The following is a 144,179-nucleotide window of genomic DNA, read 5'->3' as shown; positions in this document are numbered from 1 at the left end:
TTTGTTTTATGCAACAATGCTTGACCCGCCATTTGAAAGGATATCTTTTGATACTTATGATAACATCAATTTATGCAGAAGATATTTATCATTATCCTGCACACAAGTAAATCACAAATGCCCCGGCGGTTTACCGCGGGGCGGGTCATGACACCATATATAAACCACTGGCAACTAAAATAGGTCATAACCAGGGCCTGTTTAACCATGATAATATATATATAATATCATACCTGTGATATGTGATTGAACACCACCGGCTTATCATACCAAAGCAGTTAGGGTGATAACCCAAAGCTTAGAAGACAATACTCCCAAATACTTAATGTTATCATATGATGCCGGTCACCATAGACCTATGTTTGAGCTGTGCTGTGCAACAGACTCTCTTTGGTCTTTGTAACCCGGTCATTAACCCGCCAAGTAGGTCAGAGCTATGCTCATATGAAGTGATAATACTGGCTTGATAGCAGAAATCCCGAGGTAATCAGATCTGTGCTCTTATGAAATTTTCGTATCTGGCTTGATAGCCGAATTATCAAGGTAATCAGAGTTGTGCTCTCATGAAATTTTCATATTGGCTTGATAGCCGAATTATCAAGGAAATCAGAGCTGTGCACTTATGAAATATCATATTGGCTTGATAGCCGAATTACCAAGATAATCAGAGCTGTGCTCTTATGAAATTATCATAATGGCTTGATAGCCGAATTACCAAGATAACCAGAGTTGTGCTCTTATGAAATTATCATATTGGCTTGATAGCCGAATTACCATATTGGCTTGATAGCCAGAATCACGAGGGTAGTAACGCTATGTTCTCTTTGGTGAATACACCTATGTTTGAACAGGAAGCCCCCAAGTGACCAGTGGAAGTGATAAAGACTCATTATTCTTTAAAAATGAAACGACAAAGGCCCTGATTTATCAGGGATGCCGGCTTTATTATATTCTTTATAATATATACATTGTCAAAATATGTACATCAGGAGAGCCGGTGGCTCAGGTATAATAAGGCCGAAGATGAGCAATGTTCCACCGCCGCCGACGACCCACCGCACCCTCCCCTGCTCCACCGCCGCCGACGACCCACCGCACCCTCCCCGGCCCGCTCCACCGCCGACGACGACCCCCCGCACCCTCCCCGGCCCGCTCCACCGTCACAAAAAATTATTACTGTTTTTATAAAAAATTATTACTGTTTCATATTCATATTCATTTTCTAAAAAATTATTAGATGCAACAAAAAATAATAATAAAAAAATTACTTATGGCGCACCTCTGGCTGGTGCACCATTGCTATATAAAAAAAAGATTACTAATGGCGCACCTCTAGCCGGTGCGCCATTGCTATATTAAAAAAAATTACTAATGGCGCACCGATTGTGGGTGCCCCATTGCTATCTAAAAAACATTCTAATGGCGCACCGCTTCGGGGTGCGCCATTAGTAAGTTTCCCCCTAGATAATTCCTCCCTCTCCCTCACCAGATCCCCTTCGTCCCTCTCCCTCGCCAGTAACTCCCCGACCCCCGCCGGACTCCACCCCCGCCGCCTCCGCGCCCCCACCACTGTAGCTCCCCCGCGCCGCCGCCCCCGCGCCCCCACCACTGTAGCTCCCCCGCGCCGCCGCCCCCGCGCCCCCGCGCCCCCACCACTGCAGCTCCCCCGCGCCCCCACCACTGCAGCTCCCCCGCGCCGCCGCCCCCGCGCCGACCCGCGAAGCACGTGGCCGCCGGCCTCCCCACGACCAACCGAGGCGCCAAGGAGGACCGCCGCCGCCGTCTTCCTCTTCGACTACGAGGACCCGGACGAGCTCGGACGCCCTCGAGCCATCCCTTCGCCGCCGCCGCCGCCGACGACCCCGACCCCAACCCCGACCCCGACACCTCCGGCGACCGGCCGCGCCCGCCCAGGTGCCTCTCCTCCTTCCTCCTTCCTCCTTCTTGTCTAGCGCCCGCCGCCCCGACAGCATCTCCAGCAGCACCACCACGCAGTTGTCCATCTTCCCCTTCTCTTCTTCCCTTTCTAGTTTTCTTCTTCATCTCCCGCATCTCATGCGTGCGTGTGTGCAGTTTGTCAGGAACAAGATCGCCAACGTCGAGGGGCTCCGGGAACTGACGAAGCTTCGCGTACTCAACCTCTGCTTCGACCCCCTCCGGCCTCCAGTGTTCCAGGTCTCACCCCTCCAGCCAAATTCACTTCTCTTTGTTTATCAAAATCCCTGCTCATTTTCCCCTGCACGAATCATATGCCGATGGCACCACTGTTAGCCCCATCTGATCCACCATTGCATTGGGAGCCTGCAAAAGAAACACACAGATTCAAATAGACACCAACCTTCTGAACTGAAACTGAAGAAAGCAGTGGCATCCTTTCCACAAGCTGCATTCTCTTCATTGATACACACTTGGGTACTGTGATAAGTGTCAACACACAACAAACACAAAAAAGGAAGAAAATGAAAACAGTTACTCTCACGCTCCTACTTCTACCCCACCTTGAAATCACATTTTTCTTTGCCAGAATACTTGAGTCTGGATGGATGTTGTGGTGTAACTAGGGAGGGGGAGGTGGCCTGGACTTGGGACTATCTTGTTCTAAGCACTGTTATTTAAGAAGGTTTTAAGCATAAAAACTTTAGCTTTTTTTTTTGCGAAAACAGAGGCTGTGTTCTACTGGTGGTGTGGGGGGTTCAGTTTTGTAAAGTGACCAAGCTTCTCTCTCAAGCACCAAAGATTCTTGGCAATGGGGGCAAGAGCTCCTTTCCCTTTTTTTTGCAGAAGTGACTTTAGTCATGTTAGTACTCCTACTACTATTAGCACATTGTTTGGTTTTGATGCCCATTTTTTTCCCTTGTCACTGTATCAGTTTCAGAACCAGACAGTAAGTTTTGGCACAGAGGAAACAAACAAGAGGTCAGCAAACAAGGACCAATACACAATCTGCAGGTTCGCACCTAATAAAGTAACCCTGCTCAGTAGAGAGGCTTTTGCCAGTTCCCCATCCTGCTTTCCCTAGCCTATTGTAAATGTCCACTTTTTGTTACATTGCGTTATCTTTCTGTAGAGTAGTAATGCTCCACTTCCACATATTTTTAGTTAGTTATCTTCCAGTAGTATTTCAAATTGAAGCCCTGAGCAGCAACACCTCTTGTGTTGTTCACTATCACATAGTTGCAAAACTCCAGTTGCTTTGGTGCAGTTCTTCTGGCCATTGGCAGTTTTTATGCTGCATGACACTCCTAGTTCATGGGGTGGATGGTCCAAGCACGGGCATTGGAGCTTAATGCACCCGGGTGTACGCCGGCCGGCACCTCGCCAGCAAGCGACCCCTCCGTCAGTTGCACGCCCACCGTTGGCGGTGCCTCGACTTTAGCCGAGCTCGACGGCATCACGGTAACTAAGCCTCTCGGTCGTTGACTTCATCTCCTTGCCTTTGACTGGGCATCCCTGACGCCCTACATGTTTTCGCAGGGCGCCGCCGATGTTCCTTGCACTCTCCTGCACTTCGTGGGCGGCGAGTTGGTCGATGTCGCCAAGGGCAGAATCGTTCCACTGGGCAACCGCGTGTTCCACGGTAATCGGATGCCACCCACCTTGTATAGGGTTGAACTGGTTCGGGTGCTGCCAGGCTGCGACGAGTTGTTACTTTCGATTCGACCCGCTGGGGCCGACAAAGATGATGTGATGACCCTCAGCGCATGCGTAAGCTGGCCCTTGCTTTGGCCGAAGAGCTAGATTCATTTGGGGGCGGGGGACACCACCCGACAGACAAGACCGCCAGTCGTGCCAGCGCCAAGCCATGGCAAGAACGCCGCAACGCTACCGGACATGCCGGACATCCCTATGGCACAGGATCCGGACATGCATATGGCACAGGATCCGGACAACGACGACAACGACGGCGGTACATTTTCCAACATCGATAAGTACTTTTCCGAACATGGGTACAGTGACGAGTTCTGCGGGCCTCCTTCTCAAGAACCCAACCCTGAAAAAGACGACCACGATCTAGCTGGTATGGCGGAGAAACCCAATTGCAACAGGCGTCATCTGGCGTTCAGTTCTCAGGAGACGCCTCTAGCTGCCGCCTTCACCGAGCCTCTGATAGCTGAGGTGCGAAATATTATCAGCCCCAACACGCTCAAGAAGGCGGTCTGTGAGCAGAACTCGATCCCATTACAGCAGATCAGGAAGAAGGGACGGAAGCGAAAGACTAACAAGGGCGCCAGTGCGAGCCAGCCGGCACCGAGTACGATCCATGCTCAGGACGGGCCACCTTCACCTAAGGATATCTTGAGGAGGGTGCATGTGGCGGGTAGGGCGATGCTACCGACAAATATGCTCAATGCTGCAACCGGTGCTATGCGGACTCTGCATGAAAGTGTTCTTTCTTTGGAGAAGCGGCGTCTCAGAGAGAATGATGTGGCATACCCGGTTTTCGTGGCCAAGGTGCCAGAGGGCAAGGGCTTTGTGGATAGCGTCGTTGGGGGTACGATCGTCTTGCGGTTTGATGACATCTTTGCTATGCTTAACCTTCATCCGCTGCACTACACCTTCGTTCGGCTATTTTCGCTGAGTATGGAGATGCGGATCATTAGACACAAGACCCCGGACATTGTGATAGTCGACCCCTTCTACATGCGTGCCAAGATCTTGGGCAGCGTTGGGGACCAGCAAGTCGCGAGTTCACACCTTGAAGGTGTCATTCTGGCAAACGCAGATAAGGATAACTTCCTCGTGCCTTACTTTCCCGAGTAAGTCATCTCCTAACTCCCCCGTAACATATGATTTCTTAGATTTCGATCGTTCTTTTTTTTCTCACATTCCGTGTTCTGTGCAGTGACACACATTGCACACTCATCCTCTTAAGCCCGAAATATTCCATGGCCACGTATTTCGACCCGGACCGTGACTCCAAGATAGACTACACAAACATCAAGAAAGTTCTTGATGATACTCTCCCCGGCTACGCCGCATCTGGAGGCACCTTTAAGAGGCCAGCTCGTAGGTACGGCAGGCACGTGTTCACACACAATACGACGTTCCCCTGCGTCAAGCAGCCGCCTGGCGGTCAGAAGGATGCCTACTACGCCCTCCATCACATGCGGGCGATCGTACGGGACCATAATCACCTTCTGCTACCAAATAATCTCAAAGATTGGGCCGCAAGCTTGGCGGCAATCCAGGACGCGGACATCTGACAAGAATTATTTCGCATCCAGTGGGACTTTGCAGAAATCATCCATCAAGATGTCCTTCATACCTCGGGGCAGTTCTACCTCAAATTTCAACCGTCCAATAGTGAGATAGACACAACACTACAAATGCAGGCTGACAACGCCCGCGACTTCATGACCATCACGACAGACGGCGGCTTCATCCACGCTCCGGTCCCATGAGTCGAGTCGAAAGTAGTGATCCTATGTGTAGTTCTGAAATATTGATTAGCTCATGTTGTAATTAAACTTTAATGAACTTGTATGTCTCTTTGGTTTGGACAGTCGCTCAACTTAGATGTAATCGATGCTATTTATTAGTAGGACCATGAATCGTGCTATTAATGTCTTGCTTTTCTCTTCCGATCCTTCTGTTGCATACTTATATATTGCTTATGTATTGTCTGTTGTTTGGTTAGTGCATAGAGATGCCGTCGTATGTCGTGTACAAGGGTAAGGTTCCCAGAGTCTACGACGACTGGGAGGAGTGTTGGAGACAGGTTCACCATTTCAGTGGTAACAGTTACAAAGGGTACACCACTAGGGCGGAGGCGGAATCTAGATACGCGCGCTATCTAGCGGGAGAGAGGAGGGAGCGTTGGAGGAACCGGATGAAGACCAGTTTCATCGCGATGATGCTCATCGTGATGACCGCGGCTCTCTTCTATGTGATGGTAGTTTAGATGATCGATATCGACTTGTAATGTGAAGACAAACTCGCTACTCGCGGTCTCGAGACTTGTAATGTTCTATATTTGTTCGGTCTTTTGAATTCGGAGACTAATATGATGAATTGTATTCGGAGACTAATCTTCTATTGTATTCGATGAATCTACTGTTGCTGTGTGGTGCTGCTTATATTCTGTCCAATAATATATTTTTTGTAATCTGTGCAAATATCAGAAAAGAAAAGAAAAATAATCCCTAATATACATACTAATGGCGCATCACCCCAACGTGCGCCATTAGTATGCCAAAGGATACTAATGGCGCATCACCCCCCAGTGCGCCATTAGTATGCCAAAGGATACTAATGGCGCATCACCCCGCAGTGCGCCATTAGTATGGCAAAGCACATGGGTAAATATGGCCCCCTGGGAAGCATACTAATGGCGCACCGTGGCCTATACTAATGGCGCACTGCCTGGTGCGCCATTAGTATACCAGATACTAATGGCGCACCAGTGGTGCGCCATTAGTAAAAAATACTAGTGGCGTGGTACTAGTGGCGCACCAGTAGTGCGCCATTAGTAGGCAAAACTGGTGCGCCACTAGTAGGCCTTTTCCTAGTAGTGTGAAAGCCGGAATTAGAACCGCCGCCACCGTAACCCGGGCCATGAGAACCGGAACCTGAGCCACCGCCTGGCCCATGATTGTTTTGGAACAAGTCGGAATTTTTGAACTCCCTCATAATGTAGCAGTTCGTCCAAAGGTGCGTGGATGGCTTTTCCCGGGAACCATGCTTTGGGCAAGGCTGATTCAACAGATACTCCAGATTTATACCTGACCCTCCTGCCCGAGGAGGTGGCTTTTCTTTACGACGCTGACCATTAGTCTGCGTGTTGGTATTGGCCACAATATCTGAATTATTATCAGCCTTGCGTTTACCGTTGCCAAGCTGACTTGCCGGGTTATGCTGCTGGCCCTTGGTGTTGCCGCTCTTTCTTCCCTTTCCCGGCTTTTCATCATCAGACTCGGGGTCCTTGGTACTATCAGAGTCGGCATATTTAATTAGAGCCACCATCAGCTCACCCATATCATAGCAGTGGCGCTTGAGCCGTCCTAACTTTTGTTTAAGAGGCAAAAAATGGCAATTCTTCTCTAACATGAGGAACGCTGAGCTGGCATTGATGTTATCTGATGAATGTAGGATGGCTTTGACTCGGCACACCCAATGGGTTGTTGACTCGCCCTCCTCTTGGGCACAGGCATCTAAATCCACAATCGACATGGGCTGTTTGCACGTGCCTTTAAAATTCTGGATGAACCAGGCCATCAACTCAGCCCACGATCCAATTGAATTAGCAGGCAATCCCTTTAGCCATGTACGGGCCGTCCCATCCAGCATCATGGTAAAGGATTTAGCACACGTGGCATCGCTGACCTCCAGCAACTCCATGGCCATCTCGTAACTCTCAATCCACGCCTCACAAGGTAAGTCGGCTGTGTAGTTGGGCACCATACGAGGTCCTTTGAAATCCTTGGGCGGACGCTCATTACGTAGAGCTGGCACCAAACATGGTACGCCCATGCTTCGAGAGGTCACACCTGCCTCCACCGAGTTTGTCGGATAAACCAGAGATGGTTGATGAGCCGCGTACGGAGTCGCCAGCTCAGCCCCCGACGTGCTCTATCCTGATCCATCAAGGCCTGAGTGTTACAGGGTGAGTCATGCCCACGGGGCGGGTTACGACGCTGCTCACTGCTTGACACTGCTGGAGAATCCATGTGTCTGCTATAACTCCGGCTTGGGCGAGGGGTTTAATGGATCCTCTCACGACTGTAAGAATAAGCCTCCTGTTGAACCAATGCTGTCTGAAGAAGCTCTCTAGCCATCCACGTTTCAACCGCAGTTGGAGACTCGCCTTCAACTAGGAGAGCCGCCAATCGCGACGCCGCAGCGATCATGTTATCCAAAGGGTTAGAGTAATGACCCGGCGGTGTCGGCACGTGTCGTGGTGGGACAGTATTCTGACGGGGCGGGTCAGTCGTGCGTGGTTGAGCTGGCGCTCCAGCCCCAGGCGCAGCTACTGCCCAGTTTACCCCTGGCGGGTCACTGGTCCCTGCACCTGGTGTATTGAAGAGGTTCCTCGCCTCGTAAACCGGAGGCAGACGACTCCGGTGCCTTCTCCTCAGGACTTCATTTGAAGCGTTCTGATCCAACGAGCGCCAGAAGGAATCATCCTGGATTTGTTGCGCCTGAGCATCCAAAGCGGCTCATTCAGCAGTCACCCTAGCGTTCTTTGCTGCTAGGTCTTCCTTAGCTTGCGCTATCTCGTCACTCAATTTTGCAACCTCCGTGTTATGCTGATCTTTATTCGTCGGGTTAAGATTTGCCGCTAACAATGTTGTCAAATTATCCAGCAAATCAGTCAAAACCTGAGCCGGTGGACGCACAGGGCCTCCTGCCCCGGCTGCCGTTGCTCCTGCTGACCCGAAAACCATTGCCGCTTCAGTCGAAGAATTCTGCACTGGCTGCATACTGGCCATGAAAATCGCGACCCGGTTCGGCGGCTCATAGGGGTCCGGAATATTGTCACCATCGGAACAGCCCCGAAGCCTGCCGTCCTGCAGTTGATACAACGAAGTATTCTCGCCCGTGGACGACTCACCCTCAGAGTAGATGGCCGTCTCACCGCCAGACATGGATCCTTCCTCAAGTTCTGATCCATGGATGAATCCCACGAAGGCATGTTTCACGGCGGGCTGAACTCGGGTTGTTCTCACACGCTGAGCCGTCTCGATGATGTCGGTGTAGATGTCCGGCTCAGGGCCCGGTTCGCCGATTTTGCTGATGAAAACTTGGAATCTGCCGAAGGGGACCCGGTACCCGTACTCAATTGAGCCGGCCTTGGGGCGCCAGCCTGCATCGTCGATGTAGAGCTTGCCGCGTCGACTCTTGGTCATCCGCAATTGACCCGTACTTCATGCACGAGGGCTTCTTGGGAGTCTGCGCAAAGCACCGTGAATATGCGAGGGAATACATCATAAATTTCATGCTCGCCAATAAGGACAAGGAGGCGATTCTCGTGCCTTATCATCCCCTATAAGTCATCCGCGCGGATATCCTTCCTTCGATTTCAATCATTCATTTGCACGGTGGAGGCTAATTAACTTGAGGTGTACTTATTTTGCGCTGCGGCGGGCACGCCGTCCTCATCATCCTCTACCCTCGATACTCCCACGCTCTTTACCTGGACTCGCCGAAGAACATTAACAAAAAGGATTACACCCGCATCAAGGATGTTCTCGACAGTGCTATGTTTTACTACGACGCACGGGGTGGAGAGGTCAAGGACAAGAAGAGAAGGGACGGCAGGCCCGCCTTCGGCCATAAGACCGACTTCTGCTGCATCCAGCAACCGAGTGATTCTCTTAATGATGGATTCTATGTCCTACACCACATGCTGGAGTACAAACAGGATCACCAGAACCTTCGCATGTCACGTACATTCGGCGATGCCCATATTCTGCAATGGGCAAAGAACGTAGGAGATATCAAGGATCATCGACTTCGAGCTGAGTTCTATCACATCCAGCGCGAACTTGCCCAAATCATCATGAAGGAGGTCATCGGAAAAACAGGGATGTTCCACGAAGAAGGACAAATGTCGCGGGAAGACGTCCGAACACGGGTAGCCGCTCAGCGTCTCGACCTGAAGCCTTTCACTAGGCTCGGGGACTATCTCCCTGACTTGGATGGATGGCACTACATGTTGGAGTGATTGTCGATATATGACAATGTGTCCGTTTAGTCCATACTTTCTGTATGACGAAACTTTGAGTTATGCATGACAAAACTTTATTTGTGACGTAAGTAAACCGTCCTCCTCGACTAGTGACGATCACTCTAGTTAGGGCATTTTGGGTACGATCAACTATGTTATTTATGCTTATGATATGTTGCTTCTATTTTTGCCAAGTCTGTCTCTTTCTGTTGCTCAACTATACATGTTGCATATCATCGACTCATGTGAAGATGCAGGTGCATAGATCATCCATGGCGAAGAAGTGCTATGCCAGGAGTATATATACGACGAGTGGCCGGAGTGTCAGGCCCAGGTGTACCGGTTTCCGGTTTCCGAGCGACAGTCAGTAGTTAGTTTAGGTTCACGCTAATGCGAGAGAGGGATACGAACTCATGTACTGCATAGTTCCTGTCTCACTCAAAGTGATAGCTCTTCTCGCGTATATCATTGTTTAGATGGATGACGATGTAGCTGCAAGTAATCGAGACTTGTATCGCTATTTTCGAGATGATCACGAGAGACCACTTTGTGTTGGATGATGATTATGATGATGACATGATTTCATGAGACTATTTGTATGTATATGCTATGATTACATTTGTATGTGTATGATATGCTAAAGATTATTGTATAAAGCCTATTCAAATACAAAACAAATATGCAGAAAAAATAATAATAAAACTAGCAGTAGCGAGGGGAACAAAGTTAGCAGTAGCGCTGCATTACCAATAGCGTTTCCTGCTAAAAAGCGTTGCAGATATTAGCAGCAGCGCTCTTCACTAAAGGGCGCTACTGCTAGCCATGTATAGCAGTAGCGTGGGACGACAGGCGCTACTGCTACACGTTAGCCGTAGCGCCTTATCAGTAGCGCGTCGTCCCGCGCTACTGATAGGCAAAATACCCGCGCTACTGCTAGGGTTTTCCCTAGTAGTGTAGGCTTCTTTCTGAAAATCTTATATTGTAATTACAACTTTACCAACATGAATTTGTTAGCATATGTAAACATGTCAGCTCAACTAGGGGTGGGCATAAAAACTGACGAACCAAATACCAAACCGATATTTTAACCAAAAGACTGAAATTTCGGTTTTAATGAAATAGATTCAGTCGGTTCGGTGTTAAATGGGTTACACCGAATGAAAACCAAACTGTATGGGTTGACTTTAAGCCCCACGTACACACACACGATTCCCATGTCCCTAACGCTATGTTCTTTTAGGGAATGTGGGAGCAACTAACGAAGGAGCGCTCCTTCAAGAGGCTCCCAATGGCCACTTCGGTTGGGCTGAGAGCGTGTCACTTGTCGCGCTCTCATCCGTCACGTGTCGCGCTCTGGCTACTCCCATTGTATTTTGTTTTTATATTTTCCGCATGCGTTTTCGGCTTTTTAGATAGTGTTTTCTGTGTTGTTTTTGCTTTTCACTGGTCTTTCTTAACTTTTGGACCAAAATATTTCAAAAAAAATTGCGCAAAAAACACAATTCTTTTTGCATTAGTGAGAGGTACAGATGTGCTTCCCCGAGCCGCGAGCGGATTGGATTTGCTCTTGCAAGAGTGATGGATTTGCTTCTGTGAGCCCGTTGTGCCTTTAAAAAAAACACGTTTTTTCCTTCTGCAAGAGGCACGGACGTACCTCTCGGAAACGAAAAAAACGCATATTTTTCCTTCCGCAAGAGGCACTGGTTTGCTTCCCTAAGAGGCACGGATTTGCTTCTATGCTGGTCCTCTCAGAAGCGAAAAAACGCATTTTCACATTTTTCCGTTCCACGAGAACCACAGGTTTGCTTCCACGGGAAGCACGGCCGTGGCTCTCTGAAACGAAATTAAAACATTTTTTTCTCGTTCCGCGAGAAAGGAAACTAATATGCTCCTAGTTCGGTTTTTCCGTCCGTTTTTTTCATGAAAAAAAGTTCGTTAAAACCTATCAACATTTGATATAATTTTGAAGATCTCGATGTGAGGAATTCAATGGTGAAAATGGTTCGAGATTTGGATGCACGGTTTAGGAGATAAAATGTTTCAAATAAACGAATCTATGAAATAAAGGAAAACTTTCATATTGCAACAAGTGACGCACATGCAGCGCGACACTTGTCGTAAAATGAAGAGGCGGGAGTGAGCTTTGCAAAATGTGCTCCTTAATTGGACTTTTTTAAGAAACACCTGTAACTTTATTCATACTCATAACAATTACAGGTACATTGATTTGGACCTAAGATCCAAAAAAATACAAAGTAACTCTTTTGACTAAGAAGGACAAGGAAATCTCTTGAAACCACCTTCTTCACGGCATCAATCTCTGCAAGAAGAAACACTCCAAAGACCACGGTAAAGAGGCTGCAATTGGATTGAGGCAAGTATGTTTTCACTCTTCCACCAGCACGAACATTATCAATAATGGGTTTTGAAAGCGTATTTGGTCGCCCATCCAAAAAGATGGGAAGCCTTAATCGATGAACGTACTTAGGACGTCGGGGATTGTCCCCTAGAAGTGCAGGTCGTCGAATCACTATATCTTCATCATGGTGTCGATAAAAGATTTCAACTCCACAAAGAATCAGACCAACAAAAAAGACTTGACACAACAACATAAACTCATCATATCTTAATAATCGTATCTGCGAGGAAAGAAAACTCTCTAATCTCACGTGCTCCTTAATTTGTTGTTTCGAGGGAACGTTCCTAACACTAAGTAGGCTAGTACATTAACACTACCGGGAAAGGGCTTATAGATGAACACAAATTTATGGCGGGCGGGGTGGGTCACCCGCCGCAGCTAATTTGGAAATGAAGGAGTGGCGGGTACCAAAGCTTACCCGCCACTGCTGGTAGCAGAGCAGTGGTGGGCAGGAATACATGCCCACCATAGGTAGACCGTTTTAGAGCTTGCCACGTAATGAAACCAGTAAAAAAGGCCCGCCACTGCTTATTTGTACATCAGTGGCAAGTGTGGCTGTTGCCCGCCATACCTAAATTGTGGTAAGCACTCTTACCAGGCATGAAGGGCGTACATATTATACACTTGTTGTTCACTGACGACCCACAAGTATAGGGGACCAACCATAGTTCTTTCGATAAATAACGGTGTTGAACCCAACGAGGAGCATAAGGAAATGACAAGCGGTTTTCAAAAAGGTATTTTCTGCAAGCACTGGAATTATCGTTAACAAGTAGTTTGATAGCAAGATAATTTGTAACGAGCAATAAGTTGTAACGGTAACAAAGGTGCAGCAAGGTAGCCCTATCCTTTTTGTAGCAAAGGCAGGCCGGAACGGTTTCTTATATTAAGCAAGGTGTTCTTGAGGACACACGTGAATTTCATCTAGTCACTTTCATCATTTTTGTTCGATTCGCCTTCGCTATTTGATATGTGGGTGGACCGGGGCTTGGGTGTTGTTCTTACATGAACAAGCCTCCCACTTATGATTACCCCCTCTCGCAAGCATCCACAACTACGAAACAAGGATGAAGATAAATCTAAGCATAGCATGAAACATCTGGATCCAAATGAGCCCCTTACGGAATAACGCATAAACTAGGGTTGAAGCTTATGTCACTCTAAAAACCCATATGTAATAACTACTCCACAATGCCTTCCCTTAGGCCCAAATATGATGAAGTTTCATGTAGTCGATGTTCACATGACACCACTAAAGGAAGCAACAACATACATATCATTGAAATATCGAACGGATACCAAATTCACATGATTACTTATGACAAGACTTCTCCCATGTCCTCAAGAATGAAAATAACCACTCACAAATCATATTCATGTCCAAGATCAGAGGGGTGTTGAATATCATTAAGGATCTGAACATATAATCTTCCACCAAAAAACAAACTAGCATCAACTACAAGACGTAAAGAACACTACTAGCGGACAGGTACCAATCTGAGGTTTTGAGACAATGATTGAATACATGAGATGAACTAGGGTTTGAGATGAGATGGTGCTGGTGAAGATGTTGATGAAGATTGGTCCTCCCATACTGAGAGGATCGTGGGAGATGACGATGGCTTTGATGTCCCCCTACCGGAGGGAAGCTTCCCCGGCGGAATCTCTCCGCCGAAGAGCAAAAGTGCTCCTGCCCAGGTTCTGCCTCGAGACGGTGCGCTTCGTCCCGAAACCTTCCTTCTGATTTTTTCTAGGTTAAATGGCAAATATAGGAGAAGATGGGCTTCGGAGGCCTGCCAGGGGCCCCACGAGTTCGGGGGGGCGCGCCCCCAGGCTTGTGGCTGCCTAGTGGGTCCACCTCTGGTATTTTTTCACCAATAATTTTAATATATTCTAAAATAATTCTCCTTCAATTTTTAGCTCATTTTAAGTTGTTAAGAAAAGGTGCCTCCGATATAGCCCTTTCCAGTCAGAATTCCAACTGCCCGCAATCTCCCTCTTCATGTGAAACTTGCAAAATAAGAGTGAAAAGGCATAAGAATTGTATCATAATGTGAAATAACAGTCCAAAAGGCAATAAATATCAACATGAAATCATGATGCAAAATAGGCGTATCACCCACTTATGTGTGGCGGGCACCTTGCCTCGCCTGTCACACGTAGACCCACGACGCTTCCTGCAGTTCAGTTTCCCTCCACCCAAAAAACCGTTCCAAAATTTGGCATTCCCCCCTGCCCCAGCACCCGCGCCTGTCCCCCCAAATATCACCTAACTCATAGCCTCGCCCCTTGTTGCCGCCTCTCATCCTCGCCACCGCTGTAGCGCCCCTCATTGCTACCAGCCCCTTCGTCGACGCTGCGTCGCGGCCCTCCTCACCGCCGTGGGCATGGACTCCTCCTCCAACACTGGAGGCATCTTGCTTCCACCGCCACCGCAAAGCTCCTCTGCGATGGCTACCCTTCGGCCATCGTGCTTCCTCCGCCAACATCGGATATTTCGCACCGCCTTCGGACGCCAAGCGAGCCACCTCTCCGGTATGGTCGAAGTTGTGTTTATCGTAAATAGATATTTAGCATGGTTTAAATTTGAGTAGTGTGTCTTACTCTTATTTGTGCTTAGGTTAAATATGAGTATATTAGGAACATTTTGCAGGTATTGACATGAGTGCCAATGTATTGGCGAAACATTGATTAATTTCTGTTTCGCCTAATTTCTGGCACTTGTTTGTCCTCTTTTTAGCAAAGGTCATGTCGAATTTTTCTTTTATTTTTTAACTATGATCAAGTGTAGTATCGTTGGCTTATGTTTGCAGGTATTGACATGAGTGCCAATGTTTTTGTGAAACATCGATTCATTTCCGTTTCGCCGAATTTCTGGCACTCGTTATGACATCTTTCTAACCAAAGGTCATGTCAATTTTTTTTCATTTTTTATGCTTCATGACTCATACTTGCACACTAAATTTTAGCAAATGCAACAAATGTATTTCGGAGTACCGTCTTCTATGGACCCATCAGCTGAGCGTCGTAAAAAGGGCAGAAAGCCAAAGATCCAATCAATACAACAACGTACTACTGTGTGAAAAAAACCGGTCCAATTATTAAAGCCAGCGACATAATCTCCGGTGTGTAACTGTCGAGCTTACATCTAGCACATAAGAAAAATCATCAAAACAGGCATATTCCTCCGTGAGGTTCAGTTTGCTCTCATGCGATGCACCAAAATACATATTGCAGTGTGTAGCTAGACTACTAGTACTAGACAAACTGCTATTATTCATCTCATGAATATTTCAGAGGTTATATGAAACCTACTGGGAGCTTCTCGGGCACATAGTAGAATGGTTTTCCAAGCGTCAAAGCCATTATCCTAGTATCAGCAGCCTTCCTTCCTCTTCTAGGTTTACTTGCACCTGCTTTACAAATATTGGGTTAGTTGAAACTAGTAATATAATGCTCTAGAATAAGGAAACACTTCGATTAAACAAAATGATTAAAATTTAGTATCACAATATAAAACAATGGAATTGGTAAACTGTGTATCTATATGAGGTAAATTTCTAGAGTTGCAATACAAAATTGCAGGAATGTGCGAACTCAAGCAATCAAAGTTGTATATATAGTTGGGGTTCATACCACTTGCCTGACCACTGGGATCATTCTTCTTCTGCATAACATAAACAAATGAAAATGTGTGAAGACAGATCTTCGAAACTAAAATATTAAACAGTACATGTACAAATAGAGATAATTACATGGGTTGCATGAAGGAAACGAAATTAATTCCCTTTTACATGTAGGAAAACCACATACTCTTTACTTTAGACTGACAACGGAGTAGGTTGCATGGAAGAAGCAAATGAACAAGGGCGTCCATCATTATTTGCGAAGGTTGTATATATATATGCATACTTGTTGTCTTGAGCTTTTGCATACATCCATCTATACTTTAAAATGCTGGTTTACTGTAAAACGTACAGTCGATTTATAGGGCACATGAATTTGTACCCTACTTGACAAACTTCAATGCCCAGTACTAAGAGAAAATAATTGTACATAGTGTTACGTTCCTACTGTAAATTTTTGGAGAAAGTACAATACATGGTTACCTTCTTTTGTAGTTTTTCTCCTTTAAACACCTGGTTCATCTCTTTGCCATCCAGGAAGAAACGGACACCAGGTGCTGAGCGAAATGTTTTGTGATATCTCTGATGGATGTACTTCTGCAAGAAAAATATAATTTTGAGAAATTAACGTACAAGTCATTCATCAACCATGTGCAACTAGAATAGCAGGATCAAGCTAAAAACATGTTCTTTTACTTTTGTTCTTCTATGTGTGTGTGTGCGCGTGTATCTGAATGAAAATAAAAATAGCAAAGAAACACAATATTTCTAGGACAGAACACAAACCGCGAGACACATAAGTATGGCCATGTTGCCAACAAAACCCTCTGGAAAGATAAGCGATCTAGCAAAACCGAACGTACTAGATAGCAAATGCAAAGTATAGTGGCATGTAAAGCATTCATAATGTAATACTCCCTCAGTTCCATAATGTAGTGCCAATAGATTTTTTGAAAAGTCAAACCTCACAAACTTTGATCAAGTTTGTGGAGATAAATATTTACATCTAGAGTGCGAAACATATATCACTAGATTCATCATAAGATATAGTTTCACATCATATATTTTTGCTATTGTAGATATAAATATTTTTCTCTACAAACTTGGTCAAAGTTTGCGAAGTTTGACTTCTCAGAAAATCTATAGGCACTACATTATGAAACGGAGGGAGTAGTAAGTATACGTATAAACATCTACAAATTATTCAGTGTAAATTGGATGAGTATCAAAACAAAGTATTCGCTGGACATAAGGATGTAATATAACACAACATCTATAAACTACACGAGAGAGTGGTCAGGATACAATGAAAAATAAAAAGAGAAAAAAAATGCATACGATGGAAATTTACTTTCTTGCTATTATATTTTTCAGTGCAATTAAAATGGGTTGATTCAATTTGATAAAATAGAAGAAGCCATTTGTCCAGATGAAGCTACAATTTACTGTTGAGGTAACACCGTAATTTGGTACCAAAAAGAAATTACACTATGTGCTTATTTTTGTTTGCGGGTGCGTATGTACTTAAGAAATTACAGTATGTACATACATTTTATTGGCTGAGATCGATTTGTGGCTGAAATGGATCATCTAGGTTTATATCACATCAGGATTTTTTTTTGAGAAACGCACAAGGATATTTGCTCTGTAGGATAAATATTCTATGTGGATAGGCACAACCTCACTAAACCAGATCACCTTCTGATAAATGCCGTATATAATACTGTATGAGCATATATGCAGTCAGTTTCTTTTAGCAAGGAAATTGACTTTTATATTCTCGATTCAAGCACAGAATGGATCAATAGATGATTACCGATATAATACTGTATGAGCATTTATGGCAGAGGAAGTGACATAACAAGAGGGACGGGATCGCTGGCCGGCACCCTTGCCTGGGTGGCTAGCACCAGGGCGCGCTGCCCAGAGAAAAAATACGGCCGTGTAGCGACGCGTCCATGGAAACAGATCTTCAAAAAAGAAAAACAGATCTCGCCTGCCTACCTATGTGAATTCTATGACCACAGTCGTACCTTGCAGGGGAGGTATACATACACCCTATATCTATGTACTTTTCCAGGATCAATCAAATGAATTCGCTGTTCATGCCCAGGTTTGGATTGGAGAACGACTTACCCAGTCTGTCCTGCCGTTTTCTCTTTTATTGACGAGGACCTTCCAGTCCCCTTCTTTGAATGAGTTGAGCTCCTGCAGCCAGGCCGGAACATCAACCTCCTTCCATTTCATTTTTCTGGGCTTCTCCAGGTTATTGGACAAGTAGTTGCTTGTTGCTTCGTCCTTTGTGTTCTTGGACGAGTTAGTTGGTGATTCGTAATCCCCTCCCATCTCCAAATGAATCACCCCTGGAGAGGCTTTCATCGAGGGGATCTTCGACCCGCTGGTTCTCTCAGATTGGGTTCTTGACCCTACGGAGTTGACCATTCTGTATTTTGTTGTTTGGGCTGTGGCTATATAGTCAAAGGTTGAGGCAAAAAGTAGCAATACATTATGGAAATTAATGAGGGGCCAGCCAGGCATCAGTTATTAGTATTCGAACATGATCTTACAACCGCAACATCCATGCAGGCACATTATTGACTATAGATTTGCAGTAATAAATGATAGCCAATCTCAAAAACAATAAAATAAATGATATCCAAACTATTATAGGGTGCAACTAATGTTTTGTTAGAGCATCCCTAGCAGATCCCGCAATACCATGCCTCCCACAAAATTCCGGCCATTTTACCGGATGGATCCTTTTTGCGGACCGAACAGGTCCGCTAAAATTAGCCCGTACTGGTGTCCCGCAAACTGACCGCGCCGACGCTATATCTACGGCTTCGTATCCCTTTTACCGGACGCAAACCCTATCCCTCCACCACAATCCCACTGCGCCGCCGCTACCACGCCCTAACTCCGCCGTCAAATCCCGCCTCGAATCCGCCGTTTTTTCTCCTCCTCCTTGGCAGGTGTTGCTCGCTGGCATGGCGGGTCGACGACACGCAAGCTCGCCCAGCATGATGCAGAGGCCGACAGCTCCAACCAGTCCGTCGTCGAGCCATCGTCGTCCAAGTAGGCGCGCGACCATAGCCACCTCTCCCGCAGCGGCGGGTAGTTCCCTCTGGCCGGCTTCAACAACCTCCACGACGCTCTTTTCCCGCACACCCGGAGGTGCCGGGAGGTGGAAGCGGAGCTCCTCGCCGTGGAGCGTGAGGTGGCAGCCGGAGAAGAAGGCGCCATCGGAAAGCAGGAACATGCCTATGCCCACCGGTGCCGCATGTCTGCAGAGAGGTTCTACCTCATCACCGATGATTGAGCCGGCCTCTGCTAGGTTTAATTTGTAGGACGAAGGAACTCCGGTTGTGTGCTGAACTTTGTATTAGCTTTGTAGCGCTAACTGATTTATATTCGCAGTACGAATTATACTGGATCTGTTCTGCCAGGAACTTAGCGTTCCCGCGAAATTATACCCTAATGTGATTTTGCAAAACCGGATTATACCTGATCTGCTACAAATGCTCTTATCCAACGGCATGTGCCTGATGGGTAGCCTAGGCCTCTTTCTGAAAATCTTATATTGTAATTACAACTTTACTAACATGTATTTTGAGCATATGTAAACATGTCATCTCAACTAGGGGTGGGCACAAAAACCGACGAACCAAATACAAAACCGATACTGTAACCGAAAAAACCAAAATTTCAGATTTAATCACTAGCGAAGAAAAATTCGTGTTCTACTTTTAGTAATCAAAATAGATTCAGTCAGTTTGGTGTTAAATTGGTTACACCGAATAAAAAACAAAATGTATGGGTGGAGTTTAAGCCCCACGTCCACACACATGATTCCCACGTCCCTAACGCTATGTTCTTTTAGGGAACGTGGGAGCAACTTGTCGCGCTCTCATCCGTCACGTGTCGCGCTCTAGATGCTCCCATCGAATTTTGTTTTTATATTTTCCACACGCGTTTTTGGCTTTTTAGATGGTGTTTTCTGGGTTTTTTGGCTTTTCACCGGTCTTTCTTAACTTTTGTACCAAAATATTAAAAAAAAATATTTGCACAGTAAACACAATTCTTTTTGCATCAGAGAGAGGTACGGATTTCCTTCCCCTAGCTGCGAGAGGCTTGGATTTGCTTCTGTGAGCCGGTTGTGCCTTTCGATAAACAAACAAAAACTTGTTTTTCCTTGTGTGAGAGGCACGGCCATACCTCTCGGAAACAAAAAAACGCATATTTTTCCTTCTGCGAGAGGCACTGGTTTGCTTCCCTGAGAGGCACGGATTTGCTTCTACGCTGGGCCTCTCGGAAACAAAAAAACGCGTTTTCATTATTTTTTACGTTCCACTAGAGCCACGAGTTTTCTTCCGCGAGAGGCACGGATTTGCTTCCATGAGAAGCACGCCGGTGGCTCTCTGAAATGAAATAAAGCATGTTTTCTCCTTCCACGAGAAAGAAAAGAAAATGTGCTCCCGGTTCGGTTTTTTCTTCCCTTTTTTCATGAAAAAAAGTTCATTAAAACCTAACAACATTGGCTATAATTTTAAAGATCTCGATGTGAGGAATCCAATGGTGAAAATGGTTCAAGATTTGGATGCACGGTTTAAGAGATAAAATGTTTCAAATAAACGAATCTATGAAAAAAAAGAAAACTTTCATATTGCAACAAGTGACGCACATGCGTGCGACACTTGTGGTAAAATAAAGAGGCGGGAGTGACCTTTGCAAAATGTGCTCCTTAATTAGACTTATTTAGAAACACCTATAACTTTATTCATACTCATAACAATTACATGTACATTGATTTGGACCTAAGATCCAAGAAAATACAAAGTAACTCCTATGACTAAGAATTACAATGAAATCTCTTGAAAACACCTTCTTCACGGCATCAATCTCTGCTCGAAGAAACACTCCAAAGACTTCGGTAAAGAGGGAGCAATTGGATTGAAGCAACTATGTTGTCACTCTTTCACCCGTACGAACATTACCAATAATAGGTTTTGAAAGCGTATTCGGTCGCCCATCCAAAAACATGGGAAGCGTTGATCGATGAACGTACATAGGCCACCGGGGATGATCCCCTAGAAGTGCAGGCCGTCGAATCACTATATCTTCGTCATGGTGTTGATAAAAGATTTCACCTCCACAAAGAATCAGACCAACAAAAAAGACTTGACATAGCAACATAAACTCATCATATCTGAATAATCGTATCTGGGAGGACAGAAAACTATCTAGTCTCACGTGCTCCTTAATTAGTTATATCGAGGGAACGTTCCTAACGCTAAGTAGGCTAGTACGCTAACACTACCGGGAGAGAGCTGATAGATGAACACAAATTTATGGCCGGCGGGGCGGGTCACCCGCCGCAACTAATTTGGAAACGCAGGAGTGGCGGGTACCAATGCTTACCCGCCACTGCTCGTAGCAGAGCAGTGGTGGGCAGGAATACGTGCCCACCACATGTAGACCGTTTAAGAGCTGGCAACATAATGAAACCAGAAAAAAGGCCCGCCACTGCTTATTTATACATCAGTGGCGAGTGTGGCTATTGCCCGCTGTAGCTAAATTGTTGTAACCACTCTTACCAGGCATGAAGGGCGTACATATTATGCACTTGTAACAGTTGCGGGTGCAGTCGGCCAACCGCCAGTGTTTTCCACCGATGACCCACAAGTATAGGGGATCAATCATAGTCCTTTTGATAAGTAACGGGGGAACCCAACGAGGAGCAAAAGGAAATGACAAGAGGTTTTCAGAAAGGTATTTTCTGCAAGCACTGAAATTATCGTTAACAAGTAGTTCGATAGCAAGATAATTTGTAACGAGCAATAAGTAGTAACGGTAACAAAGGTGCAGCAAGGTAGCCCATTCCTTTTTGTAGCAAAGGTAGGCCGGAACGGTTTCTTATATTAAGCAAGGTGTTCTTGAGGACACACGTGAATTTCATCTAGTCACTTTCATATTTTTTGTTCGATTCCCCTTCGCTACTTTGATATGTGGGTGGACCGTTGCTTGGGTGTTGTTCTTACTTGAAAAATCCTCCCACTTATGATTACCACCTCTCACAAGCATCCTCAACTATGAAAGAAGAATGAAGATAAATCTAAGCATAGCATCAAAACATGTGGATCCAAATCAGCCCCTTACGGAATAACGCATAAACTAGGGTTGAAGCTTATGTCATTCTAGAAACCCATATCTAAGAACTACTCCACAATGCCTTACCTTAGGCCCAAATATGGTGAAGTGTCATGTAATCGATGTTCACATTACACCACTAAAGGAAGCAACAACATACATATCTTCGAAATATCAAACGAATACCAAATTCACGTGATTACTTATGACAAGACTTCTCCCATGTCCTCAAGAACAAAAGTAACCACTCACAACTCATATTCATGTCCAAGACCAGAGGGGTATTGAATATCATTAAGGATCTAAACATATAATCTTTCACCAAATAAACCAACTAGCATCGACTACAAAACGTAATCAACACTACTAGCAACCTACATGTACCAATCTGAGGTTCTAAAACAAAGATTGAATACAAGTGATGAACTAGGGTTTGAGATGAGATGGTGCTGGTGAAGATGTTGTTGAAGATTGGTCCTACCACGATGAGAGGATCGTTGGTGATGACGATGGCTTCAATTTCCCCCTCCCGGAGGGAAGCTTCCCCTGCGGAATCTCTCTGCCGAAGAGCAAAAGTGCTCCTGCCCAGGTTCCGCCTCGAGACGATGGCGCTTTGTCCCGAAACCTTCCTTCTGATTTTTTCTAGGTTAAATGGCACATATAGGAGAAGACGGGCTTTGGAGGCCTGCCAGGGGCCCCACAAGCTCGGGGGGCGCACCCAGGGGGGTAGAGCGCGCTCCAAGGCTTGTGGCTGCCTTGTGGCCCCCTCTGGTATTTATTTCGCCAATAATTTTAATATATTAAAAAATAATTCTCCATCAGTTTTTAGCTCATTTGAAGTTGTTTAGAAAAGGTGCCTTCAATATAGCCCTTTCCAGTCAGAATTCCAGCTGCCGGCAATCTCCCTCTTCATGTGAAACTTGCAAAACAAGAGAGAAAAGGCATAAGAATTGTACCATCATGTGAAATAACAGTCCAGAAGGCAATAAATATCAACATGACAGCATGATGCAAAATCAAAGTATCATCCAGTTATGTGTGGCGGGCGCCTTGCCTCGCCCGTCACATGTAGACCCACAACACTACATGCAATTCAGTTTCCCTCCACCCAAAAAACCGTTCTAAAATTTGGCATTTTCCCCGCCACTGCCCCCCACGCAAATACCCCCAAATCTTGCCCGACTCACAGCCTCGCCCCTCATTGCCACCTCTCATCCTCGCCGCCGTCGCGCCCCTCGTTACCGCCTCTCCTGCTCGCCACCGTTGTCGCGCCCCTCATTGCTATCAGCCCCTTCGTCGATGCTGCGTCGCGGCCCTCCTCGCCACCGCGGCCAACGATCTGATGAAAGTTCTCAATGCTGCTTTTTTTATGAGTCATAAGTCCGACCGTAAGAACATGCTGCATTCGCAGTACAAATTTAACACTAACTTTTGTTGCCGGCATCAACCGAAAGGCGAAAGCATGCATATGTCTGGCTACTATGCCATGGTCTTGATGGATGACTTTGTGTGCGCAGGATGACTATTGAGAAGTGATTCAATGTTGCAGAAATAGTCCGAAGAGAATGAGAAGAAAGTTACTAGCTCACTTTTGCACGGAGCACAAGCGCCTTCAGAGGGTGCTCACGAATATCATCCATCGCCATGTAGTGAGGTATGAGGGAATGTTTTACTGCAGGCAGAAAGTCAAGAAGAACAAGAGATGAGAATGAAACATCAACATGGCGATATACATGCTCCTTTCCAGTCTGGAAAACTGTCGAAAACATTAAACTATGTCATGACATAATGCTTGTTACCTTGTGATCTCTACTTTATGTCTACGAGTGTCATTCATTTATATATTAACCTTGTGATCTTTTCTGTATGTATATATTTTGAATGTAATTGTCTGCTAAAACTAACAAATGGGGCTGCCAGAAGATTTGTGGGAAGGGGTCTCTGCGGTGGACATGGAGAAGCACTATCTATGGAGGCGGGAAAAGAATCGGGCATAGCACCTCAAGGAGGCGATGTTAGCTTGGGTCAGAAGTGTTCCAATGGCCTACTGTTCTCTCCCAGTGATTGAGAAGATTGCAGAGAGGCAGTTTAGTGACCTTGCAGTGTGCATCCTTATGGAGGCGACCCCGGATGAGAGGCTGAGGATCTGGCTGGGTATGAGTCGACCCACCATACCGACGGCCGCTGAGGTTGTTCAATGGGCTCTTCGAGAGGCCAAAATTTCAATTCCAGAACAAGCAGCCTGTTGGTCCCCATTCATTCCATCAAGTACTAACTCATGTAGTATCTACGGTTTTTACTAACGGTTTATGTGTTGAACAACGGCCGAACAACTCGTCAAACTATTAATTATGTGATGAGCAACAACACATATATGCTTATTAATTATTGCAATGCACTTGTTATATTTGCTTTATAACTACTACTTTTTATTAATCTGACATTACTGTAATGTGGTGCGTGTATGTGGATCAAGGTTCAAACCAGAATTTATGTATCAAATACAATCTGATGATATGAAGGTGCAATATGCTGCAATTCAGCATGCACTAGTGGCGGGCGCCCGTGAAAACCTTGCCCCGCACTTCTGGACTTTTTCGACCAGCCACTGCTAGGCATTCCTGCAGTAGTGTAAGGGCCTAGCCAGCAGCCAGGTAGCCCACTAGCCCGCCTGCAGCTGCACAAGGCGCAAAGCATAACATAAACCTACGGCCAGGGACGTGACTCTGTGTCGTGGGCTTCCTGGTGAAGTGCTCCAGCAGTAAAATAAAAGCAATATCTTGCTGGTGTGTACCGGCAATCCCTATTTAGCGCTGCAGGTGCCGGTTACAGTTGTTTTCTACAAACCGGCGCCTGCAGGCGCATATCCACTCCCGCAAGATGGGCCGTCCCACTTACATTTTTCACTGTCTGTTTTCTTTACCGTGCAAAAAAGCGTACAAAGCTGGGATTCGAACCTGCAATGTCTAGTTTGCTCCGAGGGGCGATAACCACCCGGCCACCACAACTTACGTGATCAGATTGATGTTTCCCTCTTTTCTCTTTCACATATTCTTTCATTTCATTTCTTTTTTTCTTTTTTTCTATCCCTTTTTCCTTTTTGTAATTCGCAAACGCTTCCTTCAAATAGATGAACTAATTTCTTTTTCAAAATGCATGAACTTTTTTCAATTCGATGAACTATTTTTCAAATTTCATGAACTTTTATTTGAATATGATGAACTTTTCTCTAAATTCGATGAACTTTTTTTTTTTCAAATTCTTTGAAATTTTGTCAAATGCGGTGAACTTTTTTTCAAATTCGATGAACTTTTTCAAATCCATTGAACTTTTTTTCAAAATCGATGAACTTTTTTTAAATTCGATGATCTTTTTCAAATTTGTTGAACTTTTTTTTCAAAACCGATGAACTTTTTTGATATTTGTGAACTATATTCAGAATCAATGAACTATTTTTTCAAATTCGATGAACTTTTTTCATATCCGTTTTTTTTCTAATTTGTGTTTTTTTCAAAATTTGTTGAACTTTTTTTGAATTCCATGGACCTTATTTTTAATTTGAACTTTTATTACGAATATATGATTTCCTTTTTTTTACATTTCCTTTTCTGAAATGATTTATATGGTACAGAATTTATGTTAATGTTGTTCTTTACAGGTATTTATGTTAATGTTGTACTACAAGAAGTAGTAAAGAGGTTTCTTTTTGGATCATAGATAGCTAAGCTGTCCTGGTGTAATGGTTACTGCGTCGGCTGAGTACTTTGGCGCGGTGGTTCGAATCCCACGTCACGCAAGTACTTTTCTACCATGTTTGTTGTTTGTTTTTTGACGAGGTTGTTGGGCCGGCCCGCTAGGCGACGCGCGCGAGCGCCAGGAACGTTAAGCGGCGCAGAAAGCGCCCAATAGGACCTCCCGTGTGTGCCACCTCGCCTAGCTATGAGACGGGGCAGAAGCTTTGGCTACATAAGGAGACGGTCTGTGAGTTCTCCAAGGTACGAGAACAAGGTAAGCTTTTTATTGATATAGCTTACCACTCTTGTCAAGTGGTACGAGACCAAAGTATGCTAGTGTTTCAGTGTGCACCGATCCGAACATATCGTTTAACATCTTGGTTAGCATTTTTTTAGTTGTATATAATTTTTGGTTTTCTGTTAAGCTAATTGAATTTTGAAAATAACTTAATGGTAGAAATCAAATTTTTGGTTACTACCGAACGCCCAGCCCTAAGCTAAACATATTCATGCATTTCAAATTCTTCATATCATATATTAAATACGTGTATGAATTACAAGATATAGGGGGAGATCTCCATGATTCTACTCTACAATGTGCATTTTATATTCAAAAGCAAATACCTCAAATATGCACATCTTCAGGGGGAGTTCTTGTATATCTTGCAATCACACTTCATATGTTTATCCCCGTTGAAAACTTAACCCATATTGTCATCAATCACCAAAAAGGGAGAGATTGTAAGTGCATCTAGTGCCCCTTAGTGATTTTGGTGTATTAAATACTTATAGGTTAAGGACTAATGCGTTTGTGAGTGTACACATGTCTATAAGTCTATGAGGAGTTTGATATTTACGATGAAAGTCGACCCCTAAAAATAAATGTCTTCAGCTGAAGACCTTGGTTTTGTTGAAGACTTTGAAAGTGAAGAAATTGGTGTGACCATGAAGACTTGATATTCATGCGAGGAATATGAAGCGTGAAGACTTTTGTTTTCGTAGTTTCATTTTCTCTTTCTTGAGTCACAAGAAACACCGTCCTGTTAAAGGGGACGAGGTAAAACTAAGGAAATGTTTCCAAGTGATGCTCATCTCAAAATCCTACACCTATCCAATCCTTTCGAGTGAAGCCATTGGAAATCTCATATAGTTCAATCAATTTCTTTAGTGATAGAGACGAAGTTCTTTTATTCTCTAAGGAATTTATTCTAACTGAGGAGTTAGGAATTCGCCAGTGTGGATTGCCTACAAGTGAGGAACGTGATAGCCCTGAGGAATTTGATACTCAAATATCCGGCCGTTGCTGTGCTACACGCCACCTGTCCCAAAATATCTACGCACCTAACGGTCATATCATTGAAGGACATTTATCTGTTATCATGTCGGGCTGCTCCCTAGGCTATAAATAGCCGCCCCCTAGAACCACTAGTTGGTTGGCTGCTCCGAGAGAAACTGACACTTTTTATTGAGAGCATCCCATCCTCCGAGGACTTTGAGCGAAAATCATCAAGTGAGGAAAACCCAAACCCAAACACCTACAAACCTAATGTGATTGAGCATCACTGAAGAGATAGTTCCTATGTGGAACCGACGCTTGTTACCTTTGAGGACTGTGTATAATCTTTCTTCTGTATGTTCTTCGACGGGTCCAAATATAGAGCGCGGGAGTCATGCGGGTAAAGAAAGATGAGAACAGTACGACACCCCCCGCTGTGCAAAATACACGATCAAGTTAGCCTCCATGCGTGCAAAGTAATTATTGAAATGCATGAAAGGATGTATGTGTTATAGTGCTACCCGCATATGACTTACCCGGGATGATAAGGTAGGAGAATCGTTTCTTTGTCCTTATTGCTCACCAAGAATTCTTCGATGTACTGACTTGCATATTCACGGTTGGCGTCGTTGATTGACAAGAAGCCCTCATGCATGTAGTATGGGTCCGCGACCGCAAGACCGGTGACTTGCTCTCTCCTGACGATGTAGTTCATGTGCAGCGCATACAGGCGGACGAACGTATAATCGAGTGTCCTCATTTGAAACGTCTGGAAGATGTAATCAAACCTCAGGAAGAAGAGGTCTCCGGGGCATGTGCGGATGTACATCTTGCAACTGCTCGGCACATGAACCGTATAAAGTGGGTATCCTGGATCATCCAAGGCGAGGAGGCTTCTCTCTGTCGAAAGCACATGGTCACGGAGTCTCCTGAGATCTCCTGTTATGCCAGCTAGTGCATTCGCCGGTACCATTGGCTCTCCCGCGACATGGATTAATGGCGCATGTTTCATCGGTACTCTGTCAACCTTGGTCGAAGGCAGCTGGCTGCTAGAACCAACAGTGCCAGCTTTATTGGATCTTCTCGCCGTAGGTTGCTTCCTCTGCATCTTCTTGGTGGGCTGAGGTGCTGGTGGGTCTGTCAGACCCTGCCTGAGCACCACCCCTAGTGTTGCCGGGCTCAGCATTGGACGACTCTGGCTAATTAGTTGAGCTCGGGTGGAACCTACATCTGCAGGCATATCTTGCGAGGATTGCATGAACAAAAAGACTTCTTGCACTCCCGAGGACGTTCCGGCTTTGGTCCATGCATCTCATATTCATATGGTTGACTCATTGTTACTTTGTTGTTATAGGCGCTGGTATTGAAATACTGGAGAGGGTCATCGGCCTCCTCCATGTCATGATCCATATCCATGGGGCAGATGGCATCATCTGCCGGAACGGTTGGCCCTCCTTCTTCGTGTCTCTCGATCTCAGCAATCAACACAGACGATGGTTGTACTGGTGTAGGTGGGGTTGTGGTCATACCTTCCTGGGGTCCCGTTGGTGTGCTCCCGGCCACCTCGATACGAAGAAGATTTTTCGGCCACAGGATGGGCCAATATTTGGATTGGCCAAGCTGCGTGGGGGTCTCGTCATCTTCTCCATCGGTTTGTATCGGACGAGGGAAACCCTCATAGCCCGCTTTCACACTCGCCACGGAGGCCCTTAAGGCGTTATCAGGCATCTGCCGGCGGTGGAACAATTGATCCTTGGGCTTCACTATAGTACCCTTCCCCACATCCACCAACCCGCCCTTCATGTGGTAAAGGAGGGTGCACGGAGTGGAGTCGGACTACAAAGACATATACGTGCGGCGTCAGAGATCCAGAAATAACGGAAACTGAAGATTAATTAATTAGTTGAGTTGATGAAGGTGCGACGCGTATTTACCGTGAGGGCATCAAGCTCAGCCAATGTCGACGGCCCAATATTCAAGCCATAGACGGAGCTAGGGCTGCTGTGAGAGCTGGGTGCAGGAGCAGGTGCTGGAGGAGGTGCCGGTGCAGTTGCCATACGAGGTATGGGTATGGATGCGGTGTCCATTGAGTTGCTCCCGGTGAAGCTGGGCATGGGAAAATCACTTGGTGGTGCGGTTGGATTTTGTTGCACCCATGTGACCACTGTTGGAATCAAGCTTGTAAAGGCAGACACCATATCATCTCTACATGCAGCGATTATGTCACAACCCTAGCTAGCCATTGCTTGACTTTGCATAATCATTCATGCAACTTGCTTAAATTTAAATAAAATTGGAATGGGGACTGATCAAACCCTAACACCAGATCAAATCTAACATGTTCAACCCAAAATATTTTCAATGAAACCAAAATGCCCTTAAAAATGTTCATGATTTATGGAAAAAGGTGAAAACCTTAACTAGAGATGATCCACATTTTTCCAGGACATTTTTGGTCTTCGAATTAAATCAATACATATTTGAATTGGAGATATAAATTCCTATAAATACTTTTTTAACTCGAATAATTCTGAAAACTTGTGAGTGGCTCTGAATATTTTATATCAGGCCACATAGAAGTTTTTAGAAGCTACAAAGAATGATTTAGTTTAGGAACTAAATCAAAATAGAAAGAAATAAATAGAAAACAAAAACAGAAAGGGAAAAACAGAGAGAGAGAGGGAGAGAGAGAGAGTTTACCTGGCAGCCCACTTACCCGGCCCAACTCCTCTAGCCGGCCCAGCCTACCTGGCTCTGCCAGTCGTCCTCAACCTTGTGCCAGAGGGCACAAGGGCGTGTGGCCGCCGCCCGCGCGTACGCGCCATGCCACCTCCTTGTTGCCTGCTTCCCCTGGCCTCCTGTAACGTTGCCACGCACACCCCCCGACTCCTCTCACTCTCCCCCGTGGCCCACCTCTCCTCAGCTTCCTCTCTCTCACCGGCCGAACGAGCTCGTCGCCGCCGCTCGCTGTTGCCGCGTCCACCACCACCCCCTCGCCTCTCCGTCGCGCCACCGAGATTCGTAGTGTCGCCCTCGTCCTCTCCGTCGGCTCACGTGACTGGAAGAGCCCCGACGCATCGTCCTTGACCTCATCATCTTCCTCCGCCACAGGAGATCGCCGCCGGGATTAAGACGCCGTCCTGCCTTCGCCGAGCCCGCTGACTCTATCTCCGTCATCCCTGTGAGCTGTTGCGTCCTCCCCCTCTCTTACCTCTGTCGTTTGCACGCCCTAGCTAGCCTCATCGCCGAGCCCGAGAGCTCGCCGCTGGCGAGTTCGTCGTCGCCGCAGATAGCAACCTCGATTGACCAAACCGAGCACGTAGTTGTGCTCAGCGTGCTCCCAGGAGGCCATAGCACTGCTCCCCTCGCTATCTCGTACACCGTTGCCTCGCACCGGTCGAGCCCGTGCTGCGGCGCCGCTCTGCTTGACGCCGCCGCCTCAGGCAATCTCTGGCAGCCCCGCGGCCACCACCCGATGCGCCTCGTCGCGCTGCAGCCGTAGAGCCCAACCCCGCCTCCTCTCGTCACCGGAACACGCGACGTCGCCGCGTCTGTGTGTCACCGGCGGTCAACCGCCAACGTGGCCGGCTGATTTAGTGCCTGACCACACTGCTAATTACCCACCACAATCACTGACAGCGGGTCCCGCGGTGGGCCAAGTCCCAGTCAACACGGGATTAACTTCCAGTTAACTCTGAGCCCATGACATGTGGGTCCTAGCCGTCAGGGTTGACCCCGTTGACCCTACTGATGTCAGCCTGACGCCTTGCTTACGCAGTATTACATTTTCTGGAATAGTTTAATTTTAAAGAGCCAGGAAAATCTAGAAAATGCTACAAACTTCAAAAATTCATAGAAAATAATCTATAACTCAGAATGAAATAAGTTATATATGAAAAATGATCAGAAAAATCCAATATATCCATTGGTACTGGTTTCATGCAAGATAAAGCAACTTAACCTTGCTGTATAGACCAAAACATGTTAATGCACTTTGGAATTCATAGTTTGAATTTGAATTTGAACCTTTGGTTCAAATCAACTCAAACCCTTTTGTTGCTAGCTACATTAGCTCAAACCACAGCATATTTCCATGTCATGATCATGCATCATATTGTGCATTGGATTGATTGTGTCCTTTCTCTCTTTGCCGGTGGTTGTTCCCCCTCGGTAGACGTGGTTCCGACGATGAGATCGATGACACCGATGAAGAACTATACTATCTTCAGAAGTGCCAGGCAAGCAAAACCCCCTTGTTCATTCCAATACAATCCCACTGTCTCGCTCCTGCTCTCTTTTATTGCATTAGGAGAACAACGATTCATCTGTTATATGCTGCGGTAGTTGAACCCCTTTTCCTCTGCATGACCTGTCATTGCCACAGTAAATAGATGGAACCCACTAGCATGAGTAGGAGTTGTTTGAGCCCTGATGTGCCTACTAATTCATGCTTGTTTGTCATGCCTGCTATTGCTTAGAGTCGAGTCAGGTCTGATTCATCGGGGATGAATTGGAATGGTGATGAACATGTCCTACTGTTGAGAGCTAAGTGTGTGAACACGATTTGGTAAATGTAGCGATGAGAAGCCATGCAGGAGTACATGGTGGGTTGTCTCATTGAAACCGTCCTTAGGAACTGAGTTCTGTGTTTGTGATGCATGAACAGCTACTACCACACATTGGGCTTCGGGCACTCCAAGCTCTCTCGACTTATTAGTCAACCTGATCTCTGTCCAGGAGTTGCAATTAGTTTCTGGTGTTTGTAGGTTGTGTTAGTAGTCTACCAAGTGGCACCCGGTACAGGTGGGCTTGGGACAGACTAGGCACCGTGGAACGGTGTACCAAGCGTAGATCCATCCGCCGAGGTGGGCTTGGGAACCCTGCACACATCGTTTGGGGTCGTGAGCCACACCCCGGCCGGATTTCCTTGCGGATGGAACCCGAATAAGCGATAAACCTGGACTAGAGACTTGTGTGGTTAGTCAGGCCGTGGCCGACTCCCTCGCCAGGCTTCCGCTTGAAGGTTGCCGAGATACACGATGTGTACATGGTGGTAAGTGGCGAGAGCATGTGTGAAGAAGTACACCCCTGCAGGGTTAACACCATCTATTCGAATAGCCGCGTCCGCGGTAAAGGACTTCTGGGTTGCCTGTACAGTTCATAGACAAGTGAAAGTGGATACTCTAAAATGCACAAGATAAGCGTGAGTGCTATGATGGCCTTCTCGTAGGGGACGGGAGCAGATCCATAGTGGTGTAATGATATGGTGAATATGTGGACTCGTGTACGCCACCTCAAAAGAGTTACTTGCAGTCGTACTTTAGGATAGCCACCGAGTCAAAGTTGGCTTGCTGCAGTTTAACTCCGCCACCCCTTTCTTGATACCGATGCATATGTAGTTAATTCTGATGTAAGTCTTGCTGGGTACATTTGTACTCACGTTTGCTTAAATATTTTTGCAGAGAGACTTCAGTCTCGCTAGTAGTTCCGCGTGGACTTCGACATTTAGCTTGTAACCTCAGCTACGATCGTGTGCCCTCGGCAGGGTCTTGTAGATAGTCAGGCTTCTCAGCCTTTTTCATTTGTAGTTGTCTGTACTCACACAAGTTAAGCTTCCGCATGTGCTTAATGCTTGTATGACTTGAATGCTGGGTCATCAGACCCATGTTTGTAATATCTGGCTCCTCGGAGCCTAATGAATAAATACTTCGAGTCGTAGAGTTTTGTTGTGATACCGTGTTGTATTTACACATATCGAGCATATTGTGTGTATGATTGAAATGCTTGGTATGTGTGGGATCCGACAACCTAGTTGTCTATCCTTGGTTGCCTCTCTTATGGGGAAATGTAGTCTAGTGCTTCCACCAAGCCATGGTAGTCTGCTATAGCTCGGTTTACCAGAGTCCTGTTAGCCCAGTTGCTACTGCTCCGGAACACTTAGACTGGCCGTCATGTGTCCTTCTTCGATCCTGTATTTGTCCCTTCGGGGAAATGTCATGCAGTGTCTTTTGGAGTCCTGTTAGCCTGCTACAGCCCGGATTCCCGGAGTCCTGATAGCCCAGTTGCTACAACTCAAATTCACTCGCTGATGACCGACACATTCGTTGTTGGGTCGTGTATGCCTGTCCCTGTAAGTTAGTGCCACTTTGGGTTCACGACTAGTCATGTCGGCCCGGGTTCTCTCTCATATGGATGCTAAAGACACTATCATATACGTGAGCCAAAAGGCGCAAATGGTCCCGGGCCAGGTAAGGTGGCACCCGTGGGGATACCGTGCGTGAGGCCGCAAAGTGATATGATGTGTTACGTGCTAGATCAATGTGGCTTCGGATCGGGGTCCTGACAGCTTTGGTATTCGAGCCTGACTGCCTGTAGGATTACCAAGCCTAACTGGTCGAAGTTGAGTCTACAAATGGTTTAGTTATATAAGGGAATTGATTGTGGTTGGGAACGTAAGGCTCTTTTTACTCCTTTACCTTATGCCCTTCTGATTTGAGTCACCCTCTTCTCTTCTACGGGGATTAAGAACTAGGCTTCTCAGCTTTCTATCAGCATCACGTGTTACTAATCTGTAGACTTATAAGATTGATGGATTCAAGTCTCAGTTCAGTTTCTACTACCTCCGTGCGATAATAGTTGGTCTCGAAACCTTGATATTGCGATGTTAAGTGGTTATGCCACCATTTTGCAAGATGTCTCAAATCTTTTCGAGTATTTACAACCGTTATGCTGTCCGAGTCATCCCAGGTTTCTAAATAGTATGATGCACTTGCAAATCTTTCCCCCATGTTTCTGATGTCCTTTTGGGTCAGATTAAGCACACTAATCGGTGAGTTGAGGTACCCTATTGCCTTGACATATATGTTGGAGATATTATTATGACCCTAGGTGTCTTAGAGAATCACCTAGTAATCTAGTCATGTTTTGTGTTCCCAGTGTGATGATTCTGGCCACCATTCTCGATAGCATCCCGTGATTCCATTTAGCTAGTAGGCCTTCTATTTCTGGGTTCTTAAGCCCATGATTCACTCTACTTACCTCGTGTAGATAGTGTTTGCTAGTTCTTTTAGGATATTAGTAACCTTTGCGGAAGTCCTTGAGGTCCGTGGTATATCCTTCTTCCAAATACAATGAACTGCTTATGGCAGGAGTTCTCTTGAACTGAGAGATCATAAAAAAGTGCTCTTGATGAGTTCTCCATTATGGCCTAGACTCTGCCAGTCCTAACATTCTGCATGGGTTATCTGGAAGAAACATGTTGAATTTATTCAACGTGCTAACCGATGCATCTATAACTTAAAGAAATCATATGTTCCTTTGAGTTGTTCTCTTTAGTTGTATTCTGACCTCCGGCTATCATAAGATTGGGTCAAAGCAGATGTATTCTGCAGACCAAAATGCCAATCCAGCTTTTGTTCTGTTCTACCTTGGGGTATTATCCTCTTTATGTCAAGAATATCATAGGATTGCACAACCTCTTATGAACTCTTTATAGAGTGATACTTCTCACCATTATCATTCATTCCTCGGTCTCTGTGTTATTGTAACCGGACTGCCAACAAGTGAACTATATGATGTGTGAAATCAATACTCCTAGCAATCCCGTTGCTTGGTAGTTAATGGACGATAAATTCATAGCGTGTTGGTTACTGAACCATCATCCTAAGATTGATCGTGCTACCTAGTCCATATTTCCTGGTGCACTCTTCGATCAATGAGTTAGGATTGTGTCAATCTCTCACTCGTTTGATCATATAGTCTTGCCCTGAAAAGCAAGATTGTTCTCGAGTTTAATAACATATCGGTGGTTCGTGATTTTCCTAATATCTTCTCGAAAGTATCACCAGGTTGGCCCTGACTGTTATGTTGAGCTCGTGATCAAGTTGGGTTCTTATAAACCACCCATTCTCCAAGATTCTGTGTTGGATACCCTGAACTAGTTGGTTGAGCTAAACAACAACTTGGAGAGTTGGAAGATAAAAACTTTGCCTAACTTAGTTCATTTCAAAGGGATATCTTTTGTATATGTGTGTTGAAGAAAGATGACATCTTGATCGATTGGTCCTCGTGATCAGTTGTTGGATCTATTGTCTTCTCGAAACTTTGATTTGAGTGTGGGCTGTCCTCAAATCAAATTAGAACCAACGATGATCGTAATGTTGTCTTACTCGTGGTTGATCCCTCGAGCATACACCCTTACATCTTTTGGTCTGACCAATGCTATCACTGTGTTCATTTAATTGTGGAATTCCATCTATATGGAAGCCTGGATGAATTGTTGTTGAGCCCATCGACAACATCCTTATCTTCTCCATGATTTTGTTGGACATTAAGCTAGTGTTGGAAACTTTGTAAGCATTGCCTTTGTGTTCCGATCACGAGGTATATGTTCGGATGAAAGAAGAGACTTCCTCTAATTCACGTGCATTCGATGCAAGTTGCCGCCGTGAATTTGACAAAGCTTATTCTTGCTTCCTTCGGAACCATCCGAAGTCAGTCATGCATATGTGCGAAGTATATTATGGTTTGGAGACTTGCAACCTTCATTCTATATGTATCCCTAGCATGCCAAGCCACTGATTGATTTGTTCAAGATAAAGGAGTCTGTTCTAAAGTGTTAATCCTTTGGACTTCCGTGCTGAGACTTCGATATCATTAATTTTGGTTCCCAATCAGAACTCGGTAGTGTTTTTGCTATAAGACTACTATGTGGCCAAGCTTGTCTGGGACAACGTGTTCACGTGTGTGTAGCTGAACCAGCCCATGTTTTGGAGCTTGCTATCGTAGTTCATGTCCTGAGAATCTCGCAACGTCGTCTCGTCAATTTGTGTTGCAACTCTTCTTCGCAAACATGTTGAGTCTGAAGTATCCTATTACTAACCAGATCTGAATCTCAGGCAGATATGATGGTTGGAACATTCCCAACATTTGCATTTTGTTCCCAGCTTACACTGCCATTGTGCCATTTTCCATGGGTTGCCCTTCACAGCAATTGTTATCCAGGATCATCTTCAAAAGTGGACTTGTCATGGATCCCATCCATTTCCGATGATAAACAAAAATCATCCATTGCGTTGTCTTCAACAAGGTAGTCCACATCATTCATTCTAGTATGAGTATGCCATTTCTTCAAGCTCCTTCACACGTTCGTTTGTGATTGCCTTAGGCTGGTATAAAGAGATTCAATGATCTTTGTATTAATAGTAATTCTTTTTACCACTTAGGGGAATATTCTATTAGTCACCTTCTCCAAGGTGCCCCGTTTGGTATGAAGGGCAATCAAGTCCTCGCTACGTTGACACCGTTCACCATCTTCTTTAAGTGTGGAATTTTTGCCTACCCAATTGTACACTTGTCATCTACTTCTTCCCATTGCACCTGATGTGTGTTTTATGTCTCAACTCAAGAGATGTTCCTACATCTCACACCATGAGTTGATCTTGAGTGCTCGATCTTCGAGGAGATCGATTCCTGTAGAATTTCTTTTTGCTGTCATCATGTCGGATGAAGATCCCGAAAGCAAAGACATCAAGATCAATATGAGGCAATGAATCAACATCTTCGAGAAGGGCCGTTGGATCAAGAAAATTGTTATAGCTTTGTGACCCCTCTTCTTCTTACCTCACGTCTTGAATCTCAGGAGGAGATTCTTGTTTAGTGGGGGTGAGTTGTCACAACCCTAGCTAGCCATTGCTTGAATTTGCATAATCATTCATGCAACAAGTTTAAATTCAAATAAAGTTGAAATGGGGACTGATAAAACCCTAACACCAGATCAAATCAAATAGGTTAAACCCAAAATATTTTCCATGAACCCAAAATGCCCTTCAAAAATGTTCATGATTTATGGAAAAAGGTGAAAACCTTAACCAGAGATGATCCACATTTTTCAAGGACATTTTTGGTCTTTGAATTAAATTAATACTTATTTGAATTGGAGATATAAATTCCTATAAATACTTTTATAACTCGAATAATTCCGAAAACTTGTGAGTGGCTCTGAATATTTTATATCAGGCCACATAAAAGTTTTCAGAAGCTACAAAAAATGATTTAGTTTAGGAACTAAATCAAAACAGAAAGAAATAAATAGAAAACAAAAACAGAGAGAGAAAGAGAGAGAGTTTACCTGGCAGCCCACTTACCCGGCCCAACTCCTCTAGCAGGCCCAGCCTACCTGGCTCTGCCAGTCGTCCGCAACCTCGTGCCAGAGGGCACGAGGGCCTGTGGTCACCGCCCGCGCGTACGCGCCACGCCACCTCCTTGTTGCATGCTTCCCCTGGCCTCCTGTAACATCGCCACGCACACCCCCCGACCCCTCTCACTCTCCCCCATGGTCCGCCTCTCCTCTGCTCCCTCTCTCTCACCGGCCGAATGAGCTCGTCGCCGCCGCTCGCTGTTGCCGCGTCCACCACCACCCCTCGCCTCTCCGTCGCGCCCCGGAGATTCGCCGTGCCGCCCTCGTCCTCTCCATCGGCTCACGCGATCGGAAGAGCCCCGACGCGTTGTTCCCGACCTCATCTTCTTCCTCGACCACAGGAGATCGCCGCCGGGATACCGATGCCGTCAAGCCTTCGCCGAGCCCGCTGACCATCTCTCCGTCATCCCTGTGAGCTGTTGCGTCCTCCCCCTCTCTTACCTCTGTCGTTTGCACGCCCTAGCTAGCCTCATCGCCGAGCGCGAGAGCTCGCCGCTGGCGAGTTCGTCGTCGCCGCAGATAGCAACCTCGATTGACCAAACTGAGCACGTAGTTGTGCTCACCGTGCTCCCAGGAGACCATATCACTGCTCCCCTCGCTGTCTCGTACACCGTAGCGTCGCACCGGTCGAGCCCGTGTTCCGGCGCTGCTCCTCTTGACGCCGCCGCCTTAGGCCATCTCTGGCAGCCCCGTGGCCACCAGCCAATGTGCCTCATCGCGCTGCAGCCGTAGAGCCCGACGCTGCCTCCTCTCGTCGCCGGAGTCGCCGGAACGAGCGACGCTGCCGCGTCAGTGTGTCACCGGCAGTTAACCGCCGATGTGGCCGGCTAATTTAGTGCCTAACCACACAGCTAATTACCCACCACAGTCACTGACAGCGTGTCCCGCGGTGGGTCAAATCCCAGTCAACACAGCATTAACTTCCAGTTAATTCTGAGCCCATGACATGTGGGTCCCAGCCGTCAAGGTTGACCCCGTTGACCCTGCTGACATCAGCCTCATGCCTTGCTGACACAGTATTACATTTTCTGGAATAGTTTAATTTTAAATTGCCAGGAAAATCCAGAAAATGCTACAAACTTCGAAAATTCATAGAAAATAATCTATAACTCAGAATGAAATAAGTTATATATGAGAAATGATCAGTAAAATCCAATCTATCAAATGGTACTGGTTTCAAGCATGATAAAGCAGCTTAACCTTGCTGTATAGACCAAAACATGTTAATGCACTTTGGAAATTCATAGTTTGAATTTGAATTTGAACCTTTGGTTGAAATCAACTCAAACCCTTCTGTTGCTAGCTGCACTAGCTCAAATCACAGCATATTGCCATGTCATGATCATGCATATTATTGTGCATTGCATTGATTGTTTCCTTTCGCTCTTTGCCGGTGGTTGTTCCCCCTCGCTAGACGTGGTTCCGACGATGAGATCGATGACACCGATGAAGAACTATACTATCTTCAGAAGCGCCAGGCAAGCAAAACCCCCTTTTTCATTCCAATACAATCCCACTCTCTCGCTCCTGCTCTCTTTTATTGCATTAGGACAACAACGATTCATCTGTTACATGCTGCGGTAGTTGAACCCCTTTTCCTCTGCATGACCTGTCAGTGCCACAGTAAATAGATGAAACCCACTAGCATGAGTAGGACTTGTTTGAGCCCTGATGTGCCTACTCATTCATGCTTGTTTGTCATGCCTGCTACTTCTTAGAGTCGAGTCAGGTCTGATTCATCGGGGATCAATTGGAATGGTGACGAACATGTCCTACTATTGAGAGCTAAGTGTGTGAACATGATTTGGTAAAGGTAGCGGTGAGAGGCCATGTAGGAGTACATGGTGGGTTGTCTCATTGAAACCGTCCTTAGGAACTGAGTTCTATGTTTATGATCCATGAACAGCTACTACCACACATTGGGCTCCGGGCACTCCAAGCTCTCTCGACTTATTAATCAACCTGATCACTGTCTAGGAGTTGCAACTAGTTTCTGGTGTTTGTAGGTTGTGTTAGTAGTCCACCAAGTGGCACCCGGTACAGGTGGGCTTGGGATAGACTAGGCACCGTGGCACGGTGTACCAAGCATAGATCCATCCGTCGAGGTGGGCTTGGGAACCCTGCACACATCATTTGGGGCTGTGGGCGACACCCCGGCCGGATCTCCTTGCGGATGGAACCCGAATAGTCGATAAACCTGGACTGGAGACTTGTGTGGTTAGTCAGGTCGTGGCCGACTCCCACGCTAGGCTTCCACTTGAAGGTTGCCGAGATACATGATGTGTACATGGTGGTAAGTGACGAGAGCGTGTGTGAAGTACACCCCTGCAGGGTTAACACCATCTATTCGAATAACCGCGTCCACAGTAAAGGACTTTTGCTTTGCCTGTACAGTTCATAGACAAGTGAAAGTGGATACTATAAAATGCGCAAGATAAGCGTGAGTGCTATGGATGGCCTTCTCGTAGGGGACGGGAGCGGATCCATAGTGGTGTATTGATATGGTGAATATGTGGACTCGTGTACGCCACCTCAAAAGAGTTACTTGCAGTCATAGTTTAGGATAGCCACCGAGTCAAAGCTGGCTTGCTGCAGTTTAACTCCACCACCCCTTTGTTGATACCGATGCATATGTAGTTAGTTCTGACGTAAGTCTTATTGGGTACATTTGTACTCACGTTTGCTTAATTTATATTTTTGTAGAGAGACTTCAGTCTTGCTAGTAGTTCCGCGTGGACTTCGACGTTTAGCTTCTAACCTCAGCGACGATCTTGTGCCCTCGGCAGGGTCTTGTAGATAGTCAGGCTTCTCAGCCTTTTTCATTTGTAGTTGTCTGTACTCAGACAAGTTAAGCTTCCACATGTGCTTAATGCTTGTATGACTTGAATGCTGGGTCATCAGACCCATGTTTGTAATATCTGGCTCCTTGGAGCCTAATGAATAAATACTTTGAGTCGTAGAGTTTTGTTGTGATGCCATGTTGTATTTACACATATCGAGCATATTGTGTGTATGATTGAAATGCTTGGTATGTGTGGGATCCGACAACCTAGTTGTCTATCCTTGGTAGCCTCTCTTATGGGGAAATGTGGTCTAGTGCTTCCACTGAGCCATGGTACTCTGCTACAGCCCGGTTTACCGGAGTCCTGTTAGCCCAGTTGCTACTGCTCCGGAACACTTAGACTGGCCGGCATTGTGTCCTGAAGGAAATATGCCCTAGAGGCAATAATAAAGTTATTATTTATTTCCTTATTTCATGATAAATGTTTATTATTCATGCTAGAATTGTATTAACCGGAAACATAATACATTTGTGAATACATAGACAAACATAGTGTCACTAGTATGCCTCTACTTGACTAGCTCGTTAATCAAAGATGGTTAATTTCCTAACCATTGACATGAGTTGTCAATATATTAACGGGATCACATCATTAGGAGAATGATGTGATTGACTTGACCCATTCCGTTAGCTTAGCACTTGATCGTTTAGTATGTTGCTATTGATTTCTTCATGACTTATACATGTTCCTATGACTATGAGATTATCCAACTCCCGTTTACCGGAGGAACACTTTGTGTGCTACCAAACGTCACAACGTAACTGGGTGATTATAAAGGTGCTCTACAGGTGCCTCCAAAGGTACTTGTTGAGTTGGCCTATTTCGAGATTAGGATTTGTCACTCCGATTGTCGGAGAGGTATCTCTGGGCCCTCTCGGTAATGCACATCACTATAAGCCTTGCAAGCAATGTGAATAAAATGAGTTAGTTGTGGGATGATGCATTACGTAACGAGTAAAGAGACTTGCCGGTAACGAGATTGAACTAGGTATTGAGATACCGACGATCGAATCTCGGGCAAGTAACATACCGATGACAAAGGGAACAACATATGTTGTTATGTGGTTTGACCGATAAAGATCTTCGTAGAATATGTAGGAACCAATATGAGCATCCAGGTTCCGCTATTGGTTATTGACCGGAGATGTGTCTCAGTCATATCTACATAGTTCTCGAACCCGTAGGGTCCGCACGCTTAACGTTCGGCGACGATTTGTATTACGAGTTTATGTGTTTTCATGTACCGAAGGTAGTTCGGAGTCCCGGATGAGACCCGGACATGACGAGGAGTCTCGAAATGGTTGAGACGTAAAGATCGATATATTGGACGACTATATTCGGACATCGGAAAGGTTCCGAGTGATTCGGGTATTTTTCGGAGTACTGGAGAGTTACGGGAATTCCCCGGGGAGTATATGGGCCTTATTGGGTTTTAGGGGAAAGAGCGAGGAGAGGCTGCGTGTCCCCCCAACGCCTAGTCCGAATTGGACTAGGGGGAGAGGCTGCGCCCCCTCCTTCCTTCTCTTCTCTCTTCCCTTTCTTTGACTCCTACTTCTACTACTTGGAAGGGGGGAATCCTACTCACGGTGGGAGTAGGACTCCTCCACGGCGCGCCATAGGGGCCGGCCCTCTCCCCCCTCCTCCACTCCTTTATATACGTGGCCAGGGGGCACCCCATAGACACAACAATCGATCTCTTGATCTCTTAGCCGTGTGCGGTGCCCCCGTCCATGATATTCCACCTCGATCATATCGTAGCGGTGCTTCGGTGAAGCCCTGCGTTGGTAGCATCATCATCACCGTCATCACGCCGTCGTGCTGACGGAACTCTCCCTCGAAGCTCTGCTGGATTGGAGTTCGTGGGACGTCATCAAGCTGAACGTATGCTGAACTCGGAGGTGCCGTGCGTTCGGTACTTGGATCGGTCGGATCGTGAAGACGTACGACTACATCAACCGCATTGTCATAACGCTTCCGCTTTCGGTCTACGAGGGTATGTGGACACACTCTCCCCACTCGTTGCTATGCATCACCATGATCCTGTGTGTACATAGGAATTTTTTTGAAATTACTACGTTCCCCAACATGTCCTTCTTCGATCCTGTGCCTGTCCCTTCGGGGAAATGTCACGCGGTGTCTTTCGGAGTCCTGTTAGCCTGCTACAGCCCGGATTCCCGGAGTCCTGCTAGCCCAGTTGCTACAGCACGAATTCACTCGCTGATGACCGACACGTTCGTTGTTGGGTCATGTATGCATGTCCCTGTAAGTTAGTGCCACTTTGGGTTCATGACTAGTCATGTCAGCCCGGGTTCTCTGTCATATGGATGCTAGCGATACTATCATATACGTGAGCCAAAAGGCGCAAACGGTCCCGGGCCAGGTAAGGTGGCACCCATGGGGATACCGTGCGTGAGGCCGCAAAGTGATATGATGTGTTACATGCTAGATCAATGTAGCTTAGGATCGGAGTCCTGACAGATTATCTCATCTTTGGTCTCAGCATTTGCTTTCTCCATCGCCCGTGCCACCTTCTCGTCGATAGTCACTTGACTGAACTTCTTTCTCAGTCTTTTGGCCTCGCGGTCCGTGTTATAATACTTCCACGTGGCGCCATCCCCGGCGCCGTGCACACGTCCATATTGCGGCCGCTGGCCGGGCGGGTGTCCCATCATTATGTTCATGGCCCGGTTGAAAGGACTGTCCCACTTGTACTTCACCAACGACAGAGTCGACGAGTCGCTTTCGGCTGCAAGCTTGTGTTGCTCTCTCTGTAAAATGGACTGTGAATCATTTACCAATGCGAATAGAATGTAGTAGACTTCATTGATTAGAAGCTAATATGTAAGGTGGTAAAAGGATAATTACCAGTAATCTCATGAATTTCCTAGTCGGCCCGTCGGTGAAAAAAATATTTTTTTGGGTCTCACGAGAATTGGGCCCTGATGAAGTCGTGCTCCTGCTGGTCGGTGAACTCAGCCAATGGGTCTGGGATCCCCTGACGTTCACGTTCTGTGTCCTCCATAGCCCACACGGGCCTCTTTCCCGTGTAACCACGACTTCCAAGGCGGTGGTTCCCCATGTTCTTTGCGTGCAGCTGCTTGCCTCTCTCCGACCTGGCCTTGGCAGCTTCTTCATTGCAAGTCTCTTTGAACTTTTCAAAGTCCTCTATCTTAATTTTTGGATGGTCTACAACAATCTCGGCGTAGGTTTCATGGTCTACTTCAATCGCCTTTTTCACCCTAGTTTTCCAAGCGCTCAATGCGTTGCTGAACTTCCCTAGGGCTTTGTTGTATATTTTTTTCATGGCATCATCATCCTGTGGGTCGACATCTTCATTCCGGCCGGGGAACAGGAATCTTGTGTGCAACCTAGTTAGGAGCAGCTTCTTCAAATTTTCATTCTTCCGTATTTTCGTGGTGTTGATGTTAGTTGTATCCCGTAAGATGCATGCTAGTTGGTTGCCGTAACACGCTGTCACTTCCCGCGGCTCTATTGGCTCGAACTCTCCAGGGTGCACCACCGTGACCACCAGTCTTCCGGTGCCGAGCTCATTTCGGCGTTGTGTCCTCTTTTCCTTCTTTCCCTCACTGGCTTGGGAGGTCCCGCCTTCCGAGCTGTAGTTAGGAACATCATCAGCGTCAGTCTCAATGTCGGTGTCGTTGGTGGCATCAGTGTCGTCGCCGGCGCCACCACCATCGTCATCCGTCATGACAAGGGGGTCCTGACACCTAGCTTGTTGTCTCTCTTGATCCGCCAGAAAGTCGAGGTAGGCGTGTGCTCGACCTAATTGGGACTGAGAACCTCCGGCCTCATCGGTGTCGGTCATGTTTCCTAGGGTTCAATGTCATACTCGTTTAATTATCGACCTTTATATAATAAAGTGAATAATTAAAAAAGTGACCTTTGTTTTGCCGGAAATGTCATTTCATTCCCATCGCGACAAATCTCAAGCACTCGATATGTCCAACTTTCTAGCACTAGTCATTCCGAAATTCACGAAAATTTTTGGCATGACCTTTGCTAGAAAGTGGACATATAGAGCGCCTGAAATTTGCCGGAATGGAAATGAATCAACATTTCCGGCAAAACAGAGATCAATCGCAATCGGTATCCCTGCAAATGACAATAAGCACTATGTGCTGAAGTAGTTGACTTGTGCACTTTTTTAACAGCAAGCATTTCAGCACTCTAACAACCATTTTAACAGCCACATTATGAGCACTCTAAGATGCTGAATCAAACATCACAGACTTTGTCGCTACTGACATATACACAATCATGAACATTGTTGCCCAACTGATGCAAAAAAGATCATTATGAACACTTTAACAGCCACATTATGAACACTCCCCCTTGCATCATTATGTGCTGACATATGAAGAGGGAGGGAAGAGGGGGTGGCGCACCTCGGGGTTGGGATCGGGGTTGGGGACGCCGGGGCAGAGGGGGGGTTGACGGCGTCCTGCTCCTCCTCGTCGATCTGCGCCTAGTTTCGATCTGCGCCTAGATTCGATCTGCAGAAAGACTTAATTTGGTCAGAGAGAGAGAGACCAAATTTTCAAACAATGCCATTAAAAATCCTCATTTTCAAAATTGACAGCAACATAAGCTAATTTTCAAAAACTTTAATTTTCATTTTCATTTTGATTTAAAAACAAAGCAACATAAGCTAATTTTCATTTCAATATTCTGTCAAAGCTCATTTTCATTTAACTATTGCTGCCTTCAAAAAACTACTCTGCTCATGTCAAATCTCATTTTCAAAATACTACTGCTCATGTCAAAAGTTCATTTTCATTTTCATTTTCATTATCTATCTACTCTCTGCTCATGTCAAAGCTCATTTTCATTTTCTATCTACTCTGCTCATGCCAAAGAACAAGAGGAGGGGAGGGACGGTGTGGCTCACCGCGTGTCGGGGTCGGGGTCGCCGGCGCGGGGCTGAGGGGCTCGGCGTCACGGTCACCGGGGCTGAGGGGGTACGGTTGTGGGCATCCTTCTCCTCCTCGTCGATCTACAGAGAGACCATCCAGAGAGAGAGAGAGAGGGAGGGAGAGGGAGAAGAGGCAGGGATGGCGCACCTCAGTGTTGAGGACGACCGGTGTCGTGGTCGTCGGAGGTAGAGGGGGTAGGGCGTTGTTCTCAGGGTAGGGGCCGGGCCGGGGTGGACCTTGGGCAGGGGACGGGCCGGGGGTCGACGGCGGCGTGGGCGGGTGCGGGGTCGGGGTCGGGTGCGGCGTCGGCGGCGGCACGAGCTCAGAAAGAAAGGGGATCGAAAGGGGGAGAGAGTAAGAGAGAGGAAAGAGATAAGAGCTAGCGGACTGGTGCTGTAGGCAACTTAGCTAGAGCGCGTGTTGGAAAACGCGCTATAGCTAAGTTAGCTATAGCGCTGCGCAGGCCAAAACGCGCTACTGCTAACTTTTTTATTTTTTTATTTTTATTTTTCTTTTTCTTTTTCATATTCCACAAACTTCCTTCCTTTTTATTTTATTTTCATTTTTCTTTTTCTTTTTATTATTCTTTTTATTTTTCATATTCCACAAACTTCCTTCCTTTTTATTTTTATTTTTCTTTCATTTCATTTTCCACAACTTATTAGTTCCTTTTGCTTTTTCTTTCATTTCATTTTGCAAAACTTCCTTCCTTCCTTTAATTTGGTCTGTCATTGGAGCAATACCACTGTTACCCTCCGGATAATAAGTAGTATAATATATATTACATCATTTGACCACTAACGCCGGTATACAAAATAGACACACACAAAATTTGTGGATTAGTTTGTCAGCTTCGGCGACGACGACACTTCAGACTGATCTTCTTCCCTCTTTTGTTCGTTGTCGAATAATTGAGCCCATGGTCATGACTTTTCCTTCTCCAGGGATTACGATCTTTGGTAGGTAATGTAGTCTTTATTCTTCTTTTGACGTATGTTTCATCGTCATCAGCATCATCTTCCCTAATCGGATCACCGTACTGGTCGTAGTCTTCCTCGTTGGTGACTCTGTCCATTCCGGCGATGATCCTTTCGCTTCTCCTCACGACAACACGGCTGGGATTGATCAGATCAGTTATGAAGAAACATTGTTCACGTGTTTAGCGTGTACCCATGGCTCATTTTTGGCGATGGCATTGACGGTACCGCTATCGGAGTCGGGTATACACATGGTAGTGAAATGTCGGTTTTCTCTCTGTACATTCTTAGCCCATCTGACATGGAACATCGTCGCGCTATGCAATCCAGAGTAGTTAAGCTCCCATATCTCTTCGACCCTTCCGTAATATCTTTCAATTACATTCCCGGTCATGGCTTCCATCGTCACCCCTGAGTTTTGGTAATCACTGTTTATATCTTTCTCCTCCGTGTAGAACGTGTATCCGTTGATATCGTATGCTTGATAATTCGTGAGGTTGGTCGAGGGGCCATGTGCTAAGGCGTATATGAGCGTTCCGTTCGGACAACCCTCTTCGGGGGGATTAGCCAGAACTCGCTCTTTGAACCAACGGAAGAAAGTGGAGTTGTGCTCTCTAATAACTTCCGCGTCCGTCCTGTGCACCCCACGGTCATGGTACTTCTTTGCGATGGTCTCTACGTGAAGTGTCACGAAATCTTCTAGCACATCTAGGTGTTGTAGCACTACCAAGATTGCCCTGTCAAGGTCGTTTTGTCGGCCCGAGCGTAACACATTCACATCCCTACGACCGTTGGTGTGAGCTTCCCTTCGAGCCTTCCACAGTGCTTGTTGACGGGCAAACCAACAACAGGGTCTCCGGTGCCTACTAGATAACTCTCACAGAAAGAGATGCACTCTTTGGTCAGATATCCCTGGGCCATGCTTCCATCTGGACGGGACATGTTACGAACGAATCCTTTGATGATGCCATTGATCCTCTCGAACGGCATCATGCTATGCAGGAATGTCGGCCCTAGGTCGATGATGTCGTCCACGATGTGGACACATAGATGCACCATGACATCAAAGAACGCGAGCGGGAAGTACATCTCTAGCTCATTCAGTATGACAACGATCTCTTCCTGTAGCTTATGGAGTTGCTTCACACTGATCGACTTTTGAGAGATAGCATAAAAAAAGTGGCATGGGTCAGTAAGCGTCTCACGCACATGTGTGTCCATAATCCCTCTAAGTGCAATCGGGAGTAACTGCGTCATCATCACATGACAGTCGTGAGACTTCATCCCACTGAACCTTTTTCTTTGTGTCCAGATATCTGCTTATCTTCCCACAGTATCCAGAACTAACTTTGATTCCGGCAAGGCACTTGAACAATTGATCGACCTGCTTCGGATCTAAGGTGAAGCAAGAGGGGGGGGGGCAATATTGTTCTTCCTTCTTGTTTACTTTTTTGCCCCTATCTTCCGTCTCCGTCTCCGTCTCGGTCTCCTCTGACGACCTTTTACCGGGCATTTGGAGATCTTTCCTGATATTCAAAAATTCCAAGTCTTTTCTTGCCTTCGGCCCATACTCGGTCCTCTCTGGCATGTTCATCAATGTTCCAAGCAAACTCTCAAGGATATTTTTTGTGATATGCATTTGATCAAGTCTATGAGGCGTGTCGAGTATGGGCCAGTATTCCAAGTCCCAGAAAATAGATCTCGTCTTCCATACCTTCAGCAGGGGCTCCGGCGCCTTTTTGTTCGTCTTTCCCGACGAGGGGCACTCTTCCCAGTTCTTCAATAACTTATATATTTCTGCACCGCTACGCTTACGTGGAGGACCTCGATGCTCAGCCTTACCATTGAATAGATCTCCATGCTTTCTCCACGGGTAATCCTTCTCGAGCCATCTTCGATGCCCCATGTACATGATTTTCAAAGACTCGCCATCTTTCGCTAGCTGCAGAGAAGTTGTATCATCCATGCACCTCGTGCATTCGCAATATCCGTGGCACACCTGGTCGGAGAGATAGCCGTAATCGAGATAGTCCTACACCATCGTGATCAGCGCAACTATCATGTAGAAATACTCTCCATTGCTTGCATCCCATGTCTTGGCCGGCGTTGTCCATAAGGTCTGTAGCTCCTCTTTTAGTAACCCGAGATACAGATTTATATCATTTCCCGGTTGTCTCGGCCCTTGAATAAGCATAGCCATGTATATGTATTTTTCCTTCATGCACATCCAGGGGGGAGGTTGTACATCCAGACAAACACGGGCCATGTGCTATGATTGGTGTTCTGGTTGCCAAATGGATTCATGCCATCACTACTAGCGCCAAGCACGATGTTCCTTGGATCATTTGCGAAAAAATCAAATTCAGCATTTAATGCTCTCCACTGGCTAGCATCTGCGAGGTGTCTCAGCTTCGGCTCATCTCCGTCATCTGGCTTCACCCTCTCCGCGTGCCAGCGCATAAGCTTTGCTTCCTTAGGATCTATGAAATACCGCTGTAGACGCGGAGTGATCGGAAAGTACCATACAACTTTCTGTGGAGCTTTCTTTCCAGCCTTTTTATATCGTGAAGCATTGCACTTTGGACGGATGGTTTTTTCCGCGTGCTCGTTCCGATATATGATGCAATCATTGAAGCATGTGTGATATCTAATGTGTGGCAGATCAAGAGGGCACACGATTTTCTTTGCCTCCTCGACACTAGTAGGACACAGGCTTCCCGCGGGAAGAACCTTCTTTAGATACTTCGGAAGCTCATCCAGGCTTGTATCTGTCCATTTGTTTTTTGCCTTCGTCTTTAGAAGTTCTAGTGTGAAACTCAAGCGGGTCACCTCGGGATTGCAACAATCATACAAAGGAGTCATCGAGTCTATCTCCAGTTGCGCCAGTTTGGCCTCCTCTCTAGAAGCAGCTCTGTCGCTAGTCGTCTTCTTGCGAAGCAGGTCTCGAACATGCGGGACCCGCATGGCTGAACTTAGTAGCGACGAAGACGGCGGTGTGTCCGTGTCTTCTCCGCCTTGAACTGACTCTTCGCCATCGACATTTTCGAGGCGGTCTTCCTCTTCGGGCGCATAATCGGTCATCTCTTTGTCTGGTGGCCCCATGTCGTTATTTCCTGCCCCGTCGACATCCTCATCATCATCATGATCATCATCTTCACTTATCCACCGAGTATGGCCATGCATGAAACCATGCATGAGCAGGTGCGCCTTGAATGTGCCACCCTCAAAGGGGTCGAGCCTGACTATTCCTTTGCATTTTCGACACGGACATAAAACATCCTTCAGTCTTTTTTCATACATGTCGTCCACAGCGGATTGCCAGTATGTTTCGACCATCCTTCCATTGACCTTCATGATCACCTGCGGGTAGAGCAAATAGTATAACCACGTATATATGCATGCATGGATCAAATTCATACAAGAATTCGGCATGACCTTCCCTAAACATAGGACATATTGAGTTTGCCTGAAATTCACCGAAACGGAATTGAATCGACATTTCGGCAAAACATAGGCAACTCATGTCACCCACATTATTTCATCAAATACACAATGTGGGCAACTCAAATTATGCCACACACAATTCGGTATATATATTCTCATATTGCCAATATATATATAGTTTCGGTCCTATCCACACAAACACCTTTTTTTTGCTCACCTATGTGTCGAGAGGGATATCGAGCACCTTTCTTCTTAATTACCTAGTAGCTGTAGATATATAGCTCTAACTAGCTAGCTAGCTAGGGAGAGAGAGAGAGAGCTAGGGAGATAGTGGGAGAGGAGAGGGAGAGAAGAGGGAAGGCAATAATGGAAGGGGGTGGAGGGCAAAGAAGAGGGGGAGGGAGGGTATTAATGGAGGGGGTGGTGGTGGAGGGCACAAAGAAAAGGGGGTGGTGGAGGGCAAAGAAGAGGGGGAGGGAGGGGGCTCTAATGGAGGGGTTGTGGATGGGCAAAAAAGAGGGGGAGGAAGGGGGGCTCTAATGGAGGGGTGGTGGAGGGGCAAAGAAGAGGGGGAGGGAGGGGGCTCTAATGGAGGGGTGGTGGAGGGGCAAAGAAGAGGGGGAGGGAGGGCTCTAATGGAGGGGTGGTGGAGGGGGAGCATTGAAAGGAACAAGCAAGGTGCAAGGAAAGGGGGAGAAAGGAAGGGGGAAGAAGAGAGGGGAGGAAGAAGGGGAAAGGTGGTAGGTGGCTGGCGGGCATAGCAGTAGAGTGAGTCACCTATAAGCACTACTGCTATGGCAGCTTGCAAAATATCTACAGCTAGTGTTGCACTACTTATAGCGCGGGCCGGAAACACACGCTACTGGTAAAATGTTATACATAGAAAAATTAGCAGTAGCGCGTTTAGATAAACAGGCGCTATAGATCCTAAACTAGCAGGAGCGCCGGTTGGACAACAGGCGCTGCTGCTATTTTTTTACAAGGGGGTGTGGTGTGTTAGATTTAGCAGTAGCGTGGGGCTAGGTAACAAGCGTTGCTGCTAACTGATACCAATAGCGCTCTTTATAGCCAGCGCTACTACTAACTACTAGTAGCGTGGTGTTATAAACAAATGGTACTCGTAAACTTCTATCTATAAGCAGTTCCTAGTAGTGAACCGGGACTAATGAGCTGAACATTAGGTCCTTTTTCTACTAGTGCTTGCCCCCCCCCCCCCCCCCCCCCCCCCCAAAGATGTGGCCCAAGCCCCGCCCCTACCACTCGCCAAGCCGAATAATTCGCGTTGACGAAGCTTTTGGGCATTGCTTGGATTATGGCCCCTCGCTTTGCATGCCAACGACTCCCCTCGCATGTCCAGTGTGCCAGTAGCTGGTGAGACGCCGGCGGCAAAAAGCTGCGCCAATTTTTTGGCTTGCCCATTCGTTCGCAGGACAGCCTCGGCAAAAACCAAACATGCCCTTAATGCTTGGTTAGCCAACGACATATGCCTGCTCAGTATCTATTCTGTCTGGTGAGCCTCATTCTCAAAATTCTATATTATACTTACAACTCACTATCATATACTTATATACTATTAACATGTAAACATTTCGGCTCGACATGTAATCATCCATGGAAAAGACCTATCTCTACATGTAATAGTGCATGGGAAGAGACTCATTCATTTTCATTATATTATGCTACGTATATAAAATAAATATTTTATAACTATCCCCACTAACATGTTTCTCTTAGAATTCACAAACATGTCACGTCAACATGCAGTCCTGCATGATAAAAGGCCGACCTCCACTTGCAACCTTGCATGGAAAAGTTCCAACCATTTTTATTTGATGAAGCTACTTATATACAATTAATGTTTTATAGCTATCCAATAAACCATATTTGTTTTCAGTTTTAGTTCTCGTGTTTTAATCTAAATATTCATGTTCCATGCAAGTACAACCAAATATCATGGAAAATATTGCAACCAATTCCGATAGCACTTTGTGGTATCTTGTAGTTCGAAGTAATGAATAACGAAGTAATCAACGCATTTATGACTTCGTAATTATATTACACATTTCACACCGTTGATCAACTTGATGGCCAACTTCTATATGTGTACTTCACATATACATAGCATATGTTTTACAGAAACTGCATGGGAGCCTCTCAAAGCAGTTTTAATATGGGAAACCTTATGGTATGGCCAACCTATACATCGATCAGATTCGTCGGGCGCATTGCTTCATCCATTTCATGCTCTGCTAACCCACCATCCTCCTTTGGCTCCCTACCCCCTACTCTTATTCCATATTCCACTCCACCACAGAGACGATGTGATGCTCCATTTCTCCACCACGAGAACTTCCCCTCGTCCACACCATCTCGGTCGCCATCCTCCTCCCGCCCTTAGCAACTCAACCTCCACCAATTTATCTCTGTTGCCTCCCTTGCCCAAGATCAATCTCGCGGACCTAGTTGCCATGGCCTCGAGCTGGTGCTCAAAAGATAAGCCTTTGTTGTAAGACCTTTGGGAGGGCACTGAGACTATGGGGATTCTGGTAAATCTGGTGATGACTAGGCTCTAGTGAGCCTGTCCTACAAGCCTAAGGCAGGGGATTCGGTGCTCCATATGAAGGTTACTAATATGAAGATTTTTTATGTTGCGTTTATTTTGGCATGATACAAGATTATGTGTGTTTTTTTCAAACACATGGGCGACGGCGTGGAATGACCGTGGGTATCTAGTACAAATGTTGCGTTCAAGACGCCAGGTTTTTTTCCATTGTTACAAGTGTTATCTTCTATGTTGCATACTTGAAACATTTTTTCTTGAAATTTTTGTATGATTAGAGGTATTTGTTCCATACACAGGTACATGGGTGTGTTTGAAAATGTTGCAACATATTTTTTGCATGTCGCACAGAAAAATATTGGCCATAGGATTTCCATGCTACAAGGATGGGACTCTGGATTTCGTCTTTTAAGTGCCTTTATATCCCATTCTCTCCCGTGTATGCAGTGATCATTCGGTCCTTCTGATTGTCATCACCTCTTCTAACAAGTTTTATTTACATTGGTTCCTTGATGCACCTGGAGGCACTTTGAGGTATCAAATCTGCAATTCACAAGGCAATCCAATTAGTCATAAACAACTTAGGAGGGGCTATTGGAAAAAGAAACCCCATGAGCTGAGGGAACATATCAATTATTTTCTTGTATGCAAAAACCCTTGGGTAGCGACATTTGGTATCTATGTGTGCTCTCATGTGGACAAAATCGTCCATCACTACAACTCCCTCAAAAGTGAAAGTGATCTTGTGGGGGTGGTAAATAATTATACTCGTGGCTCTCACTTAGTCCTATGTGGCAGTCACCAAAAGTTCAAGCTACTCAACAATATACAAGGTGGTAACCAAAAATTTAAGGTAGTCAACAAGCTCGAGAGTGGTCAAGAAAAGTATGAGAAAGAAATTCATGGTCAGCATGTGGGAGAAGGCAAAATAAAAAGACTAGGTTAACGAAGAATGCAATAATAAAAGGAGACCATGTCTAAAATATGCCCAACTAGCCAAGGCCCATTCTTGATAGGATGAGAAGGGATGGCCCACCATGAGGCATGGACAAACCCACCTTTGAGTAGTCTTCATGTACTCATGGACAAGTTTTACCTTCCTACCTATCACCAAGGCAGCTATAGGAGCCCCCAATTGGCATGGACCCTCATTCACACTCACTTAAATAAACTCAAGGGTGGGGACTAGAGCTCCTAGGGAAACACCTAGGAGCTCTAGAGTTGAGTCCGAGAAGTCAAATGTGACCCATCTTTTTCAACAAAGAAGCGATCTTAAGCGAAGTAATAATATCTATTGAAGCTCTAAGACATTGTAGGGTAAAAACTTGTATGCTTACTTTGTAGTTTATGGATGAATATAACTTGTGTTTTCATCTTTATGCCACAATTGGATAAAACTTGTGGTTAAATTATTATGTGTCATTCAATGACAAGAAAAATTACTTGAAGTGAATGAAATATGCAACATATGTCTTTCTAAGGATTCTTTAGGAAATTATGGCATGAGGCCAAAAAATCAAAAGGGTTATTTTTGCTTATGTCATTGATGCATGTATGATGTGTATGTATGTGACCATATGTATGCAAAGTCTATATATATATATATATATATATAATGATATGAATGCATTATATGTAGGTATATTGTTGGAGATATGCTCTAGAGGCAATCATGTGATGATGATATTTCCCTATGTATTTATGAGTCCTTTTGTATTGTGCTTGAACATCATCAGTGATATGTACCAATAAGTATGTAAATTGTTTGTGGAACTATGTATTGTACGATGATCTTTCTAATGGTCCCTAGTTGATAAGGTTATGTGGACACATACCGTTGACTAGTATATGACTCGGTTGATAACTATGTTTCACAAGTCATGAGCATGGAGATGCTAAATCGATAGTATGGGCTCGGCGATGGAGATCACCGAGTCAAGCAGACCCACTTTGAGACGCAACGAGATACTGTCATCTATTAGTCTCTAGTACAATGTTTATGCCATGTTCTAGACCTAAGGTCCTCGCATGTTCTTGGGGTGAGGATCGACTCACTTAGGGTCTATCAAACGCTACTCCATAACTGGGTAGTTATAACGGTAGCTTTCGGGTGAGTCATGAGACATACCACGAGACATGGCTGACCAAGACAGGATTTGCCCCTCCTATATATACGGAGAGATATTCTCTCGGCCCTCTCGAGTGGTCAGATTCAAAAGGCATGGTCATGCAACTTGGGTTAAGTTTTAACCCGGTTAGGGAATCAGTATCACGGCTTCGAGAAGAGAGGTCGAGCTACCAAAAGGGTGAGAAGTACTCGCCTTGAGCTCGACAACATATATTGCGAGGCTAAAGAATGTTGCATATGACACATTGTCGAGGTTTGTCAAACAACTTTACGCACACATGGGATTTGGCATGACGTTGACCTATGTTACCAGTCCGATGTCGGAATTCTCGCCGACAAGAGGGAGCATAATACCCGCCCACGTCCCTAGGTAAACCGGATCATGGGGGCACATGCGGGAGAAGGTCTTAATATTACTTGGAAGATAGGATTCCATTGAATCAACACTCGCACGGGGGATCAAGATGGTACATGGTTCATAAAACCATATTATTCTTATAGGTTCTAGTACATACACGAATTGATTATAATGCTATATGCATTTCTTTCCAATCCGAGTGAAGTTATGGGACGAAGAGTTATAACACAGATCTGTGCAAATTATATTGACTGAAAAAAATAACCATCACATCATTCTATATTAAAATTGCTAGGCTTTGTGCACAGTAGCCTCAAATATACGTGTATGTTAACTGATCTAGCAGAAACTCCATAGAAATGTTATTATAGGAAGGTGCACTGCGCATCTTGGACTTACATAGATTGATGACACGGTATTTCTCAACTAATATCCATATGTTAGACAGCCTAGAGGTTAGCCGAAAATCATATAACCTGGTATATGTATTTTGTGTGCATTGTATGAAAGCAAATATGATTCTATCAGCCGATGAGATTGTATGTGTTTATATCATATGCTTCTTCAAATGGAAAGGTCTTGATAATGAACTTGATATATTGAAGAACTAAATTATTTGTTGCATTACTAAGGGATAATGTGTCCATATTGACGGAAATACATGGTCCTGTGAACTAATGTGCTGAAGACTCAAGCAGGTATCAAAGCTTTTGGCTTGCCAGGCTCGAATGAATGGGAGTACTAACTTTAGCCTGCATGCCTCGTGGTTTAGCTGCGTGTGAGTATGCTCCCTTTTTATGCAATTTCCGGTCATACTAGTGTTAATGAGAGTCAGTTGTTGGAGCTGAGCTAATAGAACTTTTGAATATATCCATGTACTACCTGTTATATGCTTATGTAACCTTTTAAACTAATTGCATCACTTTAAATACAAGTTGACTTCTAGCTTATGTACCTAGATTTAGCTTAGATATACTCCCTCCGTCCTATAATATAAGAGCATTTCTGACACTAGTGTATTGTAAAAAATGCTCTTATATTATGGGACGGAGGGAGTATACGTGAAGACAATACACTTCACGTGTAGTTGTTCAGCTTATGCTAGAAGAACTGCATATTTATTTTATAACTTTCTCATGCTCTTTTCGGCGAATATAATTGTATTCATTAACACTAGTATAAGCTGAACAAATAAAAAAAGATCCAATCAATACAACAACGTACTACTGTGTAAAAAATACCGGTCCAATTATTAAAGACAGCGACATAATCTCCTGTGTGTAACTGTCGAGCTTACATCTAGCACATAAGAAAAAACATCAAAACAGGCATATTCCTCCGTGAGGTTCAGTTTGCTCTCATGCCATGCACCGAGATGCATATTGCAGTGTGTAGCTAGACTACTAGTACTAGACAAACTGCTATTATTCATCTCATGAATATTTCAGAGGTTATATGAAACCTACTGGGAGCTTCTCGGGCACATACTGGAATGGTTTTCCAAGCGTCAAAGCCCTTGTCCTAGTATCAGCAGCCATCCTTCCTCTTCTAGTTTTACTTGCACCCGCTTTACAAATATTGGGTTAGTTGAAGCTAGTAATATAATGCTCTAGAATAAGGAAACACTTCAATTAAACAAAATGATTAAAATTTAGTATCACAATATAAAACAATGGAATTGGAAAACTGTGTGTCTATATGAGGTAAATTTCTAGAGTTGCAATACAAAATTGCAGGAATGTGTGAACTGAAGCAATCAAATTTGAATATATAGTTGGGGTTCATACCACTTGCCTGACCACCGGGATCATTCTTCTTCTGCATGTACAAATAGAGCAATCAAATGAAAATGTGTGAAGACAGATCTTCAAAACTAAAATATTAAACAGTACATGTACAAATAGAGAAAATTGCATGGGTTGCATGAAGGAAACGAAATTAATTCCCTTTCACATGTAGGAAAACCACATAATCTTTACTTTAGACTGACAACGGAGTAGGTTGCATGGAAGAAGCAAATGAACAAGGACGTCCGTCATTATTTGCGAAGGCTGTATATATATGCATACTTGTTGTCTTGAGCTTTTGCATACAACCATCCATACTTTAAAATGCTGGTTTACTGTAAAACGTACAGTCGATTTATAGGGCCCATGAATTTATACCCTACTTGACAAACTTTAATGCCCAATACTAACAGAAGATAATTGTAAACAGTATTACATTTCTACTGTAAATTTTTGGAGAAAGGACAATACATGGTTACCTTCTTTTGTAGTTTTTCTTCTTTAAACACCTGGTTCATCTCTTTGCCATCCAGGAAGAAACGGACACCAGGTGCTGAGCGAAATGTTTTGTGATATCTCTGATGGATGTACTTCTGCAAGAAAAATATAATTTTGAGAAATTAACGTACAAGTCATTCATCAACCATGTGCAACTAGAATAGCAGGATCAAGCTAAAAACATGTTCTTTTACTTTTGTTCTTCTATGTGTGTGCGTGCGTGTATCTGAATGAAAATGAAAATAGCTAAGAAAAAAATATTTCTAGGACAGAACACAAACCGCGAGACACATAAGTATGGCCATGTTGCCAACAAAACACTCTGGAAAGATAAGCGATCTAGCAAAACTGAAGGTATAGTGGCATGTAAAGCATTCATAATGTAAAAGTAAGTGTACGTATAAACATCTACAAATTGTTCAGTGTTAATTTGACGAGTATCAAAACAAAGTATTCACTGGACTTATGGATGTAATATAACACAACATCTATAAACTACAAAAGAGAGTGGTCAGGATACAATGAAAAATAAAAAGAGGAAAAAATATGCATACGATAGAAATGTAACTTTCTTGCTATTGTATTTTTCAGTGCAGTTAAAATGGGTTGATTCATTTTGATAAAATAGAAGAAGCCATTTGTCCAGATGAAGCTACAATTTACTGTTGAGGTAACACCGTAATTTGGTACCAAAAAGAAATTACACTATGTACTTATTTTTGTTTGCGGGTGAGTATGTACTTAAGAAATTACAGTATGTACATACATTTTATTGGCTGAGATCGTTTTGTGGCTGAAATGGATCATCTAGGTTTATATCACATGAGAATTTTTTTTTGAGAAACGCACAAGGATATTTGCTCTGTAGGATAAATATTCTATGTGGATAGGCACAACCTCACTAAACCAGATCACCTTCTGATAAATGCCGTATATAATACTGTATGAGCATATATGCAGACAGTTTCTTTTAACAAGGAAATTGACTTTTATATTCTCGATTCAAGCACAGAATGGATCAATAGATGATTACCGTATATAATACTGTATGAGCATTTATGGCAGAGGAACTGACATAACGAGAGACGGGATCGCTGGCCGGCACCCTTGCCTGGGTGGCTAGCAGAAAAAATACGGCCGTGTACCGACGCGTCCATGGAAACAGATCTTCAAAAAAGAAAAACAGATCTCGCCTGCCTACCTATGTGAATTCTATGACCAGTCATACCTTGCAGGGGAGGTATACATACACCCTATATCTATGTACTTTTCCAGGATCAATCAAATCAATTCGCTGTTCATGCCCAGATTTGGATTGGAGAACGACTTACCCAGTCTGTCCTGCCGTTTTCTCTCTTATTGACGAGGACCTTCCAGTCCCCTTCCTTGAATGATTTGAGCTCCTTCAGCCAGGCCGGAACATCAACCTCCTTCCATTTCATTTTTCTGGGCTTCTCCAGGTTATTGGACAAGTAGTTGCTTGTTGCTTCGTCCTTTGTGTTCTTGGACGAGTTAGTTGGTGATTCGTAATCCCCTCCCATCTCCAAATGATCCACCCCAGGAGAGGCTTTCATCGAGGGGATCTTCGACCCGCTGGTTCTCTCAGATTGGGTTCTTGACCCTGCGGAGTTGACCATTCTGTATTTTGTTGTTTGGGCTGTGGCTATATGAGTCTCATTTGCTATACACGAACATATATAGTGAAAGGTTGAGGCAAAAAGTAGCAATACATTATGGAAATTAATGAGGGGCCAGCCAGGCATCAGTTATTAGTATACGAACATGTTCTTACAACCGCAACATCCATGCAGGCACATTATTGACTATAGATTTGCAGTAATAAATGATAGCCAATATCAAAAATAATAAAATAAATGATATCCAAACTACTATAGGGCGCAACTAATGTTTCGTTAGAGCATCTCTAGCAGATCCCGCAATACAATGCGTCCCACAAAATTCCGGCCATTTTACCAAATGGATCCTTTTTGCGGCCCGAATAGGTCCTCTAAATTTAGCCCGTACATGTGTCCTGCAAACCGGCCGCGCCGACGCTATATCTACGGCTTCGTATCCCTTTTACCGGACGCGAACCCTATCCCTCCACCACAATCCCACTGTGCCGCCGCTACCATGCCCCAACAACGTCATGAAATCCCGCCTCGAATCCGCCGTTTTTTCTCCTGCATGGCTGGTGACGCTCGCTGGCATGGCAGGTCCACGACACGCAAGCTCGCCCGGCGTGATGTAGAGGCCGGCAGCTCCAACCAGCCCGCCCGGCGTGATGCAGTGGCGTGGAGTCCCCTTTGGCCGGCTTCAACAACCTCCATGCCACTCTTTTCCCGCACACCCTGAGGTGCTGGGTGGTGGATGCGGAGCTCCTCGCCGTGGAGCGTGAGGTGGCAGTCGGAGAAGAAGGCGCCGCCGCAAAGCAGGATCATGCCTATGCACACCCGTGCCGCATATTCGTAGAGAGGTTCTACCTCAGCATCGATGATTGAGCCGGCCTCTGCTAGGTTTAATTTGTAGGACGAACGAACTCCGGTTCTGTGATGAACATTGTATTAGCTTTGTAGCGTGAACTTGTTTATATTTGCAATACGAATTATACTGGATCTGTTCTGCCAGGTCATTCATGTTCCCTCAAAATTATACAATAAAGTGATTTTCCAGAATCGTATTCAACGACATGTGCCTGATGGGCCGCCTAGAACTTTAGCAGTAGCACATGTTAAAAAAGGGCGCTACTGCTAGACAGCAGTAGCGCGCGCGAAATAACCGCGCTGCAGATACATATATAGCAGTAGCGCGTCCCGATCGGCTACACATAGTAGTAGCGCTTTTTTAGAAACAGCGCTGCCAATTATTTTGTTGTAGCAGCGCGTTTATGTGTAAGGCGCTACTGCTAACAAGAATAAAATAAAATGAAAAACAAGTAGAAAAGTAAAAGAAAATTAAAGAAATAGAAAAAGAAGAAAGGAAAATATAAAATGTAAAGAAAAATGCAGGAAATGCGCTGTAACTAACTTAGCTACAGCGCGTTCCTTTCACTTAAACAACGGTTTCCCTCGCCCCGGCCACCACTTCTCCCCTAAATCCCTCGCCCTCGCCCTCGCCGCCGTCTCCCCAATTCGCCGTCGCCCCACTTCGCCGCCGTATCCTGCCGGCGTGGACGCCCGCAGCCTCACCTTCTCCCCCCCCAGGCCGCCGTCATCCTCACCGCCGCCGCCCGAGGACGCCCTCAGCCTCACCGCCGCCGCCCGAGGCCACCTTCGACCTCACCGTCGCCGCCCTCGACCTCACCGCCACCCGAGCCCGCCTAGGACCGCCGCTGCCCGTGCCCGAGCCCGCCCTCTCCGCCCCTGCCTCCGTCGCCGAGCACCTCCCCGCCAGCGTCTCTCCCCTCTCTGTATGTCCCCCACCCCTCCCCCCCACTCCTCTCTCTCTCTGCATGTTAGAGCAAAAATTAGTAGAGCAAAAGTTAGTTTATAGGAAAAAAATTAGTTTAGAGCAAAAGATGTGAAGTAGTAGATGTTAGAGCAAAAATTAGTTTAGAGCAAAAAAATTGGTTTACAGCAAATGTTAGTTAGAGCGGTAGGGTTTAATTAGGGTAGATGCTGCTTGTAGTATATAGTTATACTAGTAGATGTTAATTAGGTTAGGGCAGTAGTGGTACTAGTAGATGTTGATTAGATGTTTTTTAGTTACGGCAGTAGAGTTTTGCTAGGTTAATTAGGTTAGTAGTGCTGCTAGTAGTAGTGGTAGAGTAGGTTAATTAGGTGAAGTTAAATGAATAACCTAAATGAATGAAATTAGTAGTTAACTGAATTTTTTTCCTTTCATCATTATAGAGCACTAAAGTTAACTGAATTTTGTTCTATTAGTAGTTAAATGAATTTTCTTCTACACTTTGTTTTTGAATTAGCTTGTGAAATTTGGACATGTATATTTGGACATGTGGTTGCTCGTGTATATTTTGACATGTGTTGCGGTGTCGAAGATGGATATTTGAACACTGTTTCCAGGGAATGAAGCTGAGAGGCCTATGTTTTGCCGGAATGTTGATTCATTTCCGTTCCGGCAAATTTCAAGTTCTCGATTTGTCCACTTTTTAGCAAAGGTCATGCCGAAATTTTCCGTGAATTTCGGCATGACTTGTGCTACAAACTAGGACATATCGAGTGCCCGGGATTTGCGGCACCGGGAAGGAGTCAACGTTCCAACAAAACATAGGCCTTTTTGTGTCATTATTCATTTTATTAGGTCTAGACTAATTGACTAGATTTAATCATAGGAAATATGACTAGCAACGATGAAGGACAGGGTTCTGGTGATTGCGACGACGTCTACCTGGCGGCAGACGAATTTTTGAGCCTTGCCGACGATCAACCGATGTTGTTGCTGGGCCCACCGGTCGCATCGGGGACTGAGACCGACACGCAGACCGGTGCTGAGGCTGAGACCGGCATCGAGACCGGCGCTGAGACTGAGACTGGCGCTGCCTCGGGGAGCCGGTGTAGAACCGAAAGCAAAGAGGCAACGACTTCCTAACAAACTCAGGACTACTAGACTGGTGGTCACAGAGGTGGACGGCGGCAATTTTGAGCCAAACGCGCCCGAGGAAGCGCGCGCGTGGTACGGCAATCACATAGGCTGCATCGTACGGACAACCGCCACCATCAACGATGAGAAACTACAGAAGATAGATAATATGAGGCCCTCCCTCCTAAAGAAGCTGCACTAGATATTCTTGTTCCCGTGCCGGAATGAAAAGGATTATAAAGATCCAGATAAGGACCCGGCAATGAAGAAGATAAACAAACACGCCATGACCAAGTTTAGCGACGCGTTGGCCGCCTGGAAAACAAGGGTGAAAGCAAGGATCATCGACAAAAAGGAACCCTACTCCGAGATTGTAAAGGATAATCCGACAATCACGGCAGAGCACTTTGAAATATTCAAGGCGGCTTGCGAGGCCGAAGCTGCCAAAAAAAGTCGAAGTACATGAAGGGGCTTCAACAGAGGAACATTGGGTGCCACCACCTCGGAAGCCGTGGTTACGGCGCGAAGAGGTCCATATGGGCCAAGGAGGATGCGGAAGGCGCGAGTCTGGGCATCCCAGACCCCTTGGCGGAGTTCACTGTCCCGCAGGAGCGTGACATCCTCAGGGCCCGGCACCGTTGGGACCCAGTGAAGAAGGTTTTCGAGACGAACGCGCACACGACGGAGTTCATGAGACTGCTAGTAACTTTAGTTTCTGATCAATTCAACTGCACGTTAGTCATATTTGTAAACGATTCTTGTGCCTTTTCCAAAGAGAGCAGCAGAGGCCCTAGTGGGACACTCCATTCAACCGGGCGTTGAACATATTGAAACGAATCCCGGTGGACACTCGACCGTCGTATGGACGCATGCACGGTGTCGGAGACGGCGCCACGTGGAAGAAGGACTACCGTGAGACCACGGAGGAGACAAAGGAAAGACGGAGGTTAACTGAAGAGAACATCGACAAGAATGTTGAGATTGCGGTTGAGAAGAAATCATCTCAGACAGTCGCAACAGCGGTAGCTGCCGCAAAACAGGTGGTTGTAGATATGTCTACTTCCTTGGTTCCGGCCGTTTTCAATTGGACCTGGCAAAATCCAGAAAAAAATGTAGCGGACTTTCCCCTTGACGACTTCTTGGGGAGCAGCTCGACTAGCGTTGCACCAGCACCTGCAGCTGCACCGACTCCCGCACCTGCTCCGGCACTGGCTCCGGCACCGGACGTGCTCGGCGGTGCTTCGTCTTTGGCTAAGCTTGACGCCCTCACGGTATCTGTTACACTGCCCCCCTTCAATAAATGTATAATCTCCCGATTTCGTTGCCTTTTGGATGTCTCACGTTGCAGACTTTTCTTTGCAGGCCGACGAAACCCCATGCACCATATTGTACACCATCGGTGACCAGAAGGTGGACGTGGGGAAGGCGACGATAATGAAGCCGAAGGAACCATTGTTCCACAGCCGGCCGATCCCCCCGAACGTCTTCAAGGTTTCCGTGGCCAGTGTCAAACCGGGCCACGAGAATTTGGCTCCTCTAGTACTAGTGGGGGATGACGACGAGACCCCGCGGTGGCTTGGTGATTGTTGCAATGGGTGGGTCCTGTTGTGGCCAAAGAGTCTGCTTTGTCTGGAGGCGGCCGGGAGCACACCCACGAGCCGCAGTTAGGTATGAACATCAACACCTCACCTACCAAATTAGCGTCGGCTGTGGTGCTGGGTGATATCAGAGGGGGTGAGGAAAAGGCTCCATTAGTCGCTGGTGACGTCGCCATAGATGAGGATGAGGATGACGATGGCACTCAACAGTATGTCAATGCTGGCGCCTACTTACACTACAAAAAAAAGACACATCCATGACATTTTGGGCCGAACGATTTTTTTTTCTGTCATACATATGGCACTTCTATGACGATAATCGTGACAAAACCCGGTATCATCATAGATGTGGTGGGCTCCTACTTCTATGACAAAAAATCATGACAGAAAATGGGCTTTTCGTCCTGGGCGGGCCGGAGACGCAGCTGCATGACATTCTTTGGGCCGTCCATGACGGAAAAAACCGTGGTAGAAGCGAGGGCGAGGAAAATTTCGGGGAGTTCCCGGTTACGGTGGGAGGTCGGGGGCCGAGCGATGCGCGTTTCTCTCGTACACGTATGTGCGTGTGTGCGAGGCGTTGGCTCTAACTGAACCTGAGCGAGGCGTTGGGCTCTAACTGAACCCAAGCGATTGCACTGTAGGCTACGCGTTACTGAACCCGAGCGATCGATCGATGGCTGTTAATTGAACCCGATCGAGCGATTCCTTCGCTACTGCTGCTAACTGAAGCCGATCGATGCTGCGTCTGGATGAACAGTGAGCGTTGGGGGGGGTGTTGGATGAACAGTGAGCAGTGGCGTTGCCTCTGGATGAACATGACCCCGTGGTGTGGTGGAGGGCTGGATGAACAGTAGACGGTGGAGGGGTGCCCGTGGAGGGGTGGTTGAACAGGACCCCCGTGGTGTGGAGTGCTGGATGAACAGTAGACGGTGGAGGGGTGCCCGTGGAGGAGTGGTTGAACAGGACCCCGTGGTGTGGAGGGCTGGATGAACAGTAGACGGTGGAGGGGTGGTTGAATAGTAGACGGTGGAGTAGCGCGCGGTCGAGGCTGGATGAACAGGAGCCCGTGGAGGCTGGAGGAGGTCGACGGTGGAGATGAACAGTATCCCGTGGAGTCTCGTTTTGCGGTACGCCACACCCCTCCCGATGAACAGGACCCCCGTTTCGACTGTAGGAGGTCCGTTTCGTCCGTTTTGCGGTACGCCACACCCCTCCCGATCAACAGGACCCCCGTTTCGACCGTAGGAGGTCCGTTTCCTCCGTTTTGCGGTACGCCGCACCCCTCCCGATCAACAGGATCCCCATTTCGACCTAGGAGGTCCGTTTCCTCCGTTCTGCGGTACGCCAGGCCTCGTTTCCATTGCCTGTTCCGTCCAAGCCCTCCCGATGATCACGACCACGCATTCCGTTCCAACCCAGCCGGTTGGCTCCCACGCGTTCCGTTGCCTCCCGATGAACATGACGCATTCCGTTGCCTCCCCATGAACACGACGCATTCCGTTGCCTTCCCATGAACACGACGCATTCCGTTGCCTCCCCATGAACACGACGACGACGCTGTTTGTCCGTTCCGACCCAGCCATGTACACGAGCCCTGGCCGTACGTATGCGCGAGTAGGCGTTCGAGACCCCGCCCGTATGTACACATACGTGGCCGTATTTTCTTTCTTGCACCCTGGCCGCTGTACGTACGTGTACATGCTACGTGCGCGCCTCTACTACGACACGTACGCGCCTCTACTACGACACATGCGCGCCTCTACATCCACCAGTATATATGTACGTACACGTTCGCGACCAGAATGACAATGCTACGTACGCTTCGACCAGGTGGGTCTCGACTGTCAGGCAATTCCTTGCGTGCGAAGATGTAGCTGGTGGGTCCCAGCAGTCAGGGGGCGAATCATTTTGTTTTTTTTTGCCCGGACGCACTTCCTCGTGTGCGAAGGTGTAGCTGGTGGGTCCCAGCAGTCAGGGGGGAAAATTTTCGCGAAATACGGTGGCTCGTCCGGTGGGTCGCCGCTGTCAGGTGGAGAAAAATTTATTTTGCACGTAATAAGGAGGCACTTGCTTGGTGCGGCCGTGGACCTAGCTGTCAGCCTCTCCACGTACAGTCCACGTCCGATGGAAGCCGTTCCTTGACCACGTTGGCCACGCCGCGCTGAGAGCACCAGGGCGGTGGACGACGGCGAGGCCTAGGAAGGGGACGACGCGGAGCCGAGGAAGACGCGGCAGTGGATGCCCACGCGTAGAGGAGTACGAGGGTTAACTGGTTCACTGCGGTGTGAGGCTGCCGTCGCCGCAGAATAACAGGGGGTGTGGGTGAGTAGAGGGATGGCCTAGCCAGCGGTGGGAGTAGTAGGGGCGGTGAGGCCTCCGCCGCGTCGCAGCCGGCCACGGGAGGCAGGAGCACGAGGCACGACCGGCGCTGGTTTGGGCGTCTGGAGCAAGATGACCAGAGGTTGAAGAAGCACTACGGCCGTTGGATGGACATCGTACGGTCACTGGAGCTAGAATCGTGCATATTGACTAAGTTGACAAAGCCCTCCGTCCCCGTCAACTTAGTAGGCCCACAAGTCAGCCTGCCACTATACTAGGTCCCAGCTAACAGGGGGAGTATTCATTTTTTTTTGTGCGTAATAAGGAGGCACTTCCTTGCGTGCGAAGATATAGCTGGTGGGTCCGAGCTGTCAGCGGCGGTAACGTTTTTTTCGCGAAATACAGAGGCCCTTTCGGTGGGTCCCTGATGTCAGGTGGAGGAATCATTATTTTGAGCGTAATAAGGAGGCATTTCCTTGCATGCGGCCGTGGACCCAGCTGTCGACCTCTCCACGTACGGTCCACTTCAGATGCATGTCGGTCGTTGACCACGTTGACCAGGCCGTGCCGAAAGCACCAGGGCGGTGGACGATGGCGAGGCCTAGGAAGGGAACGACACGGAGGCAGCGAAGACTCGGCAGTTGTTTCCCACGTGGAGAGGAGTACGACTGTACGAGGGTTTACTGGTTCGTCTGCCGTCGCCGGAGAATAACATCAGGTGTGGGTGAGTAGAGGGATGGCTAGGCCAGCGATGGGAGTATGGTGGGGCGGTGAGGCCTGCGCGGCAGCAGAGCCGGCCGCGGGGAGGTGGTAGCAGGCAGTCCCGCCGGCGCTTGTTTGAGCGGCTGGAGCTGGAAGAGCAGAGATTGAAGAAGCACGACGGCCGTTGGATGGCCATCCAACAGTCACTGCTTGTGCGTCAACCTTTTTTTTGGGAAAGGCTCAAATCTGTGGAAAACAGCATCCAGCCCATCTGCCATTATTTCTAATAATTTACAGCCCATTTGCTAATTATTAAGGTTTTTTTGGAGCCCATATTCTTTTTGTTAGCATTACAGCCCATATTGTGGCCACGGTTAAAAAATTATACGAAATTTTGCATATTTCGGTGCGGTCCGAACTGTTTTTAATCCCGAAATTTCGACTCACATTCAAACTGATTTTAAAAATAAATGTATATCAATTTAAAATCCAACAATATTCTCCATGCATAAAAATTAATGTAATTTAAAATCTCGAAATGAACAAAGGATATTTGAAACTAATTTCCGTTTTGATGTGTTTTTAAAATGTACAGCCCATTTCTCATTACTGATGGGCCATTTTCTCGGCCAGCCGAATGAAAGCTCTCCTCGTCTTGAAAGATTTGCAGCCCAACAGGCCTGACAAAGCGACTTACTTGGCAAATCACAAAAAAACTAGGCTGTGGCCGTGGACCCAGCTGTCAGCCTCTCCATGTACAGTACTCTTCCGATGGAAGTCGTACCTTGACCACATTGACCACGCCGCGCGGAGAGCACCACGGCGGTGGACGACGGCGAGGCCTAGGAAGGGGACGACGCGGAGCCGGGGAAGACACGGCAGTGGTAGCCCGCGCGGAGAGGAGTACGAGGGTTCACTGGTTCGGCTGCGGTGTGAGGCTGCCTTCGCCGCGGGGCCTGACCAGCGGTGGGAATAGTAGGGGGCGGTGAGGCCTCCGCGGCAGCACAGCCGGCCACGGGACGCAGGAGGATGCGGCACGACCGGCGCTGCTTTGGGTGGCTGGAGCAAGAAGACCAGAGGTTGAAGAAGCACTACGGCCGTTGGATGGACATCGTACGGTCACTGGAGCTAGAATCGTTCATATTGACTAAGTTGACAAAGCCCTCTGTCCCCATCAACTTAGTAGGCCCACAAGTCAGCCTGCCACTATACTGGGTCCCAGCTAACAGGGGGAGTATTCATTTTTTTGTGAGTAATAAGGAGGCACTTCCTTGCGTGCGAAGATATAGCTGGTGGGTCCGAGCTGTCAGCGGCGGTAACATTTTTTTCGCGAAATACAGAGGCCCTTTCGGTGGTCCCTGATGTCAGGTGGAGGAATCAATATTTTGCGCGTAATAAGGAGGCATTTCCTTGCATGCGGCCGTGGACCCAGCTGTCGACCTCTCCACGTACAGTCCACTTCAGATGCATGTCGGTCATTGACCACGTTGACCAGGCCGTGCCGAAAGCACCAGGGCGGTGGACAACGGCGAGGCCTAGAAAGGGAACGACACGGAGGCAGGGAAGACTCAGCAGTTGTTTCCCACGCGGAGAGGAGTACGACTGTACGAGGGTTTACTGGTTCGTCTGCCGTCGCCGGAGAATAACAACAGGTGTGCGTGAGTAGAGGGATGGCTAGGCCAGCGATGGGAGTACGGTGGGGCGGTGAGGCCTGCGCGGCAGCAGAGCTGGCCGCGGGGAGGAGGGAGCAGGCAGTCCCGCCGGCGCTTGTTTGAGCGGCTGGAGCTGGAAGAGCAGAGATTGAAGAAGCACGACGGCGGTTGGATGGCCATCCAACAGTCACTGCTTGCGCGTCAACCTTTTTTTAGGAAAGGCTCAAATCTGTGGAAAACAGCATACATCCCATCTGCCATTATTTCTAATAATTTACAGCCCATTTGCTAATTATTAAGGTTTTTTGGAGCCCATATTCTTTTTGTTAGCATTACAGCCCATATTGTGGCCACGGTTAAAAAATTATACGAAATTTTGCATATTTCGGTGCGGTCCGAACTGTTTTTAATCCCGAAATTTCGACTCACATTCAAACTGATTTTAAAAATAAATGTATATCAATATAAAATCCAACAATATTCTCCATGCATAAAAATTAATGTAATTTAAAATCTCGAAATGAAAAAAGGATATTTGAAACTAATCTCCGTTTTGATGTGTTTTTAGAATGTACAGCCCATTTCTCATTACTGACGGGCCATTTTCTCGGCCAGCCGAATGAAAGCTCTCCTCGTCTTGAAAGATTTGCAGCCCAACAGGCCTGACAAAGCATCTTACTTGGCAAACACAAAAAAACTAGGCTGTGGCCGTGGACCCAGCTGTCAGCATCTCCATGTACAGTACTCTTCCGATGGAAGTCGTTCCTTGACCACGTTGACCACGCCGCGTGGAGAGCACCACGGCGGTGGACGACGGCGAGGCCTAGGAAGGGGACGACGCGGAGTCGGGGAAGACACGGCAGTGGAAGCCCGTGCGGAGAGGAGTACGAGGGTTCACTTGTTCGGCTGCGGTGTGAGGCTGCCGTCGCCGCGGGGCCTGACCAGCGGTGGGAATAGTAGGGGGCGGTGAGGCCTCCGCGGCAGCACAGCCGGCCACGGGAGGTAGGAGCATGCGGCATGACCGGCGCTACTTTGGGTGGCTGGAGCAAGAAGACCAGAGGTTGAAGAAGCACTATGGCCGTTGGATGGACATCGTACGGTCACTGGAGCTAGAATCGTTCATATTGACTAAGTTGACAAAGCCCTCCGTCCCCGTCAACTTAGTAGGCCCACAAGTCAGCCTCCCACCATGGTGGGTCCCAGCTAGCAGGGGGGGTTATTTGTTTTTCTGTGCGTAATAAGGAGGGACTTCCGGTGGGTCGGAGCTAACAGCGGGGCGAACGTTTTTTTCGCGAAAAACGGTGGTCCATCCGGTGGGTCCCAGTAGTCAGGGGCAAACGTTTTTTCGCGAAATACGGTGGCCCGTCCGGTGGGTCCCAGCAGTCTGGGGGGAAAGGTTTTTTCCGTGAAATACTGGTGGCCCGTCCGGTGGGTCCCTGCTATCAGGTGGAGGAATAATTATTTTGCGCGTAATAAGGAGGCACTTCCTTGCGGCTGTCGTGGACCCAGCTGTCAGCCTCTCCACGTACAGTACTTTTCCGATGGAAGTCGTTCGTTGACCACATTGACCACACCGCGCCGAGAGCACCACAGCGGTGGACGACGGCGAGGCCTAGGAAGGGGACGACGCGGAGCCGGGGAAGACGCGGCAGTGGATGCCCACGTGGAGAGTAGTATGAGGGTTCACTGGTTCGGCTGCCGTCGCCGGAAAATAACAGGAGGTGTGGGTGAGTAGAGGGATAGACAGGCCAGGGATGCGAGTATGATGGGGCCGTGAGGCCTGCCCGGCAGCACTGCTGGCCACGGGTGGCGGGAGCAGGCGGTTCCGACGGCGCTGGTTTGGGCGGCTGGGGCAGGAAGATCAAAGACTGAAGAAGCACGATTGTCGTTAGATTGACATCTAACGGTCTGACGCTGGTAGAGTCGATTGTTGACTAAGTTTCTTTTTTGAGAAACCTTGTGTACGCATGCACTTAGTAGGCCCACAATTCAGCCTCCAAATCTATGGCAGACAACATAAAGCCCATTTGGTTATTTTTATAATTTGCAGCCCACTTGCTAATTCTTAATTAATTTATTACAGCCCATTTTCTGCCTAGGACCACGGTCAAAAGTTCAACCTTATTTTGCATATTTCGGTGGAGTCCGAACTGTTGTAATCCCGAAATGATAAACATTTTTTTAAGAATTTATTGCTTTGCCAAGAAAATCGTTTTGTTATTGTCAGCAAATAAGACGTGGGACAATTGAGTTGGTTTAAGGGAAAACCAGTGGTAAAAAAATCAGCGTTGGGTGGGAGAAAACAACAAAAATAAGGATGTAAATATGAAAAGGGAATTTTATGTGTTTTCAATATAATGATACGTGTATATGAACTAGTAAAACTATAGGTAGAGATTAGAAAACGGATGTAGGACATGCATTTTAAGAGGAAAATAGAACTGGGCTATGCGTTTGATTCAGTAAAAAAAACTGCCTGCGGATGTTGTAAGACAAAATATAACTAACACTGGCGGGTCAGAGGCCAGTAGATACCTGCTGGATCTTTGTGCCCCGTTGTCGTCATGGGCTGGGCCTGTTAAAAACAAAACCAACCCTGGGCAGTCTACAGCCCAGTTGAAACTTGATCGACCTGAAAAAACAATATACGTGCTCAATAAACAAGAGAATTCTGCAAGTACAGACTGATAACTGGGATGCAGCACGGATATTGTTTTTTTATCGTGATAATAAGTGCATGCACTTGTTTCGAAAAAATCGGAGAACTGGGAATTCGAACGGCGGGTGCTTATGCTACCCATCAAATAAAAATCAGGTGCCTGAAAATTCGTTTCGAAACAAATGATTCAGCTTTATATTCACGTCGACCCTCGGCATGATGGTTGGAAGCAAATGCAAGTTCATACCAAAAGATCGTTTCCAACAATACCAACTTGCGGACGACAAGGTAGTGCAACTACCAATACCAAACTAACTTATAATCTTTTTACTCCTGGCCCTAGTGTTCGTCTGGTAGAAAATCTTGCAGAGGACCAGCTCCAGCTCCTTCTCTTGCTCCAGGTCCCTGAGGTGGTACTGGTGCATCACCCAGTTGGTCCTCTGCTGGTCGAAGTTCTTGTTGGTGTGCAGCACCAGAACCTTTTTCGCTGCCCGTCTTGCCGGCCGTTGACCATCACCGGCAAGGTATTGCCGGTCTTGTGCCACATCACGTGCATGCCGCACTCCGACTGTATCTTGCGACGCGTCCACGTGCCCCTTTTGAACGCCCTGGAATTGCGCTGGAAGAAATGCTTCCTTAGGCCACTCAGTGTGATACCTGCAGTATTGTGGAATATAGGTTTTAGTGTACCTAGTTGGCATTTTCATAACATCTTTGGCATGCTGCAGTCACTTGTTTCACTTTTTATTAACTATCAAATTGTAATTCCTTCCCCAGGTCTGCGTCTAAAAAGAAAAATAGAGCTATAAACAAAGGAATATGTTTGTGCAAGTAGCCGGCCGATCGGTGTCTTAACTGGAAGTTTCTCAGGTTGGGTGTAGCATATGCCGTGCTCGCTGTCGATGGCTGGTATGAACAAATCGATGAGAGACTAAAATCTCGTGCTGTCAGCACTCACTTTGGCCTCAAGGTGCTCGATCAGCTCCTGATCCGTGGGATCGAACTTGACGCCAGCCGGCAGCACCGGCCAATCCTTCTTCGACTTGCATCGGTAATTCCAGTTATATGGTACTCAATGTATAATCAATCGACTGTTTTAAGTGAATGGTGAAAGATTTCGACAGATAAGAGGTACTCCAAATCTGAAGTCCAGAATACCCGAACACGCCGCCGGGATTCTTGTGTCACCTCACGCGCAGCGTGTTGTCACGTCAATTCAATGTGTGGACATGATGAATAATTTGACCGACGTATACTAGTACTACTACTGTACTACTTACTAGTCGTATTTAGTGTCACAATTTATACATAGGTTTAACTAACAAGTACGCACTTGAAGCCTAACTGGTATATATATATATACACGAAGTACATCCAGTTTTTGCCGTAACCCTCTCAACTCTCTTGCATATGCTATGTGGATGAAATGATGATACCATGCCAACTTTCAACATTTTCAGAGTTCATTTTAAATGCTTTTCAATTTTAGGGTCTTATAGCTCAAAATAATTAGTAAATGCATGAAAAATAACAAATGAAGTCAGAAAGGATTGAAAAATGATGATGTGGCTTTGAATGGTGCATTTTGAACAAACAAAAAGTCAGGAGTTCAAATAAGTTTTAAAAAATGAAATCCCTTTGTAACAGACGAGTTTCCATATGAAATCATCATACTTTGAAAGAGATTGTCCGTTTTGTACACGAAGTGCATCCAGTTTTTGCCGTAACCCTCTCAACTTTCTGGCACATGCTATGTGGATGAAATGATGATACCATGCCAACTTCCAACCTTTTCAGAGTTCATTTGAAATGCTTTTCAATTTTAGGGTCTTATAGCTCAAAATGATTAGTAAATGCATGAAAAATAACAAATGAAGTCAGAAAGGATTGAAAAATGATGATGTGGCTTTGAATGGTGCATTTTGAACACACAAAAAGTCAAGAGTTCAAATAAGTTTTAAAAAATGAAATCCCTTTGTAATAGACGAGTTTCCGTATGAAATCCTGATACATTGAAAGAGATTGTCCGTTTTGTACACGAAGTGCATCCAGTTTCTGCCGTAACCCTCCCAACTTTCTTGCACATGCTATGTGGATGAAATGATGATTGCATGCCAACTTCCAACCTTTTTAGAGTTCATTTGAAATGCTTTTCAATTTTAGGGTCTTATAGCTCAAAATGATTAGTAAATGCATGAAAAATAACAAATGAAGTCAAAAAGGATTGAAAAATGATGATGTGGCTTTGGATGGTGCATTTTGAACACACAAAAAGTCAGGAGTTCAAATAAGTTTTAAAATATGAAATCCCTTTGTAACAAACGAGTTTCCGTATGAAATCTTGATACTTCGCAAGAGATTGTCCGTTTTGTACACGAAGTGCATCCAGTTTTTGCCGTAACCCTCTCAACTTTCTTGCACATGCTATGTGGATGAAATGATGATACCATGCCAACTTCCAACCTTTTCGGAGTTCATTTGAAATGCTTTTCAATTTTAGGGTCTTATATCTCAAAATAATTAGTAAATCCATGAGAAATAACAAATGACGTCAGAAAGGATTGAAAAATGATGATGTGGCTTTGGATGGTGCATTTTAAACACGCAAAAATCAGGAGTTCAAATAAGTTTTAAAAAATGAAATCCCTTTGTAACAGACGAGTTTCCGTATGAAATCCTGATACTTCGAAAGAGATTGTACGTTTTGTACACGAAGTGGATCCAGTTTTTGCCGTAACCCTCTCAACTCTCTTGCATATGCTATGTGGATGAAATGATGATACCATGCCAACTTTCAACATTTTCAGAGTTCATTTTAAATGCTTTTCAATTTTAGGGTCTTATAGCTCAAAATAATTAGTAAATGCATGAAAAATAACAAATGAAGTCAGAAAGGATTGAAAAATGATGATGTGGCTTTGAATGGTGCATTTTGAACACACAAAAAGTCAGGAGTTCGAATAAGTTTAAAAAAATGAAATCCCTTTGTAACATACGAGTTTCCGTATGAAATCCTCATACTTTGAAAGAGATTGTCTGTTTTGTACACGAAGTGCATCCAGTTTTTGCCCTAACCCTCTCAACTCTCTGGCACATGCTATGTAGATGAAATGATGATACCATGCCAACTTCCAACCTTTTCAGAGTTCATTTGAAATGCTTTTCAATTTTAGGGTCTTATAGCTCAAAATAATTAGTAAATGCATCAAAAATAACAAATGAAGTCAGAAAGGATTGAAAAATGATGATGTGGCTTTGGATGGTGCATTTTGAACACACAAAAAGTCAGGAGTTCAAATAAGTTTAAAAAAATGAAAACTCTTTGTAACAGACGAGTTTCCGTATGAAATCCTCATACTTTGAAAGAGATTGTCCGTTTTGTACACGTAGTGCATCCAGTTTTTGCCGTAACCCTCTCAACTTTCTTGCACATGCTATGTGGATGAAATGATGATACCATGCCAACTTTCAACCTTTTCGGAGTTCATTTGAAATGCTTTTCAATTTTAGGGTCTTATAGCTCAAAATGATTAGTAAATGAATGAAAAATAACAAATGAAGTCAGAAAGGATTGAAAAATGATGATGTGGCTTTGGATGGTGCATTTTGAACACAGAAAAAGTCAGGAGTTCAAATAAGTTTTAAAATATGAAATCCCTTTGTAACAGACGAGTTTCCGTATGAAATCTTGATACTTCGCAAGAGATTGTCCGTTTTGTACACGAAGTGCATCCAGTTTTTGCCGTAACCCTCTCAACTTTCTTGCACATGCTATGTGGATGAAATGATGATACCATGCCAACTTCCAACCTTTTCGGAGTTCATTTGAAATGCTTTTCAATTTTAGGGTCTTATATCTCAAAATAATTAGTAAATGCATGAGAAATAACAAATGACGTCAGAAAGGATTGAAAAATGATGATGTGGCTTTGGATGGTGCATTTTAAACACGCAAAAATCAGGAGTTCAAATAAGTTTTAAAAAATGAAATCCCTTTGTAAGAGACGAGTTTCCGTATGAAATCCTGATACATTGAAAGAGATTGTCCGTTTTGTACACGAAGTGCATCCAGTTTCTGCCGTAACCCTCCCAACTTTCTTGCACATGCTATGTGGATGAAATGATGATTGCATGCCAACTTCCAACCTTTTTAGAGTTCATTTGAAATGCTTTTCAATTTTAGGGTCTTATAGCTCAAAATGATTAGCAAATGCATGAAAAATAACAAATGAAGTCAGAAAGGATTGAAAAATGATGATGTGGCTTTGGATGGTGCATTTTGAACACACAAAAAGTCAGGAGTTCAAATAAGTTTTAAAAAATGAAATCCCTTTGTAACAGACGAGTTTCCGTATGAAATCCTCATACTTTGAAAGAGATTGTCCGTTTTGTACACGTAGTGCATCCAGTTTTTGCCGTAACCCTCTCAACTTTCTTGCACATGCTATGTGGATGAAATGATGATACCATACCAACTTTCAACCTTTTCGGAGTTCATTTGAAATGCTTTTCAATTTTAGGGTCTTATAGCTCAAAATGATTAGTAAATGCATGAAAAATAACAAATGAAGTCAGAAAGGATTGAAAAATGATGATGTGGCTTTGGATGGTGCATTTTGAACACAGAAAAAGTCAGGAGTTCAAATAAGTTTTAAAAAATGAAATCCCTTTGTAACAGACGAGTTTCCGTATGAAATCTTGATACTTCGCAAGAGATTGTCCGTTTTGTACACGAAGTGCATCCAGTTTTTGCCGTAACCCTCTCAACTTTCTTGCACATGCTATGTGGATGAAATGATGATACCATGCCAACTTCCAACCTTTTCGGAGTTCATTTGAAATGCTTTTCAATTTTAGGGTCTTATATCTCAAAATAATTAGTAAATGCATGAGAAATAACAAATGACGTCAGAAAGGATTGAAAAATGATGATGTGGCTTTGGATGGTGCATTGTAAACACGCAAAAATCAGGAGTTCAAATAAATTTTAAAAAATGAAATCCCTTTGTAAGAGACGAGTTTCCGTATGAAATCCTGATACATTGAAAGAGATTGTCCGTTTTGTACACGAAGTGCATCCAGTTTCTGCCGTAACCCTCCCAACTTTCTTGCACATGCTATTTGGATGAAATGATGATTGCATGCCAACTTCCAACCTTTTTAGAGTTCATTTGAAATGCTTTTCAATTTTAGGGTCTTATAGCTCAAAATGATTAGTAAATGCATGAAAAATAACAAATGAAGTAAGAAAGGATTGAAAAATGATGATGTGGCTTTGGATGGTGCATTTTGAACACACAAAAAGTCAGGAGTTCAAATAAGTTTTAAAATATGAAATCCCTTTGTAAGAGACGAGTTTCCGTATGAAATCTTGATACTTCGCAAGAGATTGTCCGTTTTGTACACGAAGTGCATCCAGTTTTTGCCGTAACCCTCTCAACTTTCTTGCACATGCTATGTGGATGAAATGATGATACCATGCCAACTTCCAACCTTTTCGGAGTTCATTTGAAATGCTTTTCAATTTTAGGGTCTTATATCTCAAAATAATTAGTAAATGCATGAGAAATAACAAATGACGTCAGAAAGGATTGAAAAATGATGATGTGGCTTTGGATGGTGCATTTTAAACACGCAAAAATCAGGAGTTCAAATAAGTTTTAAAAAATGAAATCCCTTTGTAACAGACGAGTTTCCGTATGAAATCCTGATACTTCGAAAGAGATTGTACGTTTTGTACACGAAGTGTATCCAGTTTTTGCCGTAACCCTCTCAACTCTCTTGCATATGCTATGTGGATGAAATGATGATACCATGCCAACTTTCAACATTTTCAGAGTTCATTTGAAATGCTTTTCAATTTTAGGGTCTTATAGCTCAAAATAATTAGTAAATGCATGAAAAATAACAAATGAAGTCAGAAAGGATTGAAAAATGATGATGTGGCTTTGAATGGTGCATTTTGAAGACACAAAAAGTCAGGAGTTCAAATAAGTTTTAAAAAATGAAATCCCTTTGTAATAGACGAGTTTCCGTATGAAATCCTGATACATTGAAAGAGATTGTCCGTTTTGTACACGAAGTGCATCCAGTTTCTGCCGTAACCCTCTCAACTTTCTTGCACATGCTGTGTGGATGAAATGATGATTCCATGCCAACTTCCAACCTTTTTAGAGTTCATTTGAAATGCTTTTCAATTTTACGGTCTTATAGCTTAAAATAATTAGTAAATGCATGAAAAATAACAAATGAAGTCAGAAAGGATTGAAAAATGATGATGTGGCTTTGGATGGTGCATTTTGAACACACAAAAAGTCAGGAGTTCAAATAAGTTTTAAAATATGAAATCCCTTTGTAACAGACGAGTTTCCGTATGAAATCTTGATACTTCGCAAGAGATTGTCCGTTTTGTACACGAAGTGCATCCAGTTTTTGCCGTAACCCTCTCAACTTTCTTGCACATGCTATGTGGATGAAATGATGATACCATGCCAACTTCCAACCTTTTCGGAGTTCATTTGAAATGCTTTTCAATTTTAGGGTCTTATATCTCAAAATAATTAGTAAATGCATGAGAAATAACAAATGACGTCAGAAAGGATTGAAAAATGATGATGTGGCTTTGGATGGTGCATTGTAAACACGCAAAAATCAGGAGTTCAAATAAATTTTAAAAAATGAAATCCCTTTGTAAGAGACGAGTTTCCGTATGAAATCCTGATACATTGAAAGAGATTGTCCGTTTTGTACACGAAGTGCATCCAGTTTCTGCCGTAACCCTCCCAACTTTCTTGCACATGCTATGTGGATGAAATGATGATTGCATGCCAACTTCCAACCTTTTTAGAGTTCATTTGAAATGCTTTTCAATTTTAGGGTCTTATAGCTCAAAATGATTAGTAAATGCATGAAAAATAACAAATGAAGTAAGAAAGGATTGAAAAATGATGATGTGGCTTTGGATGGTGCATTTTGAACACACAAAAAGTCAGGAGTTCAAATAAGTTTTAAAATATGAAATCCCTTTGTAACAGACGAGTTTCCGTATGAAATCTTGATACTTCGCAAGAGATTGTCCGTTTTGTACACGAAGTGCATCCAGTTTTTGCCGTAACCCTCTCAACTTTCTTGCACATGCTATGTGGATGAAATGATGATACCATGCCAACTTCCAACCTTTTCGGAGTTCATTTGAAATGCTTTTCAATTTTAGGGTCTTATATCTCAAAATAATTAGTAAATGCATGAGAAATAACAAATGACGTCAGAAAGGATTGAAAAATGATGATGTGGCTTTGGATGGTGCATTTTAAACACGCAAAAATCAGGAGTTCAAATAAGTTTTAAAAAATGAAATCCCTTTGTAACAGACGAGTTTCCGTATGAAATCCTGATACTTCGAAAGAGATTGTACGTTTTGTACACGAAGTGTATCCAGTTTTTGCCGTAACCCTCTCAACTCTCTTGCATATGCTATGTGGATGAAATGATGATACCATGCCAACTTTCAACATTTTCAGAGTTCATTTGAAATGCTTTTCAATTTTAGGGTCTTATAGCTCAAAATAATTAGTAAATGCATGAAAAATAACAAATGAAGTCAGAAAGGATTGAAAAATGATGATGTGGCTTTGAATGGTGCATTTTGAAGACACAAAAAGTCAGGAGTTCAAATAAGTTTTAAAAAATGAAATCCCTTTGTAATAGACGAGTTTCCATATGAAATCCTGATACATTGAAAGAGATTGTCCGTTTTGTACACGAAGTGCATCCAGTTTCTGCCGTAACCCTCTCAACTTTCTTGCACATGCTGTGTGGATGAAATGATGATTCCATGCCAACTTCCAACCTTTTTAGAGTTCATTTGAAATGCTTTTCAATTTTACGGTCTTATAGCTTAAAATAATTAGTAAATGCATGAAAAATAACAAATGAAGTCAGAAAGGATTGAAAAATGATGATGTGGCTTTGGATGGTGCATTTTGAACACACAAAAAGTCAGGAGTTCAAATAAGTTTTAAAATATGAAATCCCTTTGTAACAGACGAGTTTCCGTATGAAATCTTGATACTTCGCAAGAGATTGTCCGTTTTGTACACGAAGTGCATCCAGTTTTTGCCGTAACCCTCTCAACTTTCTTGCACATGCTATGTGGATGAAATGATGATACCATGCCAACTTCCAACCTTTTCGGAGTTCATTTGAAATGCTTTTCAATTTTAGGGTCTTATATCTCAAAATAGTTAGTAAATGCATGAGCAATAACAAATGAAGTCAGAAAGGATTGAAAAATGATGATGTGGCTTTGAATGGTGCATTTTGAACACACAAAAATCAGGAGTTCAAATAAGTTTTAAAAAATGAACTCCCTTTGTAACAGACGAATTTCCGTATGAAATCCAAATACTTTGAAAGAGATTGTACGTTTTGTACACGAAGTGCATCCTGTTTTTGCCGTAACCCTCTCAACTCTCTTGCATATGCTATGTGGATCAAATGATGATACCATGCCAACTTTCAACATTTTCAGAGTTCATTTTAAATGCTTTTCAATTTTAGGGTCTTATAGCTCAAAATGGTCTTATAGCTCAAAATAATTAGTAAATGCCTGAAAAATATTAAATGAAGTCAGAAAGGATTGAAAAATGATGATGTGGCTTTGAATGGTGCATTTTGAAGACACAAAACGTCAGGAGTTCAAATAAGTTTAAAAAAAATGAAATCCCTTTGTAACAGACGAGTTTCCGTATGAAATCCTCATACTTTGAAAGAGATTGTCCGTTTTGTACACGAAGTGCATCCAGTTTTTGCCGTAACCCTCTCAACTTTCTGGCACATGCTATGTGGTTGAAATGATGATACCATGCCAACTTCCAACCTTTTCAGAGTTCATTTGAAATGCTTTTCAATTTTAGGGTCTTATAGCTCAAAATAATTAGTAAATGCATCAAAAATAACAAATGAAGTCAGAAAGGATTGAAAAATGATGATGTGGCTTTGGATGGTGCATTTTGAACACACAAAAAGTCAGGAGTTCAAATAAGTTTTAAAAAATGAAATCCCTTTGTAACAGACGAGTTTCCGTATGAAATCTTGATACTTCGCAAGAGATTGTCCGTTTTGTACACGAAGTGCATCCAGTTTTTGCCGTAACCCTCTCAACTTTCTTGCACATGCTGTGTGGATGAAATGATGATTCCATGCCAACTTCCAACCTTTTTAGAGTTCATTTGAAATGCTTTTCAATTTTAGGGTCTTATATCTCAAAATAATTAGTAAATGCATGAAAAATAACAAATGACGTCAGAAAGGATTGAAAAATGATGATGTGGCTTTGGATGGTGCATTTTGAACACACAAAAAATCAGGAGTTCAAATAAGTTTTAAAATATGAAATCCCTTTGTAACAGACGAGTTTCCGTATGAAATCCTGATACTTCGCAAGAGATTGTCCGTTTTGTACACGAAGTGTATCCAGTTTTTGCCGTAACCCTCTCAACTCTCTTGCACATGCTATGTGGATGAAATGATGATACCATGCCAACTTCCAACCTTTTCGGAGTTCATTTGAAATGCTTTTCAATTTTAGGGTCTTATAGCTCAAAATAATTAGTAAATGCATGAAAAATAACAAATGAAGTCAGAAAGGATTGAAAAATGATGATGTGGCTTTGGATGGTGCATTTTGAACACACAAAAAGTCAGGAGTTCAAATAAGTTTTAAAAAATGAAATCCCTTTGTAATAGACGAGTTTCCGTATGAAATCCTGATACATTGAAAGAGATTGTCCGTTTTGTACACGAAGTGCATCCAGTTTCTGCCGTAACCCTCTCAACTTTCTTGCACATGCTGTGTGGATGAAATGATGATTCCATGCCAACTTCCAACCTTTTTAGAGTTCATTTGAAATGCTTTTCAATTTTACGGTCTTATAGCTTAAAATAATTAGTAAATGCATGAAAAATAACAAATGAAGTCAGAAAGGATTGAAAAATGATGATGTGGCTTTGGATGGTGCATTTTGAACACACAAAAAGTCAGGAGTTCAAATAAGTTTTAAAATATGAAATCCCTTTGTAACAGACGAGTTTCCGTATGAAATCTTGATACTTCGCAAGAGATTGTCCGTTTTGTACACGAAGTGCATCCAGTTTTTGCCGTAACCCTCTCAACTTTCTTGCACATGCTATGTGGATGAAATGATGATACCATGCCAACTTCCAACCTTTTCAGAGTTCATTTGAAATGCTTTTCAATTTTAGGGTCTTATATCTCAAAATAGTTAGTAAATGCATCAAAAATAACAAATGAAGTCAGAAAGGATTGAAAAATGATGATGTGGCTTTGGATGGTGCATTTTGAACACACAAAAATCAGGAGTTCAAATAAGTTTTAAAAAATGAAATCCCTTTGTAACAGACGAGTTTCCGTATGAAATCTTGATACTTCGCAAGAGATTGTCCGTTTTGTACACGAAGTGCATCCAGTTTTTGCCGTAACCCTCTCAACTCTCTTGCATATGCTATGTGGATCAAATGATGATACCATGCCAACTTTCAACATTTTCAGAGTTCATTTGAAATGCTTTTCAATTTTAGGGTCTTATATCCCAAAATAATTAGTAAATGCATGAGAAATAACAAATGACGTCAGAAAGGATTGAAAAATGATGATGTGGCTTTGGATGGTGCATTTTAAACACGCAAAAATCAGGAGTTCAAATAAGTTTTAAAAAATGAAATCCCTTTGTAAGAGACGAGTTTCCGTATGAAATCCTGATACTTTGAAAGAGATTGTCAGTTTTGTACACGAAGTGCATCCAGTTTTTGCCGTAACCCTCCCAACTTTCTTGCACATGCTATGTGGATGAAATGATGATTGCATGCCAACTTCCAACCTTTTCAGAGTTCATTTGAAATGCTTTTCAATTTTAGGGTCTTATAGCTCAAAATAATTAGTAAATGCATCAAAAATAACAAATGAAGTCAGAAAGGATTGAAAAATGATGATGTGGCTTTGGATGGTGCATTTTGAACACACAAAAAGTCAGGAGTTCAAATAAGTTTTAAAAAATGAAATCCCTTTGTAACAGACGAGTTTCCGTATGAAATCTTGATACTTCGCAAGAGATTGTCCGTTTTGTACACGAAGTGCATCCAGTTTCTGCCGTAACCCTCTCAACTTTCTTGCACATGCTGTGTGGATGAAATGATGATTCCATGCTAACTTCCAACCTTTTCGGAGTTCATTTGAAATGCTTTTCAATTTTACGGTCTTATAGCTTAAAATAATTAGTAAATGCATGAAAAATAACAAATGAAGTCAGAAAGGATTGAAAAATGATGATGTGGCTTTGGATGGTGCATTTTGAACACGCAAAAATCAGGAGTTCAAATAAGTTTTAAAATATGAAATCCCTTTGTAACAGACGAGTTTCCGTATGAAATCCTGATACTTCGAAAGAGATTGTACGTTTTGTACACGAAGTGCATCCAGTTTTTGCCGTAACCCTCTCAACTCTCTTGCATATGCTATGTGGATGAAATGATGATACCATGCCAACTTTCAACATTTTCAGAGTTCATTTGAAATGCTTTTCAATTTTAGGGTCTTATAGCTCAAAATAATTAGTAAATGCATGAAAAATAACAAATGAAGTCAGAAAGGATTGAAAAATGATGATGTGGCTTTGGATGGTGCATTTTGAACACACAAAAATCAGGAGTTCAAATAAGTTTTAAAATATGAAATCCCTTTGTAACAGACGAGTTTCCGTATGAAATCCTAATACTTTGAAAGAGATTGTACGTTTTGTACACGAAGTGCATCCAGTTTTTGCCGTAACCCTCTCAACTCTCTTGCATATGCTATGTGGATCAAATGATGATACCATGCCAACTTTCAACATTTTCAGAGTTCATTTTAAATGCTTTTCAATTTTAGGGTCTTATAGCTCAAAATAATTAGTAAATGCCTGAAAAATATTAAATGAAGTCAGAAAGGATTGAAAAATGATGATGTGGCTTTGAATGGTGCATTTTGAAGACACAAAACGTGAGGAGTTCAAATAAGTTTAAAAAAAATGAAATCCCTTTGTAACAGACGAGTTTCCGTATGAAATCCTCATACTTTGAAAGAGATTGTCCGTTTTGTACACGAAGTGCATCCAGTTTTTGCCGTAACCCTCTCAACTTTCTGGCACATGCTATGTGGTTGAAATGATGATACCATGCCAATTTCCAACCTTTTCAGAGTTCATTTGAAATGCTTTTCAATTTTAGGGTCTTATAGCTCAAAATAATTAGTAAATGCATCAAAAATAACAAATGAAGTCAGAAAGGATTGAAAAATGATGATGTGGCTTTGGATGGTGCATTTTGAACACACAAAAAGTCAGGAGTTCAAATAAGTTTTAAAAAATGAAATCCCTTTGTAACAGACGAGTTTCCGTATGAAATCTTGATACTTCGCAAGAGATTGTCCGTTTTGTACACGAAGTGCATCCAGTTTTTGCCGTAACCCTCTCAACTTTCTTGCACATGCTATGTGGATGAAATGATGATACCATGCCAACTTCCAACCTTTTCGGAGTTCATTTGAAATGCTTTTCAATTTTAGGGTCTTATATCTCAAAATAATTAGTAAATGCATGAGAAATAACAAATGACGTCAGAAAGGATTGAAAAATGATGATGTGGCTTTGGATGGTGCATTTTAAACACGCAAAAATCAGGAGTTCAAATAAGTTTTAAAAAATGAAATCCCTTTGTAAGAGACGAGTTTCCGTATGAAATCCTGATACATTGAAAGAGATTGTCCGTTTTGTACACGAAGTGCATCCAGTTTCTGCCGTAACCCTCCCAACTTTCTTGCACATGCTATGTGGATGAAATGATGATTGCATGCCAACTTCCAACCTTTTTAGAGTTCATTTGAAATGCTTTTCAATTTTAGGGTCTTATATCTCAAAATGATTAGTAAATGCATGAAAAATAACAAATGAAGTCAGAAAGGATTGAAAAATGATGATGTGGCTTTGGATGGTGCATTTTGAACACACAAAAAGTCAGGAGTTCAAATAAGTTTTAAAATATGAAATCCCTTTGTAACAGACGAGTTTCCGTATGAAATCTTGATACTTCGCAAGAGATTGTCCGTTTTGTACACGAAGTGCATCCAGTTTTTGCCGTAACCCTCTCAACTTTCTTGCACATGCTATGTGGATGAAATGATGATACCATGCCAACTTCCAACCTTTTCGGAGTTCATTTGAAATGCTTTTCAATTTTAGGGTCTTATATCTCAAAATAATTAGTAAATGCATGAGAAATAACAAATGACGTCAGAAAGGATTGAAAAATGATGATGTGGCTTTGGATGGTGCATTTTAAACACGCAAAAATCAGGAGTTCAAATAAGTTTTAAAAAATGAAATCCCTTTGTAACAGACGAGTTTCCGTATGAAATCCTGATACTTCGAAAGAGATTGTACGTTTTGTACACGAAGTGTATCCAGTTTTTGCCATAACCCTTTCAACTCTCTTGCATATGCTATGTGGATGAAATGATGATACCATGCCAACTTTCAACATTTTCAGAGTTCATTTGAAATGCTTTTCAATTTTAGGGTCTTATAGCTCAAAATAATTAGTAAATGCATGAAAAATAACAAATGAAGTCAGAAAGGATTGAAAAATGATGATGTGGCTTTGGATGGTGCATTTTGAAGACACAAAAAGTCAGGAGTTCAAATAAGTTTTAAAAAATGAAATCCCTTTGTAATAGACGAGTTTCCGTATGAAATCCTGATACATTGAAAGAGATTGTCCGTTTTGTACACGAAGTGCATCCAGTTTCTGCCGTAACCCTCTCAACTTTCTTGCACATGCTGTGTGGATGAAATGATGATTCCATGCCAACTTCCAACCTTTTTAGAGTTCATTTGAAATGCTTTTCAATTTTACGGTCTTATAGCTTAAAATAATTAGTAAATGCATGAAAAATAACAAATGAAGTCAGAAAGGATTGAAAAATGATGATGTGGCTTTGGATGGTGCATTTTGAACACACAAAAAGTCAGGAGTTCAAATAAGTTTTAAAATATGAAATCCCTTTGTAACAGACGAGTTTCCGTATGAAATCTTGATACTTCGCAAGAGATTGTCCGTTTTGTACACGAAGTGCATCCAGTTTTTGCCGTAACCCTCTCAACTTTCTTGCACATGCTATGTGGATGAAATGATGATACCATGCCAACTTCCAACCTTTTCGGAGTTCATTTGAAATGCTTTTCAATTTTAGGGTCTTATATCTCAAAATAGTTAGTAAATGCATGAGCAATAACAAATGAAGTCAGAAAGGATTGAAAAATGATGATGTGGCTTTGAATGGTGCATTTTGAACACACAAAAATCAGGAGTTCAAATAAGTTTTAAAAAATGAACTCCCTTTGTAACAGACGAATTTCCGTATGAAATCCTAATACTTTGAAAGAGATTGTACGTTTTGTACACGAAGTGCATCCAGTTTTTGCCGTAACCCTCTCAACTCTCTTGCATATGCTATGTGGATCAAATGATGATACCATGCCAACTTTCAACATTTTCAGAGTTCATTTTAAATGCTTTTCAATTTTAGGGTCTTATAGCTCAAAATAATTAGTAAATGCCTGAAAAATATTAAATGAAGTCAGAAAGGATTGAAAAATGATGATGTGGCTTTGAATGGTGCATTTTGAAGACACAAAACGTCAGGAGTTCAAATAAGTTTTAAAAAAATGAAATCCCTTTGTAACAGACGAGTTTCCGTATGAAATCCTCATACTTTGAAAGAGATTGTCCGTTTTGTACACGAAGTGCATCCAGTTTTTGCCGTAACCCTCTCAACTTTCTGGCACATTCTATGTGGTTGAAATGATGATACCATGCCAATTTCCAACCTTTTCAGAGTTCATTTGAAATGCTTTTCAATTTTAGGGTCTTATAGCTCAAAATAATTAGTAAATGCATCAAAAATAACAAATGAAGTCAGAAAGGATTGAAAAATGATGATGTGGCTTTGGATGGTGCATTTTGAACACACAAAAAGTCAGGAGTTCAAATAAGTTTTAAAAAATGAAATCCCTTTGTAACAGACGAGTTTCCGTATGAAATCCTCATACTTTGAAAGAGATTGTCCGTTTTGTACACGTAGTGCATCCAGTTTTTGCCGTAACCCTCTCAACTTTCTTGCACATGCTATGTGGATGAAATGATGATACCATGCCAACTTTCAACCTTTTCGGAGTTCATTTGAAATGCTTTTCAATTTTAGGGTCTTATAGCTCAAAATGATTAGTAAATGCATGAAAAATAACAAATGAAGTCAGAAAGGATTGAAAAATGATGATGTGGCTTTGGATGGTGCATTTTGAACACACAAAAAGTCAGGAATTCAAATAAGTTTTAAAATATGAAATCCCTTTGTAACAGACGAGTTTCCGTATGAAATCTTGATACTTCGCAAGAGATTGTCCGTTTTGTACACGAAGTGCATCCAGTTTCTGCCGTAACCCTCTCAACTTTCTTGCACATGCTATGTGGATGAAATGATGATTCCATCCCAACTTTCAACATTTTCAGAGTTCGTTTTAAATGCTTTTCAATTTTAGGGTCTTATAGCTCAAAATAATTAGTAAATGCATGAAAAATAACAAATGAAGTCAGAAAGGATTGAAAAATGATGATGTGGCTTTGGATGATGCATTTTGAACACACAAAAAGTCAGGACTTCAAATAAGTTTTAAAATATGAAATCCCTTTGTAACAGACGAGTTTCCGTATGAAATCTTGATACTTCGCAAGAGATTGTCCGTTTTGTACACGAAGTGCATCCAGTTTTTGCCGTAACCTTCTCAACTTTCTTGCACATGCTATGTGGATGAAATGATGATACCATGCCAACTTTCAACCTTTTCGGAGTTCATTTGAAATGCTTTTCAATTTTAGGGTCTTATAGCTCAAAATAATTAGTAAATGCATGAAAAATAACAAATGAAGTCAGAAAGGATTGAAAAATGATGATGTGGCTTTGAATGGTGCATTTTGAACACACAAAAAGTCAGGAGTTCAAATAAGTTTTAAAAAATGAAATCCCTTTGTAACAGACGAGTTTCCGTATGAAATCCTGATACTTCGAAAGAGATTGTACGTTTTGTACACGAAGTGTATCCAGTTTTTGCCGTAACCCTCTCAACTCTCTTGCATATGCTATGTGGATGAAATGATGATACCATGCCAACTTTCAACATTTTCAGAGTTCATTTTAAATGCTTTTCAATTTTAGGGTCTTATAGCTCAAAATAATTAGTAAATGCATGAAAAATAACAAATGAAGTCAGAAAGGATTGAAAAATGATGATGTGGCTTTGAATGGTGCATTTTGAACACACAAAAAGTCAGGAGTTCAAATAAGTTAAAAAAAATGAAATCCCTTTGTAACATACGAGTTTCCGTATGAAATCCTCATACTTTGAAAGAGATTGTCTGTTTTGTACACGAAGTGCATCCAGTTTTTGCCCTAACCCTCTCAACTCTCTGGCACATGCTATGTGGATGAAATGATGATACCATGCCAACTTCCAACCTTTTCAGAGTTCATTTGAAATGCTTTTCAATTTTAGGGTCTTATAGCTAAAAATGATTAGTAAATGCATGAAAAATAACAAATGAAGTCAGAAAGGATTGAAAAAAGATGATGTGGCTTTGAATGGTGCATTTTGAAGACACAAAAAGTCAGGAGTTCAAATAAGTTTTAAAAAATGAAATCCCTTTGTTAGAGACGAGTTTCCGTATGAAATCCTGATACATTGAAAGAGATTGTCCGTTTTGTACACGAAGTGCATCCAGTTTCTGCCGTAACCCTCTCAACTTTCTTGCACATGCTGTGTGGATGAAATGATGATTCCATGCCATCTTCCAACCTTTTTAGAGTTCATTTGAAATGCTTTTCAATTTTACGGTCTTATAGCTTAAAATAATTAGTAAATGCATGAAAAATAACAAATGAAGTCAGAAAGGATTGAAAAATGATGATGTGGCTTTGGATGGTGCATTTTGAACACACAAAAAGTCAGGAGTTCAAATAAGTTTTAAAATATGAAATCCCTTTGTAACAGACGAGTTTCCGTATGAAATCTTGATACTTCGCAAGAGATTGTCCGTTTTGTACACGAAGTGCATCCAGTTTTTGCCGTAACCCTCTCAACTTTCTTGCACATGCTATGTGGATGAAATGATGATACCATGCCAACTTCCAACCTTTTCGGAGTTCATTTGAAATGCTTTTCAATTTTAGGGTCTTATATCTCAAAATAGTTAGTAAATGCATGAGCAATAACAAATGAAATCAGAAAGGATTGAAAAATGATGATGTGGCTTTGAATGGTGCATTTTGAACACACAAAAATCAGGAGTTCAAATAAGTTTTAAAAAATGAAATCCCTTTGTAACAGACGAATTTCCGTATGAAATCCTAATACTTTGAAAGAGATTGTACGTTTTGTACACGAAGTGCATCCAGTTTTTGCCGTAACCCTCTCAACTCTCTTGCATATGCTATGTGGATCAAATGATGATACCATGCCAACTTTCAACATTTTCAGAGTTCATTTTAAATGCTTTTCAATTTTAGGGTCTTATAGCTCAAAATAATTAGTAAATGCCTGAAAAATATTAAATGAAGTCAGAAAGGATTGAAAAATGATGATGTGGCTTTGAATGGTGCATTTTGAAGACACAAAACGTCAGGAGTTCAAATAAGTTTTAAAAAAATGAAATCCCTTTGTAACAGACGAGTTTCCGTATGAAATCCTCATACTTTGAAAGAGATTGTCCGTTTTGTACACGAAGTGCATCCAGTTTTTGCCGTAACCCTCTCAACTTTCTGGCACATGCTATGTGGTTGAAATGATGATACCATGCCAATTTCCAACCTTTTCAGAGTTCATTTGAAATGCTTTTCAATTTTAGGGTCTTATAGCTCAAAATAATTAGTAAATGCATCAAAAATAACAAATGAAGTCAGAAAGGATTGAAAAATGATGATGTGGCTTTGGATGGTGCATTTTGAACACACAAAAAGTCAGGAGTTCAAATAAGTTTTAAAAAATGAAATCCCTTTGTAACAGACGAGTTTCCGTATGAAATCTTCATACTTTGAAAGAGATTGTCCGTTTTGTACACGTAGTGCATCCAGTTTTTGCCGTAACCCTCTCAACTTTCTTGCACATGCTATGTGGATGAAATGATGATACCATGCCAACTTTCAACCTTTTCGGAGTTCATTTGAAATGCTTTTCAATTTTAGGGTCTTATAGCTCAAAATGATTAGTAAATGCATGAAAAATAACAAATGAAGTCAGAAAGGATTGAAAAATGATGATGTGGCTTTGGATGGTGCATTTTGAACACACAAAAAGTCAGGAATTCAAATAAGTTTTAAAATATGAAATCCCTTTGTAACAGACGAGTTTCCGTATGAAATCTTGATACTTCGCAAGAGATTGTCCGTTTTGTAAACGAAGTGCATCCAGTTTCTGCCGTAACCCTCTCAACTTTCTTGCACATGCTATGTGGATGAAATGATGATTCCATGCCAACTTTCAACATTTTCAGAGTTCGTTTTAAATGCTTTTCAATTTTAGGGTCTTATAGCTCAAAATAATTAGTAAATGCATGAAAAATAACAAATGAATTCAGAAAGGATTGACAAATGATGATGTGGCTTTGGATGATGCATTTTGAACACACAAAAAGTCAGGACTTCAAATAAGTTTTAAAATATGAAATCCCTTTGTAACAGACGAGTTTCCGTATGAAATCTTGATACTTCGCAAGAGATTGTCCGTTTTGTACACGAAGTGCATCCAGTTTTTGCCGTAACCTTCTCAACTTTCTTGCACATGCTATGTGGATGAAATGATGATACCATGCCAACTTCCAACCTTTTCAGAGTTCATTTGAAATGCTTTTCAATTTTAGGGTCTTATAGCTAAAAATGATTAGTAAATGCATGAAAAATAACAAATGAAGTCAGAAAGGATTGAAAAATGATGATGTGGCTTTGAATGGTGCATTTTGAAGACACAAAAAGTCAGGAGTTCAAATAAGTTTTAAAAAATGAAATCCCTTTGTAATAGACGAGTTTCCGTATGAAATCCTGATACATTGAAAGAGATTGTCCGTTTTGTACACGAAGTGCATCCAGTTTCTGCCGTAACCCTCTCAACTTTCTTGCACATGCTATGTGGATGAAATGATGATTCCATGCCAACTTCCAACCTTTTTAGAGTTCATTTGAAATGCTTTTCAATTTTACGGTCTTATAGCTCAAAATAATTAGTAAATGCATGAAAAATAACAAATGAAGTCAGAAAGGATTGAAAAATGATGATGTGGCATTGGATGGTGCATTTTGAACACACAAAAAGTCAGGAGTTCAAATAAGTTTTAAAATATGAAATCCCTTTGTAACAGACGAGTTTCCGTATGAAATCTTGATACTTCGCAAGAGATTGTCCGTTTTGTACACGAAGTGCATCCAGTTTTTGCCGTAACCCTCTCAACTTTCTTGCACATGCTATGTGGATGAAATGATGATACCATGCCAACTTCCAACCTTTTCGGAGTTCATTTGAAATGCTTTTCAATTTTAGGGTCTTATATCTCAAAATAGTTAGTAAATGCATGAGCAATAACAAATGAAGTCAGAAAGGATTGAAAAATGATGATGTGGCTTTGGATGATGCATTTTGAACACACAAAAAGTCAGGACTTCAAATAAGTTTTAAAATATGAAATCCCTTTGTAACAGACGAGTTTCCGTATGAAATCGTGATACTTCGCAAGAGATTGTCCGTTTTGTACACGAAGTGCATCCAGTTTTTGCCGTAACCTTCTCAACTTTCTTGCACATGCTATGTGGATGAAATGATGATACCATACCAACTTTCAACCTTTTCGGAGTTCATTTGAAATGCTTTTCAATTTTAGGGTCTGATAGCTCAAAATAATTAGTAAATGCATGAAAAATAACAAATGAAGTCAGAAAGGATTGAAAATGATGATGTGGCTTTGAATGGTGCATTTTGAACACACAAAAAGTCAGGAGTTCAAATAAGTTTTAAAAAATGAAATCCCTTTGTAACAGACGAGTTTCCGTATGAAATCCTCATACTTTGAAAGAGATTGTCCGTTTTGTACACGAAGTGCATCCAGTTTTTGTCGTAACCCTCTCAACATTCTGGCACATGCTATGTGGATGAAATGATGATACCATGGCAACTTTCAACATTTTCAGAGTTCATTTTAAATGCTTTTCAATTTTAGGGTCTTATAGCTCAAAATGATTAGTAAATGCATGAAAAATAACAAATGAAGTCAGAAAGGATTGAAAAATGATGATGTGGCTTTGAATGGTGCATTTTGAACACACAAAAAGTCAGGAGTTCAAATAAGTTTTAAAAAATGAAATCCCTTTGTAACTGACGAGTTTCCGTATGAAATCCTCTTACTTTGAAAGAGATTGTTCTTTTTGTACACGAAGTGCATCCAGTTTTTGCCGTAACCCTCTCAACTCACTGGCACATGCTATGTGGTTGAAATGATGATACCATGCCAATTTCCAACCTTTTCAGAGTTCATTTGAAATGCTTTTCAATTTTAGGGTCTTATAGCTCAAAATGATTAGTAAATGCATGAAAAATAACAAATGAAGTCAGAAAGGATTGAAAAATAATGAGTGGCTTTGAATGGTGCATTTTGAACACACAAAAAGTCAGGAGTTCAAATAAGTTTTAAAAAATGAAATCCCTTTGTAATAGACGAGTTTCCGTATGAAATCCTGATACATTGAAAGAGATTGTCCGTTTTGTACACGAAGTGCATCCAGTTTCTGCCGTAACCCTCTCAACTTTCTTGCACATGCTATGTGGATGAAATGATGATTGCATGCCAACTTCCAACCTTTTTAGAGTTCATTTGAAATGCTTTTCAATTTTATGGTCTTATAGCTCGAAATGATTAGTTAATGCATGAAAAATAACAAATGAAGTCAGAAAGGATTGAAAAATGATGATGTGGCTTTGGATGGTGCATTTTGAACACACAAAAAGTCAGGAGTTCCAATAAGTTTTAAAATATGAAATCCCTTTGTAACAGACGAGTTTCCGTATGAAATCTTGATACTTCGCAAGAGATTGTCCGCTTTGTACACGAAGTGTATCCAGTTTTTGCCGTAACCCTCTCAACTTTCTTGCACATGCTATGTGGATGAAATGATGATACCATGCCAACTTCCAACCTTTTCGGAGTTCATTTGAAATGCTTTTCAATTTTAGGGTCTTATATCTCAAAATAATTAGTAAATGCATGAGAAATAACAAATGAAGTCAGAAAGGATTGAAAAATGATGATGTGGCTTTGGATGGTGCATTTTGAACACGCAAAAATCAGGAGTTCAAATGAGTTTTAAAAAATGAAATCCCTTTGTAACAGACGAGTTTCCGTATGAAATCCTGATACTTCGAAAGAGATAGTACGTTTTGTACACGAAGTGCATCCAGTTTTTGCCGTAACCCTCTCAACTCTCTTGCATATGCTATGTGGATGAAATGATGATACCATGCCAACTTTCAACATTTTCAGAGTTCATTTTAAATGCTTTTCAATTTTAGGGTCTTATAGCTCAAAATAATTAGTAAATGCATGAAAAATAACAAATGAAGTCAGAAAGGACTGAAAAATGATGATGTGGCTTTGAATGGTGCATTTTGAACACACAAAAAGTCAGGAGTTCAAATAAGTTAAAAAAATGAAATCCCTTTGTAACATACGAGTTTCCGTATGAAATCCTCATACTTTGAAAGAGATTGTCCGTTTTGTACACGAAGTGCATCCTGTTTTTGCCCTAACCCTCTCAACTTTCTGGCACATGCTATGTGGATGAAATGATGATACCATGCCAACTTCCAACCTTTTCAGAGTTCATTTGAAATGCTTTTCAATTTTAGGGTCTTATAGCTCAAAATGATTAGTAAATGCATGAAAAATAACAAATGAAGTCAGATAGGATTGAAAAATGATGATGTGGCTTTGAATGGTGCATTTTGAAGACATAAAAAGTCAGGAGTTCAAATAAGTTTTAAAAAATGAAATCCCTTTGTAATAGACGAGTTTCCGTATGAAATCCTGATACATTGAAAGAGATTGTCCGTTTTGTACACGAAGTATATCCAGTTTCTGCCGTAACCCTCTCAACTTTCTTGCACATGCTATGTGGATGAAATGACGATTCCATGCCAACTTCCAACCTTTTTAGAGTTCATTTGAAATGCTTTTCAATTTTACGGTCTTATAGCTCAAAATAATTAGTAAATGCATGAAAAATAACAAATGAAGTCAGAAAGGATTGAAAAATGATGATGTGGCTTTGGATGGTGCATTTTGAACACACAAAAAGTCAGGAGTTCAAAACAGTTTTAAAATATGAAATCCCTTTGTAACAGACGAGTTTCCATATGAAATCTTGATACTTCGCAAGAGATTGTCCGTTTTGTACACGAAGTGCATCCAGTTTTTGCCGTAACCCTCTCAATTTCTTGCACATGCTATGTGGATGAAATGATGATACCATGCCAACTTCCAACCTTTTCGGAGTTCATTTGAAATGCTTTTCAATTTTAGGGTCTTATATCTCAAAATAGTTAGTAAATGCATGAGCAATAACAAATGAAGTCAGAAAGGATTGAAAAATGATGATGTGGCTTTGAATGGTGCATTTTGAACACACAAAAATCAGGAGTTCAAATAAGTTTTAAAAAATGAAATCCCTTTGTAACAGACGAATTTCCGTATGAAATCCTAATACTTTGAAAGAGATTGTACGTTTTGTACACGAAGTGCATCCAGTTTTTGCCGTAACCCTCTCAACTCTCTTGCATATGCTATGTGGATCAAATGATGATACCATGCCAACTTTCAACATTTTCAGAGTTCATTTTAAATGCTTTTCAATTTTAGGGTCTTATAGCTCAAAATAATTAGTAAATGCCTGAAAAATATTAAATGAAGTCAGAAAGGATTGAAAAATGATGATGTGGCTTTGAATGGTGCATTTTGAAAACACAAAACGTCAGGAGTTCAAATAAGTTTTAAAAAAATGAAATCCCTTTGTAACAGACGAGTTTCCGTATGAAATCCTCATACTTTGAAAGAGATTGTCCGTTTTGTACACGAAGTGCATCCAGTTTTTGCCGTAACCCTCTCAACTTTCTGGCACATGCTATGTGGTTGAAATGATGATACCATGCCAATTTCCAACCTTTTCAGAGTTCATTTGAAATGCTTTTCAATTTGAGGGTCTTATAGCTCAAAATAATTAGTAAATGCATCAAAAATAACAAATGAAGTCAGAAAGGATTGAAAAATGATGATGTGGCTTTGGATGGTGCATTTTGAACACACAAAAAGTCAGGAGTTCAAATAAGTTTTAAAAAATGAAATCCCTTTGTAACAGACGAGTTTCCGTATGAAATCCTCATACTTTGAAAGAGATTGTCCGTTTTGTACACGTAGTGCATCCAGTTTTTGCCGTAACCCTCTCAACTTTCTTGCACATGCTATGTGGATGAAATGATGATACCATGCCAACTTTCAACCTTTTCGGAGTTCATTTGAAATGCTTTTCAATTTTAGGGTCTTATAGCTCAAAATGATTAGTAAATGCATGAAAAATAACAAATGAAGTCAGAAAGGATTGAAAAATGATGATGTGGCTTTGGATGGTGCATTTTGAACACACAAAATGGCAGGAATTCAAATAAGTTTTAAAATATGAAATCCCTTTGTAACAGACGAGTTTCCGTATGAAATCTTGATACTTCGCAAGAGATTGTCCGTTTTGTACACGAAGTGCATCCAGTTTCTGCCGTAACCCTCTCAACTTTCTTGCACATGCTATGTGGATGAAATGATGATTCCATGGCAACTTTCAACATTTTCAGAGTTCGTTTTAAATGCTTTTCAATTTTAGGGTCTTATAGCTCAAAATAATTAGTAAATGCATGAAAAATAACAAATGAAGTCAGAAAGGATTGAAAAATGATGATGTGGCTTTGGATGATGCATTTTGAACACACAAAAAGTCAGGACTTCAAATAAGTTTTAAAATATGAAATCCCTTTGTAACAGACGAGTTTCCGTATGAAATCTTGATACTTCGCAAGAGATTGTCCGTTTTGTACACGAAGTGCATCCAGTTTTTGCCGTAACCTTCTCAACTTTCTTGCACATGCTATGTGGATGAAATGATGATACCATGCCAACTTTCAACCTTTTCGGAGTTCATTTGAAATGCTTTTCAATTTTAGGGTCTTATAGCTCAAAATAATTAGTAAATGCATGAAAAATAACAAATGAAGTCAGAAAGGATTGAAAAATGATGATGTGGCTTTGAATGGTGCATTTTGAACACACAAAAAGTCAGGAGTTCAAATAAGTTTTAAAAAATGAAATCCCTTTGTAACAGACGAGTTTCCGTATGAAATCCTGATACTTCGAAAGAGATTCTACGTTTTGTACACGAAGTGTATCCAGTTTTTGCCGTAACCCTCTCAACTCTCTTGCATATGCTATGTGGATGAAATGATGATACCATGCCAACTTTCAACATTTTCAGAGTTCATTTTAAATGCTTTTCAATTTTAGGGTCTTATAGCTCAAAATAATTAGTAAATGCATGAAAAATAACAAATGAAGTCAGAAAGGATTGAAAAATGATGATGTGGCTTTGAATGGTGCATTTTGAACACACAAAAAGTCAGGAGTCCAAATAAGTTTAAAAAAATGAAATCCCTTTGTAACATACGAGTTTCCGTATGAAATCCTCATACTTTGAAAGAGATTGTCTGTTTTGTACACGAAGTGCATCCAGTTTTTGCCCTAACCCTCTCAACTCTCTGGCACATGCTATGTGGATGAAATGATGATACCATGCCAACTTCCAACCTTTTCAGAGTTCATTTGAAATGCTTTTCAATTTTAGGGTCTTATAGCTAAAAATGATTAGTAAATGCATGAAAAATAACAAATGAAGTCAGAATGGATTGAAAAATGATGATGTGGCTTTGAATGGTGCATTTTGAAGACACAAAAAGTCAGGAGTTCAAATAAGTTTTAAAAAATGAAATCCCTTTGTAATAGACGAGTTTCCGTATGAAATCCTGATACATTGAAAGAGATTGTCCGTTTTGTATACGAAGTGCATCCAGTTTCTGCCGTAACCCTCTCAACTTTCTTGCACATGCTATGTGGATGAAATGATGATTCCATGCCAACTTCCAACCTTTTTAGAGTTCATTTGAAATGCTTTTCAATTTTACGGTCTTATAGCTCAAAATAATTAGTAAATGCATGAAAAATAACAAATGAAGTCAGAAAGGATTGAAAAATGATGATGTGGCATTGGATGGTGCATTTTGAACACACAAAAAGTCAGGAGTTCAAATAAGTTTTAAAATATGAAATCCCTTTGTAACAGACGAGTTTCCGTATGAAATCTTGATACTTCGCAAGAGATTGTCCGTTTTGTACACGAAGTGCATCCAGTTTTTGCCGTAACCCTCTCAACTTTCTTGCACATGCTATGTGGATGAAATGATGATACCATGCCAACTTCCAACCTTTTCGGAGTTCATTTGAAATGCTTTTCAATTTTAGGGTCTTATATCTCAAAATAGTTAGTAAATGCATGAGCAATAACAAATGAAGTCAGAAAGGATTGAAAAATGATGATGTGGCTTTGAATGGTGCATTTTGAACACACAAAAATCAGGAGTTCAAATAAGTTTTAAAAAATGAAATCCCTTTGTAACAGACGAATTTCCGTATGAAATCCTGATACTTCGAAGATACTTCGAAAGAGATTGTACGTTTTGTACACGAAGTGTATCCAGGTTTTTGCCGTAACCCTCTCAACTCTCTTGCATATGCTATGTGGATGAAATGATGATTTCATGCATTGCTTTCAAGAGTTCATTTTAATGCTTTTCAATTTTAGGGTCTAGTCAAATAATTAGTAAAGCATGAAAATAACAATGAAGTCAGAAAGGATTGAAAAATGATGATGTGGCTTTGAATGGTGCATTTTGAACACACAAAAAGTCAGGAGTCCAAATAATTTTAAAAAAATGAAATCCCTTTGTAACATACGAGTTTCCCGTATGAAATCCTCATACTTTGAAAGAGATTGTCTGTTTTGTACACGAAGTGCATCCAGTTTTTGCCCCTTAACCCTCTCAACCTCTCGTGGCAACATGCTATGTGGATGAAATGATTACCATGCCAACTTCCAACCTTTTCAGAGTTCATTTGAAATGCTTTTCAATTTTAGGGTCTTATAGCTAAAAATGATTAGTAAATGCATGAAAAATAACAAATGAAGTCAGAATGGATTGAAAAATGATGATGTGGCTTTGAATGGTGCATTTTGAAGACACAAAAAGTCAGGAGTTCAAATAAGTTTTAAAAAATGAAATCCCTTTGTAATAGACGAGTTTCCGTATGAAATCCTGATACATTGAAAGAGATTGTCCGTTTTGTATACGAAGTGCATCCAGTTTCTGCCGTAACCCTCTCAACTTTCTTGCACATGCTATGTGGATGAAATGATGATTCCATGCCAACTTCCAACCTTTTTAGAGTTCATTTGAAATGCTTTTCAATTTTACGGTCTTATAGCTCAAAATAATTAGTAAATGCATGAAAAATAACAAATGAAGTCAGAAAGGATTGAAAAATGATGATGTGGCATTGGATGGTGCATTTTGAACACACAAAAAGTCAGGAGTTCAAATAAGTTTTAAAATATGAAATCCCTTTGTAACAGACGAGTTTCCGTATGAAATCTTGATACTTCGCAAGAGATTGTCCGTTTTGTACACGAAGTGCATCCAGTTTTTGCCGTAACCCTCTCACTTTCTTGCACATGCTATGTGGATGAAATGATGATACCATGCCAACTTCCAACCTTTTCGGAGTTCATTTGAAATGCTTTTCAATTTTAGGGTCTTATATCTCAAAATAGTTAGTAAATGCATGAGCAATAACAAATGAAGTCAGAAAGGATTGAAAAATGATGATGTGGCTTTGAATGGTGCATTTTGAACACACAAAAATCAGGAGTTCAAATAAGTTTTAAAAAATGAAATCCCTTTGTAACAGACGAATTTCCGTATGAAATCCTGATACTTTGAAAGAGATTGTACGTTTTGTACACGAAGTGCATCCAGTTTTTGCCGTAACCCTCTCAACTCTCTTGCATATGCTATGTGGATCAAATGATGATACCATGCCAACTTTCAACATTTTCAGAGTTCATTTTAAATGCTTTTCAATTTTAGGGTCTTATAGCTCAAAATAATTAGTAAATGCCTGAAAAATATTAAATGAAGTCAGAAAGGATTGAAAAATGATGATGTGGCTTTGAATGGTGCATTTTGAAGACACAAAACGTCAGGAGTTCAAATAAGTTTTAAAAAAATGAAATCCCTTTGTAACAGACGAGTTTCCGTATGAAATCCTCATACTTTGAAAGAGATTGTCCGTTTTGTACACGAAGTGCATCCAGTTTTTGCCGTAACCCTCTCAACTTTCTGGCACATGCTATGTGGTTGAAATGATGATACCATGCCAATTTCCAACCTTTTCAGAGTTCATTTGAAATGCTTTTCAATTTTAGGGTCTTATAGCTCAAAATAATTAGTAAATGCATCAAAAATAACAAATGAAGTCAGAAAGGATTGAAAAATGATGATGTGGCTTTGGATGGTGCATTTTGAACACACAAAAGTCAGGAGTTCAAATAAGTTTTAAAAAATGAAATCCCTTTGTAACAGACGAGTTTCCATATGAAATCCTCATACTTTGCAAGAGATTGTCCGTTTTGTACACGAAGTGCATCCAGTTTTTGTCGTAACCCTCTCAACTTTCTTGCACATGCTATGTGGATGAAATGATGATACCATGCCAACTTTCAACCTTTTCGGAGTTCATTTGAAATGCTTTTCAATTTTAGGGTCTTATAGCTCAAAATGATTAGTAAATGCATGAAAAATAACAAATGAAGTCAGAAAGGATTGAAAAATGATGATGTGGCTTTGAATGGTGCATTTTGAACACACAAAAAGTCAGGAGTTCAAATAAGTTTTAAAAAATGAAATCCCTTTGTAACAGACGAGTTTCCGTATGAAATCCTCATACATTGAAAGAGATTGTCCGTTTTGTACACGAAGTGCATCCAGTTTTTGCCGTAACCCTCTCAACTTTCTTGCACATGCTATGTGGATGAAATGATGATTCCATGCCAACTTTCAACATTTTCAGAGTTCGTTTTAAATGCTTTTCAATTTTAGGGTCTTATAGCTCAAAATAATTAGTAAATGCATTAAAAATAACAAATGAAGTCAGAAAGGATTGAAAAATGATGATGTGGCTTTGGATGATGCATTCATTTTGAACACACAAAAAGTCAGGACTTCAAATAAGTTTTAAAATATGAAATCCCTTTGTAACAGACGAGTTTCCGTATGAAATCTTGATACTTCGCAAGAGATTGTCCGTTTTGTACACGAAGTGCATCCAGTTTTTGCCGTAACCTTCTCAACTTTCTTGCACATGCTATGTGGATGAAATGATGATACCATACCAACTTTCACCTTTTCGGAGTTCATTTGAAATGCTTTTCAATTTTAGGGTCTGATAGCTCAAAATAATTAGTAAATGCATGAAAAATAACAAATGAAGTCAGAAAGGATTGAAAATGATGATGTGGCTTTGATGGTGCATTTTGAACACACAAAAAGTCAGGAGTTCAAATAAGTTTTAAAAAATGAAATCCCTTTGTAACAGACGAGTTTCCGTATGAAATCCTCATACTTTGAAAGAGATTGTCCGTTTTGTACACGAAGTGCATCCAGTTTTTGTCGTAACCCTCTCAACTTTCTGGCACATGCTATGTGGATGAAATGGTGATAACATGCCAACTTTCAACATTTTCAGAGTTCATTTTAAATGCTTTTCAATTTTAGGGTCTTATAGCTCAAAATGATTAGTAAATGCATGAAAAATAACAAATGAAGTCAGAAAGGATTGAAAAATGATGATGTGGCTTTGAATGGTGCATTTTGAACACACAAAAAGTCAGGAGTTCAAATAAGTTTTAAAAATGAAATCCCTTTGTAACTGACGAGTTTCCGTATGAAATCCTCATACTTGAAAGAGATTGTTCTTTTTGTACACGAAGTGCATCCAGTTTTTGCCGTAACCCTCTCAACTTTCTTGCACATGCTATGTGGATGAAATGATGATACCATGCCAACATCCAACCTTTTCGGAGTTCATTTGAAATGCTTTTCAATTTTAGGGTCTTATAGCTCAAAATGATTAGTAAATGCATGAAAAATAACAAATGAAGTCAGAAAGGATTGAAAAATGATGATGTGGCTTTGAATGGTGCATTTTGAACACACAAAAATCAGGAGTTCAAATAAGTTTTAAAAAATGAAATCCCTTTGTAATAGACGAGTTTCCGTATGAAATCCTGATACATTGAAAGAGATTGTCCGTTTTGTACACGAAGTGCATCCAGTTTCTGCCGTAACCCTCTCAACTTTCTTGCACATGCTATGTGGATGAAATGATGATTCCATGCCAACTTTCAACATTTTCAGAGTTCGTTTTAAATGCTTTTCAATTTTAGGGTCTTATAGCTCAAAATAATTAGTAAATGCATTAAAAATAACAAATGAAGTCAGAAAGGATTGAAAAATGATGATGTGCCTTTGGATGGTGCATTTTGAACACACAAAAAGTCAGGAGTTCAAATGAGTTTTAAAATATGAAATCCCTTTGTAACAGACGAGTTTCCGTATGAAATCTTGATACTTCGCAAGAGATTGTCCGTTTTGTACACGAAGTGCATCCAGTTTTTGCCGTAACCCTCTCAACTTTCTTGCACATGCTATGTGGATGAAATGATGATACCATGCCAACTTTCAACCTTTTCGGAGTTCATTTGAAATGCTTTTCTATTTTAGGGTCTTATAGCTCAAAATAATTACTAAATCCATGAAAAATAACAAATGAAGTCAGAAAGGATTGAAAAATGATGATGTGGCTTTGGATGGTGCATTTTGAACACGCAAAAATCAGGAGTTCAAATGAGTTTTAAAAAATGAAATCCCTTTGTAACAGACGAGTTTCCGTATGAAATCCTAATACTTCGAAAGAGATTGTACGTTTTGTACACGAAGTGCATCCAGTCTTTGCCGTAACCCTCTCAACTTTCTGGCACATGCTATGTGGATGAAATGATGATACCATGCCAACTTCCAACCTTTTCAGAGTTCATTTGAAATGCTTTTCAATTTTAGGGTTTTATAGCTCAAAATAATTAGTAAATGCATGAAAGATAACAAATGAAGTTAGAAAGGATTGAAAAATGATGATGTGGCTTTGAATGGTGCATTTTGAACACACAAAAAGTCAGGAGTTCAAATAAGTTTTAAAAAATGAAATCCCTTTGTAACAGACGAGTTTCCGTATGAAATCCTCATACTTTGAAAGAGATTGTCCGTTTTGTACACGAAGTGCATCCAGTTTCTGCCGTAACCCTCTCAACTTCTTGCACATGCTATGTGGATGAAATGATGATTCCATGCCAACTTTCAACATTTTCAGAGTTCGTTTTAAATGCTTTTCAATTTTAGGGTCTTATAGCTCAAAATAATTAGTAAATGCATGAAAAATAACAAATGAAGTCAGAAAGGATTGAAAAATGATGATGTGGCTTTGGATGGTGCATTTTGAACACACAAAAAGTCAGGACTTCAAATAAGTTTTAAAATATGAAATCCCTTTGTAACAGACGAGTTTCCGTATGAAATCCTCATACTTTGAAAGAGATTGTCCGTTTTGTACACGATGTGCATCCAGTTTTTGCCGTAACCCTCTCAACTTTCTTGCACATGCTATGTGGATGAAATGATGATTCCATGCCAACTTCCAACATTTTCAGAGTTCATTTGAAATGCTTTTCAATTTTAGGGTCTTAAAGCTCAAAATAATTAGTAAATGCATGGAAAATAACAAATGATGTCAGAAAGGATTGAAAAATGATGATGTGGCTTTGGATGGTGCATTTTGAACACACAAAAAGTCAGGAGTTCAAATGAGTTTTTAAATATGAAATCCCTTTGTAACAGACGAGTTTCCGTATGAAATCTTGATACTTCGCAAGAGATTGTCCGTTTTGTACACGAAGTGCATCCAGTTTTTGCCGTAACCCTCTCAACTTTCTTGCACATGCTATGTGGATGAAATGATGATACCATGCCAACTTTCAACCTTTTCGGAGTTCATTTGAAATGCTTTTCTATTTTAGGGTCTTATAGCTCAAAATAATTACTAAATCCATGAAAAATAACAATGAAGTCAGAAAGGATTGAAAAATGATGATGTGGCTTTGGATGGTGCATTTTGAACACGCAAAAATCAGGAGTTCAAATGAGTTTTAAAAAATGAAATCCCTTTGTAACAGACGAGTTTCCGTATGAAATCCTAATACTTCGAAAGAGATTGTACGTTTTGTACACGAAGTGCATCCAGTCTTTGCCGTAACCCTCTCAACTTTCTGGCACATGCTATGTGGATGAAATGATGATACCATGCCAACTTCCAACCTTTTCAGAGTTCATTTGAAATGCTTTTCAATTTTAGGGTCTTATAGCTCAAAATAATTAGTAAATGCATGAAAGATAACAAATGAAGTCAGAAAGGATTGAAAAATGATGATGTGGCTTTGAATGGTGCATTTTGAACACACAAAAAGTCTGGAGTTCAAATAAGTTTTCAAAAATGAAATCCCTTTGTAACAGACGAGTTTCCGTATGAAATCCTCATACTTTGAAAGAGATTGTCCGTTTTGTACACGAAGTGCATCCAGTTTCTGCCGTAACCCTCTCAACTTTCTTGCACATGCTATGTGGATGAAATGATGATTCCATGCCAACTTTCAACATTTTCAGAGTTCGTTTTAAATGCTTTTCAATTTTAGGGTCTTATAGCTCAAAATAATTAGTAAATGCATGAAAAATAACAAATGAAGTCAGAAAGGATTGAAAAATGATGATGTGGCTTTGGATGGTGCATTTTGAACACACAAAAAGTCAGGACTTCAAATAAGTTTTAAAATATGAAATCCCTTTGTAACAGACGAGTTTCCGTATGAAATCCTCATACTTTGAAAGAGATTGTCCGTTTTGTACACGATGTGCATCCAGTTTTTGCCGTAACCCTCTCAACTTTCTTGCACATGCTATGTGGATGAAATGATAATTCCATGCCAACTTCCAACATTTTCAGAGTTCATTTGAAATGCTTTTCAATTTTAGGGTCTTATAGCTCAAAATAATTAGTAAATGCATGGAAAATAACAAATGATGTCAGAAAGGATTGAAAAATGATGATGTGGCTTTGGATGGTGCATTTTGAACACACAAAAAGTCAGGAGTTCAAAACAGTTTTAAAAAATGAAATCCCTTTGTAACAGATGAGTTTCCGTATGAAATCCTCATACTTTGAAAGAGATTGTCCGTTTTGTACACGAAGTGCATCCAGTTTTTGCCGTAACCCTCTCAACTTTCTTGCACATGCTATGTGGATGAAATGATGATACCAAGCCAACTTTCAACCTTTTCGGAGTTCATTTGAAATGCTTTTCAATTTTAGGGTCTTATAGCTCAAAATGATTAGTAAATGCATGAAAAATAACAAATGAAGTCAGAAAGGATTGAAAAATGATGATGTGGCTTTGAATGGTGCATTTTGAACACACAAAAAGTCAGGAGTTCAAATAAGTTTTAAAAAATGAAATCCCTTTGTAACAGACAAGTTTCCGTATGAAATCCTCATACTTTGAAAGAGATTGTCCGTTTTGTACACGAAGTTCATCCAGTTTCTGCCGTAACCCTCTCAACTTTCTTGCACATGCTATGTGGATGAAATGATGATTCCATGCCAACTTTCAACATTTTCAGAGTTCGTTTTAAATGCTTTTCAATTTTAGGGTCTTATAGCTCAAAATAATTAGTAAATGCATTAAAAATAACAAATGAAGTCAGAAAGGATTGAAAAATGATGATGTGGCTTTGGATGGTGCATTTTGAACACACAAAAAGTCAGGACTTCAAATAAGTTTTAAAATATGAAATCCCTTTGTAACAGACGAGTTTCCGTCTGAAATCTTGATACTTCGCAAGAGATTGTCCGTTTTGTACACGAAGTGCATCCAGTTTTTGCCGTAACCCTCTCAACTTTCTTGCACATGCTATGTGGATGAAATGATGATACCATGCCAACTTTCAACCTTTTCGGAGTTCATTTGAAATGCTTTTCTATTTTAGGGTCTTATAGCTCAAAATAATTACTAAATCCATGAAAAATAACAAATGAAGTCAGAAAGGATTGAAAAATGATGATGTGGCTTTGAATGGTGCATTTTGAACACACAAAAAGTCAGGAGTTCAAATAAGTTTAAAAAAATGAAATCCCTTTGTAACAGACGAGTTTCCGTATGAAATCCTCATACTTTGAAAGAGATTGTCCGTTTTGTACACGAAGTGCATCCAGTCTTTGCCGTAACCCTCTCAACTTTCTGGCACATGCTATGTGGATGAAATGATGATACCATGCCAATTTCCAACCTTTTCAGAGTTCATTTGAAATGCTTTTCAATTTTAGGGTCTTATAGCTCAAAATGATTAGTAAATGCATGAAAGATAACAAATGAAGTCAGAAAGGATTGAAAAATGATGATGTGGCTTTGAATGGTGCATTTTGAACACACAAAAAGTCAGGAGTTCAAATAAGTTTAAAAAAATGAAATCCCTTTGTAACAGACGAGTTTCCGTATGAAATCCTCATACTTTGAAAGAGATTGTCCGTTTTGTACACGAAGTGCATCCAGTTTCTGCCGTAACCCTCTCAACTTTCTTGCACATGCTATGTGGATGAAATGATGATTCCATGCCAACTTCCAACCTTTTTAGAGTTCATTTGAAATGCTTTTCAATTTTACGGTCTTATAGCTCAAAATAATTAGTAAATGCATGAAAAATAACAAATGAAGTCAGAAAGGATTGAAAAATGATGATGTGGCTTTGGATGGTGCATTTTGAACACACAAAAAGTCAGGAGTTCAAATAAGTTTTAAAATATGAAATCCCTTTGTAACAGACGAGTTTCCGTATGAAATCTTGATACTTCGCAAGAGATTGTCCGTTTTGTACACGAAGTACATCCAGTTTTTGCCATAACCCTCTCAACTTTCTTGCACATGCTATGTGGATGAAATGATGATACCATGCCAACTTCCAACCTTTTCGGAGTTCATTTGAAATGCTTTTCAATTTTAGGGTCTTATATCTCAAAATAGTTAGTAAATGCATGAGCAATAACAAATGAAGTCAGAAAGGATTGAAAAATGATGATGTGGCTTTGAATGGTGCATTTTGAACACACCAAAATCAGGAGTTCAAATAAGTTTTAAAAAATGAAATCCCTTTGTAACAGACGAGTTTCCGTATGAAATCCTGATACTTTGAAAGAGATTGTACGTTTTGTACACGAAGTGCATCCAGTTTCTGCCGTAACCCTCTCAACTTTCTTGCACATGCTATGTGGATGAAATGATGATTCCATGCCAACTTTCAACATTTTCAGAGTTCGTTTTAAATGCTTTTCAATTTTAGGGTCTTATAGCTCAAAATAATTAGTAAATGCATTAAAAATAACAAATGAAGTCAGAAAGGATTGAAAAATGATGATGTGGCTTTGGATGGTGCATTTTGAACACAAAAAAAGTCAGGAGTTCAAATGAGTTTTAAAATATGAAATCCCTTTGTAACAGACGAGTTTCCGTATGAAATCTTGATACTTCGCAAGAGATTGTCCGTTTTGTACACGAAGTGCATCCAGTTTTTGCCGTAACCCTCTCAACTTTCTTGCACATGCTATGTGGATGAAATGATGATACCATGCCAACTTTCAACCTTTTCGGAGTTCATTTGAAATGATTTTCTATTTTAGGGTCTTATAGCTCAAAATAATTACTAAATCCATGAAAAATAACAAATGAAGTCAGAAAGGATTGAAAAATGATGATGTGGCTTTGAATGGTGCATTTTGAACACACAAAAAGTCAGGAGTTCAAATAAGTTTAAAAAAATGAAATCCCTTTGTAACAGACGAGTTTCCGTATGAAATCCTCATACTTTGAAAGAGATTGTCCGTTTTGTACACGAAGTGCATCCAGTCTTTGCCGTAACCCTCTCAACTTTCTGGCACATGCTATGTGGATGAAATGATGATACCATGCCAATTTCCAACCTTTTCAGAGTTCATTTGAAATGCTTTTCAATTTTAGGGTCTTATAGCTCAAAATGATTAGTAAATGCATGAAAGATAACAAATGAAGTCAGAAAGGATTGAAAAATGATGATGTGGCTTTGAATGGTGCATTTTGAACACACAAAAAGTCAGGAGTTCAAATAAGTTTTAAAAAATGAAATCCCTTTGTAACAGACGAGTTTCCGTATGAAATCCTCATACTTTGAAAGAGATTGTCCGTTTTGTACACGAAGTGCATCCAGTTTCTGTCGTAACCCTCTCAACTTTCTTGCACATGCTATGTGGATGAAATGATGATTCCATGCCAACTTTCAACATTTTCAGAGTTCGTTTTAAATGCTTTTCAATTTTAGGGTCTTATAGCTCAAAATAATTAGTAAATGCATTAAAAATAACAAATGAAGTCAGAAAGGATTGAAGAATGATGATGTGGCTTTGGATGGTGCATTTTGAACACACAAAAAGTCAGGACTTCAAATAAGTTTTAAAATATGAAATCCCTTTGTAACAGACGAGTTTCCGTCTGAAATCTTGATACTTCGCAAGAGATTGTCCGTTTTGTACACGAAGTGCATCCAGTTTTTGCCGTAACCCTCTCAACTTTCTTGCACATGCTATGTGGATGAAATGATGATACCATGCCAACTTTCAACCTTTTCGGAGTTCATTTGAAATGCTTTTCTATTTTAGGGTCTTATAGCTCAAAATAATTACTAAATCCATGAAAAATAACAAATGAAGTCAGAAAGGATTGAAAAATGATGATGTGGCTTTGAATGGTGCATTTTGAACACACAAAAAGTCAGGAGTTCAAATAAGTTTAAAAAAATGAAATCCCTTTGTAACAGACGAGTTTCCGTATGAAATCCTCATACTTTGAAAGAGATTGTCCGTTTTGTACACGAAGTGCATCCAGTCTTTGCCGTAACCCTCTCAACTTTCTGGCACATGCTATGTGGATGAAATGATGATACCATGCCAATTTCCAACCTTTTCAGAGTTCATTTGAAATGCTTTTCAATTTTAGGGTCTTATAGCTCAAAATGATTAGTAAATGCATGAAAGATAACAAATGAAGTCAGAAAGGATTGAAAAATGATGATGTGGCTTTGAATGGTGCATTTTGAACACACAAAAAGTCAGGAGTTCAAATAAGTTTTAAAAAATGAAATCCCTTTGTAACAGACGAGTTTCCGTATGAAATCCTCATACTTTGAAAGAGATTGTCCGTTTTGTACACGAAGTGCATCCAGTTTCTGCCGTAACCCTCTCAACTTTCTTGCACATGCTATGTGGATGAAATGATGATACCATGCCAACTTTCAACCTTTTCGGAGTTCATTTGAAATGCTTTTCAATTTTAGGGTCTTATAGCTCAAAATGATTAGTAAATGCATGAAAAATAACAAATGAAGTCAGAAAGGATTGAAAAATGATGATGTGGCTTTGAATGGTGCATTTTGAACACACAAAAAGTCAGGAGTTCAAATAAGTTTTAAAAAATGAAATCCCTTTGTAATAGACGAGTTTCCGTATGAAATCCTCATACATTGAAAGAGATTGTCCGTTTTGTACACGAAGTGCATCCAGTTTTTGCCGTAACCCTCTCAACTTTCTTGCACATGCTATGTGGATGAAATGATGATACCATGCCAACTTTCAACCTTTTCGGAGTTCATTTGAAATGCTTTTCAATTTTAGGGTCTTATAGCTCAAAATAATTAGTAAATCCATGAAAAATAACAAATGAAGTCAGAAAGGATTGAAAAATGATGATGTGGCTTTGAATGGTGCATTTTGAACACACAAAAAGTCAGGAATTCAAATAAGTTTTAAAAATGAAATCCCTTTGTAACAGACGAGTTTCCGTATGAAATCCTCATACTTTGAAAGAGATTGTTCGTTTTGTACACGAAGTGCATCCAGTTTTTGCCGTAACCCTCTCAACTTTCTGGCACATGCTATGTGGATGAAATGATGATACCATGCCAATTTCCAACCTTTTCAGAGTTCATTTGAAATGCTTTTCAATTTTAGGGTCTTATAGCTCAAAATGATTAGTAAATGCATGAAAAATAACAAATGAAGTCAGAAAGGATTGAAAAACAATGATGTGGCTTTGAATGGTGCATTTTAAACACACAAAAAGTCAGGAGTTCAAATAAGTTTTAAAAAATGAAATCCCTTTGTAATAGACGAGTTTCCGTATGAAATCCTGATACATTGAAAGAGATTGTCCGTTTTGTACACGAAGTGCATCCAGTTTCTGCCGTAACCCTCTCAACTTTCTTGTACATGCTATGTGGATGAAATGATGATTGCATGCCAACTTCCAACCTTTTTAGAGTTCATTTGAAATGCTTTTCAATTTTAGGGTCTTATAGCTCAAAATGATTAGTAAATGCATGAAAAATAACAAATGAAGTCAGAAAGGATTGAAAAATGATGATGTGGCTTTGGATGGTGCATTTTGAACACACAAAAAGTCAGGAGTTCAAATGAGTTTTAAAATATGAAATCCCTTTGTAACAGACGAGTTTCCGTATGAAATCTTGATACTTCGCAAGAGATTGTCCGTTTTGTACACGAAGTGCATCCAGTTTTTGCCGTAACCCTCTCAACTCTCTTGCATATGCTATGTGGATGAAATGATGATACCATGCCAACTTTCAACATTTTCAGAGTTCATTTTAAATGCTTTTCAATTTTAGGGTCTTATAGCTCAAAATAATTAGTAAATGCATGAAAAATAACAAATGAAGTCAGAAAGGATTGAAAAATGATGATGTGGCTTTGAATGGTGCATTTTGAACACACAAAAAGTCAGGAGTTCAAATAAGTTAAAAAAATTGAATCCCTTTGTAACATACGAGTTTCCGTATGAAATCCTCATACTTTGAAAGAGATTGTCCGTTTTGTACACGAAGTGCATCCAGTTTTTGCCCTAACCCTCTCAACTTTCTGGCACATGCTATGTGGATGAAATGATGATACCATGCCAGCTTCCAACCTTTTCAGAGTTCATTTGAAATGCTATTCAATTTTAGGGTCTTATAGCTCAAAATGATTAGTAAATGCATGAAAAATAACAAATGAGGTCAGATAGGATTGAAAAATGATGATGTGGCTTTGAATGGTGCATTTTGAAGACACAAAAAGTCAGGAGTTCAAATAAGTTTTAAAAAATGAAGTCCCTTTGTAATAGACGAGTTTCCGTATGAAATCCTGATACATTGAAAGAGATTGTCCGTTTTGTACACGAAGTGCATCCAGTTTCTGCCGTAACCCTCTCAACTTTCTTGCACATGCTATGTGGATGAAATGATGATTCCATGCCAACTTCCAACCTTTTTAGAGTTCATTTGAAATGCTTTTCAATTTTACGGTCTTATAGCTCAAAATAATTAGTAAATGCATGAAAAATAACAAATGAAGTCAGAAAGGATTGAAAAATGATGATGTGGCTTTGGATGGTGCATTTTGAACACACAAAAAGTCAGGAGTTCAAATAAGTTTTAAAATATGAAATCCCTTTGTAACAGACGAGTTTCCGTATGAAATCTTGATACTTCGCAAGAGATTGTCCGTTTTGTACACGAAGTGCATCCAGTTTTTGCCGTAACCCTCTCAACTTTCTTGCACATGCTATGTGGATGAAATGATGATACCATGCCAACTTCCAACCTTTTCGGAGTTCATTTGAAATGCTTTTCAATTTTAGGGTCTTATATCTCAAAATAGTTAGTAAATGCATGAGCAATAACAAATGAAGTCAGAAAGGATTGAAAAATGATGATGTGGCTTTGAATGGTGCATTTTGAACACACAAAAATCAGGAGTTCAAATAAGTTTTAAAAAATGAAATCCCTTTGTAATAGACGAGTTTCCGTATGAAATCCTGATACATTGAAAGAGATTGTCCGTTTTGTACACGAAGTGCATCCAGTTTCTGCCGTAACCCTCTCAACTTTCTTGCACATGCTATGTGCATGAAATGATGATTGCATGCCAACTTCCAACCTTTTTAGAGTTCATTTGAAATGCTTTTCAATTTTAGGGTCTTATAGCTCAAAATGATTAGTAAATGGATGAAAAATAACAAATGAAGTCAGAAAGGATTGAAAAATGATGATGTGGCTTTGGATGGTGCATTTTGAACACACAAAAAGTCAGGAGTTCAAATGAGTTTTAAAATATGAAATCCCTTTGTAACATACGAGTTTCCGTATGAAATCTTGATACTTCGCAAGAGATTGTCCATTTTGTACACGAAGTGCATCAGTTTTTGCCGTAACCCTCTCAACTTTCTTGCACATGCTATGTGGATGAAATGATGATACCATGCCAACTTCCAACCTTTTCGGAGTTCATTTGAAATGCTTTTCAATTTTAGGGTCTTATATCTCAAAATAATTAGTAAATGCATGAGAAATAACAAATGAAGTCAGAAAGGATTGAAAAATGATGATGTTGCTTTGGATGGTGCATTTTGAACACGCAAAAATCAGGAGTTCAAATAAGTTTGAAAAAAATGAAATCCCTTTGTAACAGACGAGTTTCCGTATGAAATCCTGATACTTCGAAAGAGATTGTACGTTTTGTACACGAAGTGCATCCAGTTTTTGCCGTAACCCTCTCAACTCTCTTGCATATGCTATGTGGATGAAATGATGATACCATGCCAACTTTCAACATTTTCAGAGTTCATTTTAAATGCTTTTCAATTTTAGGGTCTTATAGCTCAAAATAATTAGTAAATGCATGAAAAATAACAAATGAAGTCAGAAAGGATTGAAAAATGATGATGTGGCTTTGAATGGTGCATTTTGAACACACAAAAAGTCAGGAGTTCAGATAAGTTAAAAAAATGAAATCCCTTTGTAACATACGAGTTTCCGTATGAAATCCTCATACTTTGAAAGAGATTGTCCGTTTTGTACAAGAAGTGCATCCAGTTTTTGCCCTAACCTTCTCAACTTTCTGGCACATGCTATGTGGATGAAATGATGATACCATGCCAACTTCCAACCTTTTCAGAGTTCATTTGAAATGCTTTTCAATTTTAGGGTCTTATAGCTCAAAATGATTAGTAAATGCATGAAAAATATTAAATGAAGTCAGAAAGGATTGAAAAATGATGATGTGGCTTTGAATGGTGCATTTTGAAGACACAAAACGTCAGGAGTTCAAATAAGTTTAAAAAAAATGAAATCCCTTTGTAACAGACGAGTTTCCGTATGAAATCCTCATACTTTGAAAGAGATTGTCCGTTTTGTACACGATGTGCATCCAGTTTTTGCCGTAACCCTCTCAACTTTCTGGCACATGCTATGTGGTTGAAATGATGATACCATGCCAATTTCCAACCTTTTCAGAGTTCATTTGAAATGTTTTTCAATTTTAGGGTCTTATAGCTCAAAATAATTAGTAAATGCATGAAAAATAACAAATGATGTCAGAAAGGATTGAAAAATGATGATGTGGATTTGGATGGTGCATTTTGAACACACAAAAAGTCAGGAGTTCAAATAAGTTTTAAAAAATGAAATCCCTTTGTAACAGATGAGTTTCCGTATGACATCCTCATACTTTGAAAGAGATTGTCCGTTTTGTACACGAAGTGCATCCAGTTTCTGCCGTAACCCTCTCAACTTTCTTGCACATGCTATGTGGATGAAATGATGATTCCATGCCAACTTTCAACATTTTCAGAGTTCGTTTTAAATGCTTTTCAATTTTAGGGTCTTATAGCTCAAAATAATTAGTAAATGCATTAAAAATAACAAATGAAGTCAGAAAGGATTGAAAAATGATGATGTGGCTTTGGATGGTGCATCTTGAACACACAAAAAGTCAGGACTTCAAATAAGTTTTAAAATATGAAATCCCTTTGTAACAGACGAGTTTCCGTATGAAATCTTGATACTTCGCAAGAGATTGTCCGTTTTGTACAGGAAGTGCATCCAGTTTTTGCCGTAACCCTCGCAACTTTCTTGCACATGCTATGTGGATGAAATGATGATACCATGCCAACTTCCAACCTTTTCGGAGTTCATTTGAAATGCTTTTCAATTTTAGGGTCTTATATCTCAAAATAGTTAGTAAATGCATGAGCAATAACAAATGAAGTCAGAAAGGATTGAAAAATGATGATGTGGCTTTGAATGGTGCATTTTGAACACACAAAAATCAGGAGTTCAAATAAGTTTTAAAAAATGAAATCCCTTTGTAATAGACGAGTTTCCGTATGAAATCCTGATACATTGAAAGAGATTGTCCGTTTTGTACACGAAGTGCATCCAGTTTCTGCCGTAACCCTCTCAACTTTGTTGCACATGCTATGTGGATGAAATGATGATTCCATGCCAACTTTCAACATTTTCAGAGTTCGTTTTAAATGCTTTTCAATTTTAGGGTCTTATAGCTCAAAATAATTAGTAAATGCATTAAAAATAACAAATGAAGTCAGAAAGGATTGAAAAATGATGATGTGGCTTTGGATGGTGCATTTTGAACACACAAAAAGTCAGGACTTCAAATAAGTTTTAAAATATGAAATCCCTTTGTAACAGACGAGTTTCCGTATGAAATCTTGATACTTCGCAAGAGATTGTCCGTTTTGTACACGAAGTGCATCCAGTTTTTGCCGTAACCCTCTCAACTTTCTTGCACATGCTATGTGGATGAAATGATGATACCATGCCAACTTTCAACCTTTCGGAGTTCATTTGAAATGCTTTTCAATTTTAGGGTCTTATAGCTCAAAATAATTAGTAAATCCATGAAAAATAACAAATGAAGTCAGAAAGGATTGAAAAATGATGATGTGGCTTTGAATGGTGCATTTTGAACACACAAAAAGTCAGGAGTTCAAATAAGTTTTAAAAAATGAAATCCCTTTGTAACAGACGAGTTTCCGTATGAAATCCTCATACTTTGAAAGAGATTGTCCGTTTTGTACACGAAGTGCATCCAGTTTTTGCCGTAACCCTCTCAACTTTCTGGCACATGCTTTGTGGATGAAATGATGATACCATGCCAATTTCCAACCTTTTCAGAGTTCATTTGAAATGCTTTTCAATTTTAGGGTCTTATAGCTCAAAATGATTAGTAAATGCATGAAACATAACAAATGAAGTCAGAAAGGATTGAAAAATGATGATTTGGCTTTGAATGGTGCATTTTGAACACACAAAAAGTCAGGAGTTCAAATAAGTTTTAAAAAATGAAATCCCTTTGTAACAGACGAGTTTCCGTATGAAATCCTCATACTTTGAAAGAGATTGTCCGTTTTGTACACGAAGTGCATCCAGTTTCTGCCGTAACCCTCTCAACTTTCTTGCACATGCTATGTGGATGAAATGATGATTCCATGCCAACTTTCAACATTTTCAGAGTTCGTTTTAAATGCTTTTCAATTTTAGGGTCTTATAGCTCAAAATAATTAGTAAATGCATTAAAAATAACAAATGAAGTCAGAAAGGATTGAAAAACGATGATGTGGCTTTGGATGGTGCATTTTGAACACACAAAAAGTCAGGACTTCAAATAATTTTTAAAATATGAAATCCCTTTGTAACAGACGAGTTTCCGTATGAAATATTGATACTTCGCAAGAGATTGTCCGTTTTGTACACGAAGTCATCCAGTTTTTGCCGTAACCCTCTCAACTTTCTTGCACATGCTATGTGGATGAAATGATGATACCATGCCAACTTTCAACCTTTTCGGAGTTCATTTGAATTGCTTTTCAATTTTAGGGTCTTATAGCTCAAAATGATTAGTAATGCATGAAAAATAACAAATGAAGTCAGAAAGGATTGAAAAACAATGATGTGGCTTTGAATGGTGCATTTTGAAGACACAAAAAGTGAGGAGTTCAAATAAGTTTTGAAAAATGAAATCCCTTTGTAATAGACGAGTTTCCGTATGAAATCCTGATACATTGAAAGAGAATGTCCGTTTTGTACACGAAGTGCATCCAGTTTCTGCCGTAACCCTCTCAACTTTCTTGCACATGCTATGTGGATGAAATGATGATTGCATGCCAACTTCCAACCTTTTTAGAGTTCATTTGAAATGCTTTTCAATTTTAGGGTCTTATAGCTCAAAAGGATTAGTAAATGCATGAAAAATAACAAATGAAGTCAGAAAGGATTGAAAAATGATGATGTGGCTTTGGATGGTGCATTTTGAACACACAAAAAGTCAGGAGTTCAAATGAGTTTTAAAATATGAAATCCCTTTGTAACAGACGAGTTTCCGTATGAAATCTTGATACTTCGCAAGAGATTGTCCGTTTTGTACACGAAGTGCATCCAGTTTTTGCCGTAACCCTCTCAACTCTCTTGCATATGCTATGTGGATGAAATGATGATACCATGCCAACTTTCAACATTTTCAGAGTTCATTTTAAATGCTTTTCAATTTTAGGGTCTTATAGCTCAAAATAATTAGTAAATGCATGAAAAATAACAAATGAAGTCAGAAAGGATTGAAAAATGATGATGTGGCTTTGAATGGTGCATTTTGAACACACAAAAAGTCAGGAGTTCAAATAAGTTAAAAAAATGAAATCCCTTTGTAACATACGAGTTTCCGTATGAAATCCTCATACTTTGAAAGAGATTGTCCGTTTTGTACACGAAGTGCATCCAGTTTTTGCCCTAACCCTCTCAACTTTCTGGCACATGCTATGTGGATGAAATGATGATACCATGCCAACTTCCAACCTTTTCAGAGTTCATTTGAAATCCTTTTCAATTTTAGGGTCTTATTGCTCAAAATGATTAGTAAATGCATGAAAAAAAACAAATGAGGTCAGATAGGATTGAAAAATGATGATGTGGCTTTGAATGGTGCATTTTGAAGACACAAAAAGTCAGGAGTTCAAATAAGTTTTAAAAAATGAAATCCCTTTGTAATAGACGAGTTTCCGTATGAAATCCTGATACATTGAAAGAGATTGTCCGTTTTGTACACGAAGTGCATCCAGTTTCTGCCGTAACCCTCTCAACTTTCTTGCACATGCTATGTGGATGAAATGATGATTCCATGCCAACTTCCAACCTTTTTAGAGTTCATTTGAAATGCTTTTCAATTTTACGGTCTTATAGCTCAAAATAATTAGTAAATGCATGAAAAATAACAAATGAAGTCAGAAAGGATTGAAAAATGATGATGTGGCTTTGGATGGTGCATTTTGAACACACAAAAAGTCAGGAGATCAAATGAGTTTTAAAATATGAAATCCCTTTGTAACAGACGAGTTTCCGTATGAAATCTTGATACTTCGCAAGAGATTGTCCGTTTTGTACACGAAGTGCATCCAGTTTTTGCCGCAACCCTCTCAACTTTCTTGCACATGCTATGTGGATGAAATGATGATACCATGCCAACTTCCAACCTTTTCGGAGTTCATTTGAAATGCTTTTCAATTTTAGGGTCTTATATCTCAAAATAGTTAGTAAATGCATGAGCAATAACAAATGAAGTCAGAAAGGATTGAAAAATGATGATGTGGCTTTGAATGGTGCATTTTGAACACACAAAAATCAGGAGTTCAAATAAGTTTTAAAAAACTGAAATCCCTTTGTAATAGACGAGTTTCCGTATGAAATCCTGATACATTGAAAGAGATTGTCCGTTTTGTACACGAAGTGCATCCAGTTTCTGCCGTAACCCTCTCAACTTTCTTGCACATGCTATGTGCATGAAATGATGATTGCATGCCAACTTCCAACCTTTTTAGAGTTCATTTGAAATCCTTTTCAATTTTAGGGTCTTATTGCTCAAAATGATTAGTAAATGCATGAAAAAAAACAAATGAGGTCAGATAGGATTGAAAAATGATGATGTGGCTTTGAATGGTGCATTTTGAAGACACAAAAAGTCAGGAGTTCAAATAAGTTTTAAAAAATGAAATCCCTTTGTAATAGACGAGTTTCCGTATGAAATCCTGATACATTGAAAGAGATTGTCCGTTTTGTACACGAAGTGCATCCAGTTTCTGCCGTAACCCTCTCAACTTTCTTGCACATGCTATGTGGATGAAATGATGATTCCATGCCAACTTCCAACCTTTTTAGAGTTCATTTGAAATGCTTTTCAATTTTACGGTCTTATAGCTCAAAATAATTAGTAAATGCATGAAAAATAACAAATGAAGTCAGAAAGGATTGAAAAATGATGATGTGGCTTTGGATGGTGCATTTTGAACACACAAAAAGTCAGGAGTTCAAATGAGTTTTAAAATATGAAATCCCTTTGTAACAGACGAGTTTCCGTATGAAATCCTCATACTTTGAAAGAGATTGTCCGTTTTTGTACACGAAGTGCATCCATATTTTGCCGTAACCCTCTCAACTTTCTTGCACATGCTATGTGGATGAAATGATGATACCAAGACAACTTTCAACCTTTTCGGAGTTCATTTGAAATGCTTTTCAATTTTAGGGTCTTATAGCTCAAAATGATTAGTAAATGCATGAAAAATAACAAATGAAGTCAGAAAGGATTGAAAAATGATGATGTGGCTTTGAATGGTGCATTTTGAACACATAAAAAGTCAGGAGTTCAAATAAGTTTTAAAAAATGAAATCCCTTTGTAACAGACGAGTTTCCGTATGAAATCCTCATACTTTGAAAGAGATTGTCCGTTTTGTACACGAAGTGCATCCAGTTTCTGCCGTAACCCTCTCAACTTTCTTGCACATGCTATGTGGATGAAATGATGATACCATGCCAACTTTCAACATTTTCAGAGTTAATTTTAAATGCTTTTCAATTTTAGGGTCTTATAGCTCAAAATAATTAGTAAATGCATGAAAAATAACAAATGAAGTCAGAAAGGATTGAAAAATGATGATGTGGCTTTGAATGGTGCATTTTGAACACACAAAAAGTCAGGAGTTCAAATAAGTTAAAAAAATGAAATCCCTTTGTAACATACGAGTTTCCGTATGAAATCGTCATACTTTGAAAGAGATTGTCCGTTTTGTACACGAAGTGCATCCAGGTTTTGCCCTAACCTTCTCAACTTTCTGGCACATGCTATGTGGATGAAATGATGATACCATGCCAACTTCCAACCTTTTCAGAGTTCATTTGAAATGCTTTTCAATTTTAGGGTCTTATAGCTCAAAATGATTAGTAAATGCATGAAAAATAACAAATGAAGTCAGATAGGATTGAAAAATGATGATGTGGCTTTGAATGGTGCATTTTGAAGACACAAAAAGTCAGGAGTTCAAATAAGTTTTAAAAAATGAAATCCCTTTGTAATAGACGAGTTTCCGTATGAAATCCTGATACATTGAAAGAGATTGTCCGTTTTGTACACGAAGTGCATCCAGTTTCTGTCGTAACCCTCTCAACTTTCTTGCACATGCTATGTGGATGAAATGATGATTCCATGCCAACTTCCAACCTTTTTAGAGTTCATTTGAAATGCTTTTCAATTTTACGGTCTTATAGCTCAAAATAATTAGTAAATGCATGAAAAATAACAAATGAAGTCAGAAAGGATTGAAAAATGATGATGTGGCTTTGGATGGTGCATTTTGAACACACAAAAAGTCAGGAGTTCAAATAAGTTTTAAAATATGAAATCCCTTTGTAACAGACGAGTTTCCGTATGAAATCATGATACTTCGCAAGAGATTGTCCGTTTTGTACACGAAGTGTATCCAGTTTTTGCCGTAACCCTCTCAACTTTCTTGCACATGCTATGTGGATGAAATGATGATACCATGCCAACTTCCAACCTTTTCGGAGTTCATTTGAAATGCTTTTCAATTTTAGGGTCTTATATCTCAAAATAGTTAGTAAATGCATGAGCAATAACAAATGAAGTCAGAAAGGATTGAAAAATGATGATGTGGCTTTGAATGGTGCATTTTGAACACACAAAAATCATGAGTTCAAATAAGTTTTAAAAAATGAAATCCCTTTGTAATAGACGAGTTTCCGTATGAAATCCTGATACATTGAAAGACATTGTCCGTTTTGTACACGAAGTGCATCCAGTTTCTGCCGTAACCCTCTCAACTTTCTTGCACATGCTATGTGCATGAAATGATGATTGCATGCCAACTTCCAACCTTTTTAGAGTTCATTTGAAATGCTTTTCAATTTTAGGGTCTTATAGCTCAAAATGATTAGTAAATGGATGAAAAATAACAAATGAAGTCAGAAAGGATTGAAAAATGATGATGTGGCTTTGGATGGTGCATTTTGAACACACAAAAAGTCAGGAGTTCAAATGAGTTTTAAAATATGAAATCCCTTTGTAACAGACGAGTTTCCGTATGAAATCTTGATACTTCGCAAGAGATTGTCCGTTTTGTACACGAAGTGCATCCAGTTTTTGCCGTAACCCTCTCAACTTTCTTGCACATGCTATGTGGATGAAATGATGATACCATGCCAACTTCCAACCTTTTCGGAGTTCATTTGAAATTCTTTTCAATTTTAGGGTCTTATATCTCAAAATAATTAGTAAATGCATGAGAAATAACAAATGAAGTCAGAAAGGATTGAAAAATGATGATGTGGCTTTGGATGGTGCATTTTGAACACGCAAAAATCAGGAGTTCAAATAAGTTTGAAAAAATGAAATCCCTTTGTAACAGACGAGTTTCCGTATGAAATCCTGATACTTCGAAAGAGATTGTACGTTTTGTACACGAAGTGCATCCAGTTTTTGCCGTAACCCTCTCAACTCTCTTGCATATGCTATGTGGATGAAATGATGATACCATGCCAACTTTCAACATTTTCAGAGTTCATTTTAAATGCTTTTCAATTTTAGGGTCTTATAGCTCAAAATAATTAGTAAATGCATGAAAAATAACAAATGAAGTCAGAAAGGATTGAAAAATGATGATGTGGCTTTGAATGGTGCATTTTGAACACACAAAAAGTCAGGAGTTCAAATAAGTTAAAAAAATGAAATCCCTTTGTAACATACGAGTTTCCGTATGAAAGCCTCATACTTTGAAAGAGATTGTCCGTTTTGTACACGAAGTGCATCCAGTTTTTGCCCTAACCTTCTCAACTTTCTGGCACATGCTATGTGGATGAAATGATGATACCATGCCAACTTCCAACCTTTTTAGAGTTCATTTGAAATGCTTTTCAATTTTAGGGTCTTATAGCTCAAAATGATTAGTAAATGCATGAAAAATAACAAATGAAGTCAGATAGGATTGAAAAATGATGATGTGGCTTTGAATGGTGCATTTTGAACACACAAAAATCAGGAGTTCAAATAAGTTTAAAAAAAATGAAATCCCTTTGTAATAGACGAGTTTCCGTATGAAATCCTGATACATTGAAAGAGATTGTCCGTTTTGTACACGAAGTGCATCCAGTTTCTGTCGTAACCCTCTCAACTTTCTTGCACATGCTATGTGGATGAAATGATGATTCCATGCCAACTTCCAACCTTTTTAGAGTTCATTTGAAATGCTTTTCAATTTTACGGTCTTATAGCTCAAAATAATTAGTAAATGCATGAAAAATAACAAATGAAGTCAGAAAGGATTGAAAAATGATGATGTGGCTTTGGATGGTGCATTTTGAACACACAAAAAGTCAGGAGTTCAAATAAGTTTTAAAATATGAAATCCCTTTGTAACAGACGAGTTTCCGTATGAAATCTTGATACTTCGCAAGAGATTGTCCGTTTTGTACACGAAGTGCATCCAGTTTTTGCCGTAACCCTCTCAACTTTCTTGCACATGCTATGTGGATGAAATGATGATACCATGCCAACTTCCAACCTTTTCGGAGTTCAGTTGAAATGCTTTTCAATTTTAGGGTCTTATATCTCAAAATAATTAGTAAATGCATGAGAAATAACAAATGAAGTCAGAAAGGATTGAAAAATGATGATGTGGCTTTGGATGGTGCATTTTGAACACGCAAAAATCAGGAGTTCAAATAAGTTTGAAAAAATGAAATCCCTTTGTAACAGACGAGTTTCCGTATGAAATCCTGATACTTCGAAAGAGATTGTACGTTTTGTACACGAAGTGCATCCAGTTTTTGCCGTAACCCTCTCAACTCTCTTGCATATGCTACGTGGATGAAATGATGATACCATGCCAACTTTCAACATTTTCAGAGTTCATTTTAAATGCTTTTCAATTTTAGGGTCTTATAGCTCAAAATAATTAGTAAATGCATGAAAAATAACAAATGAAGTCAGAAAGGATTGAAAAATGATGATGTGGCTTTGAATGGTGCATTTTGAACACACAAAAAGTCAGGAGTTCAGATAAGTTAAAAAAATGAAATCCCTTTGTAACATACGAGTTTCCGTATGAAATCCTCATACTTTGAAAGAGATTGTCCGTTTTGTACACGAAGTGCATCCAGTTTTTGCCCTAACCCTCTCAACTTTCTGGCACATGCTATGTGGATGAAATGATGATACCATGCCAACTTCCAACCTTTTCAGAGTTCATTTGAAATCCTTTTCAATTTTAGGGTCTTATTGCTCAAAATGATTAGTAAATGCATGAAAAAAAACAAATGAGGTCAGATAGGATTGAAAAATGATGATGTGGCTTTGAATGGTGCATTTTGAAGACACAAAAAGTCAGGAGTTCAAATAAGTTTTAAAAAATGAAATCCCTTTGTAATAGACGAGTTTCCGTATGAAATCCTGATACATTGAAAGAGATTGTCCGTTTTGTACACGAAGTGCATCCAGTTTCTGCCGTAACCCTCTCAACTTTCTTGCACATGCTATGTGGATGAAATGATGATTCCATGCCAACTTCCAACCTTTTTAGAGTTCATTTGAAATGCTTTTCAATTTTACGGTCTTATAGCTCAAAATAATTAGTAAATGCATGAAAAATAACAAATGAAGTCAGAAAGGATTGAAAAATGATGATGTGGCTTTGGATGGTGCATTTTGAACACACAAAAAGTCAGGAGATCAAATGAGTTTTAAAATATGAAATCCCTTTGTAACAGACGAGTTTCCATATGAAATCTTGATACTTCGCAAGAGATTGTCCGTTTTGTACACGAAGTGCATCCAGTTTTTGCCGCAACCCTCTCAACTTTCTTGCACATGCTATGTGGATGAAATGATGATACCATGCCAACTTCCAACCTTTTCGGAGTTCATTTGAAATGCTTTTCAATTTTAGGGTCTTATATCTCAAAATAGTTAGTAAATGCATGAGCAATAACAAATGAAGTCAGAAAGGATTGAAAAATGATGATGTGGCTTTGAATGGTGCATTTTGAACACACAAAAATCAGGAGTTCAAATAAGTTTTAAAAAACTGAAATCCCTTTGTAATAGACGAGTTTCCGTATGAAATCCTGATACATTGAAAGAGATTGTCCGTTTTGTACACGAAGTGCATCCAGTTTCTGCCGTAACCCTCTCAACTTTCTTGCACATGCTATGTGCATGAAATGATGATTGCATGCCAACTTCCAACCTTTTTAGAGTTCATTTGAAATGCTTTTCAATTTTAGGGTCTTATAGCTCAAAATGATTAGTAAATGGATGAAAAATAACAAATGAAGTCAGAAAGGATTGAAAAATGATGATGTGGCTTTGGATGGTGCATTTTGAACACACAAAAAGTCAGGAGTTCAAATGAGTTTTAAAATATGAAATCCCTTTGTAACAGACGAGTTTCCGTATGAAATCCTCATACTTTGAAAGAGATTGTCTGTTTTTGTACACGAAGTGCATCCATATTTTGCCGTAACCCTCTCAACTTTCTTGCACATGCTATGTGGATGAAATGATGATACCAAGACAACTTTCAACCTTTTCGGAGTTCATTTGAAATGCTTTTCAATTTTAGGGTCTTATAGCTCAAAATGATTAGTAAATGCATGAAAAATAACAAATGAAGTCAGAAAGGATTGAAAAATGATGATGTGGCTTTGAATGGTGCATTTTGAACACATAAAAAGTCAGGAGTTCAAATAAGTTTTAAAAAATGTAATCCCTTTGTAACAGACGAGTTTCCGTATGAAATCCTCATACTTTGAAAGAGATTGTCCGTTTTGTACACGAAGTGCATCCAGTTTCTGCCGTAACCCTCTCAACTTTCTTGCACATGCGATGTGGATGAAATGATGATACCATGCCAACTTTCAACATTTTCAGAGTTAATTTTAAATGCTTTTCAATTTTAGGGTCTTATAGCTCAAAATAATTAGTAAATGCATGAAAAATAACAAATGAAGTCAGAAAGGATTGAAAAATGATGATGTGGCTTTGAATGGTGCATTTTGAACACACAAAAAGTCAGGAGTTCAAATAAGTTAAAAAAATGAAATCCCTTTGTAACATACGAGTTTCCGTATGAAATCGTCATACTTTGAAAGAGATTGTCCGTTTTGTACACGAAGTGCATCCAGGTTTTGCCCTAACCTTCTCAACTTTCTGGCACATGCTATGTGGATGAAATGATGATACCATGCCAACTTCCAACCTTTTCAGAGTTCATTTGAAATGCTTTTCAATTTTAGGGTCTTATAGCTCAAAATGATTAGTAAATGCATGAAAAATAACAAATGAAGTCAGATAGGATTGAAAAATGATGATGTGGCTTTGAACGGTGCATTTTGAAGACACAAAAAGTCAGGAGTTCAAATAAGTTTTAAAAAATGAAATCCCTTTGTAATAGACGAGTTTCCGTATGAAATCCTGATACATTGAAAGAGATTGTCCGTTTTGTACACGAAGTGCATCCAGTTTCTGTCGTAACCCTCTCAACTTTCTTGCACATGCTATGTGGATGAAATGATGATTCCATGCCAACTTCCAACCTTTTTAGAGTTCATTTGAAATGCTTTTCAATTTTACGGTCTTATAGCTCAAAATAATTAGTAAATGCATGAAAAATAACAAATGAAGTCAGAAAGGATTGAAAAATGATGATGTGGCTTTGGATGGTGCATTTTGAACACACTAAAAGTCAGGAGTTCAAATAAGTTTTAAAATATGAAATCCCTTTGTAACACACGAGTTTCCGTATGAAATCTTGATACTTCGCAAGAGATTGTCCGTTTTGTACACGAAGTGTATCCAGTTTTTGCCGTAACCCTCTCAACTTTCTTGCACATGCTATGTGGATGAAATGATGATACCATGCCAACTTCCAACCTTTTCGGAGTTCATTTGAAATGCTTTTCAATTTTAGGGTCTTATATCTCAAAATAGTTAGTAAATGCATGAGCAATAACAAATGAAGTCAGAAAGGATTGAAAAATGATGATGTGGCTTTGAATGGTGCATTTTGAACACACAAAAATCAGGAGTTCAAATAAGTTTTAAAAAATGAAATCCCTTTGTAATAGACGAGTTTCCGTATGAAATCCTGATACATTGAAAGACATTGTCCGTTTTGTACACGAAGTGCATCCAGTTTCTGCCGTAACCCTCTCAACTTTCTTGCACATGCTATGTGCATGAAATGATGATTGCATGCCAACTTCCAACCTTTTTAGAGTTCATTTGAAATGCTTTTCAATTTTAGGGTCTTATAGCTCAAAATGATTAGTAAATGGATGAAAAATAACAAATGAGGTCAGATAGGATTGAAAAATGATGATGTGGCTTTGGATGGTGCATTTTGAACACACAAAAAGTCAGGAGTTCAAATGAGTTTTAAAATATGAAATCCCTTTGTAACAGACGAGTTTCCGTATGGAATCTTGATACTTCGCAAGAGATTGTCCGTTTTGTACACGAAGTGCATCCAGTTTTTGCCGTAACCCTCTCAACTTTCTTGCACATGCTATGTGGATGAAATGATGATACCATGCCAACTTCCAACCTTTTCGGAGTTCATTTGAAATGCTTTTCAATTTTAGGGTCTTATATCTCAAAATAATTAGTAAATGCATGAGAAATAACAAATGAAGTCAGAAAGGATTGAAAAATGATGATGTGGCTTTGGATGGTGCATTTTGAACACGCAAAAATCAGGAGTTCAAATAAGTTTGAAAAAATGAAATCCCTTTGTAACAGACGAGTTTCCGTATGAAATCCTGATACTTCGAAAGAGATTGTACGTTTTGTACACGAAGTGCATCCAGTTTTTGCCGTAACCCTCTCAACTCTCTTGCATATGCTATGTGGATGAAATGATGATACCATGCCAACTTTCAACATTTTCAGAGTTCATTTTAAATGCTTTTCAATTTTAGGGTCTTATAGCTCAAAATAATTAGTAAATGCATGAAAAATAACAAATGAAGTCAGAAAGGATTGAAAAATGATGATGTGGCTTTGAATGGTGCATTTTGAACACACAAAAAGTCAGGAGTTCAAATAAGTTAAAAAAATGAAATCCCTTTGTAACATACGAGTTTCCGTATGAAATCCTCATACTTTGAAAGAGATTGTCCGTTTTGTACACGAAGTGCATCCAGTTTTTGCCCTAACCTTCTCAACTTTCTGGCACATGCTATGTGGATGAAATGATGATACCATGCCAACTTCCAACCTTTTTAGAGTTCATTTGAAATGCTTTTCAATTTTAGGGTCTTATAGCTCAAAATGATTAGTAAATGCATGAAAAATAACAAATGAAGTCAGATAGGATTGAAAAATGATGATGTGGCTTTGAATGGTGCATTTTGAACACACAAAAATCAGGAGTTCAAATAAGTTTAAAAAAAATGAAATCCCTTTGTAATAGACGAGTTTCCGTATGAAATCCTGATACATTGAAAGAGATTGTCCGTTTTGTACACGAAGTGCATCCAGTTTCTGTCGTAACCCTCTCAACTTTCTTGCACATGCTATGTGGATGAAATGATGATTCCATGCCAACTTCCAACCTTTTTAGAGTTCATTTGAAATGCTTTTCAATTTTACGGTCTTATAGCTCAAAATAATTAGTAAATGCATGAAAAATAACAAATGAAGTCAGAAAGGATTGAAAAATGATGATGTGGCATTGGATGGTGCATTTTGAACACACAAAAAGTCAGGAGTTCAAATAAGTTTTAAAATATGAAATCCCTTTGTAACAGACGAGTTTCCGTATGAAATCTTGATACTTCGCAAGAGATTGTCCGTTTTGTACACGAAGTGCATCCAGTTTTTGCCGTAACCCTCTCAACTTTCTTGCACATGCTATGTGGATGAAATGATGATACCATGCCAACTTCCAACCTTTTCGGAATTCATTTGAAATGCTTTTCAATTTTAGGGTCTAATATCTCAAAATAGTTAGTAAATGCATGAGCAATAACAAATGAAGTCAGAAAGGATTGAAAAATGATGATGTGGCTTTGAATGGTGCATTTTGAACACACAAAAATCAGGAGTTCAAATAAGTTTTAAAAAATGAAATCCCTTTGTAATAGACGAGTTTCCGTATGAAATCCTGATACATTGAAAGACATTGTCCGTTTTGTACACGAAGTGCATCCAGTTTCTGCCGTAACCCTCTCAACTTTCTTGCACATGCTATGTGCATGAAATGATGATTGCATGCGAACTTCCAACCTTTTTAGAGTTCATTTGAAATGCTTTTCAATTTTAGGGTCTTATAGCTCAAAATGATTAGTAAATGGATGAAAAATAACAAATGAAGTCAGAAAGGATTGAAAAATGATGATGTGGCTTTGGATGGTGCATTTTGAACACACAAAAAGTCAGGAGTTCAAATGAGTTTTAAAATATGAAATCCCTTTGTAACAGACGAGTTTCCGTATGAAATCTTGATACTTCGCAAGAGATTGTCCGTTTTGTACACGAAGTGCATCCAGTTTTTGCCGTAACCCTCTCAACTTTGTTGCACATGCTATGTGGATGAAATGATGATACCATGCCAACTTCCAACCTTTTCGGAGTTCATTTGAAATGCTTTTAGATTTTAGGGTCTTATATCTCAAAATAATTAGTAAATGCATGAGAAATAACAAATGAAGTCAGAAAGGATTGAAAAATGATGATGTGGCTTTGGATGGTGCATTTTGAACACGCAAAAATCAGGAGTTCAAATAAGTTTGAAAAAATGAAATCCCTTTGTAACAGACGAGTTTCCGTATGAAATCCTGATACTTCGAAAGAGATTGTACGTTTTGTACACGAAGTGCATCCAGTTTTTGCCGTCACCCTCTCAACTCTCTTGCATATGCTATGTGGATGAAATGATGATACCATGCCAACTTTCAACATTTTCAGAGTTCATTTTAAATGCTTTTCAATTTTAGGGTCTTATAGCTCAAAATAATTAGTAAATGCATGAAAAATAACAAATGAAGTCAGAAAGGATTGAAAAATGATGATGTGGCTTTGAATGGTGCATTTTGAACACACAAAAAGTCAGGAGTTCAAATAAGTTAAAAAAATGAAATCCCTTTGTAACATACGAGTTTCCGTATGAAATCCTCATACTTTGAAAGAGATTGTCCGTTTTGTACACGAAGTGCATCCAGTTTTTGCCCTAACCTTCTCAACTTTCTGGCACATGCTATGTGGATGAAATGATGATACCATGCCAACTTCCAACCTTTTCAGAGTTCATTTGAAATGCTTTTCAATTTTAGGGTCTTATAGCTCAAAATGATTAGTAAATGCATGAGCAATAACAAATGAAGTCAGATAGGATTGAAAAATGATGATGTGGCTTTGAATGGTGCATTTTGAAGACACAAAAAGTCAGGAGTTCAAATAAGTTTTAAAAAATGAAATCCCTTTGTAATAGACGAGTTTCCGTATGAAATCCTGATACATTGAAAGAGATTGTCCGTTTTGTACACGAAGTGCATCCAGTTTCTGTCGTAACCCTCTCAACTTTCTTGCACATGCTATGTGGATGAAATGATGATTCCATGCCAACTTCCAACCTTTTTAGAGTTCATTTGAAATGCTTTTCAATTTTACGGTCTTATAGCTCAAAATAATTAGTAAATGCATGAAAAATAACAAATGAAGTCAGAAAGGATTGAAAAATGATGATGTGGCATTGGATGGTGCATTTTGAACACACAAAAAGTCAGGAGTTCAAATAAGTTTTAAAATATGAAATCCCTTTGTAACAGACGAGTTTCCGTATGAAATCTTGATACTTCGCAAGAGATTGTCCGTTTTGTACACGAAGTGCATCCAGTTTTTGCCGTAACCCTCTCAACTTTCTTGCACATGCTATGTGGATGAAATGATGATACCATGCCAACTTCCAACCTTTTCGGAATTCATTTGAAATGCTTTTCAATTTTAGGGTCTAATATCTCAAAATAGTTAGTAAATGCATGAGCAATAACAAATGAAGTCAGAAAGGATTGAAAAATGATGATGTGGCTTTGAATGGTGCATTTTGAACACACAAAAATCAGGAGTTCAAATAAGTTTTAAAAAATGAAATCCCTTTGTAATAGACGAGTTTCCGTATGAAATCCTGATACATTGAAAGACATTGTCCGTTTTGTACACGAAGTGCATCCAGTTTCTGCCGTAACCCTCTCAACTTTCTTGCACATGCTATGTGCATGAAATGATGATTGCATGCGAACTTCCAACCTTTTTAGAGTTCATTTGAAATGCTTTTCAATTTTAGGGTCTTATAGCTCAAAATGATTAGTAAATGGATGAAAAATAACAAATGAAGTCAGAAAGGATTGAAAAATGATGATGTGGCTTTGGATGGTGCATTTTGAACACACAAAAAGTCAGGAGTTCAAATGAGTTTTAAAATATGAAATCCCTTTGTAACAGACGAGTTTCCGTATGAAATCTTGATACTTCGCAAGAGATTGTCCGTTTTGTACACGAAGTGCATCCAGTTTTTGCCGTAACCCTCTCAACTTTCTTGCACATGCTATGTTAATGAAATGATGATACCATGCCAACTTCCAACCTTTTCGGAGTTCATTTGAAATGCTTTTAGATTTTAGGGTCTTATATCTCAAAATAATTAGTAAATGCATGAGAAATAACAAATGAAGTCAGAAAGGATTGAAAAATGATGATGTGGCTTTGGATGGTGCATTTTGAACACGCAAAAATCAGGAGTTCAAATAAGTTTGAAAAAATGAAATCCCTTTGTAACAGACGAGTTTCCGTATGAAATCCTGATACTTCGAAAGAGATTGTACGTTTTGTACACGAAGTGCATCCAGTTTTTGCCGTAACCCTCTCAACTCTCTTGCATATGCTATGTGGATGAAATGATGATACCATGCCAACTTTCAACATTTTCAGAGTTCATTTTAAATGCTTTTCAATTTTAGGGTCTTATAGCTCAAAATAATTAGTAAATGCATGAAAAATAACAAATGAAGTCAGAAAGGATTGAAAAATGATGATGTGGCTTTGAATGGTGCATTTTGAACACACAAAAAGTCAGGAGTTCAAATAAGTTAAAAAAATGAAATCCCTTTGTAACATACGAGTTTCCGTATGAAATCCTCATACTTTGAAAGAGATTGTCCGTTTTGTACACGAAGTGCATCCAGTTTTTGCCCTAACCTTCTCAACTTTCTGGCACATGCTGTGTGGATGAAATGATGATACCATGCCAACTTCCAACCTTTTCAGAGTTCATTTGAAATGCTTTTCAATTTTAGGGTCTTATAGCTCAAAATGATTAGTAAATGCATGAGCAATAACAAATGAAGTCAGATAGGATTGAAAAATGATGATGTGGCTTTGAATGGTGCATTTTGAAGACACAAAAAGTCAGGAGTTCAAATAAGTTTTAAAAAATGAAATCCCTTTGTAATAGACGAGTTTCCGTATGAAATCCTGATACATTGAAAGAGATTGTCCGTTTTGTACACGAAGTGCATCCAGTTTCTGTCGTAACCCTCTCAACTTTCTTGCACATGCTATGTGGATGAAATGATGATTCCATGCCAACTTCCAACCTTTTTAGAGTTCATTTGAAATGCTTTTCAGTTTTACGGTCTTATAGCTCAAAATAATTAGTAAATGCATGAAAAATAACAAATGAAGTCAGAAAGGATTGAAAAATGATGATGTGGCTTTGGATGGTGCATTTTGAACACACAAAAAGTCAGGAGTTCAAATAAGTTCTAAAATATGAAATCCCTTTGTAACAGACGAGTTTCCGTATGAAATCTTGATACTTCGCAAGAGATTGTCCGTTTTGTACACGAAGTGCATCCAGTTTTTGCCGTAACCCTCTCAACTTTCTTGCACATGCTATGTGGATGAAATGATGATACCATGCCAACTTCCAACCTTTTCGGAGTTCATTTGAAATGCTTTTCAATTTTAGGGTCTTATATCTCAAAATAGTTAGTAAATGCATGAGCAATAACAAATGAAGTCAGAAAGGATTGAAAAATGATGATGTGGCTTTGAATGGTGCATTTTGAACACACAAAAATCAGGAGTTCAAATAAGTTTGAAAAAATGAAATCCCTTTGTAACAGACGAGTTTCCGTATGAAATCCTGATACTTCGAAAGAGATTGTACATTTTGTACACGAAGTGCATCCAGTTTTTGCCGTAACCCTCTCAACTCTCTTGCATATGCTATGTGGATGAAATGATGATACCATGCCAACTTTCAACATTTTCAGAGTTCATTTTAAATGCTTTTCAATTTTAGGGTCTTATAGCTCAAACTAATTAGTAAATGCATGAAAAATAACAAATGAATTCAGAAAGGATTGAAAAATGATGATGTGGCTTTGAATGGTGCATTTTGAACACACAAAAAGTCAGGAGTTCAAATAAGTTAAAAAAATGAAATCCCTTTGTAACATACGAGTTTCCGTATGAAATCCTCATACTTTGAAAGAGATTGTCCGTTTTGTACACGAAGTGCATCCAGTTTTTACCCTAACCTTCTCAACTTTCTGGCACATGCTATGTGGATGAAATGATGATACCATGCCAACTTCCAACCTTTTCAGAGTTCATTTGAAATGCTTTTCAATTTTAGGGTCTTATAGCTCAAAATGATTAGTAAATGCATGAAAAATAACAAATGAAGTCAGATAGGATTGAAAAATGATGATGTGGCTTTGAATGGTGCATTTTGAAGACACAAAAAGTCAGGAGTTCAAATAAGTTTTAACGAATGAAATCCCTTTGTAATAGACGAGTTTCCGTATGAAATCCTGATACATTGAAAGAGATTGTCCGTTTTGTACACGAAGTGCATCGAGTTTCTGTCGTAACCCTCTCAACTTTCTTGCACATGCTATGTGGATGAAATGATGATTCCATGCCAACTTCCAACCTTTTTAGAGTTCATTTGAAATGCTTTTCAATTTTACGGTCTTATAGCTCAAAATAATTAGTAAATGCATGAAAAATAACAAATGAAGTCAGAAAGGATTGAAAAATGATGATGTGGCTTTGGATGGTGCATTTTGAACACACAAAAAGTCAGGAGTTCAAATAAGTTTTAAAATATGAAATCCCTTTGTAACAGACGAGTTTCCGTATGAAATCTTGATACTTCGCAAGAGATTGTCCGTTTTGTACACGAAGTGCGTCCAGTTTTTGCCGTAACCCTCTCAACTTTCTTGCACATGCTATGTGGATGAAATGATGATACCATGCCAACTTCCAACCTTTTCGGAGTTCATTTGAAATGCTTTTCAATTTTAGGGTCTTATATCTCAAAATAGTTAGTAAATGCATGAGCAATAACAAATGAAGTCAGAAAGGATTGAAAAATGATGATGTGGCTTTGAATGGTGCATTTTGAACACACAAAAATCAGGAGTTCAAATAAGTTTGAAAAAATGAAATCCCTTTGTAACAGACGAGTTTCCGTATGAAATCCTGATACTTCGAAAGAGATTGTACATTTTGTACACGAAGTGCATCCAGTTTTTGCCGTAACCCTCTCAACTCTCTTGCATATGCTATGTGGATGAAATGATGATACCATGCCAACTTTCAACATTTTCAGAGTTCATTTTAAATGCTTTTCAATTTTAGGGTCTTATAGCTCAAACTAATTAGTAAATGCATGAAAAATAACAAATGAATTCAGAAAGGATTGAAAAATGATGATGTGGCTTTGAATGGTGCATTTTGAACACACAAAAAGTCAGGAGTTCAAATAAGTTAAAAAAATGAAATCCCTTTGTAACATACGAGTTTCCGTATGAAATCCTCATACTTTGAAAGAGATTGTCCGTTTTGTACACGAAGTGCATCCAGTTTTTACCCTAACCTTCTCAACTTTCTGGCACATGCTATGTGGATGAAATGATGATACCATGCCAACTTCCAACCTTTTCAGAGTTCATTTGAAATGCTTTTCAATTTTAGGGTCTTATAGCTCAAAATGATTAGTAAATGCATGAAAAATAACAAATGAAGTCAGATAGGATTGAAAAATGATGATGTGGCTTTGAATGGTGCATTTTGAAGACACAAAAAGTCAGGAGTTCAAATAAGTTTTAACGAATGAAATCCCTTTGTAATAGACGAGTTTCCGTATGAAATCCTGATACATTGAAAGAGATTGTCCGTTTTGTACACGAAGTGCATCGAGTTTCTGTCGTAACCCTCTCAACTTTCTTGCACATGCTATGTGGATGAAATGATGATTCCATGCCAACTTCCAACCTTTTTAGAGTTCATTTGAAATGCTTTTCAATTTTACGGTCTTATAGCTCAAAATAATTAGTAAATGCATGAAAAATAACAAATGAAGTCAGAAAGGATTGAAAAATGATGATGTGGCTTTGGATGGTGCATTTTGAACACACAAAAAGTCAGGAGTTCAAATAAGTTTTAAAATATGAAATCCCTTTGTAACAGACGAGTTTCCGTATGAAATCTTGATACTTCGCAAGAGATTGTCCGTTTTGTACACGAAGTGCGTCCAGTTTTTGCCGTAACCCTCTCAACTTTCTTGCACATGCTATGTGGATGAAATGATGATACCATGCCAACTTCCAACCTTTTCGGAGTTCATTTGAAATGCTTTTCAATTTTAGGGTCTTATATCTCAAAATAGTTAGTAAATGCATGAGCAATAACAAATGAAGTCAGAAAGGATTGAAAAATGATGATGTGGCTTTGAATGGTGCATTTTGAACACACAAAAATCAGGAGTTCAAATAAGTTTTAAAAAATGAAATCCCTTTGTAATAGACGAGTTTCCGTATGAAATCCTGATACATTGAAAGATATTGTCCGTTTTGTACACGAAGTGCATCCAGTTTCTGCCGTAACCCTCTCAACTTTCTAGCACATGCTATGTGCATGAAATGATGATTGCATGCCAACTTCCAACCTTTTTAGAGTTCATTTGAAATGCTTTTCAATTTTAGGGTCTTATAGCTCAAAATGATTAGTAAATGCATGAAAAATAACAAATGAAGTCAGAAAGGATTGAAAAATGATGACGTGGCTTTGGATGGTGCATTTTGAACACACAAAAAGTCAGGAGTTCAAATAAGTTTTAAAATACGAAATCCCTTTGTAACAGACGAGTTTCCGTATGAAATCTTGATACTTCGCAAGAGATTGTCCGTTTTGTACACGAAGTGCATCCAGTTTTTGCCGTAACCCTCTCAACTTTCTTGCACATGCTATGTGGATGAAATGATGATACCATGCCAACTTCCAACCTTTTCGGAGTTCATTTGAAATGCTTTTCAATATTAGGGTCTTATATCTCAAAATAGTTAGTAAATGCATGAGCAATAACAAATGAAGTCAGAAAGGATTGAAAAATGATGATGTGGCTTTGAATGGTGCATTTTGAACACACAAAAATCAGGAGTTCAAATAAGTTTAAAAAAAATGAAATCCCTTTGTAATAGACGAGTTTCCGTATGAAATCCTGATACATTAAAAGAGATTGTCCGTTTTGTACACGAAGTGCATCCAGTTTCTGTCGTAACCCTCTCAACTTTCTTGCACATGCTATGTGGATGAAATGATGATTCCATGCCAACTTCCAACCTTTTTAGAGTTCATTTGAAATGCTTTTCAATTTTACGGTCTTATAGCTCAAAATAATTAGTAAATGCATGAAAAATAACAAATGAAGTCGGAAAGGATTGAAAAATGATGATGTGGCTTTCGATGGTGCATTTTGAACACACAAAAAGTCAGGAGTTCAAATAAGTTTTAAAATATGAAATCCCTTTGTAACAGACGAGTTTCCGTATGAAATCTTGATACTTCGCAAGAGATTGTCCGTTTTGTACACGAAGTGCATCCAGTTTTTGCCGTAACCCTCTCAACTTTCTTGCACATGCTATGTGGATGAAATGATGATACCATGCCAACTTCCAACCTTTTCGGAGTTCATTTGAAATGCTTTTCAATTTTAGGGTCTTATATCTCAAAATAGTTAGTAAATGCATGAGCAATAACAAATGAAGTCAGAAAGGATTGAAAAATGATGATGTGGCTTTGAATGGTGCATTTTGAACACACAAAAATCAGGAGTTCAAAAAAGTTTTAAAAAATGAAATCCCTTTGTAATAGACGAGTTTCCGTATGAAATCCTGATACATTGAAAGAGATTGTCCGTTTTGTACACGAAGTGCATCCCGTTTCTGCCGTAACCCTCTCAACTTTCTAGCACATGCTATGTGCATGAAATGATGATTGCATGCCAACTTCCAACCTTTTTAGAGTTCATTTGAAATGCTTTTCAATTTTAGGGTCTTATAGCTCAAAATGATTAGTAAATGCATGAAAAATAACAAATGAAGTCAGAAAGGATTGAAAAATGATGACGTGGCTTTGGATGGTGCATTTTGTACACACAAAAAGTCAGGAGTTCAAATAAGTTTTAAAATACGAAATCCCTTTGTAACAGACGAGTTTCCGTATGAAATCTTGATACTTTGCAAGAGATTGTCCGTTTTGTACACGAAGTGCATCCAGTTTTTGCCGTAACCCTCTCAACTTTCTTGCACATGCTATGTGGATGAAATGATAATACCATGCCAACTTCCAACCTTTTCGGAGTTCATTTGAAATGCTTTTCAATTTTAGGGTCTTATATCTCAAAATAGTTAGTAAATGCATGAGCAATAACAAATGAAGTCAGAAAGGATTGAAAAATGATGATGTGGCTTTGAATGGTGCATTTTGAACACACAAAAATCAGGAGTTCAAATAAGTTTTAAAAAAATGAAATCCCTTTGTAATAGACGAGTTTCCGTATGAAATCCTGATACATTGAAAGAGATTGTCCGTTTTGTACACGAAGTGCATCCAGTTTCTGTCGTAACCCTCTCAACTTTCTTGCACATGCTATGTGGATGAAATGATGATTCCATGCCAACTTCCAACCTTTTTAGAGTTCATTTGAAATGCTTTTCAATTTTACGGTCTTATAGCTCAAAATAATTAGTAAATGCATGAAAAATAACAAATGAAGTCAGAAAGGATTGAAAAATGATGATGTGGCTTTGGATGGTGCATTTTGAACACACAAAAAGTCAGGAGTTCAAATAAGTTTTTAAATATGAAATCCCTTTGTAACAGACGAGTTTCCGTATGAAATCTTGATACTTCGCAAGAGATTGTCCGTTTTGTACACGAAGTGCATCCAGTTTTTGCCGTAACCCTCTCAACTTTCTTGCACATGCTATGTGGATGAAATGATGATTGGATGCCAACTTCCAACCTTTTTAGAGTTCATTTGAAATGCTTTTCAATTTTACGGTCTTATAGCTCAAAATAATTAGTAAATGCATGAAAAATAACAAATGAAGTCGGAAAGGATTGAAAAATGATGATGTGGCTTTGGATGGTGCATTTTGAACACACAAAAAGTCAGGAGTGCAAATAAGTTTTAAAATATGAAATCCCTTTGTAACAGACGAGTTTCCGTATGAAATCTTCATACTTCGCAAGAGATTGTCCGTTTTGTACACGAAGTGCATCCAGTTTTTGCCGTAACCCTCTCAACTTTCTTGCACATGCTATGTGGATGAAATGATGATACCATGCCAACTTCCAACCTTTTCGGAGTTCATTTGAAATGCTTTTCAATTTTAGGGTCTTATATCTCAAAATAGTTAGTAAATGCATGAGCAATAACAAATGAAGTCAGAAAGGATTGAAAAATGATGATGTGGCTTTGAATGGTGCATTTTGAACACACAAAAATCAGGAGTTCAAATAAGTTTAAAAAAAATGAAATCCCTTTGTAATAGACGAGTTTCCGTATGAAATCCTGATACATTAAAAGAGATTGTCCGTTTTGTACACGAAGTGCATCCAGTTTCTGTCGTAACCCTCTCAACTTTCTTGCACATGCTATGTGGATGAAATGATGATTCCATGCCAACTTCCAACCTTTTTAGAGTTCATTTGAAATGCTTTTCAATTTTACGGTCTTATAGCTCAAAATAATTAGTAAATGCATGAAAAATAACAAATGAAGTCGGAAAGGATTGAAAAATGATGATGTGGCTTTCGATGGTGCATTTTGAACACACAAAAAGTCAGGAGTTCAAATAAGTTTTAAAATATGAAATCCCTTTGTAACAGACGAGTTTCCGTATGAAATCTTGATACTTCGCAAGAGATTGTCCGTTTTGTACACGAAGTGCATCCAGTTTTTGCCGTAACCCTCTCAACTTTCTTGCACATGCTATGTGGATGAAATGATGATACCATGCCAACTTCCAACCTTTTCGGAGTTCATTTGAAATGCTTTTCAATTTTAGGGTCTTATATCTCAAAATAGTTAGTAAATGCATGAGCAATAACAAATGAAGTCAGAAAGGATTGAAAAATGATGATGTGGCTTTGAATGGTGCATTTTGAACACACAAAAATCAGGAGTTCAAAAAAGTTTTAAAAAATGAAATCCCTTTGTAATAGACGAGTTTCCGTATGAAATCCTGATACATTGAAAGAGATTGTCCGTTTTGTACACGAAGTGCATCCCGTTTCTGCCGTAACCCTCTCAACTTTCTAGCACATGCTATGTGCATGAAATGATGATTGCATGCCAACTTCCAACCTTTTTAGAGTTCATTTGAAATGCTTTTCAATTTTAGGGTCTTATAGCTCAAAATGATTAGTAAATGCATGAAAAATAACAAATGAAGTCAGAAAGGATTGAAAAATGATGACGTGGCTTTGGATGGTGCATTTTGTACACACAAAAAGTCAGGAGTTCAAATAAGTTTTAAAATACGAAATCCCTTTGTAACAGACGAGTTTCCGTATGAAATCTTGATACTTTGCAAGAGATTGTCCGTTTTGTACACGAAGTGCATCCAGTTTTTGCCGTAACCCTCTCAACTTTCTTGCACATGCTATGTGGATGAAATGATAATACCATGCCAACTTCCAACCTTTTCGGAGTTCATTTGAAATGCTTTTCAATTTTAGGGTCTTATATCTCAAAATAGTTAGTAAATGCATGAGCAATAACAAATGAAGTCAGAAAGGATTGAAAAATGATGATGTGGCTTTGAATGGTGCATTTTGAACACACAAAAATCAGGAGTTCAAATAAGTTTTAAAAAAATGAAATCCCTTTGTAATAGACGAGTTTCCGTATGAAATCCTGATACATTGAAAGAGATTGTCCGTTTTGTACACGAAGTGCATCCAGTTTCTGTCGTAACCCTCTCAACTTTCTTGCACATGCTATGTGGATGAAATGATGATTCCATGCCAACTTCCAACCTTTTTAGAGTTCATTTGAAATGCTTTTCAATTTTACGGTCTTATAGCTCAAAATAATTAGTAAATGCATGAAAAATAACAAATGAAGTCAGAAAGGATTGAAAAATGATGATGTGGCTTTGGATGGTGCATTTTGAACACACAAAAAGTCAGGAGTTCAAATAAGTTTTTAAATATGAAATCCCTTTGTAACAGACGAGTTTCCGTATGAAATCTTGATACTTCGCAAGAGATTGTCCGTTTTGTACACGAAGTGCATCCAGTTTTTGCCGTAACCCTCTCAACTTTCTTGCACATGCTATGTGGATGAAATGATGATTGGATGCCAACTTCCAACCTTTTTAGAGTTCATTTGAAATGCTTTTCAATTTTACGGTCTTATAGCTCAAAATAATTAGTAAATGCATGAAAAATAACAAATGAAGTCGGAAAGGATTGAAAAATGATGATGTGGCTTTGGATGGTGCATTTTGAACACACAAAAAGTCAGGAGTGCAAATAAGTTTTAAAATATGAAATCCCTTTGTAACAGACGAGTTTCCGTATGAAATCTTCATACTTCGCAAGAGATTGTCCGTTTTGTACACGAAGTGCATCCAGTTTTTGCCGTAACCCTCTCAACTTTCTTGCACATGCTATGTGGATGAAATGATGATACCATGCCAACTTCCAACCTTTTCGGAGTTCATTTGAAATGCTTTTCAATTTTAGGGTCTTATATCTCAAAATAGTTAGTAAATGCATGAGCAATAACAAATGAAGTCAGAAAGGATTGAAAAATGATGATGTGGCTTTGAATGGTGCATTTTGAACACACAAAAATCAGGAGTTCAAATAAGTTTTAAAAAATGAAATCCCTTTGTAATAGACGAGTTTCCGTATGAAATCCTGATACATTGAAAGAGATTGTCCGTTTTGTACACGAAGTGCATCCAGTTTCTGCCGTAACCCTCTCAACTTTCTAGCACATGCTATGTGCATGAAATGATGATTGCATGCCAACTTCCAACCTTTTTAGAGTTCATTTGAAATGCTTTTCAATTTTAGGGTCTTATAGCTCAAAATGATTAGTAAATGCATGAAAAATAACAAATGAAGTCAGAAAGGATTGAAAAATGATGACGTGGCTTTGGATGGTGCATTTTGAACACACAAAAAGTCAGGAGTTCAAATAAGTTTTAAAATACGAAATCCCTTTGTAACAGACGAGTTTCCGTATGAAATCTTGATACTTCGCAAGAGATTGTCCGTTTTGTACACGAAGTGCATCCAGTTTTTGCCGTAACCCTCTCAACTTTCTTGCACATGCTATGTGGATGAAATGATGATACCATGCCAACTTCCAACCTTTTCGGAGTTCATTTGAAATGCTTTTCAATTTTAGGGTCTTATATCTCAAAATAGTTAGTAAATGCATGAGCAATAACAAATGAAGTCAGAAAGGATTGAAAAATGATGATGTGGCTTTGAATGGTGCATTTTGAACACACAAAAATCAGGAGTTCAAATAAGTTTTAAAAAAATGAAATCCCTTTGTAATAGACGAGTTTCCGTATGAAATCCTGATACATTGAAAGAGATTGTCCGTTTTGTACACGAAGTGCATCCAGTTTCTGTCGTAACCCTCTCAACTTTCTTGCACATGCTATGTGGATGAAATGATGATTCCATGCCAACTTCCAACCTTTTTAGAGTTCATTTGAAATGCTTTTCAATTTTACGGTCTTATAGCTCAAAATAATTAGTAAATGCATGAAAAATAACAAATGAAGTCAGAATGGATTGAAAAATGATGATGTGGCTTTGGATGGTGCATTTTGAACACACAAAAAGTCAGGAGTTCAAATAAGTTTTAAAATATGAAATCCCTTTGTAACAGACGAGTTTCCGTATGAAATCTTGATACTTCGCAAGAGATTGTCCGTTTTGTACACGAAGTGCATCCAGTTTTTGCCGTAACCCTCTCAACTTTCTTGCACGTGCTATGTGGATGAAATGATGATACCATGCCAACTTCCAACCTTTTCGGAGTTCATTTGAAATGCTTTTCAATTTTAGGGTCTTATATCTCAAAATAGTTAGTAAATGCATGAGCAATAACAAATGAAGTCAGAAAGGATTGAAAAATGATGATGTGGCTTTGAATGGTGCATTTTGAACACACAAAAATCAGGAGTTCAAATAAGTTTTAAAAAAATGAAATCCCTTTGTAATAGACGAGTTTCCGTATGAAATCCTGATACATTGAAAGAGATTGTCCGTTTTGTACACGAAGTGCATCCAGTTTCTGTCGTAACCCTCTCAACTTTCTTGCACATGCTATGTGGATGAAATGATGATTCCATGCCAACTTCCAACCTTTTTAGAGTTCATTTGAAATGCTTTTCAATTTTACGGTCTTATAGCTCAAAATAATTAGTAAATGCATGAAAAATAACAAATGAAGTCAGAAAGGATTGAAAAATGATGATGTGGCTTTGGATGGTGCATTTTGAACACACAAAAAGTCAGGAGTTCAAATAAGTTTTAAAATATGAAATCCCTTTGTAACAGACGAGTTTCCGTATGAAATCTTGATACTTCGCAAGAGATTGTCCGTTTTGTACACGAAGTGCATCCAGTTTTTGCCGTAACCCTCTCAACTTTCTTGCACATGCTATGTGGATGAAATGATGATACCATGCCAACTTCCAACCTTTTCGGAGTTCATTTGAAATGCTTTTCAATTTTAGGGTCTTATATCTCAAAATAGTTAGTAAATGCATGAGCAATAACAAATGAAGTCAGAAAGGATAGAAAAATGATGATGTGGCTTTGAATGGTGCATTTTGAACACACAAAAATCAGGAGTTCAAATAAGTTTTAAAAAAATGAAATCCCTTTGTAATAGACGAGTTTCCGTATGAAATCCTGATACATTGAAAGAGATTGTCCGTTTTGTACACGAAGTGCATCCAGTTTCTGCCGTAACCCTCTCAACTTTCTTGCACATGCTATGTGCATGAAATGATGATTGCATGCCAACTTCCAACCTTTTTAGAGTTCATTTGAAATGCTTTTCAATTTTAGGGTCTTATAGCTCAAAATGATTAGTAAATGGATGAAAAATAACAAATGAAGTCAGAAAGGATTGAAAAATGATGATGTGGCTTTGGATGGTGCATTTTGAACACACAAAAAGTCAGGAGTTCAAATAAGTTTTAAAATATGAAATCCCTTTGTAACAGACGAGTTTCCGTATGAAATCTTGATACTTCGCAAGAGATTGTCCGTTTTGTACACGAAGTGCATCCAGTTTTTGCCGTAACCCTCTCAACTTTCTTGCACATGCTATGTGGATGAAATGATGATACCATGCCAACTTCCAACCTTTTCGGAGTTCATTTGAAATGCTTTTCAATTTTAGGGTCTTATATCTGAAAATAGTTAGTAAATGCATGAGCAATAACAAATGAAGTCAGAAAGGATTGAAAAATGATGATGTGGCTTTGAATGGTGCATTTTGAACACACAAAAATCAGGAGTTCAAATAAGTTTTAAAAAAATGAAATCCCTTTGTAATAGACGAGTTTCCGTATGAAATCCTGATACATTGAAAGAGATTGTCCGGTTTGTACACGAAGTGCATCCAGTTTCTGCCGTAACCCTCTCAACTTTCTTGCACATGCTATGTGCATGAAATGATGATTGCATGCCAACTTCCAACCTTTTTAGAGTTCATTTGAAATGCTTTTCAATTTTACGGTCTTATAGCTCAAAATAATTAGTAAATGCATGAAAAATAACAAATGAAGTCAGAAAGGATTGAAAAATGATGATGTGGCTTTGGATGGTGCATTTTGAACACACAAAAAGTCAGGAGTTCAAATAAGTTTTAAAATATGAAATCCCTTTGTAACAGACGAGTTTCCGTATGAAATCTTGATACTTCGCAAGAGATTGTCCGTTTTGTACACGAAGTGCATCCAGTTTTTGCCGTAACCCTCTCAACTTTCTTGCACATGCTATGTGGATGAAATGATGATACCATGCCAACTTCCAACCTTTTCGGAGTTCATTTGAAATGCTTTTCAATTTTAGGGTCTTATATCTCAAAATAGTTAGTAAATGCATGAGCAATAACAAATGAAGTCAGAAAGGATAGAAAAATGATGATGTGGCTTTGAATGGTGCATTTTGAACACACAAAAATCAGGAGTTCAAATAAGTTTTAAAAAAATGAAATCCCTTTGTAATAGACGAGTTTCCGTATGAAATCCTGATACATTGAAAGAGATTGTCCGTTTTGTACACGAAGTGCATCCAGTTTCTGCCGTAACCCTCTCAACTTTCTTGCACATGCTATGTGCATGAAATGATGATTGCATGCCAACTTCCAACCTTTTTAGAGTTCATTTGAAATGCTTTTCAATTTTAGGGTCTTATAGCTCAAAATGATTAGTAAATGGATGAAAAATAACAAATGAAGTCAGAAAGGATTGAAAAATGATGATGTGGCTTTGGATGGTGCATTTTGAACACACAAAAAGTCAGGAGTTCAAATAAGTTTTAAAATATGAAATCCCTTTGTAACAGACGAGTTTCCGTATGAAATCTTGATACTTCGCAAGAGATTGTCCGTTTTGTACACGAAGTGCATCCAGTTTTTGCCGTAACCCTCTCAACTTTCTTGCACATGCTATGTGGATGAAATGATGATACCATGCCAACTTCCAACCTTTTCGGAGTTCATTTGAAATGCTTTTCAATTTTAGGGTCTTATATCTCAAAATAGTTAGTAAATGCATGAGCAATAACAAATGAAGTCAGAAAGGATTGAAAAATGATGATGTGGCTTTGAATGGTGCATTTTGAACACACAAAAATCAGGAGTTCAAATAAGTTTTAAAAAAATGAAATCCCTTTGTAATAGACGAGTTTCCGTATGAAATCCTGATACATTGAAAGAGATTGTCCGGTTTGTACACGAAGTGCATCCAGTTTCTGCCGTAACCCTCTCAACTTTCTCGCACATGCTATGTGCATGAAATGATGATTGCATGCCAACTTCCAACCTTTTTAGAGTTCATTTGAAATGCTTTTCAATTTTACGGTCTTATAGCTCAAAATAATTAGTAAATGCATGAAAAATAACAAATGAAGTCAGAAAGGATTGAAAAATGATGATGTGGCTTTGGATGGTGCATTTTGAACACACAAAAAGTCAGGAGTTCAAATAAGTTTTAAAATATGAAATCCCTTTTTAACAGACGAGTTTCCGTATGAAATCTTGATACTTCGCAAGAGATTGTCCGTTTTGTACACGAAGTGCATCCAGTTTTTGCCGTAACCCTCTCAACTTTCTTGCACATGCTATGTGGATGAAATGATGATACCATGCCAACTTCCAACCTTTTCGGAGTTCATTTGAAATGCTTTTCAATTTTAGGGTCTTATATCTCAAAATAGTTAGTAAATGCATGAGCAATAACAAATGAAGTCAGAAAGGATTGAAAAATGATGATGTGGCTTTGAATGGTGCATTTTGAACACACAAAAATCAGGAGTTCAAATAAGTTTTAAAAAAATGAAATCCCTTTGTAATAGACGAGTTTCCGTATGAAATCCTGATACATTGAAAGAGATTGTCCGTTTTGTACATGAAGTGCATCCAGTTTCTGCCGAAACCCTCTCAACTTTCTTGCACATGCTATGTGCATGAAATGATGATTGCATGCCAACTTCCAACCTTTTTAGAGTTCATTTGAAATGCTTTTCAATTTTACGGTCTTATAGCTCAAAATAATTAGTAAATGCATGAAAAATAACAAATGAAGTCAGAAAGGATTGAAAAATGATGATGTGGCTTTGGATGGTGCATTTTGAACACACAAAAAGTCAGGAGTTCAAATAAGTTTTAAAATATGAAATCCCTTTTTAACAGACGAGTTTCCGTATGAAATCTTGATACTTCGCAAGAGATTGTCCGTTTTGTACACGAAGTGCATCCAGTTTTTGCCGTAACCCTCTCAACTTTCTTGCACATGCTATGTGGATGAAATGATGATACCATGCCAACTTCCAACCTTTTCGGAGTTCATTTGAAATGCTTTTCAATTTTAGGGTCTTATATCTCAAAATAGTTAGTAAATGCATGAGCAATAACAAATGAAGTCAGAAAGGATTGAAAAATGATGATGTGGCTTTGAATGGTGCATTTTGAACACACAAAAATCAGGAGTTCAAATAAGTTTTAAAAAAATGAAATCCCTTTGTAATAGACGAGTTTCCGTATGAAATCCTGATACATTGAAAGAGATTGTCCGTTTTGTACACGAAGTGCATCCAGTTTCTGCCGTAACCCTCTCAACTTTCTTGCACATGCTATGTGCATGAAATGATGATTGCATGCCAACTTCCAACCTTTTTAGAGTTCATTTGAAATGCTTTTCAATTTTAGGGTCTTATAGCTCAAAATGATTAGTAAATGGATGAAAAATAACAAATGAAGTCAGAAAGGATTGAAAAATGATGATGTGGCTTTGGATGGTGCATTTTGAACACACAAAAAGTCAGGAGTTCAAATGAGTTTTAAAATAGGAAATCCCTTTGTAACAGACGAGTTTCCGTATGAAATCTTGATACTTCGCAAGAGATTGTCCGTTTTGTACACGAAGTGCATCCAGTTTTTGCCGTAACCCTCTCAACTTTCTTGCACATGCTATGTGGATGAAATGATGATACCATGCCAACTTCCAACCTTTTCGGAATTCATTTGAAATGCTTTTCAATTTTAGGGTCTTATATCTCAAAATAATTAGTAAATGCATGAGAAATAACAAATGAAGTCAGAAAGGATTGAAAAATGATGATGTGGCTTTGGATGGTGCATTTTGAACACACAAAAAGTCAGGAGTTCAAATAAGTTTTAAAATACGAAATCCCTTTGTAACAGACGAGTTTCCGTATGAAATCTTGATACTTCGCAAGAGATTGTCCGTTTTGTACACGAAGTGCATCCAGTTTTTGCCGTAACCCTCTGAACTTTCTTGCACATGCTATGTGGATGAAATGATGATACCATGCCAACTTCCAACCTTTTCGGAGTTCATTTGAAATGCTTTTCAATTTTAGGGTCTTATATCTCAAAATAGTTAGTAAATGCATGAGCAATAACAAATGAAGTCAGAAAGGATTGAAAAATGATGATGTGGCTTTGAATGGTGCATTTTGAACACACAAAAATCAGGAGTTCAAATAAGTTTTAAAAAAATGAAATCCCTTTGTAATAGACGAGTTTCCGTATGAAATCCTGATACATTGAAAGAGATTGTCCGTTTTGTACACGAAGTGCATCCAGTTTCTGTCGTAACCCTCTCAACTTTCTTGCACATGCTATGTGGATGAAATGATGATTCCATGCCAACTTCCAACCTTTTTAGAGTTCATTTGAAATGCTTTTCAATTTTACGGTCTTATAGCTCAAAATAATTAGTAAATGCATGAAAAATAACAAATGAAGTCAGAAAGGATTGAAAAATGATGATGTGGCTTTGGATGGTGCATTTTGAACACACAAAAAGTCAGGAGTTCAAATAAGTTTTAAAATATGAAATCCCTTTGTAACAGACGAGTTTCCGTATGAAATCTTGATACTTCGCAAGAGATTGTCCGTTTTGTACACGAAGTGCATCCAGTTTTTGCCGTAACCCTCTCAACTTTCTTGCACATGCTATGTGGATGAAATGATGATACCATGCCAACTTCCAACCTTTTCGGAGTTCATTTGAAATGCTTTTCAATTTTAGGGTCTTATATCTCAAAATAGTTAGTAAATGCATGAGCAATAACAAATGAAGTCAGAAAGGATAGAAAAATGATGATGTGGCTTTGAATGGTGCATTTTGAACACACAAAAAGTCAGGAGTTCAAATGAGTTTTAAAATATGAAATCCCTTTGTAATAGACGAGTTTCCGTATGAAATCCTGATACATTGAAAGAGATTGTCCGTTT

This window comes from Aegilops tauschii, chromosome 3, assembly GCF_002575655.3.
Source record: "Aegilops tauschii subsp. strangulata cultivar AL8/78 chromosome 3, Aet v6.0, whole genome shotgun sequence".
Classification (NCBI taxonomy): Eukaryota; Viridiplantae; Streptophyta; class Magnoliopsida; order Poales; family Poaceae; genus Aegilops; species Aegilops tauschii.
This window is presented reverse-complemented; position numbering follows the sequence as displayed.